Source organism: Alnus glutinosa, chromosome 11 (assembly GCF_958979055.1).
Source record: "Alnus glutinosa chromosome 11, dhAlnGlut1.1, whole genome shotgun sequence".
Classification (NCBI taxonomy): domain Eukaryota; kingdom Viridiplantae; phylum Streptophyta; class Magnoliopsida; order Fagales; family Betulaceae; genus Alnus; species Alnus glutinosa.
Window position 1 is genome coordinate 24,841,897 of NC_084896.1, and position 144,179 is coordinate 24,986,075.

Below are 144,179 nucleotides of genomic sequence, written 5' to 3' on the forward strand. Positions count from 1 at the left end.
TGGATCCGACTCCTCCGACAGAGTTGCCAGCACAGGTTGAACATGATGTTCAAAATGACCAGCAGAGTCCAGTTGATGCTGATGTTCCTTCACAGGATGAGACTTATGATCAGTTGCCAGTACCAGAGATACCACCAGATGTTCCTCTAAGGAGGTCTACCAGAGACAGACATCCTTCCACTCGATATTCTGTAGATGAGTTCGTGTTGCTAACTGACGGGGGAGAGCCCGAGTGTTATGCAGAAGCTATGGAAGATGAACATAAGTCAAAGTGGATTGATGCTATGCAGGATGAGATGCAGTCACTGCATGACAATCACACTTTTGAGTTGGTGAAGTTGCCCAAGGGCAAGAGAGCTTTGACGAACAGGTGGATTTATAGGGTGAAGCAACAAGAACATACTTCACAGCCACGGTACAAAGCTAGACTGGTTGTCAAGGGATTCAGACAGAGAAAAGGTATTGACTTTGATGAGATTTTCTCTCCTGTTGTGAAGATGTCATCCATTCGTGTGGTTCTTGGTTTAGCCGCTAGCCTAGACTTGAAGATTGAGAAGATGGATGTGAAAACTGCCTTCCTTCATGGTGATTTGGAGGAGGAGATATATATGGAACAACCAGAGGGTTTCAAGGTGAAAGGGAAAGAGGACTATGTGTGTCGACTTAAGAAAAGTCTTTATGGTTTGAAGCAGGCACCCAGGCAATGGTATAAGAAGTTTGAGTCTGTTATGGAGGAACAAGGCTATAAGAAGACTACTTCTGACCATTGTGTTTTTGTGCAGAAATTCTCTGATGGTGATTTTATTATTTTATTGCTTTATGTTGATGACATGTTGATTGTTGGCATGAATTCTTCCAGGATTGACAAGTTGAAGAAGCAGTTAAGTCAGTCATTTGAAATGAAGGACTTGGGGCCAGCAAAGCAGATTCTTGGGGTTCGCATTCATAGATGCAGAAAAGATAAGAAGCTGTTTATATCACAGGAGCAATACATTGAGAAAGTGCTTCAGAGGTTCGACATGAACAAGGCTAAAGTGGTTAGCTCTCCTCTTGCTACACACTTTAAATTGAGCACAAAGCAAAGCCCTTCAACAGATGAAGAGAAGGAAGATATGGAAAGAATTCCATATGCCTCAGCAGTGGGAAGTTTGATGTATGCAATGGTTTGTACTAGGCCAGACATAGCCCATGCAGTTGGTGTTGTTAGCCGGTTTCTCTCAAATCCGGGAAGAGAACATTGGAATGCGGTAAAGTGGATTATGAGATATTTGCGTGGCACTTCCAAGTTGAGTCTTAGCTTTGGGAGTGGCAAACCAATATTGGTTGGCTACACAGATTCTGATATGGCTGGAGATGTGGATACCCGTAAGTCTACTTCGGGTTATTTGATCACTTTCTCAGGAGGGGCTGTTTCTTGGCAGTCGAGGTTACAAAAATGTATTGCACTTTCTACAACTGAAGCAGAGTTGATTGCAGCAACGGAAGCTTGTAAAGAGTTGCTTTGGATGAAAAAGTTTTTGCAGGAGCTTGGTTTCAAGCAACAACAATATGTGTTGTTTTGTGATAACCAAAGTACTATTCACCTTGCTAAGAATTCTTCATTCCATTCAAGATCGAAGCACATCGATGTGAGGTACCATTGGATAAGAGATACTCTTAATGACAAGTTGTTAACACTTGAGAAAATTCACACCGATGACAATGGCTCCGATATGTTAACGAAGGCTTTAGCAAGGGAGAAGCTTGAGACTTGTCGCTCGATCGCCGGGATGGCGGAGCCCCCCACCTAGTCGGGAGGGGGAGATTTGTTGGGTGGTCCCTCCTAAGTGGGGGGGACCAACCCATGTCTTCTTTCTTTATTAAAGCAAGTCACGCGTGAGTGACTTGCGGAAAAGAAGGAAGAAAAGAGAAAAAGAAAAAGAAGAAGAAATCAGCTGGCTTTACAGCTGTGCAAAAGGAGAAAAAGAAATCAGAGAGTTTTGGACAGCAGTGTGCGTCGTCCAGAGTCGAGAGAGAGAGAGGAGAAAATCAGAAAAAAAAGAAGAGGAGAAGAGAGGCTGCTGTCTTTTCTGGAACCTCCGTCCAGACTTCATCAAGTGCTCCGATCAACGAGCATTTGTGGTCCGATTGAGCTGAAATTTTGTGTGGATGTTCATGACACGTGGATCTTCGTTGTGAACGGTGGAGATCGGATTCTGAGCATCCGGTGGACGTTTTTCAGCCCGTGAACAGTAGCCTTCCTCTTTGGTGAGATTTTTCCTTTTTCTCTTGTAGAAGTTGATTTGAGCCAAGAAATTGTATTTCTTGAAGATAGTTGCTGATTGTATATGCCTCTAGTTGAGATTAGAGAAGACTCATGTATTCCCGTAATTGTTGATAGTGGAATTGTTTGAGTGACCCAGTGGTTTTTCCTTCTCACACTGAGAAGGTTTTCCACTTAAAATCGTGTGTCTTGTGCTTGTGGTGTTTGGATATATATTCTGCATATATATATTGCTCTATTTGGTAGTTTCCTTGTAGATTCACACAAAGAGGGAGTTTGGGCATTGTTGTTACTCCCATCATTTAGGATCATGCAATACGTGTGGTTTTTGGCTGGGAAGGAATATCTGTAAATTTCCTAGGCTTAAACAATTACCAAGGCAAGCAATTTTGAGATGGGGGCTGCTCCGTTTGGTGCACAAATTTAGTTTTCATTTTACTCTCCTTCTTATCAAAAGCTTAGAATTAAATTTAGATCGAAAAAACTAGAAGATTTTTTCTTTTTCTTTTTTTCCAGCACCTAAGCAAAATTGCAGATTCCGAATGTTACTTTCCTTGTTAGGAAATAAATCATATTTTCTAGAACTAATGAGAAGCGAAAAATAAGAAAAAAGCAAAAAATAAAAAAGAAGCAACTACAAATGCAGATCGAGATTTACGTGATTCACCACTAAGGACTTTGTTTACCGAGTTCTTTGGACTGAAATCCTGGTAAGCCTACCCGTGAAATCTATTCTACATTCCAATGTGTTTGTAAATCATGGAAATCCTTCGTCTCTACTCCTACAATATTTATTTCCATGCACACCCAACACAGTGAGAGCACCGGCAACTACGCTCACGTATTTCGTTGGGTTAGATTTGAAGACAGAGTGACGCCATTCCAATACCTCCAAATCGATGGTTCATTCAATGAGTTTCAAGAACTTGAATATCCATGCAGAATGAGGGGTAGAGATCGTGGATTCATCAGTGATTGATTGAAAGGGATTAATACTTTTTACGACTGTCATTAAAGATGGGCTGGATGACAATCTTTTCGAGCTCCTAACTCTATGGAACCCTGCAATTAGAATGTCTACGACCCTTTCTCGACCTCGCATTGTTGTACTGCTCAGAAAATACTGTGCTTACGGGTTCTAAAAATAGTCCAAAAATAATCTAAATGTATCTCTTTTCATTGAAAACTTTATATAAATCTAAAAAACAGCAAAAAGTACTCTTCTATTAGCACACAAATCCATCCCTACAATGGATTGCTTTATTTGAGATTCCAATATAATGTTGAGTGCAAAAGCATTTTTCAATTGAGCTGCTCTTCCCATCTGGACGGAGCAAGGAGTTTCATATTCTCATTCAAAAATGAAGATTTGAATCCTTGGCCTCTTCTAACCAAAATGATGAGCACAATCCAAAGTTTGCCTAATCCGGCCAAAGTATGGAGAAATAGGAATGTACAAGACCGATCAGTTTTTTTTTTTTTTTAGAAACTTCAAAAAACCCTTGAAAACTTGTACTCGACTTGAAATTAACGTCATAAAGTTTAAAAACTCTCAATTTCAAACACTAATCTTTGAATTTGTTGCAATATTCCCCTTTGTTAGGATTTGGCGTTAAATCATATGGCCAAAGGGATAAAATGACCTTTATGCCCAAATTTCTAATTTATCATTAATTTCAAATTAAAAATTAAATATATATTTTTTTAAAAAATAAAAAATAAAAATGAGAGGTCACACCGTGACTGACCCATGGTTGGGTCAGCTTGTGACCCTGCGCGAGTCATTCTATGACCAAATGCAGGTCACGGGTGACCCCGTTGTGGGTCTGGGAGCCCCACAGGTTATTTTTTATTTTTATTAAATGGAAAAATGGTGACGGTATTTTGTCATTTGCAAGGGTGCCGTTAGAATTTAACGAAAAATTCTAATGGATGATGGACATTGCAACAAATTCAAAGATTGATGGGTGAAATTGTGAGTTTTTGAACTTTGAGGGGATAGTTTCAAATCGAGTAGAATTTCAGGAAGGTTTTGTGAATTTGTTTACTTTTTTTTTTTCCTCCTTGTCAACTCCTTCAGTACAATTTTTTTTTCTTATTAGTGTCGACCTTGAGTGGACACTAAAAGTACAAAAGTCGACGCTAATAGGTTGCCCCAAAAACCCCGACGCTAATGATCATCGGCTGATGATATATTTGGTTGACCCTAAAAATTGTAGCACATATATCATAAATCGACGCTTATAGGTATATCTTTAGCGTCGACACCTATGTCAACACTAATAGTCTACCATGAACGTCGACTCTTGTGGACGTTGATACCCTAAAAATATTAAAAAAAAAAAAAATTTCTTTAGTAAGCTATTAGTGACGACCCAATCGACGCTAATACTATATATATATATATAGGCCATTAGTTGACACTAAGACCCTAAAAATTAAAAAATTAAAAAATAAAAATTAAAAATTAAAAAACAAATAAAAAATAATAGGCCATTAGCGTTGCTGACTAGATGATTCACATGTTTAATCAATACTGACCAGATACACTGGATGTCCTTCCTCTCGATCTCCTCTTGGGAAGGCTTCTCAATGAGAGTAAGTAAAACTAGAATTTAGATCCTCTCCATTTCATTTGAAATGGAGAGTATCCATTTAATTATAAGTTAAGGGTATAGTTGTCTTTTCACATTTTATGAAAATGTGAAAAGACAACTACGCTCTTAATTTCGTACTAAATGGAGAGAATCCTCTGCATTTCGAATGGAGAGGATCCTGTTTCGTAAAACTACACATGAGGATGATAAAAGAGATCTTCATGAAAAGCAATATTCTAAATTTGCAATAATATTCATTAGGTACCATATCCCAAGATCCTTCATAAAGCCATAAAAAAATCTCATTTTTGTATTGGAGGAGGAGAAAGGGAACCCCAATGAAATGGAAATCCTTCTTGTCAGTAGACACACCATCTGTAGCTTCATAACAAAGTATCATCCACCCCATGTGAGATCATGGCAAAGGAAGGACAGCAAAATCAGACCTGTGTTTGATGCTGTGAAGCCAGCAGCTCATTAGACCTGTGCAGATCATGGTGATGATCAATAGATGGAAAATAAGATAGAGCTGTAGTGGAATTGGAGAGGAGGAATGATTGGCGAGGAGGACGTTCGTTGCTCACCTCGACTACGTACATCATGCCACCGAAGGCCCAAGCGATACCCAGAAGCCCCACTCCGTCGCAGGCTCCGGTGCCCTTCTTGTGCCTAATGACAGTGGCGACAGAGAAGACGAGGGTGGCGATGAGGGATCTGTAGAAGGGGATGGACTTGGCTGACACATGGTGGAATGGTTGTCTGGGTGTTAGTTAAGGGGCAATTTTGGAACGATTTTTGCTTAAAAGGTCACGTGAAGTTGTGAACGCACGTGACCGCTTTTCTGTCCACAGAGACGAACTAAGTGGACGAATGGTATGTATTGCCACATGTTGGCAAGTTTTGGAGGTCATCTACCAAATTTTGTAGATTGGACGCCGAATCGCTATGAGGTGGATACTTCAAAGGGTAAAAGGTAATTTTTCAAAAAAAAAAAAAAAAAAAAAAATTCTTACTAAGACATTTCATCAAACATATATAAGGGGTTTTCTCGAGAAAATTTGACAAATTCATCCAATTTTTTGTACCTGTCCATGCTCTAAGAACACAATAGAGCAACTATTTCACATGGGCATTACACAAAAAAAAAAAATTATGGACCTTTTTCCACACAGAGCCGCACATCCAAAGAAACCCGCAACTAAAATTTTCACAACTTTTGCAAAATAAGTCTCATACGTTGCTTGACAGAATAGGGGAATCAAAGAATAAAAATAGGGGAATCAAAAATGGGAGAGAGGAGAAAAAGTTACCTGCAAAATGTGAAATTTATAACAAAACACAAGCAGCTAGTACAAACACTCTAGTAAAAACTGAAACAAACATCCACCCAAAACAGGAGAAAAAACTGTTAAGAGTAAGTGGTGTACCTGCCTATGAAGATCACGCCTCACTTAGGGTCGTTTTGGGTTTGCGATTTCAAAAAGTGTGATTTAAAATAACGATTTGAAAATGTGCAATTTGAAAAAAAAAATGATTTTTAAAAACGTAGTTAAGCATTTGGCAAAATCGCAGTTTAGCTTTTAAAATCGCAAATTAACTTTTAAAATTCTGCATTTTCAAAAATACATACTCTCTTACCTGCGATTTGAAAAACCAGATTTTTTGTGTTTTCAAATCGCAATTTTTAAAAATACAGTTTCCAAACAATTTATGTTCAGCAATTTAATTTAAAATCACACTTATTATTTACAAAATTGCAATTGTCGACTCATCCTTAGTTGTTCCAGCCATCTTATCTCCTCATAGCTAGGCGTGATAAGTTAGAAGACTTCAAGCTCATAGAAGACTCAAGCTCTTAGAAGACTGAAGCCAACTTAATTCTATTTGGAATTCAAATGTGTAGATAGATAGATTGGTTTGTATAAATTTGTAATGTCTAACTCTTATCTACTAGTAACAGCAGAGCATCTATTTCTCATCTGCTCGTAACAGCATGCAGATTATAACTTGTAGTTCTATATATATACAACTTAATACAATGAATCAGTATTAAGTTTTAAGGTTTTTCTTTTTTCTTCCTCCTGAGTTAGATCTTTCGTCTTCAATCTCTAAGCCGCGAAGAGGAGAAATTCACAGAGATGTCAAACCGGCTTCCACGCGATCTTTGGACTGAAATCCTGGTAAGCCTACCCGTGAAATCTCTTTTACGATTCCAATGTGTTTGTAAATCATGGAAATCCTTGATCAGTAGTCCCAGATTTATTTCCATGCACACCCAACACAGTGAGAGCACCGGCAATTACGCTCACATACTACGTTGGATTAGACTTAAAGACACAGTGACTCCATACCAATACCTCCACATCGATGGTTCATTCAATGAATTTCAAGAAATTGAATATCCATGCCAAATGAGGGGTAGAAATCATGGAGACGTCCTTGATTGCAAGGGATTAATACTTTTAACAACTTTCATCGAAGATGGGCTGGATGACAATCGTTTCGAGCTCCTAACTCTATGGAACCCTGCAATTAGAATGTCTATGACTCTTCCTCGATCTCGCATTGATGTACCGGAGGGCAAACACTGTGTTCACGGGTTCGGCTTTGATCATACAAGTAATGATTACAAGGTGCTGAGAATGGTCAATGATTATAAGACCTTGTCTCCACTTCAGGCGGAACTTTATAGACTCCGCACAGGCACTTGGGAGACTTTTACGGGTGCTGACGATGACTATGCTATACATACAAATCCGCAGGCTTTCGTGAATGGGGCGAGTCACTGGGTTGCATGTCATATGGCATCCGGCTCTCGTCAACTAGCGGTTGTGTTGTTTGATATGCGTGATGAGCAACTTCGAGTGATGAAGCTTCCGGATAATATTAGTATAAGCTGTGGTAGGGCTCTTCTTAGTGTTTCTGGTGGATTGCTTTCTTTCATGGAGTATAACGACGAACGACAAGATGTTAATTTGAACTGCAGCATTTGGTTGATGAAAGAATATGGCGTGGCAGAGTCGTGGACTAAACAGTTTACAATTGATTTAAAGGCCGGTTGGCGCTTTGGGGAGATATTCTGTTTTACGAACAACGAAAAGATTTTGGCTTGGAATCGGAAAAATGAAAAAGAGTCGGTCTTATATGATCCCAAGACACATAGATTCATTACTATAGGAGACCTAGGAATTAAAGCCAAGGATTATCTTCTTAGCAAGAACACTTTGGTCGGAAGTCTTGTTTTACTCGATAAAATAAGTTTTACGCAAACGTGCCAGACTTGTTTAAGGAAAGGCCAGTGGTGCGACTCAAAGAAAGGAAACAAAAGAAGATGAAGACTTGCACGCGCGAGAGAAGGCTAGCTAATTAAGCAAAGCACAAGTGAATAGCTAAGGCCTAAGAAGAAAAGGTTAGAAACATGATACCTCTTATTTTTAACTTTATGAAATTATTTTTACCAAATCTGAAGCAATAACTTATCATTGTCTTGTTGCTTATTGGTTTTTTGAAGTTCATATCAATTGTTAACTTTAATATGCAATTTTTGTAATAAACCCTTTATATTAGACTATACAGTACGTGTGGCCAGCCACTAACTTATATATATATACATATAATTTTGAGAAACTTCACTTACAACATCTGATATTTCGTTGCTTTTGCAATCATATCCTTTAACGAGTTACCATATTTTGCAATGTCAACCTTCCCGGGCCGATTTCAGCTTTAAATCCTAGCAGAGCAAATGAAATCCCCAACATACCCTCAATTTTTTTTTAAAAAAATCAATGCATTTTTTGTAATTTTATAAACATCTTAGGGGTTTTATGGGGATTTCATACATCAATAGTTGGATTTAAGGCTGAATTTGGACGGGAGCGTTGACATTAATTGCAAACTTCTGAAAGATGATAATTAACCTTAAATTGACACCTTTTAAAGTTTAAGAGTATAATTACAAAAGTGACAAAGGATTAGATGTAGTAAGTAAAGTTTTCCTAATAATTTTAATTTATACCCATTTGTGTATGCCAACTATATTTAACAATACAATTCCTTGAGCGGTGAATAAATGGTAATTAACAATAACCTCTTCAAATTTCATGTTGGCTATCTTTTCAGGCTTTTCACTAGCAAGGGTGATCGACTACAATTAATAGATAAGAAAGGGAGATGAACAGATGGAAGAGACAAACAATTAATATGTGTTTGCTTTTTACTGCTTTAATTTACTTGATTACATTCTTTACTTTGATAAGCTAATTATATTGAAGTATTTGCTTATTTTATGAAAGACACATTTATCGTGTTAAACATTTTTATTATTTATTCCTTCATTTATGTATTAGAAATTTATTTCATTAAACTTTTTTTTTTTTTCCAAATATAAAATATTGCAATACATTACAATGGGATGATTATGAGTTCTTTCACTTCTTTGTAGAAGAAGAGGAAGGGCGTTTGGCTAGAGGTGACTTTTTTCTCTTATTTTGGCTTAAGAAAATTGGTTGATGGTATTCGCGTGTTTGGGTTTTTTATTGTAAGAATAAGCTATCTTACTTTCGGTTTCAGAATAATATAATTTCAATTTAGTATCAGGTTAATTAGGGATTGGTATAATCCAGCTTTCTAGTTAGGGGTGGGCACGGACCGGGATGGACAATTAAGGCATTCTTCAAACATGCTGAATATACATCATACTGAAAGAATGAAATATTATGATAAAAATAGAAATACACAGAAAAAAAAAAAATCTTTACAAATTCGTCCAATTTCTCCATGCCCACATTAAGACCATGAATTTCTTGTATATATCAAAATAAATGTAGAAAAAATTGAACCTAAAAAAACTAGAGGAAAGATTAATTGAACCTAATGAACTAGAAATTTACATGGAAACCGTTAGACAATTACTTCAAGAAAGAATACACAAAAATCCGAATTTCTGACTTGTGCTAGAAAAACAAGCGGATCCATCCTGAACCCCAATTGGAATTGCGCCATGGAAAATAACAAGACGTCCAATGCGGCAAGAGCCCAGGGCGTCAACGACCCATGGCCATTTAGGTTGGGCATTACGTGTTGGGTTCAGGTCATTTCGTTTGACCCACCAATCCGATTAGGCCAACTCAAATTTGACACGAATATTAATCAGATTGAAACCCGTAACTCGAACACGACACGATTAAATAAATGGGTCATGTTAACTTGACATGACTCGACTTGTCTTGACATTTTTTTAAAGATTTTTTCCAAAGCAAAATTGTGTTTACTTTTATGTTTTTTTTTTTTTTTTTAAATATTTATTTATTTATTATTATTATTTTTTATATATTTCAATGTAAGCCTACCCGTGAAATCTCTTTTATGATTCCAATATCTTTGTAAATCATGGAAATCCTTTATCTCTACTCCTACTTTTATTTCCATGCACACCCAACACAGGGAGAGCACCGACAATTACGCTCACATATTACATTGAAATATATATATATATATATATATATATAAAAACGGACACCCGGGAGAATGATTTGTTTGAGTGTTGAATCAGAATATTATTCGATTTTATTGTACGAATTACGAGATTTGACTTTGTTAAATAAAATTTGAAAATTTTTGAAATTTTTTAAAAAAGTTGAATAAAATATAATTTATTTTTGCAAAAATTTAAATATTATTCAAAACAAATACACCAAATTATATCTATCATCAATGTCTTTTGGACACTAATACCCTACAAATATTGAAAATAATTTTTTTTAATAGGCTATTAGCTTTGACCACCTTGATTCTCTAAAAAAAAAAAAAAAAATTAATAGACCAATAGCGTGACTTGGTCGACACTAATACCCTAAAAATTAAAAAATTAAATTAATTTTTTTTTTTAATAAGCCATTAGCATCGCTGGCCAAAGTATTTGCATGTTTAATCAATACCTCTCTTCTCTTAGGAAGGCTTCTCGATCAATCAGAGAAAGTAAAACTACACATAAGGATGATGAAAGAGATCTTCAAGGAAAGCAATATTCTAAATTTGCAATAATATTCATTAGGTACCATATCCCAAGATCCTTCATAAAGCCATCAGAAAATCTCATTGTTGTATTGGAGGAGGAGAAAGGGAACCCCAATGAAATGGACATCCTTCTTGTCAGTAGAGACACCATCTGTAGCTTCATAACAGAGTATCATCCACCCCATGTGAGATCGTGGCAAAGGAAGGACAGCAAAATCAGACCTGTACGTGTTGGATGTTGTGAAGCCAGCAGCTCATCAGACCTGTGCAGATCATGGGGATGATCAGGAGCCGGAAAATAAGAGCTGTAGTGGAATTGGAGAGGAGGAATGGTTAGCGAGGAGGACGTTCGTTGCTCACCTCGACTACATCATGCCACCGAACGCCCAAGCGATACCCAGAAGCCCCACGCCGTCGCAGGCTCCGGTGGCCTTCTTGTGCCCAATGACAGTGGCGACAGTGAAGAGGCCAGGTGGCGATGAGGGATCTGTAGAAGGGGATGGACTTGGCTGACACGTGGTGGAAGGGTTTTGTCTGGCTGTTAGTTAAGGGGCAATTTTGGAACGATCTTGACATAAAAGGTCACGTGAAGTTGTGAACGCATGTGATCGCTTTTCCGTCCAAAGAGACGGACTAAGTGGACAAATGGTATGTATTAATTTGTCATGTTGGCAAGTTTGGAAGGTCATCTACCACATTTTGTAGGTTGGATGCCAAATCGCCAAAGGTTGGATATTTCAAGGGGTAAAAGGTAATTTTAAAAAAAAAAACCCCAATGTTAAAAAAAAAAAAAAAAAAAAAAAAAAAAATCTTACTAAGACATTTCATCAATCATATGATAGACAACTTTTTCTATGGGGTTTTCTCAAGAAAAGTTGACAAATTAATCCAATTTTTCGTACCTATCCATGCTCTAAGAACACAATAGAGCAACTTTTTCATATGGGCATTACACAAATAAAAAATAAAATAAAATAAAATTATGGACCTTTTTCCACACATAGCCGCACATCCAAAGAAACCCACAACTAAAAATTTCACAACTTTTGCAAAATAAGTCTCATACATTGCTTGACAGAATAGGGGAATCAAAGAACAAAAATAGGGGAATCAAAAAATGGGAGAGAAGAGAAAAGGTTAGCAGCAAAATGTGAAATTTATAACCAAACACAAGCAGCTAGTACAAACACTCTAGTAAAAACTGAAACAAACACCCACCCAAAACCGGAGAAAAAACTGTTAAGAGTAACTGACCTAGCTGCCTATGAAGATCATGTCTCACTCAGGGTCTTTTTGAGTTTGTGATTTCAAAAAGTGTGATTTAAAATAACGATTTTAAAATGTACAATTTGAAAAAAGTGATTTTTAAAAACATAGTTAAGTGTTTGGCAAAACCGCAGTTTAACTTTTTAAATCGCAAATTAGCCATTAAAATTCTACGTTTTAAAAAAAATACATACCCTCTTATATGAGATTTGAAAAAACAGATTTTCTGTGTTTTCAAATCTCAATTTTTAAAAATGCAGTTCCCAAACGATTTATGTTTTGCGATTTCGTTTAAAATCACACTTATTATCTACAAAATTACAATTGTAAACTCATCCTTATTTGTTCCAACCAACTTATCTCCTCATAGCTAGGCGTGATAAGTTAGAAGACTTCAAGCTCATAGAAGACTCAAGCTCTTAGAAGGGTACTGAAGCCAACTTAATTCTCTTTGGAATTCAAATGTGTAGATAGATAGATTGGTTTGTATAAATTTGTTACGTCTAACTCTTATCTGCTTGTAACAGTAGAACATCTATTTCTCATCTGCTCGTAACAGCATGCAGATTATAACTTGTAGTTCTATATATATACAACTTAATACAATGAATCAGTATTCAAGCCAATTATTCTTTTCAGTTTTTCATGGTATCAGAGTGGGTCTCTTGTAATTATGAGCCTTTACTTCCCGTATGTTGAATATGGTTTAGTAAAATGTCTCATTTTGACAAGATTAACTTGACCTGAAGACTTTATAGGCCATGAACTTATCAAACTTTCCGGATTAAGATTAACTCTAAATGTGCGATGAATGCAATGAGAAGCAATGAATTAAGAAAAATTGAGATATGTTGAAGTGGCAAAATCTTAATTAACCTCTTAATAAAAAATTAATGGTCGAAATTTGAAGCAAATCCAAGTAATTAAGGACACGAACCTGCATGCGGCGTGAATTCGTTTTTCGTCTCGCTTCTATCACACACGTGGTCCCACCCCCTCTTTACTTTTCCCATTAGGTTTGGGCTTTTGGTTTTAACCGACTTAAAAGCTTCTATATATAAACCAAATAAAGAAAACCAGAATCTGGGTTTTTCTTTGGGTTTTGGTTTGGGTTTGCCGCACAAATTGCCTTAGGGTTTTAAGGTTTTTCTTTCTTCTTCCTCCTGAGTTTGATCTTTCGTCTTCGATCTCTAAGCCGCGAAGAGGAGAATTTAACAGAGATGTCAAACCGGCTTCCACGCGATCGTTGGACTGAAATCCTGGTAAGCCTACCCGTGAAATCTCTTTTACGATTCCAATGCGTTTGTAAATCATGGAAATCCTTGATCAGTAGTCCCAGATTTATTTCCATGCACACCCAACACAGTGAGAGCACCGGCAATTACACTCACATATTACATTGTAGTAGAGACTACGAGACGCCATACAAATTACTCCATATCGATGGTTCATTCAACGAGTTTCAACAACTTGGATATCCATGCCAATTTAGAGGTAGATATTATGAAGTCCTCGATTGCAAGGGATTAATACTTTTTACGACTGACAACGAGTCCCATATTCTATGGAACCCTGTAATTAGAATTTCTTTGACTATTCCTCGACCTCGCATTGCTGCAGCGGAGAACAAATACTGTGTTCACGGGTTCGGCTTTGATCATACAAGTAATGATTACAAGGTGCTGAGAATGGTCCAAGATATTTACAGCTTGTTTCCAGTACTTCAGGTGGAAATTTATAGACTCCACACAGGTGCTTGGGAGACTTTTACGGGTGCTGACGATTTTCTGTATCGTATAGTTCCAAATACGCAGGCTTTCGTGAATGGGGCAAGTCATTGGCTTGGATATCTTAAAAGAGAGCATATGTTATCCGACGCCTCTCCTAAACGAGTTGTTGTGTTGTTTGATATGTGTGATGAGCAATTCCGAGTGATGGAGCTTCCGGATAATATTAGTTTAGGCTGGGTTAAGGCTCTTCTTGGTGTTTCTGGTGGATTGCTTTCTTTAATGGAGTATAACGACGGACGACAAGATGTTAATATGAGCTGCAGCATTTGGTTGATGAAAGAATATGGCGTGGCAGAGTCGTGGACTAAACAGTTTACAATTGATTTAAAGGGTTGGCGCTTTGGGGAGATATTCTGTTTTAGGAACAGCGAAAAGATTTTGGCTTGGAATCGGAAAAATGGAAGAGAGTCGGTCTTATATGATCCCAAGACACATAGATTCATTAATATAGGAGACCTAGGAATTAAAGCCAAGGATTATCTTCTTAGCAAGAATACTTTCGTCGAAAGTCTTGTTTTACTCGATAAAGTAAATTCTACGCAGACGTGCCAGATTTGTTTATGGAAAGGCAAGTGGTGCGACTCAAAGAAAAGAAGATGAAGACATGCACGCGCGAGAGAAGGCTAGCTAAGCAAAGCACAAGTGAATAGCTAAGGCCTAAGAAGAAAAGATTAGAAACATGATATCTCTTGTTTTTAACTTTATGAAATTATTTTTACCAAATCTGAAGCAATAACTTATCAATGTCTTGTTGCTTATTGGTTTTTTGAAGTTCATATAATTGTCCCATTGCTTGAGCACGAGTCTTCATATCAACTGTTAACTTTAATATGCAATTTTTGTAATAAACCCTTTATATTAGACTATACAGTGTGGCCAGCCAGTAACTTATATACAAATAATTTTGAGAAATTAAACTTCAATCTGATATTTCGTTACTTTTGCAATCATATCCTTTACCGAGTTACCATCTTTTGCAATGTCAACCTTTCCGGCCGATTTCAGTTTTAAATCCTAACAGAGCAAATGAAATCCCCAACATACCCTCTTTTCTTTTTTTTTAAAAAAAGCACATTGTGTTAAGTTTTTTTTTTTTTTTTTTTTTAATTATTAAATCAATGCATTTTTTGTAATTTTATAAACATCTTAGGGGTATTATGGGGATTTCATACATCAATAGTTGGATTTAAGGCTGAATTTGGACGGGAGCGCTGACATTAATTGCAAACTTCTGAAAGATGATAATTAACCTTAAATTGACACCTTTTAAAGTTTAAGCTAGAATATAATTACAAAAGTGACGAAGGATTAGATGTAGTAAGTAAAGTTTTCCTAATATTTTAATTTATACCCATTTGTGTTTGCCAACTATATATATTTAACAATGCAATTCCTTGAGTGGTGAATAAATGGTAACAATAAACTCTTCAAATTTCATGTTGGCTATCTTTTCAGGCTTTTCACTAGCAAGGGTGATCGACTACAATTAATAGATAAGAAAGGGAGATGAACAGATGGAAGAGACAAACAATTAATATGTGTTTGCTTTTTACTGCTTTAATTTACTTGATTACATTCTTTACTTTGATAAGCTAATATTGAAGTATTTGCTTATTTTATGAAAGACGCATTTATCGTGTTAAACATTTTTTTTAATATTTATTCCTTCATTTATGTATTAGAAATTTATTTCATTAAACTTTTTTTTTTTTTTTTCAAATATAAAATGCAATACATCACAATGGGACGATTTTGAGTTCTTTCACTTCTTTGTAGAAGAAGAGGAAGGGCGTTTGGCTAGAGGTGACTTTCTTCTCTTATTCTGACTTAAGAAAGTTGGCTGTTTGACTACGCATGTTTGGGTTTTTTATTGTGAGAATAGGTTACCCTACTTTCGGTTTCAGAATAGCATAATTTCAATTTAGTATCGGATTAAGGTTTGGTATAATCCACCTTTCTAGTTAGGAGTGGGCACAGGTTGGGGTGGGCAATTAAGGCATTCTTCAAACATGCTGAATATACATCATACTGAAAGAATGAAATATTATGATAAAAATAAATTCGTCCACTTTCTCCATGCCCACATTAAGACTATGAATTTCTTGTATATATCAAAATAAATGTAGAAAAAATTGAACCTAAAAAACCTAGAGGAAAAGTTAATTGAACCTAATGGACTAGAAATTTACATGGAAACCGTTACAAAATTCCTTCAAGACAGAATACACAAAAATCCGAATTTCTAACTTGTGCTAGAAAAACAAGCGGATCTTGAATACCAATTGGAATTGCGCCATGGAAAATAACAAGACGTCCAACGCGGCAAGAGCCTAGGGCGTCAACGACCCCTGGCCATTTAGGGTGGGTAATTCGGGTTGGAGTGTTGGGCTTGGGTCATTCTGTTTGACCCGCCAACCCAATTAGGCCAACTCAAACTGACACGATTATTAATCTGGTTGAAACCCGTAACTTGAATACGACACGATTAAATAAGCGAGTCATGTTAACCTGACTTGACATTTTTTAAAAGATTTTTCCATAGCAGAATTGTGTTTACTTTTATTTATTTATATTTAATTTTTAATAAGTAAACGGGTTGAACCCGTCTACCCGCAAGTTGGCGGGTCAACTTGAGGGTTGACACGTCAACCTGTTTATAATCGTGTCAGTAAACGGGTCAACCCGCCAACTCGTTTAGCCTAAACCCTAACCCTGTAATATCGTATAGTGTTGGGTTCGCAGGTCCAACACAAATTGCCTACCCTGATTGCCATTCTTGAAAGAGGAGCGCTCACTGCTTGAAATGCTTGAAACAAGATTTGAGACTTCATTTTGGAGATTTCGGCCGATGATATATAGTTTGGGTATTAAGTGGGCGAGCGGCACAAGGACACTGACGAGGTAGAGGAAGTTTAGGAATTTTTTAGGTCATAGTATTTGACGTGCGGGGCGGGACTGGTATTTAAGATTTTAAAAATGTTATCCCAGTGACCCACCCCGTCATGTATAGATAATCTGGTTTTGTATTTGAATTTATAATTTTAAACCTAAAATTTGGCTTTCACGAGGCAAGGCGAGACCGCGGGGACGGACTAGTCTGTAGCCCGAAATTATTGCAATCTTAGATTAATTAGGATCAATACGTACGTGTAGTTTTTGGGTGGGAGAGTAATGATCATTCTTGCACAACTCTTGCATAATTTTTGCACAACTCTAACAATTTTTTTTTTTTTTTTTTATGATCAACTATTAGATTTGTTTTCCTACATGTGGGCCCTAAATATTCAATGGTTGATCTTAAAAAAAAGTTGTTAAAATTATATAAAAATTGTGTAAGAGTTGTGCAAGAAATATTACTCTAAAATTAAATCTAAACCCGTTGAAAAAAAATCAAGTTGCAATCTCCATGATATCTATTATAGCATAAAACGACACATTTTGTGTCATTAAAAATGACAAGAAAGAGTATCTAGTTACTGAGGTTTTTGAGGTTCCAGATTAATCCCTTAATTGTTAATATGATTTTGACATGATCAATCCAATTCATTGGGGGCCTTATTGCGTACTAACTTCATTTGTTAAGGTTTCAAATTCAATGGGGCCTCTTTGAATTAATTGTGATTTCTGTTTTATTTGAATACAATAATCTTGATGAAGAGGGGGAAAAAAAAACATAAAATAAAAATAAATCTACGTAAATTTAGAGTCTTATCAAATTAACGAAGATGATAAAAGAAACCAGTATCTCACTAGCCTTAATTGGTAGCGTCTCACAATCAAGAAAGAAGAGAGGAATCACACCTTAGAGGAGCAAACATAATTTTCATAACTTCATAAATTTGCCTATTATAACTTTCTCGGGCCTTAGAAAAATTAATAAAATGAAATGAAGTGAACCCAGAAAGCCAATTCTCACCAAATCCATCAATCCAAGAACCGATAGTTACCATGTCAAGTGTAATTAATTACCATCAACAAGCATTTAATTCTTGGACCTCTTTTTTAAGCAATTTCCTAAACATTAGAGCTTCCAGACTCTGAGAACTCGTGGTCTATCGTGCTTTGATGATGGGTCTTCCATGGCCGATCGAATTTTCGAGAGACAGAGAGATCGAAGGTGTGGGTGTCCGGTTTTTCTAGAGAGTTTTACCCGGAAATGAGTTCAACCACCAGTCGTTCTTTGTGTATTAATGTAGCAATCATGAATTAGAACACGTACTAACGACAACTTCGATCCCTTATTTAAAGCTTTATATAAAAGTTCATAAATTATACCACTGGTTTGAACAAAAAGGGTAAAATTATTTAAAGCTTTATAAATTATTTAAAGCTTTGTGTCCTCCCAAATATCATATGGGTTTTAAAATTATTATTATAACAAAAAGGGTTAAATATATATTTGCCCCATATGCTATACGAACTTTATTTTTTGCCCCCTTAGTTTTATTTTGTACCAAAATTGGTACATGTGGTATGGGAAAAGACAGAAATGGTACCTTCGTCTAATTTTCCGTTCAAAACTAATAACGTCCAACCACGCCATCCTACAGGTGTCGGCGTACATGCGCGACACCTATCCCCGTGACACACCTCAGCGCTGACGTGGCTACCATTTTTTTTTAATTATTTTAATGATTTCTTATATATAATAATAATAAAATTAAATTAAAAAAAAAAAAATCTGGGGTGGCTGCTACCCCCATTTTGGCGAAGGGGGTGGCTCAAGGTACCATTTCTGATACTTATTCAAACTACAAGGGGCACATCAAGAAATTTATAAAACCATATGGGTATATATGAGAAAAAAAAAATTTGTGTTTAAGTAAGAAACATTTAGTTATTTTTTGGGTTATATCAATTGGTCACACATATAATTTTGTGTTTCCAATTGTTACACATGACTGATTGTTACAAATGACTAAATGTTTGTTACTTGAGGGTGGCTGAGGCCAAAATGGGGGTGGCAGCCACCCCAGATTTTTTTTTTTTTTTTTTAATATTAATATTAATATTATATATATAAGAAATCATTAAAATAATAATAAAAACAAATGGTAGCCACATCAGCGCTGAGGTGTGCCACAGGGACAGGTGTCGCGCATGTACGCCAACACCTGTAGGATGACGTGGTTGGACGTTAGTTTTGAACGGAAAATTAGACGGAGTTACCATTTCCGTCTTTTTCCCTACCACAGGTATCAATTTTGATACAAAACAAAACTGAGGGGCTAAAAAATAAAGTTCGCAAACCCGACACGAACACGACACGGGAAAATAGGGTTTGAGTTTAGTGTAATCGGGTTCGGGTCATAATCGGGTCAACCCGATTATGACCCGATTGGGTCGACCCGCCAGACACGATTAGACACGATTTTTTTTTTTTTTTTTTTTAATAAAAAAAAAAAAGAAAGAAAAGAGGAAGAAAGACCGAAGTCGAGTGACTCGAGTAGAGTTAGTAGAACAATGAAGATTGAAGAATCTAGAAACAGAGAATTGGAGAAAGTTGAGAAACTGAGAAAGTAAGAAACGAATCGGAAGTTTGGAAACCTAGCCCGCTACTCGGCGTAGCCGCACCGGCCTGCACGGCGCACGCACTCCACAGTCGGAACCCTAGCCCGCTAGTCGGCGTAGCCGCACCACCCGCACAGCGCACGCCCGTCGTCCGCGCTCCGCAGTTGGAACCCTAGCCCGCTACAGCCTGCACGGCGCACGCCAGTCACCCGCGCTCTGCAGTCGGAACCCTAGGCCCCTAGCCCGCTAGTCGGCATAGCCGCACCGGCCCGCACGGCGCACGTCCGTCGACCGCAGTCCGCACGGCCGCACTTCTCGAGTTCTCACTTCTCATCTTCTCTTGAATCTCTTCCAGATTTTCAATTTTTCACTTCAGTGTTTCAATTTCACCATTTGGTAGTTCGGTCCTGTGCCGATTTAGGTGAATTTTCCATTAGATTTGTTAATGTTTGTATTGATTTTGTTGTTTTGATAAACATTGGGTTCTCAATTCTCTACTTCTTTGATCATTGATCAATCAAGGATTCAGAATCTCAGATTTCAGGGGTTGAAACAAACGTGTTACCCGGGTCGTGTTCGGGTAACACGGCTGGCAGGCGAGTCGGGTTTGGGTTCAGAAGTTCAACCCGATTATTAATCGGGTCGGGTTCGTGTCAGACCCGATTGTGTAATCGGGTCAGTCGGGTCGACACGAACCCGACCCGCCGACCCGAATTGCCAACCCTATTTAACCCAAACAAAAACCTAGCCCCCGCCCCTCTCAAAACGTCTCTTCTCTCTCCCGGTATCTTTCTCTTCCCTCCTCTCCTCTCTCCTTTTCTTTATGTTTTTTCTTGTTTTCTTTGCTTTGGTTTACCTCCTATCCCTTATAGGGAATTTTGTTCCCCTGGGCTAGATCCGGTGGTGGTTGATGTTATTCTAGTCCTTCTAGAACTATGGAGGTTGTTTTTTCTTTTAGTTTTTCGTTGTTTTTTTTTTTTTTTTTTGTTGGTTTTCCTGATAGAAGGCTACATGGGACGTCTATGTTGGGGAGCGGCTTTTCTAGTGTGTCTCCGGCGAGTTTTTCTAGCTGTGCTTTTTTGATGTCTTCTTTGGAGCCAGATCTATGTTTTTCGGCTAGGTCCTTCATGACACGCACCTCTTTATGGTGGAGATCGGTGACGGCTTTTTCCCGATGCATGATTCGTTTGGTTTCTGTTTAGGTTTTTATTTATTTTTCTGTTCACAGTCTGCCTTTGTAATGCTCAATTGTTACTGGACTATTTGTTGACATAGTAGTTAGATTAGCCCTCTTTTTATTTGTTTAGATTGTGCTTAAATGTAAATAGTGATTCAAATGTTGTTCATGTAATATTTGTGTGTTGTTTAGATAGCTGTTTTATGTCAGATTTTTTTGGCTTAAGGTGTAGAGGGTCTTGTACCTCTATTGTCTGTAATTCCCTTCGGGCGTTTATTCAGTAAATATTGTAACTCATTTTATTTGTTAAAAAAAAAAAATTACTATTAAATCAAAATTTAATAATGATCATCTCAAATTCAATAATAATTTTAAGTACCACGTAATAATAAAAATTAAAAAACTCATTAAAAAGTCTACAGAACTGAACTATCGAAATCTTAACCATTATTTCTAAAATAAATATGTGCGATGGATGCAATAAGAAGCGATTAATGAATTAAGAAAAATTGAGATATATATGTTGAAGTGGCAAAATCTTAACCTCTTAATTTAAAATTAATTTGATACAAAATGAAGTAATTACGACACAAACCTGCAGCGTGAATAATTCGTTTTAGTTTTCCCGTTAGGTTATGGTGTTTTGGTTTTATATAAAAAGAAAATAAAGAAAACTTCCAGGGTTTTGCTTTGGGTTTGGTTTTTGCCGCAAAAATTGCCTTTTGGGTTTTTCTTTCTCTCATCTTCTCCAAGCCGCGCAGAGGAGATCGAAATTCACAGAGATCGATCATGTCAAACCGGCTTCCACGCGATCTTTGGACTGAAATCCTGGTAAGCCTTCCTGTGAAATCTCTTTTACGATTCCGATGTGTTTGTAAATCATGGAAATCCTTGATCTCTACTCCTACGTTTATTTCCATGCACACCCAACATGGTGAAAGCACCGGCAATTACACCCACCTTTTACATTGTGATCGAAGATATGAAGACAGATGGTCGCAATACCAATTACTCCATATCGATGCTTCATTTAGTGAGTTTCAAGAACTTGCATATCCACCCCAAATTAGAGACAGAGATTATCAAGTCCTTGATTGCAAGGGATTAATACTTTTTACGACTAGTAATAGTTTGGAGTCCCTAATTCTTTGGAACCCTGCAACTAGAATGTCTATGTTGACTCTCCCTCAAGCTTGCATTTATGTACCCATCCACCGCAGCAAATATTTTGTTTACGGGTTCGGTTTTGACCATACAAGTAATGATTACAAGGTTCTGAGAATGGTGTTTGGTACATACATATTTCCACGAGCCCAACTTTATAAACTCCGCACACGCGCTTGGGAGACTTTTAGGATTGCCGACGATTTTCAGTATTCTATAGTTGAGGGTAATTCACAGGCTCTAGTGAATGGGGCAAGCCACTGGATTGGATATCATTCCAGTTTTATCAAGCCCGAATATTCTGATGAATTGGTGGTTGTGTTGTTTGATATGTGTGATGAGAAACTCCGAGTGATGAAGCTTCCGTATAGTGTAACTAGCTATAGTATGGACACCGATAATAGTCGCCTTGGGATTTCTAGTGGATTGCTTTGTTTAATGGAGCACAACCCACGTAGAAATGATTATTGGAACTGGAACGTTTGGTTGATGAAGGAATATGGCATAGTAGAGTCTTGGAGTAAACAATTTACTATTGGTGCAAATGGTTATGGCTTGTTCAGTTTTAGGAACAACGAAAAGATTTTAGTGCAAAAGCCAGAAAAATTTGTCTTATATGATCTCAAGACCCATAGATTCATTAGTCTGGGAGGAATTAAAGCCAAGGGATTTGTTTTTGCCACGAATACTTTCGTTGAAAGTCTTGTTTTATTCAATGGACCGGAAGAACACGCCAGAATTGTTTAAGGAAGAAAAGCAAGACATGCACCAAAGAAGGCTAAGCAAAGCACAATAGATGTAATAGCTAGGAAGAAAAGGTCTCTTTTTTATCACTTTATGAAATTCTTTTTAATTACCAATTATGAAGCAATAACTTATCATTGTCTTGTTGCTTATTGGTTATTTCAATTTTTAATGAGTTTTTTTTTTAAAATTTTTAGTATGACATATGACCACGTGTCAATTTCTTATTGAGTTGATGAAGACTTTATATTTAATTTTATTGAAGAATTTTGGATGAAAGTAGTATTTTCGTTTTTAGCCGTAAGCGAGAAACTATATAGATACGAATTGAAACCGGGGTATCATAAAAAATAAAAAAAAAACTTTAAAAAAAAAAAAAAAAAGTCAACCGCCTTTCTTTTATTCTAGATTAATGTACAAACCGTCAGTTATAAGCTCACCCGAGTTTGAACTTATGTTTGTCTATAAAGCACATAGCTTTGAGCTTTCCAAATTATACATAAAACAAACAAAGCTTTCGTAAATTTGCAGAAAGTGAATTTTATTTAGTTAGCAGAGTAACACGGAGAGAAATTTCCTACAAATCAGTTTGTAAGAAATTTTTTACAACCTACATATAAAAATGATATATGTCTTTTTAACATGTGAGAAGCCCATGTCTTTTTAAAAATACTATTAAAAAAAATATGTGCTTCTCACATGCTAAAATGATGTATGTCACTTTTATTACTTTAGCAATCATATCCGTTAACGGGTTACCATATTTTGCAATGTCAACGCTTCTGATTGATTTCAACTTTAAATCTTAACAGAGTAAGTGAAATTTCCAACATACCTCTAATTTATTTTTATTTTTTTTTTTAAAAAAAATAGCACACTGGGTAACAGGTGACCCATTGTGGGATTTTTTTTTTTTTTTTATTATTATTATTATTTTTTTTTAAAAAAAAAGCAATGTATTTTTGTAATTTTATAAACATCTTAGGGGTATTATGGGGATTTCATACATCAATCGTTAGAGTTAAGGCTAAATTTGGACGGGAGCGTTGACATTGTAAACTTCTAAAATATGGTAATTAACCTTAAATTGACACGTTTTAAAGTTTAAGGGTATAATTGCAAAAGTAATGAAAGATTAGATGCAGTAAGTAAAGTTTTCCTAATAATTTTAATGGGAATAACTTCAATTTGGTTGTGACAGAAACTAGGCTTTGTTTGCCTACCAATGAGAAGTTGACACGTAAGGCTGGAGCAAGAAAATCAAATACAAGCAAAACACCCGATTTGTTTTGCTTTCTTTGCAGTGAAATGAAGAGATTGAGGAGAGATATGAGCGTCTTCACGCTGAAAACCTAGCCCTGACCACCGATCCCCGACCCCGACCCAGACAACCAAACTGGCGTAGCCCATGGAAGCCACGCCACCACGTGGCCGACCAGAGTTTGACCCTGACCACATCGCCGTTCACCATCTCCGGTTAAACCAGAATGCCGAAAAGCACCAAATCACCGGATCAGATGTGATCACTGACCAGATCTGATCACCGAAAACAACCAAAGGGGCGAGAGGGGAGAACGACCGGCAAAAGGGAGAGTTCCCGAGAGGGACGAAGCTAAGGTCGAATCTCTGTCGATGGTGTCGGGAGGTCGCAAGGAAGAGGATCTAGAGGCTTGCCGATGGTCGCCGAGACTCTGTCCCCGGATCTCTGTGGCTGGAGGACCGACCGTCCGGCGACGGGGAAGAGGCAGTTGGCTGATGGCTGACGGGTTGGGTTGAGGAGCTTCAGTTTTTTTTTTTTTTTTTTTTTCATATTTTTCTTCAATCCAGGCGGACGTGCGGTGATTTGGGGTGGATTAGGGGCGGACCGGTTGACGGGCAAATGCCGGACGGCGAACGGGCATATGTGATTTGAGCAGTGGGGTTTTTTTTTGGAACGTGTGGTAGGGGTGTTCAAACGGAGCGGTTATAACTGCTTTAAAACCGCCAACCGCCTAGGCGGAGGCGATTAGTGGTTATAGGGTTTGAGAAAAGCGGTTAATAACTGCTAACCGCTAACCGCTTATATATATATATATATATATTAAAAATTAAAAAACCTGAGAGGGGAGAGGGGCGTCGTTTTGGGCATTACTGAATGCTCAAAACAACGTCGTTTTGACAATATATAAATCTATATTTTTGGTTTAGGGTTTTTTAGAATCACTTTCTTCATTTCCTCTTCTCACCTCACCTTGTGCCGCTCGCCCAGTCTCTCGTGAGTCTCGTCTCCCCTCCAGCCTCCACTCTCCAACGCCGTTCAGACCTCTCCGCTCATCTCGTCTCTACCACCACTGCTACACTGTAAGGTTCTCCAGTATTTCTCAGTTTCTCTCGCTTTTTTCTCTGCTTTTTTAGGGTAGGGTGTGTATTACTACTGTGTGTGATTTTTCTTGATCTAGGGATGTTCTCTCGACTTTTTTAGGGGGTGTTACTGTGTACGATTTTGTTGTGTGCGATTTTTGTTTGTTTTAGGGTTTCATTTTAGGGTTTTGGTTTTTCATTTTGGGTTGATTTTATTGTTTGTGTGTGGCTACTGGTAATCTGGTATATACTATACAATGTTCTGATTGTTCTCTATTTACCGGATGTTAGAAGATATTATTTCTTCATTTTAGGGTTTCTATTTTTCATTTTGGGTTGTTTATTGTTTAGGTCAGAATCATTTTCTGTTGGGTTGTGTTATTGTATTGTGAAATGTGAATGATTAGAGATTTGGGTTGTTATTTAGGTCCCTTTTTTTTTTTTTTTTTTTTTTTTTTTTTTTTTTTTTTTTTTTTTCTATTGGGTTGTGTTAAATTTGTTCTGGGTTGTGTATAATAGATAGAGGACACTCATACTCTCATAGTGGTACAATTGATACTAGTGCGACTCCTACCGGTAGCGCTGCCGATGATTCGATGAACGCGCATATGTTTTGGATTTGAATTTGTATTTGGATTTTGATTTTGATTTTTGATTTTTTATTTTATAGATGATTTCGATTTGTTACTAATTAGAAACTTTTGGATTTGATCTTAAAATCTGCACTAAAACAGTCCAAAAAGTGGCCAAAACCGGACAAAATTGACCCAAAACAAGCTCAAAACTTATCTTCAAAAGCGGTTATATAACCGGCGATTATATAAATAACCGCCTCCGCCTAGGCGGTTAGCGGAGGCGGTTGGTAAAATACAATAACCGCCTAGGCAGTTAGCGGTTGTAGCCAATAACCGCCGGTTATAACCGCTTGAACACCCTATTGTGGGGTACTTCAGAAGAGAGTTGTGAGAGAGATTGGCTACTTCACCAAAATTTTAATTTTTTGCTTTTAGCAATGTGTCAAGTAATTATTGGTGGACATAAATCTACTGTTTTCTACCATTACCGTATAGAAGAGGCTCTCAATTTTAATTTATACCCATTTGTGTTTAACAACTATATTTAACAATGCAATTCCTTGAGTGGTAAATAAATTGTAACAATATATAACCCCTTCAAATTTCATTTTGGCTATCTTTTCATGCTTTTCACTAGCAAGGGTGGTCGACAATTAACAATTAACAAATAAGAAGGGAGATGAACAGATGGAAGAGCAAGACCAACACCATGCGTTTGCTTTTCACTGCTTTAATTTACTTGAAACCTTCTTTACTTTGAGAAGATAATATTCAAGTGTTTGCTTATTTTAGATGCATTTATCGTGTTAAAGATTTTTAATATTTATTCATTCATTCATATATTAGAAATTTATTTCATTAAACTTTATTTTTTTTTTAAAATATAAAATACAATACATCACAATGTGTTGTTTAAAACCAATTTCTTTTAATAATTCAAAAAATAAATAAATGCACCAAAACTAAATACTTTTACAAAACAAACAAATCATGAAACAACATAAAGAAGCAAAAATAAAAATTGGTAAAGATGAGTTTCTTCTAACATTTTTTATACCCTTTCTCATTTGTGCTTACATTAACAAAACAAACAAATAAGATCGAGGTCCATTTTATAGTTGAAATCCCACATTTGGGTATCCATAAAACAAACAAAATAAAAGGAAAGATTTATTAGATTTTTCACTTTCCCACGCAAATACACAGAACAACATATTATATACTTCTTTTTCTTTTTTTTCTTTTTTTTTTTTTCTTTTTTTTTTTAATTTTTTTAATTTTTTTTTTTAATTTTTCTGTTTTAACCTTATCTATCTAAATTCTTAGATCAATATACATCACATTTTCAAAATCTTCACCCTTCGTACTGCTATTTTCTTTGAGAGTAATGCTATATGTTTATCTCTAGCTTATCTCACTTTTATACTATTGACTTTTATATTACTAAGCTGATGTGGCAATACTTATCGGCTGTTCAATCGGCCTTTATTAAAAAAATGAAGAAAATTCAAGATGTGCCGAGATATATGTGTGGAATGAAAGATGAGTTTTAAAGATTACTTTTTGTTTTGTCCTAAGGTAATAACTTTCTTTTGGTACATTAATTTACTCTTTTCCTCTTTTTATTTTATTTTTATAAATTTTGTTGGTTTCAATAATTCAAATATTGGGTTAATTAAACTTAATTACTCAATGAACTCCTTTTTCTCAACATTATCAAACAACTTCACAACATGCTTTCTAGGTTCGAATGAGTTTGTGATTTCAAAATGCAATTTTTTAAAACATAGTTAAACGTTTAGTAAAATCGATGTTTGACTTTTAAACTTGCAGATTTACTTTTAAAATAATATGTTTTTTAAAAATATCAATTTGCCTGCAATTTGAAAATGTAAAAAACAAAATTATATTTTTAAATCGCAATTTTTAAAAATCGTACTCCCAACCGAATGCACTCTTAGTCAACTAGTGGCCAAATGAAGTATTAATGGCGAAGTCACTGCAAATACTTCTGCTTCATTCTTAAAGAGAAGTTTCACTGATTTTGGAGGACAACAAAAGTTTCAATTTTTGTGTGAATCTAAGAGTCCTATAAGCAGCAACTACGTGGTTTTAATCTTATCCTTTCCCCTATCATCCTCAGTTTTAGTCTTATCCTCTCTATGCTTTCCCACATAACTAATTAGGTTTCAACGTATTTTTTTTTTAACGAGAAAATCTGTTTCTTATTAACTGATAATATAAAATGATCCCCTATAAGAAAATCTAGAGACACAAACGTTCCTAACAATAAAATCTGCAATACAGTTCAGAAGTTCCTCTAACCAAACATCTGAGAAATTTTGCTCCACTGCCAATCTAGCCAAAGTCATTCAAATAACGCAGAAAATGCAATTTATGAATCTTGGAAACTAGTATTAATTTTATAAAAAAAAATGCAGAAAATGCAATTTACTTTTCCGATTGGTGTTTTGCTTTTATAAAAAAAAAAAAAAAAAAAATCCTGGTGAGATTTCTCATGGACCTCACTTTTGAACCATATATCTTTAGCCCAAACCCCAAACCACCGATCCACACTTCAGCCCACTGGAACTAGGGATGGTGTTATCTGTTAGCCGTCTCTAATAAGAGTTGGTTTTCTTCGAGAGGGCTGCTTGCATCGATCTTCTCCAAGCCGCCAGCCAAGTTGAGCAAAAAGGAAGAATTCACAGAGACGTCAATCCGGCTTCCACACGATCTTCAGATTGAAATCCTGGTAAGACTTCCCGCCGTGAAATCGCTTTTACGTTTTCAATGTGTTTGTAAATCATGGAAATCCTTGATCTCTAGTCCTGCATTTATTTCCATGCACACCCAACATGGTGAGAGCGCCAACAATTACACCCACCTTTTACATTGTCGAGGAGATGAAGGCAGATGGTCGCAATTCGAATTACTCCATACCAATGCTTCATTTAGTGAGTTTCAAGAAGTTGCATATCCACGCCAAATGAGACGCGCCAGAGATTATGAAGTCCTTGATTGCAAGGGATTAATACTTTTTACGACTAGACTTTCAATTTATGCAGTGGAGCATGCTTATTTGGAGCCCCAACTAATTCTTTGGAACCCTGCAATTAGAATGTCTATGACTCTCCCTCAAGCTTGCATTGTGGCACCCAACCGCAGCAAATACTTTGTTTACGGGTTCGGTTTTGACCATACAAGTAATGATTACAAGGTGCTAAGAATGGTGTTTGGTTCATACATACGGTTGCCACCTCCAGCCCAACTTTATAGAATCCGCACAGGCGCTTGGGAGACTTTTAGGATTGCTGACGATTTTCAGTATGATATAGCTGATAGTGATGGTGATCCACAAGCTTTAGTGCATGGGGCAAGCCACTGGATTGGATATCGTTCAAGTTTTAAGGGGTCCGAATATCCTGATGAATTGGGCATGGTGATTGTGTTGTTTGATATGTGTGACGAGGAACTCCGAGTAATGAAGCTTCCGCATAGATTATCTAGTACGAACGCGGAAATTGTTCGTATTGGGATTTCCGGTGGATTGCTTTGTTTAATGGAGCACAAGCCACGCAAAAATGCTTATTGGAACTGGAACATTTGGTTGATGAAGGAATATGGCATAGTAGAGTCTTGGACTAAACAATTTGCTATTGATGTAAATGGTTCTGACTTGTTCAGTTTTATGAACAATGAAAAGATTTTAGTGGAAAAGCGAGAAAAGCTGGTCTTATATGATCTCAAAACCCGTAGATTCAATAATTTGGGAGGAGTTAAAGATAAGTTGGGAAGAATTAAAGCTCAGGGACCTCTTTTTGCCGTGAATACTTTCGTTGAAAGTCTTGTTTTATTCAATGTGCCAGACTTGTTTAAGGAAGAAAATCAAGACATGCACGAGAGAAGGCTTATGTAATTCTTTTTGATTACCAAATATGAAGCAATAACTTATCATTGTCGTGTTGCTTATTGATTATTTAAGTTCAGATAATTGTCACATTGCTTGAGCATGAGTTTAATTGCGTTTCTTTTCACTGCATTAATTTACTTGATTACCTTCTTTACTTTGATAAGATAAATATTGAAGTGTTTCATTATTTTATGAAAGACGGATTTATAGTGTTAAACATTTTCAATATTTACTCATTCATTCATGTATTAGAAATTTATTTCATTAAACCCTTTTTTTTTTCTAAATATTAAATGCAATACATCACAAAGGGATGATTGTGAGTTCTTCACTTCTTTGTAAACAAAGAGGAAGGGCGTTTGGCTATAGGTGACTTTCTTATCTTATTTTGGTTTAAGAAAGTTGATTGTTTGACTGCTAATGTTTGGATTTTTTTATTGTGAGAATAAACTATCCTAATTTCGATTTTAGAATAGCATAATTTCAATTTAGTATCTGGTTAGGGTTTGGTATAATTCACCTTTGTTACGCTTCGTTTTTCATGCCGGCATCAATTTCTTATAAATTGGATCGAACGAAATAAAGAGAATCACACGTATGTGCTAATTAAAAAATTATGTACTTTCAAATGTTAATGAACCTATAACAGTTTTATAAACGAAATCTCGAACCAGTTTTATAAATTGGATCAAGCTCCTACGTACGTACCTCTATGGAACCCTGCAATTAGAATGTCTATGATTCTTCCCCGACCTCGCATTGTTGTACCGCTCAGAAAATACAGTGCTTACGAGTTCTAAAAATAATCCAAAAATAATCTAAATGTATGAACTCCTTTCATTGAAAACTATATATAAAAGTCCATAAATCTAAAAAACAGCAAAAACTGTTCTATTAGCACACAAAGCTAGCCATCCCTACAATGGATTGCTTTATTTGAGATTCCAATATAATGTTGAGTGCAAAAGCATTTTTCAATTGTGGTCTGTTCTTCCCATATGGACGGAGCAAGGAATTTCATTTTCTCGATTTGAATCCTTGGCCTCTTCTAACCAAAATGATGAGCACAATCCAAAGTATGCCTAAGCCAAAGAACGGAGAAATAGGAATGTACAAGACCGATCAGTCTTTTTTTTTTTTTTTTTAACTTCACAAAACCCTCAAAAACTTCCACTCAACTTGAAGCTAACCTCATACAATTTAAAAACTCTTAATTTCATCTCCCAATATTTGAATTTGTTGCAATATCCCCTTCTATTAAGGTTTGGCGTTAAATCTTATGGCAAAATGGATAAAATGACATTTATTTCCAAATTTCTAATTTATCATATATTTCAAATTAAAAATTAAATAAACCTTTTTTAAAAAATAAAAAATAAAAATGAGATCCACGTTGACCCACGTTGGGTCACCTTGTGACCCTGCGCAAGTCATTCTGTGACCAAATGGAGGACACGGGCGACCCAGTTGTGAGTCTGGGAGACCGACAGGTTATTATTATTTTATTTTATTTTTAATTAAATGGGAAAAAAGGGTTATGATATTTTGTAATTTTCAAGAGTGCTGTTAGGATTTAACACAAAATTCTAACGGATGAGGGACATTGCAATAAATTCAAAGATTGAGGGGTGAAATTGTGAGTTTTTGAACTTTGAGGGAGTAGTTTCAAATTGAATAGAATTTTAGGAAGGTTTTGTTAATTTTTTTTTTTCTTTTTCCTTATTTTTCCTCCTTGTCAACTCCCTTAGTACAAAAAATTTTCTTATTAGCGTCAACCTTGAGTGGATGCTAAAAGTACAAAAGTCAACTCTAATAGGTCGCCCCAAAAACCCCAATGATAATGATCATCAGCGTCAACATATAATGATATATTGGTTGATCCTAAAAATTGTAGTACATATATCATAAATCGACACCGATAGGTATACTATATATATATAGGCCATGAGCGTCGCAGACCAGAGGATTCGCATGTTTAATCAATATTGACTAGATACACCAGATGTCCTTCCTCTCTCCTCTTGGGAAGGCTACTCAATCAAAGTAAGTAAAACTACACAAAGGATGATGAAAGAGATCTTCATGAAAAGCAATATTCTAAATTTGCAATAATATTCATTAGGTACCATATCCCAAGATCCTTCATAAAGCCATCAAAAAATCTCATTTTTGTATTGGAGGAGGAGAAAGGGAACCCCAATGAAATGGATATCTTTTTTGTCAGTAGAGACACCATCTGTAGCTTCATAACAGAGTATCATCCATCCCATGTGAGATCATGGCGAAGGAAGGACAGCAAAATCAAACCTGTGTTGGATGTTGTGAAGCCAGCAGCTCATCAGACCTGTGCAGATCATGGTGATGATCAGGAGCTGGAAAATAAGAGCTGTAGCGAATCGAATTGGAGAGGAGGAATGCTTGGCGAGGAGGACGTTCATTGCTCACCTCGACTACATCATGCCACCGAAGGCCCAAGCGATACCCAAAAGCCCCACGCCGTTGCAGGCTCTGGTGGCCTTCTTGTGCCCAATGACAGTGGCGACAGTGACGTAGAGGAAGAGGAGGGTGGCGATGAACTCGGCGAGGGATCTGTAGAAGGGGATGGACTTGACAAATTATATGATAGGCAAATTATTAATTACTAAGACATTTCATCAAATATATGATAGACAAATTTTCTTATGGGGTTTTCTCAAGAAAATTTGACAAATTATTCCAATTTTTTTTACCTATCCATGCTCTAAGAACACAATAGAGCAACTTTTTCACATGAGCATTACACAAAGTAAAAAAAAAAAAAAAATTATGGACCTTTTTCCACACAGCCGCACATTCAAAGAAACCCGCAACTAAAAATTTCACAACTTTTGCAAAATAAGTACGTCTCATACGTTGCTCGACATAATAGGGGAATCAAAGAACCAAAATAGGAGAATCAAAAAATGGGAGAGTCTGAGAAGGTTACCTGCAAAATGTGAAATTTATAACCAAACACAAGCAGCTCGCACAAACACTATAGTAAAAACTGAAACAAACACCCATCTCAAAACAGGAGAAAAAATTGTTAAGAGTAAGTGACCCAGTTGCCTATGAAGGTCACGTTTCACTCGGTGTCTGTTTGGGTTTGCGATTTTAAAAAGTGTAATTTAAAATAATAATTTTAAAATGTGCGATTTGAAAAAAAAAATGATTTTTAAAAACGTAGTTAAGCGTATGACAAAATTGCAGTTTAGCTTCTAAAATCGCAAATTAGCCTTTAAAATTCTGCGTTTAAAAAAAAACACCATCTTATCTGCGATTTGAAAAAACATAAAATTCGCTTTTTCAAATCGTAAATTTTAAAAATGCAGTTCTCAAACGATTTATATTTTACAATTTAGTTTTAAAAAAATCACACTTATTGTTTACGAAATCGTAATTGTGACTCATCCTTATCTGATCCGGCCAACTTATATATCTCCTCATAGGCGTGATAAGTTAGAAGACTTCAAGCTCTTAGAAGACTCAAGTTCTCAGAAGACTGAAGCCAACTTAATTCTGTTTGGAATTCAAATGTGAAGATAGATAGATGGGTTTTGGTTTTCCGCACAAATTGCCTTTGGGTTTTTCTAGCTTTCTTCTTGCTCCTGGGTTCGATTGTCTTCTCCAAGCCGCGAAGAGGAGAAATTCACAGAGATCATGTCAAACCGGCTTCCACGCGATCTTTGGACTGAAATCCTGGTAAGCCTACCCGTGAAATCTCTTTTACGATTCCAATGTGTTTGTAAATCATGGAAATCCTTGATCTATACTTCTACATTTATTTCCATGCACACCCAACATAGTGAGAGCGCCGACAATTACACCCACCTTTTACATTGTAGTAGTTACAGCAAGAAGCCATACCAATTACTCCAAACCGATGGTTCATTCAATGAGTTTCAAGAACTTGAATATCCATGCCAAATGAGGGGTGGAGATCATCGATTCGTCCATGATTGCAAGGGATTAATACTTTTTACGACTGTCATCCAAGATGGGCTGGATGGCAATCGTTTCGAGCGACTAACTCTGTGGAACCCTGCAATTAGAATGTCTATGACTCTTCCTCGACCTCGCATTGATGTACCGGTGCCCAAATACTGTATTCATGGGTTCGGCTTTGATCAAACAAGTAATGATTACAAGGTGTTGAGAATGGTCTGTGATATGTACACCTCGTTTCCACCTCAGGTGGAACTTTATAGACTCCGCACAGGCGCTTGGGAGACAATTACAGGTGTTGACGATTGTTTTCAGTATTATTTATCAGCAAAAACGCAGGCTTTCGTGAATGGGGCAAGTCACTGGGTTAACGTTGTATGGCCTATGGCATCCTGCTCTCCTAAACGAGCGGTTTTGTTGTTTGATATGTGTGATGAGAAACTCCGAGTGATGAAGCTTCCGGATCATCTTAGTTTAGGCTTGGGTAAGACTCTTGATCTTGGTGTATCTGGTGGACTGCTTTCTTTAATGGAGAATACCAAGCCACATGATGTTTATTTGAGCTGCAACATTTGGTTGATGAAAGAATATGGCGTGGTAGAGTCGTGGACTAAACAATTTACAATTGATTTAGAGGGTTGGAGCTGTGGGTGGATCTTCAGTTTTAGGAACAACGAAAAGATTTTAGCTTGGAATCGGAAAAATGAAAAAGAGTCGGTCTTATATGATCCCAAGACACATAGATTGATTAAAGTAGGAGGAATTAAAGGCAAGGGTTATCTTTTTGGCAAAAATACTTTCGTTGAAAGTCTTGTTTTACTCGATAAAGAACATACCAGGTGCGACTCAAAAAAAGGAAAGAAAAGAAGAGAAAGACATGCATGCGCTTGAAGAGAAGGCTAAGCAAAGCACAAGATGTTAATTTGAGCTGCATCAATATTTGGTTGAAGACATGCACAAGAGAAGGCTACGAAGAAAATCTGAAGAAACAACGTTTGGAGGCATAGTACTCTTTTTAGGATGGTTTGGGATTTATGTTAGAGGAAAAATGTTTTGTTTGTATTTTTTTTTTTTAGTAAGAACTTCAAAAAATTATCCAAAAATAATCTAAAGGTATATATCTCTTTTCATTGAAAACTTTCTATAAATCTAAAAACCAGCAAAAACTATTCTATTGCGCCATGATAACTTCCTAGCACACAAATCCATCCCTACAATGGATTGCTTTATTTGAGATTCCCATATAATGTTGGGTGCAAAAGCATTTTTCAATTGTGCTCTGTTCTTCCCATCTGGACGGAGCAAGGAATTTCATATTCTCATTCAAAAATGAAGATTTGAATCCTTGCCTCTTCTAACCAAAGTGATGGGCACCATCCAAAGTGTGCCTTCCTTTTGAATTGAAACGCTGGTGGGTATACCATTTAAGAAGTATAAGTGAGGTTCAGTAAGGACCCCTACCAGTCCATAAAGTAAATTTACACCATTCCACTACGAATGATTGTTCAATGCATCATATATTTCAATTTTTTTATCACCACCAAATAGTCAAGTCTAAATAAAACTGTTTAAGCAAAATCTCAACAAGAACATGTATTTAATTTGACATCCAAAGAGATTCAAGTTTCAAACAGTTAAATGCAAAATTCAAGAGGTCGGGGAAGAAAAATTAAGAAAGAAGTCTCTCCAGGATGATCTCCTTGAAAGATCTAACCTAGCAATCAAATTATTTGGTTACATATCAGTTGAAACGACGAAATTCATATTCATCTTATTTGGTTACATATAATTTAAGAAGCAATCAAAGTTTTTGTTTTGTCCATATCGATTCATCTTCATCACCCGCCAGTAGACATAACTCTTCCTTCACTATTAATTGGTACTACACAGTAGACCCTACCAAAATATATTTCTTCTGCAAAACCAGTTAATATAAAAGTCAATTAGGTGCTAAATAATTATGACAAACAAAACAAGCAACTTGTGTAACAAACAAGTCTAAAGATTTTTTCTTTTGGAACACATTCATGCAGTATCTGCAGTACCACAGGGAACACTTGGAAGAGGAAAACACTAATCTTATACCAAACAACCCCACCTTGATTCTTATGACACTCTATAATATTTCCTCTGTTACTAATAGCTGCAACAGCGTGACCATGGAGCTCACTCATTCTAGCTGCCACCTGTCAACAAAAGTCAAAGTACATTCATTCCTTACACAAGGAATATTATATATAAAGAGGCACGTACAGAAAGACCATAAATTGACTTGAGGTTGATGTATTTCATTGATTCAGAGGTCTCCTATATATATGGCTAATACAAAGAAAGGCAAAGAGTTTTACATTGAATAGTTTTACTGCATATTGCTAGACAAAATAAGGCAATACACCCAGACACTAACCCAAGTCCAAAACCCAATTCCATTGGCTAATTGAACACCATCACAGCAATGTCATAGCCACCCAAAAAATTATAAACCCCTCAAACTCCTCTAAACAAGATCAACTCAACGCACGGTTCATAAACACGAGGATCAAACCAAAAAGGAAAAAAAATAACACCCTGTTGGACTCTTAATTAACTATTGTCTTTGTTGAACCATGACAAACAAACATTCACCACCTCCAAAGGTTTAAAGAGTATCAGCACAACCCATGGAACCCATGTACAGTTTTCAATATACGTACAAATATACAAACGGATAACGGATTGAAATTTTTACCCGGCCAACAGGAATGAAATTGTATTCAGAATACCCAGCTGAAAAATCAAATCTTTACCCAGAAAAATCAAATCTGCTAATGGATCGGACCATTTAAATCACATTTAAACAACCCCAAATTTTGGCCATATGATAATTGGTTTGTCCTATTTGTAAAGTGTAGTCAACCATGTAGAAGCATTATATACTACAAAAAAATCAGGATCTTTGGACGGTTTGAAACCGTGCAGAATTTGGAAAAAACCAGCTGGAAAACAGTTCACACGGTTTTTTTTGAACGGTTTCAAACCGTCTAGGACAATGGGTCGCTAATTTGGTTACTGACGGTTTGGAAACCGTCCAGAACTAGTTCTAAATGGTTTTACCCAAACCGTCTAGAATTTTTTTTTATAATTATAATTATAATTATTTTTTTAATAATAGTAATGTCTCTTGGTTCGAATATCAATCCCACATCAATTTTTTCTCCTTTTCCTCACACTCGTGAACCTCTTTTGCATCAAATTTTCTCTCCTTTTCCATCAAATTTCTATCATTTTCGAGTCTTGCACTCCTTTTCTCATTGATACTCAGCGAGAATGAGAGTACTCCTAAAGAAATCGAAAAAAAAAAAAAATTCGGATGTTTTCAATGGTTTCACCTAAAATGATGCAACACAACCTAGGTTGATCATGCAAATGTATTTTCTCAGCAACCAAACAAAGTAGAGAAAATATGAGAAGCTAGACATCAAATAATCAAAATAAAAAATCAATCTTTGCAGTAAATAAACCAAAAGCACCGAAGCTCATTCTCTAAGTTGAAAATGCAAGAAAAACTTCCAAAACTTCACAAACTTCGCCAAATTTCTCAATTTTTACAAATCAGATTAACACACAAAATCTCAAACCCACATACAAATAAACAAGACCCAAATCTGGCTGGCTTTGCCCTAGATCTTGGCCAAAGGGTACCGTTCTTGGCCGGCTTTGTCCTAGATCTGTGCCTTGACGCTCTTGTGCTGGAAACGACGCCAAATATCGGTGGTGGGCTGACCGAGGGGTAGTACGCTGCTGAGAGGAAAAGAGAGAGTGTGAGAGAGAGACTCGAGAGAGACGTGAGAGAGAGAGTGCAACCTTACCTGCAGTTACCTCGTGGTGGTCCATCTGGGTTGCTGGGTCTCTGAATCGTCGGGAGAGAGAGAGAGAGAGAGAGGCGTTGGCAGGAGGGGGCCGAGTGTGTGGGGAGGGTCGGAGGGACATTAGGGATATGATTTAGCAGGGAAAGTAAAGGAAGGGCAGGAGATTAGAACATGGAAAGAAAAATTCGCAAAATTCATAAAAATAAATCCAGACGGTTTGAATCAAACTGTCTGGAAAAAATTGAAAACAGGGTAATTAAGTGCACCCTGTGCAAGTAAAAGGTTGAATCTCCAACTTTGTATGATGACAGATCACTTATAACTACTTTTGTTCGGACAATCCGGCATTGAAAAAATGGGATAAAAAGATCATGTGTTACAAGAACATAATCAACAATCCATGCAATAAATCTATACATAGTTATAGGAGCGTGTTGTTGAAAGCATAAGCATAATTATTATGCTAAATTCGTAGCGGAAAAATAAAGCCACTTTGGAATTACCTCCAACTGAATCTTTAAAAATGCAACAACAACTCTACATGAAGAGCCGTAATTAAAATAGAAAAATAAACTAAAATTATTGAGACGTTATTAATCCTGGAGATTTTGTACGTATTTTAAATATTATCTTCCTTTTTGTATAATTCAAATAAATAAAAAAAAAATCCTGGTGAGATTTCTGACGGCCCTCCCTTTTGAACTATCTTTAGCCCAAACCCCAAACCACCGATCCAGGCTTACTCGGCCCACTGGAACTATAGGGCTGATGTTTTCTGTCAGCCGTTTCTAATAAGAGTTGGTTTTCTTCTTTGAGAGCGCCACTTGCATCTTCTCCAATCCGCCACCCAAGTTGAGCAAAAAGGAAGAATTCACAGAGATGTCAATCCGGCTTCCACACGATCTTCAGATTGAAATCCTGGTAAGACTTCCAGCCGTGAAATCGCTTTTACGTTTTCAATGTGTTTGTAAATCATGGAAATCCTTGATCTCTAGTCCTGCATTTATTTCCATGCACACCTAACATGGTGAGAGCGCCAACAATTACACCCACCTTTTACATTGTCGAGGATATGGACGCAGATGGTGGCAATTCGAATTACTCCATACCAATGCTTCATTTAGTGAGTTTCAAGAAGTTGCATATCCACGCCAAATGAGAGGTGCCAGAGATTTTGAAGTCCTTGATTGCAAGGGATTAATACTTTTTACGACTAGACTTTTAACTTCTGGAGTGGAGCATGATTATTTGGAGTCCCAACTGATTCTTTGGAACCCTGCAATTAGAATGTCTATGACTCTCCCTCAAGCTTGCATTGTGGCACCCAACCGCAGCAAATATTTTGTTCACGGCTTCGGTTTTGACCATACAAGTAATGATTACAAGGTGCTAAGAATGGTGTTTGGTTCAGACATACGGTTGCCACCTCCAGCCCAACTTTATAAACTCCGCACAGGCGCTTGGGAGACTTTTAGTATTGCTGACGATTTTCAGTATGATATAGTTGATAGTGATCCACAAGCTTTTGTGAATGGGGCATGCCACTGGGTTGGATATTCAAGTTTTATGGAGTCCGAATATCCTGAAGTGGTGGTTGTGTTGTTTGATATGTGTGATGAGGAACTCCGAGTGATGAAGCTTCCGGATAGATTAACTTGTATGGATACCGATTATATTGTACATGTTCGTTTGGGGAATTCTGGTGGATTGCTTTGTTTAATGGAGCACAACCCACGCAAAAATGTTTATTGGAACTGGAACATTTGGTTGATGAAGGAATATGGCATAGTAGAGTCTTGGACTAAACAATTTGCTGTTGATGTAAATGGTTCTGACTTGTTCAGTTTTATGAACAATGAAAAGATTTTAGGGGAAAAGCGAGAAAAGCTGGTCTTATATGATCTCAAAACCCGTAGATTCAATAATTTGGGAGGAATTAAAGCTAAGGGAACTCCTTTTGCCATGAATACTTTCGTTGAAAGTCTTGTTTTATTCAATGTGCCAGACTTGTTTAAGGAAGAAAATCAAGACATGCACGAGAGAAGGCCAAGCAAAGCACAATAGATAGAATAGCTAGGAAGAAAAGGTTAGAAATATGAAATCGATCTCTCTTTCTTTCTTTTCTTTTTTTTTTTTTTTTTTTTTTTTTTTTTTTTTTTTTTTTTTCTTTTTTATCACTTTATGTAATTCTTTTTAATTACCAAATATGAAGAAATAACTTATCATTGTCGTGATGCATATGGATTATTTAAGTTCAGATAACTGTCACATTGCTTGAGCATGAGTTCAACTGCCGCTACAAAAAAAATCGTTGTTTTGAGCCGCTTTTTTAGAGCCCTTTTAAGCCCTAAAAAACAACTCTAACCAATTTGAGACCTTTTTTTTTCAGCCGTTTTACAAACGGGTCCACACCTCAAGTATTAAAAATTAAAATTGATCCATTTCTCTATAAAACGGTTCAAACTTGAGCCGCTTTTGTAAAAGCGGTTCGAACAAGTTAGAGACGTTTTAAAAAGCGACTCAAAACAGTTAGAGTCGCTTTAATCAAAAGCGGCTCTAAATTTTTTGAGCCGCTTTTATAAAGCGGCTCAAAACGGTTTGAGCCGGTTCAAAAAAAGCTCTCCAACCGCCTCAAAATTAAAAACGTTTGTTTTTTAAAAACGGCTCAAAATGCCTGTTTTTTTTTTTTTTTTTTTTGGTAGTGAAGGGACTTTTTTTTATCTTATTCTGGTTTAAGAAAGTTGATTGTTTGACTGCGCATGTTTGGGTTTTTTATTGTGAGAATAGGCTATCCTAATTTCGACTTCAGAATAGCATAATTTCAATTTAGTATCTTATTAGGGTTTGGTATAATCTACCTTTGTTACGCTTCGTTTTTCATGCCGACATCAATTTCTTATAAATTGGATCGGAAGAAATAAAGAGAATCACACGTGCTAATTAAAAAATTACGTACTTTCAAATGTTAATGAACCTATGACAGTTTTATAAACGAAATCTTGAACCAATTTCAACAAAATTGTTGTCCTGGAAATAAATTAACCTGCTATAACTTCCTCGGTCATTAGGAAAAAAAAAATGAATGAAGAGAGAACCCAAATGGTCAATTCCATCAATCCAAGTACTGAGCATGATATCACCATGTCAAGTGTAATTAACATCAACAAGTATTTAAAATATATATATATATCCATGCAAATTTACCCCATATCGATGGTTCATTCTATGAGTATCAAGAACTTGAATATCCATGCCAATTTAGAAATTATGGAATCGTCCATCAGTCCATGAGTGCAAGGGATTATTACTTGTAAACACTGACATCGAGCTCCTACCCTTATGGCCGGAACCAGCAAAAACTTTTCTATCAGCACACAAAGCTAGCCATCCCTACAATGGATTGCTTTATTTGAGATTCCAATATAATGTTGAGTGCAAAAGCACTTTTCTATTATGGTCTGTTCTTCCCATCTGGACGGAGCAAGGAATTTCATATTCTCATTCAAAAATGAAGATTTGAATCCTTGGCCTCTTCTAACCAAAATTGTGAGCACAATCCAAAGTGAGGAGAAATAAGAATGTAGAAGACCGATCAGTTTTTCTTTTTAGAAACCTTACAAAACCTTTGACAACTTCCACTCGACTTGAAACTAACCTTATAAAGTTTAAAAACTCTCAATTTCATCCTCAAATCTTTGAATTTGTTGCAATATCCCCATCTGTTAGGGTTTGGCACTAAATCGTATGGCAAAAAGGATAAAATAACCTTTATTTCCAAATTTATAATTTATCATTAATTTCAAATTAAAAATTAAATAATTTTTTTTTTTAAAAAAAAAAAAAAATGAGACCCTACGTGAGTCATTCTAGACCAAACACAGGTCATGGGTGACCCCGTTGTAGGTCTAGAGACCCACACGTTATTTTTAATTTTTATTAAATGGGAAAAAAAAGGTGAGGGCATTTTGTCATTTTCAAGGGTGCCGTTAGAACTAAACAAAAAAAATTAACAGATGAGGGACATTGCAACAAATTCAAATATTGATGGGGGAAATTGTGAGTTTTTTAACTTTGAGGAGGTAGTTTCAAATCGAGGAGAATTTTAGGAAGGTTTTGTGAATTTGTTATTTTTTTTTTTTCTTCCTTGTCAACTCCCTCAGTAAATTTTTTTTTCTTATTAGCGTTGCCCTTGAGTGGACACTAAAAGTACAAAAGTCGACGCTAATAGGTCGTCCCAAAAACCGCGACGTTAATGATCATCAACTGATCATCAGTGTCGACATAATGATATATTTGGTTGACCCTAAAAATTGTAGCACATATATCATAAATTGACACCGATAGGTATGTATTGCCACATGTTGGCAAGTTTGAGAGGTCATTTACCAAATTTTGTACATTGGTCGCCAAATCGCCAAGGAGTGGATGCTTCAAGGGGTAAAAGGTAATTTCCAAAAAAAAAAAATAACCCAATGAAAAAAAAAATTTTTAAAAAAAAATCTTACTAAGACATTTCATCGAACATATGATAGACAAATTTTTCTATGGGGTTTTTTCAAGAAAATTTGAAAAATTAAGCCAATTTTTTGTACCTATCCATGCTCTAAAAACACAATAAAGCAAGTAAAACAATGAAATTTATGGAACCTTTTCCACACAGCTTCACATTAATATTCAAAGAAACCCGCAACCGAAAATTTCACAACTTTTGCAAAATAAGTCTCATACGTTGCTTGACAGAATAGGGGAATCAAAGAACAAAAATAGGGGAATCAAAAAATGGGAGAGAAGATAGAAGGTTACATGCAAAATGTGAAATTTATAACCAAACACAAGCAGCTAGCTCAAACACTCTAGTAAAAAATGAAACAAACACCCACCCAAAATAGGAGAAAAAATTGTTAAAGTGACCCAATTGCCTATGAAGATCATGTCACATTCAGGTCTATTTGGGTTTGCAATTTCAAAAAGTATGATTTAAAATAACGATTTTAAAATGTGCGATTTGAAAAAAGTGATTTTTAAAAACGTAGTTAAATGTTTGGCAAAATTGCAGTTTAGTATTTAAAATCACAAATTTGCCTTTAAAATTCTGCGTTTTTTAAAAATTACCCTCTTATCTGCTATTTGAAAAAACAAATTTTCGGTATTTTCAAATCGCAATTTTTAAAAATACAGTTCTCAAATGATTTATATTCTGCGATTTGATTTAAAATCACACTTATTGTCTACGAAATCGTAATTATAGACTCATCCTTATCTTATCCAGCCAATTTATCTCCTCATTGGCGTGATAAGTTAGAAGGCTTCAAGCTTTTAGAAGACTGAAGCCAACTTAAGTCTGTTTGGAATTCAAATGTTAGATACATAGATTGGTTTGTATAAATTTGTTACGTCTATTTCTCATCTGCTCGTAACAGCAGATTACTTGTAGTTCTATATATATATATATATATATATATAGCTTAATACAATGAATCAGTATTCAAGCTAAATATTCTTTTCATTTTTTCATGGTACGGTATCAGAGTGGGTCTCTTGCGATTGTAGGCCTTTTTCACCCATACGTAGAACATGTGTTTGACCAAAAGTTGCCATACATGAGAAAGCGTGTTAAAGTGTTTCCCGTCGACAATATTAATTTGACCTGAATACTTTATAAGTCATAAACTTATCAGAATTTTTGGATTAAGATCGACTCTACATGTGCAATGGATGCAATAAGAAGCAAAAAATTAAGAAAAATTGAGATATATATGTTGAAGTGGCAAAATCTTAACCTCTTATGCTCCGTTTATTTCGACGTAAAATGATTTCTGGAAAATGATTTCGGCATTTTCGGGTGTTTGGTTGGGGCGAAAATAATGGTCAACGAAAATCATTTTCGGTTTGACCGTAAAAGCTTCTTTAATTTTCGAAAAACGATTTACAATTTTTAAAACCGTAAATCGTTTTCTAAAATTAAGCTCTTCTTCCTTACACGCTAGTTTGATATCCGATCGTTAGAATTTAACAATTGTCGGTCGTCGGGATCTAGTCGGCGCCGGAGTCCGACAACATCCGGTCGCCGGGAACCTGCCGGCGCCAAAATCATGCAGGCCACCGAAATTATGCCGGTGCGGGAACCCGGCGGCCGGAATTATGCAGGCGCCGGAATCCGGCACCGGCAGACCAAATTCCGGTCGGAATATTGCCGGATTCCGGCTAAAACGGCCGGGATCCGACAATTGATCCCGTCGAAATCATTTTTTATTAATTACTTGATTTTTTCTGAAAATGATTTCATCTAAATCATTTTACGACGGAAATCATTTTACGTCGAAACAAACGGAGCATTAATAAAAAAAAAAAATAATAATGGTTGAAATTTAAAGCAAAATCAAGTAATTAATTAAGGACACGAACCTGCATGCGGCGTGAATTCGTTTTCCGTCCCACCCCCTCTTTACTTTTCCCATTAGGTTTGGGCTTTCGGTTTTAACCGACAACCGACTTAAAAGCTTCTATATATATATATATATATATATATATATATATATATATATATATATAAACAAAATAAAGAAAACCTGAACCTGGGTTTTTCTTTGGGTTTTGGTTTTCCGCACAAATTGCCTTTGGGTTTTTCTAGCTTTCTTCTTGCTCCTGAGTTCGATCGTCTTCTCCAAGCCGCGAAGAGGAGAAATTCACAGAGATCATGTCAAACCCGCTTCCACGCGATCTTTGGACTGAAATCCTGGTAAGCCTACCCGTGAAATCTCTTTTACGATTCCAATGTGTTTGTAAATCATGGAAATCCTTGATCTCTACTCCTACATTTATTTCCATGCACACCCAACACAGTGAGAGCGTCCACAATTACACCCACCTTTTACATTATAATAGTTACAGAAACAGCAAGACGCCATACCAATTACTCCATACCGATGGTTCATTCAATGAGTCTCAAGAACTTGAATATCCATGCCAAATGAGGTGTGGAGATCATCAATTCGTCCATGATTGCAAGGGATTAATACTCTTTACGACTGTCAACGAAGTTGGGCCGGATGACAATCGTTTCGAGCCCCTAACTCTATGGAACCCTGCAATTAGAATGTCTATGACTCTTCCTCGACCTCGCATTAATGATGTTCCGGAACCCAAATACTGTATTCACGGGTTCGGCTTTGATCAAACAAGTAATGATTACAAGGTGCTGAGAATGTTTTATCATAATTACGCCTCGTCTCGACCAACTCAGGCGGAACTTTATAGACTTCGCACAGGCGCTTGGGAGACTTTGATGGTTGCTGAGGATTCTTTTCAGTATTATTTTTCTACAAAAATGCAAGCTTTCGTGAATGGGGCAAGTCATTGGGTCGTATGGCCTATGGCACCCGGCTCTCGAAAACGAGCGGTTTTGTTGTTTGATATGTTTGATGAGGAATTCCGAGTGATGAAGCTTCCGGATCATCTTAGCTTAGGCTGGGGTAGGTCTATTGGTCTTGGTGTTTCTGGTGGATTACTTTCTTTAATGGAGAATAACAACCCATACGGTAGTGTTAATTTGAGCTACAGCATTTGGTTGATGAAGGAATATGGCGTGGTAGAGTCGTGGACTAAACAATTTACAATTGATTTAGAGGGTTGGAGCTATGGGCGCATCTTCCTTTTTAGGAACAATGAAAAGGTTTTAGCTTGGAATCGAAAAAATGAAAGAGAGTCGGAAGAGTCGGTCTTATATGATCCCAAGACACATAGATTCATTAAAGTAGGAGGAATTAAAGGCAAGGGTTATCTTCTTGGCAAAAATACTTTCGTTGAAAGTCTTGTTTTACTTGATAAATTAAATCATATACAAACGTAAGGGAAAGCCAGTGGTGCGACTCAAAAAAAAGAAAAGAAAAGAAGAGAAAGACATGCATGCATGCGCTTGGAGAGAAGGCTAAGCAAAGCACAAGATGTTAATTTGAGCTGCATCAATATTTGGTTGATCGAAGACATACACAAGAGAAGGCTACGAAGAAAATCTGAAGAAATAACGTTTGCAGGTATAGTGCTCTTTTTAGGATGGTTTGGGATTTATGTCGAGGAAAAATGTTTTGTTTGTATTATTTTTAGTTAGAGCTTCCAAAAATTATCCAAAAATAATCTAAATGTATCTCTTTTCATTGAAAACTTTCTATAAATCTAAAAAGCAGCAGAAACTATTCAATTAGCTCCATGATCACTTCCTAGCACACAAATCCATCCCTACAAACAATGGATTGCTTTATTTGAGATTCCGATATAATGTTGGGTGCAAAAGCATTTTTCAATTGTGTTCTGTTCTTCCCATTTGGACGGAACAAGGAATTTCATATTCTCATTCAAAAATGAAGATTTGAATCCTTGGCCTCTTCTAAGCAAAGTGATGGGCACAATCCAAAGTATGCCTTCCTTTTGAATTGAAACACTGGTGGGTATAACATTTAAAAAGTATAAGTGAGGTTCAGTAAATTTACACCATTCCAAGACTAATGATTGTTCAATGCACCATATATTTCAATTTTTTTTGTCACCACCAAAGAGTCAAGTCTAAATAAAACTGTTCAAGCAAAATCTCAACCAGAACATATATTTAATATGACATCCAAAAAGATTCAAGTTCCAAACAGTAAAATGCAGAATTCAAGAGGGGAAGAAAAAGAAAGAAGACTCTCCAGGATCTCCTTGAAAGATCTAACCTAGCAATCAAATTATTTGGTTACATATAAGTTGAAACGACGAAATTCAGACCATCAAAACTTAGATTTAATAAATATCAGGAGTCCCTCGTTGTAAAAGCTTAATCCAGTCCTAATTCCAGAAACACAATAAAAGTTATATTGAAGAGCTATGAAATTAGCAAAAATGTAGACAAATTAAAATCTCAAATAGCTCAAGGAGAAAATTTCAGTCATATAGACAGATATAGTACCAAACAACCCCACCTTGATTGTTATGACACTCTATAATATTTCCTCTGTTACTAATAGCTGCAACAGCATGACCATGGAGCTCACTAGCTCATTCTAGCTGCCACCTGTCAACAAAAGTCAATGTACTTTCATTCCTTACACAAGGAATATTATATATAAAGAGGCACAGAAAGACCATAAATTATCTTTTAATCGACCAAACTACCTCTGGAAACGAAGACAACTTCCTGGGACAGAATACTTTGCCATTATACAGCAATGGCCAAAACCCAACTTTGAATATTGCAGCATATCTTTTCCAATAATAACATTATATAAGCATTATAAAAGAAGTGAATTATAATGCAACTCACATGACAAAATCCAACTATTTATAATTAATTTGAAGACATCTAAAGGGGGACAGCATGTGAGGCAAAAAGAAAACCAAGCAAGCATTGAATACAGGCACCTCTAATTTTGTCTACTATATAAAATATTAATCTAAAAAAGCAATACCATCAGATCAATAACAAGAATTCTCACTAACATAAAGCAATAAGTTCTGGAGAAATTAACATAAAGAAAGAGTTTTGACCTTCATATTGTTTTCCAAAACTGTGAACTGCTGCCAAAGATCAAGCTTATCTTTGTATAGGTGATTTAAGATAATTAGGAAAATCCTAGATGGTTGCAGAATCTATTGAATTTCTTGAGATCAGTATATGTAAATTTTTTACTGAGTGGTGATAAGATGAATCAACCTTGGGAACTTGAGGTTGATGTATTTCATTGATTCAGAGGTCTTCTATATGGCTAATACATGTTACTGAGCCTAATCCTACTTGTTTTCTGCTGAAGCGAAGATATCTCAAGCTCACATCCAAAGAGAGACAAAGTGAAGTAGGAATATCAGAGGTAAAACTATTCAATTTAAATAAAAAAATTAAATCTATGTCGCAATTAAAACACATGGAAAGATGTTAGTCGATCAAAACGCATGATCAAACAAGAAATGCTACATCTGTCTTCATAACTAATCCAACTCGTAAGGCTGAATTTCCGTAGTTTTAATTCGTATCTCTTAATTGCTTATAGCTAAAAACGAAAAATGTTACTTTTGTCCAAAATCTTTTTATAAAATTGACGAAATCACATCAACCTAATAAGAAGTTGAAACGTGGTCATATGTCTTACAAAAAATTAAAAAACTCATTAAAATTTGAAAAAACCATAAATATATATGTGCTATCGATCGATCGATGCAATAAGAAGCAATGAATATATTAAGAAAACTTGAGATATGTTGAAGTGCCACACTCTTAACCCCTTAATTTAAAAAAGTGACAGGAACAACCTGCGGCCGGCGTGAATTCGTTTTCCTTCTCGCTTCTATCACATACGTGGTCGCGGTCCCACCCCCTCTTTACTTTTCCCATTAGGTTTGGGGTTTTGCTTTTAACCGACTTAATTAAAAGCTTCTATATATCTAAAAAGAAAATAAATAAAGTAAAGAAAACCTGGGTTTTTCTTGGGGTTTGGGTTTGCCGCACAAATTGCGTTTGGGTTTTAAGGTTTTTCTTTCTTCTTCCTCCGGAGCTCGATCTTTCGTCTTCTCCAAGCCGCGAAGAGGAGAAATTCATAGAGATCATGTCTAACCGGCTTCCACGTGATCTTTGGACTGAAATCCTGGTAAGCCTACCCGTGAAATCTATTTTACGATTCCAATGTGTTTGTAAATCATGGAAATCCTTGATCTCTACTCCTACGTTAATTTATTTCCGTGCACACCCAACGTACACAGTGAGAGCACCGGCAATTACGCTCACATATTACGTTGGCATAGATATAAAGACATACCGACGCCATACCGATTACTCCATATCGATCGTTCATTCAATGAGTCTCAAGAACTTGAATATCCATGCCAAATGAGACGTCCTGGCGGAGTCGTCCATGATTGCAAGGGCTGGATGACAATCGTTTCGATCTTCTAACTCTATGGAACCCTGCAATTAGAATGTCTATGACTCTTCCTCAACCTCGCATTGATGTACCGGGGAACAAATACTGTATTTACGGGTTCGGCTTTGATCATACAAGTAATGATTACAAGGTGCTGAGGATGGTCCATGTTTATTATGCCGTGTCTCCACCTCAGGCGGAACTTTATAAACTTCGCACAGGCACTTGGGAGACTCTTACGGGTGCTGACAATTTTGGTAAGTATTCTGTACCTGCAAATATGCAGGCTTTCTTGAATGGGGCGAGTCACTGGCTTGTACTTCATATATTGGCATCCGGCTCCCGTAAACGAGGGATTGTGTTGTTTGATATGTGTGATGAGCAACTCCGAGTGATGAAGCTTCCGGATAATATTCGTTTAAGCTGCAGGGTTAAGGCTCGTCTTGGTGTTTCTGGTGGATTGCTTTCTTTCATGGAGTATAACTACGAACGACAAGATGTTAATTTGAGCTGCAGCATTTGGTTGATGAAAGAATATGGCGTGGCAGAGTCGTGGACTAAACAGTTTACAATTGATTTAAAGGCCGGTTGGCGCTTTGGGGAGATCTTCTGTTTCAGGAACAACGAAAAGATTTTGGCTTGGAATCGGAAAAATGGAAAAGAGTCGGTCTTATTCTTATATGATCCCAAGACTCATAGATTCATTAATATAGAAGGCCCAGGAATTAATGCTAAGGATTATCTTCGCAGCAATAGTACTTTGGTCGAAAGTCTTGTTTTACTCGATAAAGAAAATTCTATGCAGATGTGCCAGACTTGTTTAAGGAAGTGCCAGTTGTGCGACTCAAAGAAAGGAAAGAAAAGAAGACGAAGACATGCACGCGCGAGAGAAGGCTAACCAAAGCACAAGAGAATAACTAAGAAGAAAAGGTTAGAAACATGATATCTCTTATTTATCACTTTATGAAATTATTTTTTTGAAAAAACTTTACTTATAATCTCTTATCTTTCATCACTTTTGAAAAAATGTATTCAAACTTTAAGAAGTGTCAATTTAGAGCATACATCTTTCAATTCTTTTCAATTTCAATCTTCCGTTTGAATTTTTTGTTAAATCTTATCAAAATTTTCAAAATACCGAAGTATTTATTTTTTTTTTCAAAAAAAATTATAAAATTTTTCAAATATTCGTGCATTGGTATTTATGCAAATTTTGTTAAATTCCTAATCAACATGCTAAATCTTAGCAATTTTTTTCTTTTTTTTTTTTTCCAAAAAAAATAAATGGTATTTTAAAATTTTTGATAGGACTTAACGGAAAATTCTATCGGATAATTGAAATTAAATAAAAAAAAAAATGAAAGATGAATACTCTATATTGACACTTTTTAAAGTTTGAATTCATTTTTAAAAAAAAAAAAATGATGAAAAATTAAGATTTGTAAGTGAAATTCTCTTCTTCTTTTTTTTTTTTTTTAATCAAATCTAAAGCAATAACTTATCATTGTCTTGTTGCTTATTGGTTTTTTGAAGTTCATATAATTTTCCTATTGCTTGAGCACGAGTTTTCATATCAATTGTTAACATTAATATGCAATTTTTGTACGTAATAAACTCTTTCTAGCTATTTGACTATTCTGTGTGGCCAGCTAGATAAAGTATATATATAAATAATTTTGAGAAAACTTAACTTACCAAATCTGATTTTTTATTACTTTAGCAATCATATACTTTAACGGGTTACTACTTTTTGCAATGTCAACTCTCCGGTTGATTTCAGCTTTAAATCATAACAGAGCAAGTGAAATCTCCGGCATACCCCCTTTTTTTTAATCAAAAAAAATAGCTCAGTGGGTCACTAGTGACCCGTTGTGGGTCTGCTTATTTTTGTGAGGTTAAGAGGTTTTTTTAAAAAAAATAATAAAAATAAAAAAATTGTTAAATCGATGTATTTTGGTAATTTTATAAACATCGATCATAGTGGTATTATGGGGATTTCATACATCAATTGTTAGATTTAAGGCTGAATTTGGACAGGAGCGTTGACATTGCAAACTTTTGAAAGATGGTGACTAACGTTTTAAAGTTTAAGGATATGATTGCATAAATTATAAAGGATTAGATGTAGTAAGTAAACTTTGCCTAATAATTTTAATTTATACCCATTTGTGTATAACAACTATAATTAACAAATTCAATTCCTTGAGTGGTGAATAAATTGTAACAATAACCTCTTCAAATTTCATGTTGGCTACATTTTCAGGCTTTCCACTACAAAGGGTGACTGACAATTAACAAATATGAAAGGAAGATGAACAGATGGAAGAGCAAGAACAACAATATGTATTTACTTTTCATTGCTTTAGTTTACTTGATTACCTTCTTTATTTTGATAAGATAATATTGAAGTGTTCGCTTATTTTATGAAAGATGCATTTACTGTGTCAAACATTTTTAATATTTATTCCTTCATTCATGTATTAGAAATTTATTTCATTAAACCTTTTTTTTCCAAATATAAGATGCAATACATCACAATGGGATGATTGTGAGTTCTTCACTTCTTTGGAGAAGAAGAGGAAGGGCATTTAGCTACAAGTGACTTTTTCTCTTATTCTGGTTTAAGAAAGTTGATTGTTTGGCTGCACATGTTGGGGTATTTTATTGTGAGAATAGGCTATCTTAATTTCAGATTCAGAATAGTATAATTTTAATTTAGTATTTGGTTAAGGTTTGGTGCGTATAATCCACCTTTGTTACTCTTTGTTTTTATGCAAACATCAATTTCTTATAAATCTGATCGGACCAAATAAAGATCAAGATCACACGTGTTAATTAAAAAATTATGTACTTTCAAATGTTAATTAATGAATGCAAAACAGTTGTATAAACGAAATCTCAAACCAATTTCAAGAAAATTGTTGTCCCTTAATGCTCCATGATAAGGCACTGATATAAATTAACATGTCATAATTTTGGGAATCTTTTTAGAGCAGTTCCTTCGATATTAGAGCTTCTATGACTCTCAGAACTCGTAGCCTATCGTCCAGGCCGATAGAATTTTCGATCGAGAGAGACAATATTAGACAGAGATTGAGAGAAGGACCTATTCATTAAAAATAAATAAAATGCAATTGGAAATCACATATGCAATTGAATACAAAACCATAAAAACAACTACTTAATTTCTTTTTGAAGAGAAGTCCGTGGCGGACAAGTAACAAAAACATAAAAGTATAGTAAAAAAATTGAAGGATACAATTTGAAAGAGAAGTTAATTACTTTTTCAGTTTTGGCTTTTCTATTTGCTAGTTCAATTTTGCGCCGCTCTTTTTATTTAGAAAATTCACTTTAAAAATAAATAAATAAAAATTAATGCCAAGGAAGCAAGCAGGCCTTATGTTCCTCTATCAATGAAAAAATAAAAAATAAAAAATTACACACGATTATAAGGGAAATATATATTAAAAGCAAAAAGAAACTTCAACAATATATACCTCATTAGAATCAAAGATAAGTCCATTCATCAAAAGGCAGCAGTACTGCACCTAGCTTAGCAACACCAAGCTTAAAAACAAACATGCATGGAGGTCTCTTGTGACTCTTAATTAAAGGTTTGCTCCCTCTCCAGCTTTAGTAATTTATCTTGAGGTGGAGATTTTACCTTTGGTCTGCAGAATCAGAATGACCCATATGTAGGAATGCTTAAGGATAGCAGTAGAAAATGAAAAGAAATCATTAATTACACATTGGCCTACACATGGCATACAAGTTGTGGCATACACATTGGCATACAAGTTATGGCAATCAACTACCAAACAGATTGGACACCAGAAAAAATGTCTAGAAAGCATAGATCACAGTAAAAAAATTACCTAAATTTACTGTATAGTATCTGTTTTATGTGGCTAGTGTACTCAAATTTACTGCACCGGATCAAGATGGAACTTAAAAGTAAATAAAGAAATAAAGAAAATTAATGGATGTATTCCATTCTCTGAGTTAGAATGTTACCAGATATTAATAGTAACAATAATAGAGATAACATCACAAAAAGATATCGAATTATACAACGTTTTGAGATAATGGTATTAAACTACCAAACGTTTTAAACAGAGGTATCTATGTTTCCAAACGTCTCACTTAAGGGTACTCTGTTAGGATTTGCTCTTAAATTCTACCAAAATTTCTAAAATACCCCTTTTTAAAATATATATATATATATATATATATATATATATATATATATATATATATATATAATTTTTCAAAGATTCAAGCATTGGTATTTTTGCAAATTCCGTTAAATTCTGACCAAACCTAAATCCTAGCATTTTTTTTCCTAAAAAAGAGATGGGTGTTTTGGGTATTCCATTAAGATTATGATTTAATAGCAAATCTTAACAGAAAACTCATAAGTGAGACGTTTGGAAATATGAATACCCCAGTTTGAGACGTTTGCTAGTTTAATATTCTTATCTCAAAACAACGTATAATTTGATTTTTTTTTTTTTTTTATGAAGATATCCCAACAACAATACCTTCAACAATAGCTCTAAAAGACTACGTACACAAATGACAAAACAACAAAGACAAAGCCCAAAAAAAAAAAAACGATTTCAAACTTTTAATCCACAAATCAAAGATCCAGATCTAAGACCATCTGATTGTGTCCTGTCAACAATTATGAAGTTGCTAAACATGTGGTAGGAAGCACATATAATAACATGAAAAAAAATATACAATTAAGTCTCCTAAACTATTAAATTTTCTCTGGATAGCCCTTTAAACTATTAAGACTTGCACTCTGACCTCCCAAAGTACCAAAACTTTTGAAAAATGCCTCTTTTGGTGAAATATTATAATACCTCTGCCATGTGTCATTTTTTAATTAAAAAATTATATAAATTTTTTTTACAAAAATTCAAAAAAAATTACAAAAAAAAAAATTTGAAAAAAATTGAAACTAAAACTATTATTTTTATTTAAATGAAATATTGCAATTGACCGGATGATGTATTGCTTCTTTCTAACATCGTCATTGGGCACGATGCACGCCTACAACTCGGCGAACTCGTCCCCGCCTCTCCGAATGCAAACATGGCTAATTTTCTATCATTTGATATCTATGATATTGATCGATCTTTCGAAGGTTATGAATAATTCCAATTTTAATTTTGTTTTGTTACAAACAACGAGCAAGTTTATCATCGTTGTGGAAAACCTCGAGCAGTTTCTGACGGAGAAATCAACGGCCGTGAGATTGTTCGTTTATGTTCATATCCATTTTCCTCTCTGTGATTTTTTGGAATTCAAAACGTTGGCCAATAGTTACCTGGAGGTCAAGGATCACAAGATTTTCACTCAGGTAGAGGATATTTTACAGAGCGGGGCGAGCTTGAGCTCGGTCGAGATCAGCAAGCTAATGATTGCGAATCGAAACTCACCAAGTTGGGCTATAAAATCGGTCATCACGGCGTTGCAAACAGACAATGACTGGAGGGGTGTCGGAAAAAATCGGGTTGCAGTTGAAAAATAACGCCACCCCATACACATATTTTTTTAAAACAATAAAAATAAGAAATAAAATTTTAGTTTATTTATTTTTAAAAAAAAATTAATTTTTGGATTTTTTTGGATTTTTTTGAATTTTTTTGAATTTTTTTAATTGATGATTCCAATTTAGAAATTATGGAATCGTCCATCAGTCCATGAGTGCAAGGGATTATTACTTGTAAAAACTGACATCGAGCTCCTACCTTTATGGAACCAGAAAAAACTCTTCTATTAGCACACAAAGCTAGCCATCTCTACAATGGATTGCTTTATTTGAGATTCCAATATAATGTTGAGTGCAAAAGTATTTTTCTATTATGGTCTGTTCTTCCCATCTGGACGGAGCAAGGAATTTCATATTCTCATTCAAAAATGAAGATTTGAATCCTTGGCCTCTTCTAACCAAAATTGTGAGCACAATCCAAAGTGAGGAGAAATAAGAATGTAGAAGACCGATCAGTTTTTCTTTTTAGAAACTTTACAAAACCTTTGACAACTTCCACTCGACTTGAAACTAACCTCATAAAGTTTAAATACTCTCAATTTCATCTTTCAATCTTTGAATTTGTTGCAATATCCTCATTGGTTAGGCTAGGGTTTGGCATTAAATCATATGGCAAAAATGAAAAAATGACCTTTATTCCCAAATTAATAATTTATCATTAATTTCAAATTAAAAATTAAATAAAACTTTTTTTAAGAAAAAAATGAGACCCACACTGACCCAACGTGGGTCACGCCATGACTGACCCATGATTGGGTCACCTTTTGACCCTACTCGAGTCATTCTAGACCAAACGCAGGTCATGGGTGACCCCGTTGTGGGTTTGGAGACCCACAGGTTATTTTTAGTTTTTATTTATTTTTATTAAATGGAAAAAAAAAATGTGAGGGTATTTTGTCATTTTCAAGGGTGCCTTTAGAATTAAACAAAAAATTCTAACGGATGAGGGATATTGCTACAAATTTAAAGATTGGGGGATGAAATTGTAAATTTTTGAATTTTGAGGGGATAGTTTCAATTCAAGTAGAATTTCAGGAAGGTTTTGTGAATTTGTAAATTTTTTTTTTCCTCCGTGTCAACTCCCTCAGTACAAAAAATTTTCTTATTAGCATCGACCTTGAGTGGACGCTAAAAGTACAAAAGCCAACGCTAATAGGTCGCCCCAAAAACCCCAACGCTAATGATCAAGTAATTAACCTCTTAATCAAAAAATAATGGTTGAAATTTGAAGCAAAATCAAGTAATTAAGGACACGAACCTTCATGCATGCGGCGTGAATTCGTTTTCCCTCTTTACTTTTTCCATTAGGTTTGGGCTTTTGGTTTTAACCGACTTAAAAGCATCTATATATAAACCAAATAAAGAAAACCAGAACCTGGTTTTTTCTTTGGGTTTTGGTTTTCCGCACAAATTGCCTTTGGGTTTTTCTAGCTTTCTTCTTGCTCCTGGGTTCGTCTTCTCCAAGCCGCAAAGGGGAGAAATTCACAGAGATCATGTCAAACCCGCTTCCACGCGATCTTTGGACTGAAATCCTGGTAAGCCTACCTGTGAAATCTCTTTTACGATTCCAATATGTTTGTAAATCATGGAAATCCTTGATCTCTACTCCTACATTTATTTCCATGCACACCCAACACAGTGAGAGCACCGGCAATTACACTCACATATTACGTTGGCTTAAATATAAAGACATAGCGACGCCATACCGATTACTCCATATCGATCGTTCACTCAATGAGTTTCAAGAACTTGAATATCCTTTTAATTATTCATGTCATGGAGTCGTCCATGATTGCAAGGGATTAGTACTTTTTATGACTGTCATCAAAGATGGGCTGGATGACAATCGTTTCGATCTCCTAACTCTATGGAACCCTGCAATTAGAATGTCTATGACTCTTCCTCGACCTCGCATTGATGTACCGGTGGGCAAATACTGTATTTACGGGTTCGGCTTTGATCATACAAGTAATGATTACAAGGTGCTGAGAATGGTCCATGATATTCATGCCCTGTTTTCACCTCAGGCGGAACTTTATAAACTTCGCACAGGCACTTGGGAGACTTTTACGGGTGCTGACGATTTTGGTAAGTATTATATATATCAGAAAAATTACCAAAATACTTACCAAAATGCTTTCTTGAATGGGGCGAGTCACTGGCTTGTAGTTCATATGACACCCGTCTCTCGTAAACGAATGGTTGTGTTGTTTGATATGTGTGATGAGCAACTCCGAGTGATGAAGCTTCCGGATCATCTTAGTATAGGCCGGTTTAAGGCTCTTCTTGGTGTTTCTGGTGGATTGCTTTCTTTAATGGAGTATAATGGGCGACAAGATGTTAATTTGAGCTGCAGCATTTGGTTGATGAAGGAACATGGCGTGGCAGAGTCGTGGACTAAACAGTTTACAATTGATTTAAAGGGTTGGTGCTTTGGGGAGATCTTCTGTTTTAGGAACGACGAAAAGATTTTGGCTTGGAATCGGAAAAATGCAAGAGAGTCGGTCTTATATGATCCCAAGACACATGGATTCATTAATATAGGAGGAATATTTAAAGCCAAGGATTATCTTCTTAGCAAGAATACTTTCGTCGAAAGTCTTGTTTTACTCGATAAAGTAAATTCTACGCCGATGTACCAGACTTGTTTAAGGAAAGGCCAGTGGTGCAGTGCGATTCAAAGAAAGGAAACAAAAGAAGATGAAGACATGCACGCGCGAGAGATCGAAGGCTAAGCAAAGCACAAGAGAATAGCTAAGAAGAAAAGGTTAGAAACATGATATATCTTATTTATCACTTTATGAAATTATTTTTGGAAAAACTTTACTGATAATTTCTGATTTTTCATTACTTTTGAAAAAATATATCCAAACTTTAAAAAGTATCAATTTAAGGTAAACATTTTTTAATTTTTTTTTTTAATTTCTACTTTCTGCTTGAATTTTTCGTTAAATTCTATCAAAATTTTCAAAATACTCCTGCATTTATTTTTTTAAAAAAAATAATAAAATTTTTCAAAGATTCATGCATTGGTATTTTTACAAATTCTGTTAAATTTCTTAACAACACGCTAAATCTTAGCAATTTTTTTCTCTTTTTTTTTTTTTCTAGAAAAATGAATGGTATTTTAGGAATTTGGACAGGACTAAACGGAAAATTTTATCGGATAGTTGAAATTAAAAAAATTGAAAGATGGATACTCTAAATTGACACTTTTTATAGTTTGGATTCATTTTTTCAAAAATGATGAAAAATCAGGAGTTATAAGTGAAGTTTTTTTTTTAACCAAATCTAAAGCAATAACTTATCATTGTCTTGTTGCTTATTGGTTTTTTGAAGTTCAAATAATTTTCCCATTGCTTGTCCCCAAGGGATAGTTCAATCGACGGGGGACCACGCCTCATGAAGCGGAGATCACTAGTTCGATTTTTCCTTCCCCTCTTGTGTGGACATGTTAGAAAAAAAAAAAAAAAAAAAAAAAAAAAAAAAAAAAAAAAAAATTCCCATTGCTTGAGCACGAGTTTTCATATCAACTGTTAACTTTAATATGCAATTTTTGTAATAAACTCTTTCTATTTGACTATTCTGTGTGGCCAGCCAGATAAGAACATATATAGATACTTTAGCAATCGGGTTACCATCTTTTACAATGTCAATCGTCCCAGCTGATTTCAGTTTTAAATCCTAATAGAGCAAGGGAAATTTCCAACATACCCTCATTTTTTTTCTAAAAAAAAAATAGCCCAGTGGGTCACAGGTGACCTGTTGTGGGTCTGCTTATTTTGTGAGGTTAAGGGGTTTTTTTTTCGATCTTAAAAAAAAAATATATATATATATATATATATATATATATATATATATATATATATATTAAATCAAAGTATTTTTGTAATTTTATAAACATAATAGGGATATTATGAGGATTTCATACATTAATCGTTAGATTTAAGGCTGAATTTGGATAAGAGCGTTGGCATTGCAAACTTTTGAAAGATGGTAATTAATCCCAAATTGACACATTTTAAAGTTTAAGGGTATAATTGCAAAAATGATGAAGAATTAAATGTAGTAAGTAAAGTTTTCCTAATAATTTTAATTTATACCCATTTGTGTATAACAACTATATTTAACAAATGCAATTCCTTAAGTAGTGAATAAATTGTAACAATAACCTCTTCAAATTTCATGTTGGCTATATTTTCAGGCTTTCCACTACCAAGGGTGACTGACAATTAACAATTAACAAATATGAAAGGAAAATGAACAAATGGAAGAGCAAGACCAACAATATGTATTTACTTTTCGCTACTTTAGTTTACTTGATTACCTTCTTTATTTTGATAAGGAAATATTGAAGTGTTCGCTTATTTTATGAAAGACGCATTTATCGTGTTAAACATTTTTAATATTTATTCCTTCATTCAAGTATTAGAAATTTATTTCATTAAACTTTTTTTTTTCCAAATATAAAATGCAAAACATCACAATGGGACGATTGTGAGTTCTTCACTTCTTTGAAGAAGAAGAGGAAGGGCATTTGGCTACATGTGACTTTTTCTCTTATTCTGGTTTAAGAAAGTTGGTTGTGTTGGCTGTGCATGTTTGGGTTTTTTATTGCGAGAATAGACTATCCTAATTTTCGATTTCATAATAGTATAATTTCAATTCAGTATCTAGTTAAGGTTTGGTATATATAATCCACCTTTATTACTCTTTGTTTTTCATGCCGACATCAATTTCTTATAAATTTGATTGGACGGAATAAAGAGAATCACACGTACTAATTAAAAAATTATGTACTTTTAAATGTTAATGAATGCATAACAGTTGTCCCTTGATGCTCCATGATAAGGCACTGATATAAATTAACATGTTATAACTTCCTCGGGCCCTAGAATAAAAATTTAATGGAAAGAGAACCCATGGCCAAATCCATCAATCCAACTACCGAGCATCGCCATGTCAAGCATAATTAACATCAACAAATATTTAACTTTTGGGCATCTTTTTAGAGCAATTCCTTCGATATTAGAACTTCTAGGACTCTGAGATCTCGTGGCCTATCGTCCAGGCCGATAGAATATAATTTTCGATCGAGAGAGACAATAGACAGAGATTGAGAGAAGGACCTACTCAAAAAAAAAAAAAAAAAAAAAAAAAAAAAAAAAAAAAAAAAATGCAATTGGAAATTAAATCACATATGCAATTGAATACAAAAACAAATATGAAGCTGCTAAACGTGTGGTAGCTAGGAAGCCCATATAATAACATTCATAGCCAACCAAAATAAGCAAAGCTAACCTATCTGCTACCTGCAGTCTAGCTACCACTTCAAAGCAAAATTTATCAAACTAATCCAACTACCAAGTCCTGCGGAACTTATTGAATATCAAAATCACCCTTTAATTAAGGATACTTCAGGTTATTGTTTTCAAATTCTAATGGAAGATAATGAGTTCCTCAATGTTCATATATAATTAATGGTGATATCAGATATAAAAGTAATTAATGTAATATGGGACAGCGAAAGAAAGTGACACCCATGCACTTTTAGGACCCTGTACGTTATAAGATGTAACTTGTAATAATTCCTCTCACATCAACCAACCATTTTCCTAAATTCTGTTTTTCAGGATCCCTTCTATACTAAACCATGATTGTTGATCGAACCCATATATGAACTATTCCACTGTTATTCTTCACTTTATAAATGTCTCATGATAAATCTTCTTCACCGGTCAGTAAAAATCATACTAAAGAAATTAAAAGGTTAAACACTCGTTATGACTTTATTTTTACCACACTTCGGTTTCAATTCCTATCTATAGTTTTGGTAGTTTGGGAGGCCATCCATCCGGAAAAAAAGTAGTAGTTTAGGAGGTTAGATTGTACTTTTCCCAAAAAAATTGACACGTAGTCATATGGCATATTAAAAACAAAAAAACTCATTAAAAATTGAAAAAATCATAAATTTATCAGAATTTTCGGATTAAGAATAATTCTACACTAATGAACTATCAAAATCCTAACAATTATTTCTGAAATAAATATGCGCGATCGATCAATGCAATAAGAAGCAATGATCGAATTAAGAAAAATTGAGATATATATATGTTGAAGTGGCAAAATCTTAACCTCTTAAATTAAAAATAATGGTTGAAATTTGATGCAAAATTTACTAAATTAAATCATGTATTGAACTTGTAATAGGACATGCAAATTGAAACTTGCATGTGGAATTGACTGTGAAAGGTAACACAAATTCAATGACAAGGTAATGATCAAATGTGATCAAATTAAGTACGTACAAGTATCCAAACGATCTAATGAGTGAACAAAGAAAGATAAACATCATAAAAAACAAAGACCACGAGAAATCAAATGCGTGTTGCAGAGAGAGATAATGGGGGGAGGATCGGAAGCTAGCGAATTTGTTTGTTGGAAATATTAGCCTACTCCTGGATGCTATCAAATTAAGAAGTAACACCAAAAGTTCTGATTTTCTGTAGAGACGAAAAAATGAGAATGCAGTGACCCGTTATATATATATATATGAAGAACTCTTAATTAACTGCTTCAGAGATTTCATGAAATAATCAAAACCCCTTAACTTGACAAACCCCATCCTTTGACCATGGAGCTCACTCATTCTAGCTGCCACCTGTCAACAGAAGTCAAAGTACATTCATTCCTTACACAAGGAATATTATATATAAAGAGGCACAGAAAGACCATAAATTAACTTGAGGTTGATGTATTTCATTGATTCAGAGGTCTCCTATATATATGGCTAATAAATACTGTTCCGGTTACGGAGCCTAATCCTACTTGTTTTCTGCTGAAGTGAAGATATCCCAATTAAGCTCACATCCAAAGAGGGACAAAGTGAAGTAGGAATATCAGAGGTCAAACTATTCAATGTAAATAAAAGATCTCTGTCGCAATTAAAACACATGGAAAGATGCCAGTCAAAGCGTTTGATCAAACAAGAAATATTATTGCTGCTTCTGTCTTCATAACTAATCCAACATAAGGCTGAATTTTCGTAATTTCAATTCGTATCTCTCAATTCGTATCTCTTGCTTACGGCTAAAAACGAAAATAGTATTTTCGTCCAAAACCTTTCTATAAAATTAACGAAAGTCCACGTCAATCCAATAAAAAATTAACATGTGGTCATATGCCATACTAAAAATTAAACATGCATATATACTCATTAAAATTTGAAAAAACCATAAATATATATGTTCGATAGATGCAATCAAAAGCAATGAATTAAGAAAAATTGAGATATATATGGTAACCCCAAGGGGTTGGCTTGGTGGTCAAATGCTCAAGGCTTCTAGCTAGGGTCTGATACCCGTGATGTTGCAAGTTCGAGACCCACAAGGAGCAAACTGCCTCTTAGGGCTAGCTACCTTAGGTAAAAAGCCTGTGACTCAACACCCCGTACTTTGAGTGGCCAGGGTACTGTACTGGAGATTAGTCTAGGTTCTTTATGGACCTCTACACACGGACAGTCTACTACTGTGTGTGGAACAACTCGACCAGTGGTATCGTCGACAAATGAGCCATCTAGGATACCCTAATAAAAATAAAAAATAAAAAAAAATTGAGAAATGTTAAAGTACCAAAATCTTAACCTCTTAATTTAAAAAATTGACACGAACAACCTGCGGCGTGAATCAGTTTTATTTCTCACTTCCATAACATACGTGGTCGTGGTCCCACCCCTTCTTTACTTTTCTCATTAGGTTTGGGGTTTTGCTTTTAACCGACTTAAAAGCTTCTATATATATAAAAAGAAAATAAATAAAGTAAAGAAAACCTGGGTTTTTCTTGGGGTTTGGGTTTGCCGCACAAATTGCCTTTGGGTTTTTCTTTCTTCTTCCTCCTGATCGAGTTCGATCTTTCGTCTTCTCTAAGCCGCGAAGAGGAGAAATTCATGTACAACGATGTCAAACCGGCTTCCACGCGATCTTTGGACTGAAATCCTGGTAAGCCTACCCGTGAAATCTCTTTTACGATTCCAATGTGTTTGTAAATCATGGAAATCCTTGATCTCTACTCCTACGTTTATTTCCATGCACACCCAACACAGTGAGAGCACCGGCAATTACGCTCACATATTATGTTGGCAGCTTAGATTCAAAGACAGAGCGACGCCATACCGATTACTCCATATCGATCGTTCATTCAATGAGTTTCAAGAACTTGAATATCCATGCCAAATGAGACGTCATGGAGTCATCCATGATTGCAAGGGATTAATACTTTTTACGACTGTCATCAGAGATGGGCAGGATGACAATCGTTTCGATCTCCTAACTCTATGGAACCCTGCAATTAGAATGTCTATGACTCTTCCTCGACCTCGCATTGATGTGCCGAAGGGCAAACACTGTATTCACGGGTTCGGCTTTGATCATACAAGTAATGATTACAAGGTGCTGAGAATGGTCCAAGATAGTTACAGGTTGTTTCCAGTACTTCAGGTGGAAATTTATAGACTCCACACAGGTGCTTGGGAGACTTTTCCGGGTGCTGACGATTTTCTGTATCGTATAGCTCCAACTTGGCAGGCTTTCGTGAATGGGGCAAGTCATTGGTTTGGATATCTTAAAAGAAAGCATATGTTATCCGACGTCTCTTCTAAACCAGTTGTTGTGTTGTTTGATATGTGTGATGAGCAACTTCGAGTGATGAAGCTTCCAGATAATTTTAAAGGCTGGGTTAAGAATCTTCTTGGTGTTTCTGGTGGATTGCTTTCTTTAATGGAGTATAACGACAGACGACAAGATGTTAATTTGAGCTGCAGCATTTGGTTGATGAAAGAATATGGCGTGGCAGAGTCGTGGACTAAACAGTTTACAATTGATTTAAAGGGATGGCGCTTTGGGGAGATCTTCTGTTTTAGGAACAACGAAAAGATTTTGGCTTGGAATCGAGAAAATGGAAGAGAGTCGGTCTTATATGATCCCAAGACACATAGATTCATTAATATAGGAGGAGGCCTAGGAATTAAAGCCAAGGATTATCTTCTTAGCAAGAGTACTTTGGTCGAAAGTCTTGTTTTACTCGATAAAGAAAATTCTAAGCAGATGTGCCAGACTTGTTTAAGAAAGTGCCAGTTGTGCGACTCAAATAAAGAAAAGAAGATGAAGATATGCACGCGCGAGAGAAGGCTAAGCAAAGCACAAGAGAATAGCTAAGAAGAAAAGGTTAGAAACAGATATCTCTTATTTATCACTTTATGAAAAAAAAAATTTGGGAAAAACTTCACTTATTATCTCTTATTTATCATCGCTTTAAAAAAAATGTATCCAAACTTTTAAAGTGTCAATTTAGGATATACATCTTTCAATTTTTTTCAATTTCAACATTCCGTTTGAATTTTTCGTTAAATTCTATTAAAATTTCCAAAATATCCATGTATTTTTTTTTTAAAAAAAAAAAATTATAAAAATTTTCAAAGATTCATGCACTGGTATTTTTGCAAATTCTGTTAAACTCCTTATCAACACGCTAAATCTTAGCAATTTTTTTCTCTTTTTTTTTTTTTTCCTAAAAAAATGAATGGTATTTTGAAAATTTTGACAAGACTTAACGAAAAATTCTATAGAATGGTTGAAATAAATAAAAAAAAAAAAAATTAAAAGATGGATACTCTAAATTGACACTTTTTAAAGTTTGAATTCATTTTTTTAAAAATGATGAAAAATTAGGAATTATAAGTGAAATTTTCTATTTTTTTTTTTTTTAAAAAAAAAAAAAAAAAAAAAAACCAAATCTAAAGCAATAACTTATCATTGTCTTGTTGCTTATTGGTTTTTTGAAGTTCATATAATTTTCCCATTGCCTGAGCGTTTTCATATCAATCGTTAATATTAATATGCAATTTTTGTAATAAACTCTTTCTATTTGACTATTCTGTGTGGCCAGCCAGATAAAGTGTGTGTATATATATAATTTTGAGAAAACTTAACTTATCAAATCTGATCTTTTATTACTTTAGCAATTATATCTTTTAACGGGTTACTATCTTTTGCAATGTCAACTCTCCCGACTGATTTCAGCTTTAAATCATAATAGAGCAAGTGAAATTTCTGACATACCCCCATTTTTTTTATATATATATAAAAAAAAAAATAAAAAATAAAAAAATAAAAAAAAAGCCCAATGGGTCATAGGTGATCCACCCGTTGTGGGTCTGCTTATTTTGTGAGGTTAAGGGGTTTTTGAAAAAAAAAAATATTAAATCATTGTATTTTTGTAATTTTATAAACATCTTAGGGGCATTATGGGGATTTCATACATCAATCGTTAGATTTAATGTTGAATTTGGATGGGAGCGTTGACATTTCAAACTTTTGAAAGATGGTAATTAACCCTAAATTGACACGTTTTAAAGTTTAAGAGTATAATTGTAAAAATGATGAAAGATTAGGTGTAGTAAGTAAAGTTTTCCTAATAATTTTAATTTATACCCATTTGTGTATAACAACTATATTTAACAAATTCAATTCCTTGAGTGGTGAATAAATTGTAACAATAACCTCTTCAAATTTCATGTTGGCTACATTTTCAGGCTTTCCACTGCCAAGGGTGACTGACAATATTTAACAATTAACAAATATGAAAGGAAGATGAACAGATGGAAGAGCAAGACCAACAATATGAATTTACTTTTCACTGCTTTAGTTTACTTGATTACCTTCTTTATTTTGATAAGATAATATTGAAGTGTTTGCTTATTTTATGAAAGACGCATTTACTGTGTTAAACATTTTTAATATTTATTCCTTCATTCATGTATTAGAAATTAATTTCATTAAACTTTTTTTTTTCCAAATATAAAATGCAATACATCACAATGGGACGATTGTGAGTTCTTCACTTCTTTGAAGAAGAATAGGAAGGGCATTTGGCTACATGTAACTTTTAATTTTCTCTTATTCTGGTTTAAGAAAGTTGGTTGTTTGGCTGTGTATGTTTGGAAATTTTTAATGCGAGAATAGGCTATCATAATTTCGGTTTCAGAATAGTATAATTTCAATTTAGTATATAGTTAGGGTTTGGTATAATTTACCTTTGTTACTCTTTATTTTTCATGCATACATCAATTTTTTATATATTTGATCGGACGAAATAATTAAAGAGAATCACACGTGTTAATTAAAAAATTATGTACTTTCAAATGTTAATGAATGCATAACAGTTTTATAAACGAAATCTCGAACCAATTTCAAGAAAATTGTTGTCCCTTGATGCTCCATATATGATAAGGCACTGATATAAATTAACATGTTATAACTTCCTCGGGCCTTAGAAAAAAAATTAATGAAGAGAGAATCCATATATATGGCCAAATCCATCAATCCAAGTACCGAGCATCACCATATATGTCAAGTATAATTAACATCAACAAGTATTTAACTTTTGGGCATCTTTTTAGAGCAATTCCTTCGATATTAGAGCTTCTAGGACTCTGAGAACTCATGGCCTATCGGAATTAAGATCCCCTCAAATTCTTTGTCCGAATTTGATAGAATTCGAGCAGGTAGTTGTGAGTGAGCATTTATGAGACCCACCTGACCAAATAAAAGTTGGGCTGCCCAACTGCTTATCCGGTCAGGTGAATCTCATAAATGCTTACTCACAACTTGCCCGAATTGTATCAAATTCGGGCAAAGAATTTGAGGGGATCCTGATCCGGCCTATCGTCCAGGCCGATAGAATTTTCGATCGAGAGAGACAATAGACAGAGATTGAGAGAGAAAAAATAATATGCAATTGGAAATCACATATGCAATTGAATACAAAACCATAAAAACAACTACTTAATTTCTTTTTGAAGAGAAGTCTGTGGCGGACAAGTAAGCTTAACAAAAACATAAAAGTATAATAAAAAATTAAAATTTAAGGATACAATTTGAAAGAGAAGTTAATTGTTCAGTTTTGGCTTTTCTATTTGCTAGTTCAATTTTGCGCCGCTCTTTTCATTTAGAAAACTCACTTTAAAAAAAAAAATACAAAAAAATTAATGCCAAGGAAGCAAGCATGCCTTATGTTCCTCTATCAAACAACAATTAATAGCTCTAAAAGACTACACAAAACAACAAAGACAAAGCCAACTGTAACTTTCAATCCACAAATAGAAGATCCAGATCTAGGACTATTTGATTGTGTCGGGCCTGTCAACAAATATGAAGCTGCTAACACTACAAAAAACTCTACAATTTGACGCGTGTCTACAATATCGGTTATTGTAGACACCCGTCCAACTAGCCACATGTCTTTCTAACAACGTGGCTAGTGGTATAAACCCCTTAATTGGTCGCGTGTATAAAATACATGTGTCCATCTAGACACATATATTATTACACGTGTTCAGATAGACGCGTGTAATAATACACGTGTCCGATTGGACGCGTGTAAAAACATGTGGTAGGAAGCACATATAATAACATTCATATGCTCATAGCCAACCAAAATAAGCAAAGCTAACCTATCGAGTAATGCTACACGTCATACTCATGTCCTTTTTGTGTCCCTCTAAAAATGAGGTGGCTTTTAAAATCACCATTGAGCTTGTGATTGATCAAAATTGAATTTTGATCACATGGTGATTTTAAAAGCCACCTCATTTTTAGAGGGACACAAGATAGACATGGGTATGACGTTTAGAATTACTCATCTCTACCAGTCTAGATAGCTACCACTTCAAAGCAAAATTTATCAAACTAATCCAACTACCGGCCAAATCCTGCGGAACTCATTGAATATTAAAATCACCCCTATAATTAAGGATACTTCAGGTTAATTATTGTTTTCAAATTCTAATGGAAGATAATGAGTTCCTCAATGTTCATATATAATTAATGGCGATATCAGATATAAAAGTAATTAATGTAATATGGGATAATTCCTCTCACATCAACCAACCATTTTCCTAAATTCTATTTTTCAGGATCGCTTCTATGCTAAACCAAACAGGCCCATATAGCTAGATAAATGTCTTTACTTGTAATAATTCCTCTCACATCAACCAACCATTTTCCTAAATTCTTCACTTTATAAATGTCTCATGATAAATCTTCTTTCCCGGTCAGTAAAAATCATACAAAAGAAATTAAAAGGTTAAACACTCATTATATATATATGACTTTATTTTTCCTACACTTCGGTTTCAGTTCCTATCTATATAGCATCTCGCTTATGGCTAAAAACGAAAAATGTTATTTTCGTCCAAAATTCTTTTATAAAATTGGCAAAAGTTCACGTTAACTCAATAAAAAATTGACACGTAGTCATATGTCATATTAAAAATTAAAAAACTTATTAAAAGTTGAAAAATCCATAAATTTATCAGAATTTTCGGATTAAGAATAATTCTACACTCGTGAACTATATCGAAATCCTATATGGCTAAATTTCATTGATTCAGAGGTCTCTTATATGGCTAATACATATTGTTCCGTTCACTGAGCCTAATCCTGGCCTACTTGTTTTCTGCTGAAGCGAAGATATCCCAAGCTCACATCCAAAGAGGGACAAAGTGAAGTAGGAATATCAGAAGTAAAACTATTCAATGTAAATAATAAAAAAATAATAATAATAATTAGATCTCTGTAGCAATTAAAACGCACGGAAAGATGTTAGTCAAAGCGCATGATCAAACATGAAATGCTGCTTCTGTCTTCATAACTAATCCAACTCGTAAGGCTGAATTTCCGTAGTTTCAATTTGCATCTCTCGCTTACGGCTAAAAACGAAAATGTTATCTTTTTGTCTAAAATCTTTTTATAAAATTAACGAAAATCTACGTCAACCCAATAAAAAATTGACACGTACTCATATATCATACTAAAAATTAAAAAATTCATTAAAATTTGAAAAAAAAACATAAATATGTGCGATCCATCGATGCAATTAATAAGAAGCAACAACGAATATATTAAGAAAAATTGAGATATGTTGAAGTGCCAAAATCTTAACCTCTTAATTTAAAAAATTGACAGGGGAACAACCTGCGGCCGGCGTGAATTCGTTTTCCTTCTCACTTCTATCACATACGTGGTCGTGGTCCCACCCCCTCTTTACTTTTCCCATTAGGTTTGGTGTTTTGCTTTTAACCGACTTAAAAGCTTCTATGTATAAATAAAGTAAAGAAAACCTGGGTTTTTCTTCGGGATTGGGTTTGCCGCACAAATTGCCTTTGGGTTTTTCTAGCTTTCTTCTTCCTCTTGAGTTCAATCTTTCGTCTTCGATCTCTAAGCCGCGAAGAGGAGAAATACACAGAGATGTCAAACCGGCTTCCACGCGATCTTTGGACTGAAATCCTGGTAAGCGTACCCGTGAAATCTCTTTTACGATTTCAATGTGTTTGTAAATCATGGAAATCCTTGATCAGTAGTCCCAGATTTATTTCCATGCACACCCAACACAGTGAGAGCACCGGCAATTACGCTCACATATTACGTTGGATTAGACATAAAGACATAGCGACGCCATACCGATCGCGATTACTCCGTATCGATCGTTCACTCAATGAGTTTCAAGAACTTGAATATCCCTTTAATTATTCATGTTATGGAGTCGTCCATGATTGCAAGGGATTAATACTTTTTACGAGTACTGACAAAGATGGGGTGGATGACAATCATTTCGATGTCCTAACTCTATGGAACCCTGCAATTAAAATGTCTATGACTCTTCCTCAACCTCGCATTGATGTACCGGTGGACAAATACTGTATTTACGGGTTCGGCTTTGATCATACAAGTAATGATTACAAGGTGCTGAGAATGGTCCAAGATAATTATGCCTCGTCTCCACCTCAGGCGGAACTTTATAAACTTCGCACAGGCACTTGGGAGACTTTTACGGGTGCTGACAATTTTGGTAAGTATTCTATACCTGCAAATATGCAGGCTTTCTTGAATGGGGCGAGTCACTGGCTTATATTTCATATATTGGCATCCGGCTCTCGTAAACGAGGGATTGTGTTGTTTGATATGTGTGATGAGCAACTCCGAGTGATGAAGCTTCCGGATAATATTAGTTTAGGCTGCCGGGTTAAGGCTCGTCTTGGTGTTTCTGGTGGATTACTTTCTTTCATGGAGTATAACGACGAACGACAAGATGTTAATTTGAGCTGCAGCATTTGGTTGATGAAAGAATATGGCGTGGCAGAGTCGTGGACTAAACAGTTTACAATTGATTTAAAGGCCGGTTGGCGCTTTGGGGAGATCTTCTGTTTTAGGAACAACGAAAAGATTTTGGTTTGGAATCGGAAACATGGAAGAGAGTCGGTCGTATATGATCCCAAGACACATAGATTCATTAATATAGGAGGAATATTTAAAGCCAAGGATTATCTTCTTGGCAAGAATACTTTCGTCGAAAGTCTTGTTTTACTCGATAGAGTAAATTCTACGCAGACGTACCAGAATTGTTTAAGGAAAGGCCAGTGGTGCGACTCAAAAGAAAGGAAACAAAAGAAGATGAAGACATGCACGCGCGAGAGAAGGCTAAGCAAAGCACAAGAGCATAGCTAAGAAGAAAAGGCTAGAAACACGATATCTCTTATTTATCGTTTTATGAAATTATTTTTTTGAGAAAACTTTACTAATTATTCCTGATCTTTCATTACTTTTAAAAAAATGTATCCAAACTTTAAAAAGTGATATACATCTTTCAATTTTTTTTAATTTCATCCTCCCTTTGAATTTTTCGTTAAATCCTATCAAAATTTTCAAAATACCCCTGTATTTATTTATTTTTTAAAAAAATTATAAAAATTTTCAAAGATTCATGCATGGATATTTTTGTAAATTCTGTTAAATTCATGATCAACACGTTAAATCTTAGCAATTTTTTTCTTTTTTTTTCCCTAGAAAAATGAATGGTGTTTTGGAAATTTTGACAGGACTTAACGAAAAATTCTATTGGATAGTTGAAATTAAAAAAAAAAATTGAAAGATGGATACTCTAAATGGACACTTTTTAAAGTTTGTGAAGTTCATATAATTTTCCCATTGCTTGAGCACGAGTTTTCATATCAATCGTTAACATTAATATGTAATTTTTGTAATAAACTCTTTCTATTTGACTATTCATATAATTTTTGTAATAAATTATATATATATATAATTTTGAGAAAATTTAACTTACCAAATCTTATCGATATTTTATTACTTTAGCAATCATATCCTTTAACGGGTTATTATCTTTTGCAATGTCAACCCTCCCGGTTGATTTCAGCTTTAAATCATAACAGAGCAAGTGAAATCTCCAACATACCTTCATTTTTTTTTTATATAAAAAAAAAAAATAGCCCAATGGGTCACAGGTGATCGACCCGTTGTGGGTCTGCTTATTTTGTGAGGTTAAGGGGTTTTTTGAAAAATAAAAAATAAAAAAATAAATATTAAATCGATGTATTTTTATAATTTTATAAACATCCTAGGGGTATTATGGAAATTTCATACATCAATCGTTAGATTTAAGGCTGAATTTGGACGGGAGCGATGGCATTGCAAACTTTTGAAAAATGGTAATTAACCCTAAATTGACACGTTTTAAAGTTGAAGGGTATGATTGCAAAAATGATAAAAAATTAGATGTAGTAAGTAAAGTTTTCCTAATAATTTTAATTTATACCCATTCGTGTATAACAACTATATTTAACAAATGCAATTCCTTGAGTGGTGAATAAATTGTAACAATAAGCTCTTCAAATTTCATGTTGGCTATATTTTCAGGCTTTTCACTAGCAAGGGTGACTGACAATTAACAATTAACAAATATGAAAGGAAGATGAACAGATGGAAGAGCAAGACCGACAATATGTATTTACTTTTCACTGCTTTAGTTTACTTGATTACCTTATTTACTTTGATAAGATAATATTGAAGTGTTCGCTTATGTTATGAAAGATGCATTTACTGTGTTAAACATTTTTAATATTTATTCCTTCATTCATGTATTAGAAATTTATTTCATTCAACTTTTTTTTTTTCCAAATATAAAATGCAATACATCACAATGGGATCGGACGATTGTGAGTTCTTCACTTCTTTGGAGAAGAAGAGGAAGGGCATTTGGCTACATGCAAGTGACTTTTTCTCTTATTTTGGTTTAAGAAATTAAAGTTGGTTGTTTGGCTGCGCATGTTTGGATTTTTTTATTGTGAGAATAGGCTATCTTAGTTTCAGTTTCAGAATAATATAATTTCAATTTAGTATCTGGTTAGGGTTTGATATAATCCACCTTTGTTACTCTTTTTTTTTCATGTAGACTTCAATTTCTTATAAATTCGATCGGATGAAATAAAGAGAATCACACGTGCTAATTAAAAAATTATGTACTTTCAAATGTTAATAAATGCATAACAGTTTTATAAACTAAATCTCAAACCAATTTCAAGAAAATTGTTGTCCCTTGATGCTCCATGATAAGGCACTTATATAAATTAACAAGTTATAATTTTGAGCAATTCCTTCGATATTAGAGCTTCGAGGACTCTTGAGAACTCGTGGCCTATTGTCCGTCCAGGCCGATAGAATTTTCGATCGAGAGAGACAATAGACAGAGATTGAGAGAAGGACCTATTCATTAAAAATAAATAAAATGCAAATGGAAATCACATATATATATATATATATTGGGATTAAAAATAATTCTACACTAGCTAGTGAACTATTGAAATCCTAACCATTATTAATTAATTTCTAAAATAAATATGTGCGATCGATCGATGCAATAAGAAGCAATGAATTAAGAAAAATTGAGATATGTTGGAGTACTGCCAAAATCTTAACCTCTTAATTTAAAAATAACGGTTAATTGATATTTGAAGCAAAATCAAGTAATTAATTAAGGACACGAACCTGCGGCGTGAATTCGTTTTCCTTCTCACGTCTATCACCCCCTCTTTCCTTTTCCCATTAGCTTTGGTGTTTTGCTTTTAACCGACCTAAAAAAGCTTCTATATCTATATAAAAAGAAAATAAAGAAAATCTGGGTTTTTCTTTGGGTTTGGGTTTACCGCACTGTTACGAGATTCTCTCTCTATTTTTGGAATAAATCAATGTTACGATATGGATGAGTCCTAATTAAGTCCATCACTTTGCACTAGATTAGTTTGAGTTCTTATTATCACTTTAGTTTGAGTCTTCTATGTTAACTTGTTAGTTGAGTCCTTGTTAAGTTGTTATTGTTAGTTTGGTTGAGTAGGAGTCTATCACTTTGAGTCTATCACTATGATTTATGTTATCGTGTTAATTGATAGCCAATTGGTAGGAGTTATTTGATAATTAGTTTGAGTGGATGCTTATCCCCACTTAGTTGAGTCCCAATAGGAATTGTACCGGGCTGTGATTCAATCCTACAATGCTATGTTCTCTATTTAAAGAAAAGAAGTCATAAATAAAAGGCATAAAAAAAAAATTAATCCAAACCTTGTGTTTGATAAGGTTTAGGTTCCCTCAAAATCTAATCTAAAAGGTCTAGGTTCCTTCAGAATCTAAGGTCTAAGTTCTCTCAGAACCTAACAATCTATCAAAATAATCTAGATTCAGCTTCTTTTCTTGTTGAAAGGCGCGTTACAAGATCCGTTACGCAATCACGTAACACGCACAAATTGCCTTTGGCTTTTTCTTTCTTCTTGCTCCTGAGTTCGTCTTCTCCAAGCCGCGCAGAGGAGATCGAAATTCACAGAGATCATGTCAAACTGGCTTCCACGCGATCTTTGGACTGAAATTCTGGTAAGCCTACCCGTGAAATCTCTTTTACGATTCCAATGTGTTTGTAAATCATGGAAATCCTTGATCAGTAGTCCCAAATTTATTTCCATGCACGCCCAACACAGTGAGAGGACCGGCAATTACGCTCAGATATTACACTGTAGGAGATATAGAAACAGCGAGACGCCATACCAATTACTCAATATCGATGGTTCATTCAGCGAGTTTCAAGAACTTGGATATCCATGCCAAAATAGAGGTAGATACTATAAAGTCCTTGATTGCAAGGGATTAATACTTTTTACGACTGACAACGAGTCCCATATTCTATGGAACCCTGCAATTAGAATGTCTATGACTCTTCCTCGACCTCGCGTTGATGTACCGAAGGGCAAACACTGTGTTCACGGGTTCGGCTTTGATCATAGAAGTAATGATTACAAGGTGCTGAGACTGGTCCAAGATATTTACGACTTGTTTCCAGTACTTCAGGTGGAACTTTATAGACTCCGCACAGGCGCTTGGGAGACTTTTACGGGTGCTGACGATTTTCTGTATCATATAGCTCCAAATACGCAGGCTTTCGTGAATGGGGTGAGTCATTGGTTTGGATATCTTAAAAGAGAGCATATGTTATACGACGTCTATCCTAAACGAGTTGTTGTGCTGTTTGATATGTGTGATGAGCAACTCCGAGTGATGAAGCTTCCGAATCATCTTGGTTTAGACTGGGATAAGACTCTTGATCTTGGTGTTTCTGGCGGATTGCTTTCTTTAATGGAGTATAATGGGCGACAAGATGTTAATTTGAGCTGCAGCATTTGGTTGATGAAGGAATATGGCGTGGCAGAGTCGTGGACAAAACAATTTACAATTGCTTTAGAGGGTTGGAGCTTTGGGCGGATCTTCTGTTTTAGGAACAACGAAAATATTTTGGCTTGGAACCGGGAAAATGAAAAAGAGTCGGTCTTATATATTAAATCCGAGGGTTCTCTTCTTGGCGAGAATACTTTGATTGAAAGTCTTGTTTTACTAGATAAAGTAAATCCTATGCAGACACGCCAGACTTGTTTAAGGAAATGCCAGTGGGCCGACTCAAAGAAAGGAAAGGAAACAAAAGAAAAGAAGAGGAAGACATGCACGCCCGAGAGAAGCCTAAGCGAAGAACAAGAGAATATTGCTAAGAAGATAAGGTTAGAAACATGATATCTATTATTTATGATCACTTTATGAAATTATTTATAGGAAAAACTTCGCTTTTAATTTTTTATCTTTCTTTATTTTTGAAAAAAAATGTATTTAAACTTTAAAAAACCCTAGTTTAGGGTGCCATACATCTTTGATTATTATTTTATTTTTATTTTTTTAATTTCAACCCTCCAATAGAATTTTCATTTAAACCTTATCAAAATTAATTTTCAAAATATTCTTATGTTTATTTTTTTTTTAAATGAAAATTATAAAAAATTTCAAAGATTCAGACATAGGTATTTTTGTAAATTCTCTAAATTCTGACCAACATATAAATCTTAGCAATTTTTTTTTTCATTTTTTCCTAAAAAAGAAAAAAGAAAAAAAAGAGGGATATTTTGAAAATTTTGATAGGATTTAACAAAAAAATTATATCGGGGGGTTGAAATTAAAAAAATTGAAAGATGAATACCCTAAATTTACACTTTTTAAAGTTTTGATACATTTTTTCAAAAGTGATAAAAGATCAAGAGTTATAAGTGAAGTTTTTTTTTTTTTTTTTTAACCAAATCTGAAGCAATAACTTAATTATCACTGTCTTGTTGCTTATTGGTTTTTTAAGTTCATTTAAGTGTCCCTTTACTTGAGCACGAGTCTTCATATCAATTGTTAACTTTAATATGCAATTTTTGTAATAAACTCTTTCAATTTGACTATACAGTGTGGCCAGCCAGGTAAAGTATATATAAAGACAAAACTTCACTTATTACATGTGATTTTTTATTACTCTAGCAATCATTTCCTTTAACGGGTTATCATCTTTTGCAATGTCAACCCTTTCGGCCGATTTCAACTTTAAATACTAGCAGAGCAAATGAAATCCCCAACATTTTTCTTTTTTAGAAAAAACAAAAAATAGCACAGTGTGTCACATGTTACCTGTTGTGGGTTTGGTTTTTTTGTTAGGTTAAGGTTTTTTTAAAAAAATAAAAAATTAAATCAATATATTTTTGTAATTTTATAAATGTCTTAGGGGTATTATTGGGATTTTATACATCAATCGTTAGATTTAAGGCTAGATTTAGACGGGAGCGTTGACATTGCAAACTTCTGAAAGATGGTAACCCCAAGTTGATATGTTTTAAAGTTTAAAGTATAATTGCAAAAGTAATGAATGATTAAATGTAATAAGTTAAGTTTTTCCTAATACTTTTAATTTATACCTATTTGTTTATAACAGTTATATTTAACAATGCAATTCCTTGAGGTGGTGAATAAATTGTAACAATAACCTGATCTTCATATTTCATGTTGGCTATCTTTTCAGGCTTTTCACTATCAAGGATGATTGACAATTAACAAATATGAAAGGGAGATGAACTGATGGAAGAGCAAGACCAACAATATATGTTTGCTTTTCACTTCTTTAATTTACTTTATTACCTTCTTTACTTTGATAAGATAATATTGAAGTGTTTGCTTATTTTATGAAAGACGTATTTATCGTGTTAAACATTTTTAATATTTAATCCTTCATTCATGTATTAGAAGTTTATTTTGTTAATTTTTTTTTTTCCAAATATAAAATGCAATACATCACAATGGAATGATTGTGAGTTCTGCACTTCTTTGTAGAAGAAGAGGAGGGGCGTTTGGCTACAAGTGACTTTATTCTCTTATTCTAGTTTAAGAAACTTTGTTGTTTGGTTGCACATGTTTGGGTTTATTTTTTGTGAGAATAAATTATCTTAATTTCGGTTTTAGAATAACATGATTTCAATTTAGTATCTGGTTAGAGTTTGGTATAATCCACCTTTGTTACGCTTTGCTTTCTATGCAAACATCAATTTATTATAAATTGGATCGAACGAAATAAACACGTGGCCTGTTGTGCTTTGATGCTGGGTCTTCCATGGCCGATCAAACTTTTGTGAGAGAGAGAGAGAGAGAGAGAGAGAGAGAGAGACTAGTAGACAGAGACATAGAGAAGGTATGGATGTTTGGTTTTCTTATAGAGTTTTACTCATAAATGAGTTCAACCACCGGCCAGTCATTATTTGTATATTAATATACCAACCACAAGATAAAACACTAGTAGCAGCTTTCTTTAAACTTTTTTTAAATATAAGGAACTAAACTACTTTTGATTTTTTATTTATGAACTGTACAATAGCTTCTCTTATCATTTTCTCTATACCATTTAAATATTTTTTAAATTAAATGTTAGGAGAAAGAGGAGAGAAAAAAGAAATTATTTAAATATTGTTTCAAATTAAAAAATGCTAAAGGAATAAGAGAGGAAATAAATTTTTGGGTCTTTCTGTGCTGACATGACACCCTCTTTTTAATAAAAGAAATTTTTAATAAATAAAAATAAAAAAAAAAACTAGAGCTTTATTTCTCTCATGTTTTTATTAAAACAAATATGACGTTATATCAGCACAGAAAGACCCAAAAAGAACCATAGTAAATGCCCTAGCATTTCTCTATATATCAAATCCTAAGAGCCAAATTTGCAAACCTATAAAAACATGGGCAATCACGAGCATATATGTATAGAGGCAAACTTAGAAAGAAAATCAATATATTATTTCGGTCAATAGAAAAACAGAAACAATATTCACTACAACACATGTATTATCACTAAAAGAAAAATTAGTCTTTAGTCATTGCTAAAGGCTTTAATGTCCTATTCCACTGTTATTCTTCACTTTATAGATGGCACATAAAAAAGAGAAATGATTCCTACACTTATTTCTTACAACAACCCCACAACAAGCTGACGTGGCTGGTAGGATTTTATTATTTTTTTTACAAAAAAAAAAAAAAAAAAACAAAACAAAAAAAGTAATAAAATATTACCAGCCACATCAGCTTGTTGTGGGACTGTTGTGAAAAATGAGTGTAGGGATCATTTCTCCATAAAAAATCTTTGAGTTCGAAAAAGCCATCACATGAAGAAATCAATGGAAACTTCTTCACTAGCCAGTAAAAATCATACAACAAAATTTAAACATAAAACCTTATGTATAAAACATCTACTTTACAGTGTCACACATTAAAACGGAGCATAACATGGTTCTAAATTTGATGGTTCTAAATTTGATGTTAACTCCATTCGATCACTAACTAAAATAATACCAGTTCCAATCTTACATCCTACCCAACCAGGTATGCTAAACCCTCTCACCCAGTAGTGGGGTCAGATAATTTTTAATATTTTTATATTAAAAATATAAATAAATAAAACAAAAATATTTTTTAAAAGGAAAAAGAAAAAAGAAAAAAGAAAAGAAATGGTTGGGCATGCAGCCACCCCTAAATGCCTTCGGTCACCCTCGGCTACGGGCATCCACCCCTTTAGTATTTTTTTTTTTTTTAAAAACAAATATTTTTGTTTTATTTATTTATATTTTTATTAGATTTTATATATTTTTTATTGTAATGAACATGTGTCGACTTTCTATTGGTCGTGACGTGGTTGATTAACAGAATCTATTTAACTTGGTGGATGAAAAATGTGCTCAGAGATTGATTTGTAATTATAGTTTACTACAAAGACTCTCCATAAACTTTTTAAACCACAGTGAATGATTTGTAATTTAGGCTAATTTTAAGGACCAATAATAAAATTATTCTTAAAAGGGAACATAAAGAAAACCTAAGAGAGAGAGTGTTGGTTTTGCCACACAAATTGTTTTCGGGTTTTTCTTTTTTCTTTCTTCAAGCCGCCATGCAAATTGAGCAAAAAGGAGTAATTCACAGAGATTAGAACGTCTACGACTCTTCCATCATTTCGAGCTACTAACTCTATGGAACCCTGAAATTAGAATGTCTATGACTCTTCCTCGACCTCGCAATGATGTACCGGAGGGCAAACTCTGTATTCACGTGTTAGGCTCTGATCATACAAGTAATGATTGATTACAAGGTGCTGAGAATGTTCCATGATATTTTCGCCTTGTTTCCACCTCAGACAGAACTTTATAAACTCCGCACAGGTACTTGAGAGACTTGTACGGGTGCTTACGATTTTGATAAGTATTCATTCTATAATTACAAATACGCAAAGCTTTCGTGAATGGGGTGAGCCATTGGGTTGTATTTCATATGGCATCCGGCTCTCATAAACGACGAGCGGTTATGCTGATTGATATGTGTGATGAGCAACTCCAAGTGATGAAGCTTCTGGATCATCTTAGTTTAGGCTTGGGTGCTTATTCTGTTCTTGGTGTTTCTCGTGGATTGCTTTCTTTAATGGAGTATAATGGGCGACAAGATGTTAATTTGAGCTGCAGCATTTGGTTGATGAAGGAATATGGCGTGGCAGAGTCGTGGACTAGACAGTTTACAATTGATTTATAGGGTTGTTGCTTTGGGGAGATCTTCTGTTTTAAGAACAACGAAAAGATTTTGGCTTGGCCGGCCTTGGAAAAAGGGAAAAGAGACGGTCTTATATGAATCCAAGACACAAAGATTGATTAATCTTGAAGGAATTAAAGTCAAGGGTTTTTTTCTTGGCAAGAATACTTTCGTTGAAGTAAATCCTATGCAGTGGTGCGACTCAAATTAAGAAAGAAAATGAAAGAAAAGAAGAGGAAGACATGCACGCGCGAGAGAAGGCTAAGCAAAGCACAGCTGCACAAGAGAATAGGTAAGAAGAAAAGGTTAGAAACATGATATCTCTTATTTATCACTTTATGATATTATTTTCAGGGAAAATTTCATTTATAAGTTTTTATCTTTCATTAGTTTTAAAAAAAAAAATATTCAAATTTAAAAAAAGTGTCAATTTAGAGCATACATCTTTCAATTTTAACATTCCGTTAGAATTTTCCGTTAAATTTTATAAAAATTCCAAAAATACAATATGTTTATTTATTTAAAAAAAAAAAAATCAAAGACTCATACATAAATATTTTTGTAAATTCCGTTAAATTCTGACTAACACCTAAATCTTAGTAATTTTTTTTTTCTTAAAAAATATATAAGATATTTTAAAAATTTTAACAAAATTTAACGAAAAATTCTAATGGAGGTCAATGATGAACACATAATAAGTCTAACTAAGCAGGATACGATGATAGGATCATTTTCTCATATTATAGATTCAATGGTAAATTTGTACATCTCGTATACGGAGATGAATAAGAAATATAAAAGAAAATAAAAGCAAACATTTTTCTATTTAAAAGACCTGCTTATTCTTGTACCCAAACAGCGATCAAAATGGCGAATTTTACCAAAACTGAACATGATGCTAAGTTGTTGAAATTATGCTATTCTGAAACCAAAAGTTGGATAGCCTATTCTCACAATAAGACAGCCCAACTCGTGCAGCCAAACAACCAACTTTCTTAAACCAGAAAAACAGAAGAAAGTCACCTGCAGCCAAACGCCCTTCTACTTCTACGAAGAACTCACAAATTCACAATCGTTCCACCACCACGCGCGCAAATCTCCGCAAACAGCCACCTCCTCGCACGGCGTTACTCACGTCCAGACCGCCCACCTTCGAGCCTCCGCGAGAAACCCAACACTTCGTACCGCTACCACCACTCGGTGCCGCGAACAGCTCCACGGTACGCACACAACTAGAGACTCAATCCACACTACACCACTTTGACGCTCGGTACAGGTCTCCCCTTACTTCCAACACACGAATCACACCGCACCCATAGCACCGCTATACACGTTTCATACTGGGTTTAGTTCTGAAAAAAATATCAGTGAGAGGGATATCCTAATTCCGAGTAAAGAACCCTTAATTGAAAAAATGGAATTTAGAATCTTGTCTTTCATTGGTGAAATGTAAGAGGAAATGGCACATTGAATGAAGAACTTGATTGGGTGATTTTGTATGAGATCAGAACAGATAAAAACCCTTTACTCTATATAATTTAAAAGATGTTGAATTTCTAATTACTTCTACATTCTTAGTGTTTCTCCAATTGTGAAGTCCTGGAGTTAATGTGCTTAATAATTGGCAGATGGGGGAGCTTGCAGCTGAGAAACATGTTCAATACATTTTATCAGTAGAAAAGGTTTGCTTCATATATATACTTTCTTTTTTTTTAGTTATTCATGTACATCTCGAATTGCTTACATGACTCTGTTATTATCATTTATACCTAAAATTTTGTTTTTTGTTTTTTGTACTCAGAGAAAGGATGATTTAGTATCTGTTGTGATGGAACATCTGAGAATGAATGGGGCATACTGGGGTTTGACAACTCTGGATCTTCTAGGAAAGCTTGACACCGTTGATGTTGACAAGGTTGTTTCATGGGTCATGGAATGCCAGCACGAGTCAGGTTTTGTACTGCTTGTTTTTTTTATTTTTGGATGAATGAATTTCTATTAACAACAATACAAAGTATACAGCACACTCCAGCAGAAAAGCTGCTAGAACTCTAGATGCAAACAAGGCACCTTACAAACCAACGCCAAAATTCCAATACAGACACCAAATGAACCATTCAGCTGACACTCAGCCTACAAAAAACAATCACCAGCAGCTATACAACTCTTCAACTACTGACCAATTACAATTACAAAACATACAAATCATTAACAAGTCGACATATCAACAGAGAGCAAAACCAACTCAAAAAACTCTTTACAATTTTCAACAAAACAAAAAACTGCAACTAATCTTCACATCAGCTGAAAGGCTAAACTGCACAGTAGCACATTCTGCCAAGCAACAACTCTGCACATCAACAGTCTTCTCCCTCTACAGTTTATGCAGCCACTTGAATCTTCATCAGCAACTAGACAGTGACCATCAAACAATCCTCTAACAATCAAGTCAGGCAGGATAGCTTAATAAAATAAATCAGAAACGTGCAACAGCTACAAAAGACTAGCTATTACACAGGTCCCAGAAGCCAGCTCCAGCAGAGGCCGTTCCTGCCTCAAATTCCAGAAATCAGCTACAATAGAAACCAACAGCAAATCAAAAACCTCCTGTTAACTCAGAATAGTTGATGGAATACTCCAACTACTACAAATGGCCACATTCTCCTCATTCATCTTGAATTTACCCTTCCCCATAATTCTGGCTCTAACCTCCCAACAAATTTTCTTCCGAGTTCAAATGATTTCCAAATTCACATCATTTCGATGTCTCCATATGTTGTACACAGCCGAGCCCCATGCCAATTTACACACCACAGCCTTCAACTTTTTATCCTGCCATTCTCCAATGTCTTTCCTTAAAATATCCTCCGAATCCATAGGAATGTTAACCTGGAGTCATCTTTGCATTACTGCCCTCTATATCCTCCTACTAAAACAACAACAACAAAAAATGAATGATCATGTTATTCAATAACACTCCTACAAATCAAACAACTGACATCTCCTTTTGCACCCCATTTTAGCAATCTATCCCCAGTTGTAAGTCGATCTCTTATTGCCACTCACAGAATGAATACATGCTTAGGTACTGCCATTGAGAACCATACCAGTTTACACCAGTTTACCCTAGGCTGCTTCACCCCCAACTTCCCACGTCCCCCTGCTAGTGTATTTAGTTGATTTTGAAGCTAACCGTATAGGGATATCATTATTTCCCCTCTTTATCATGGTTAACTTGCTTTGAATGTTAACCAAATTTTCAGATCTAGCCGGCAACCAATCCCATTCTTCCCCTTTAATAACACTTGACAATTTGTCAAGTTGTGTTCCGTTGCACGTTTCATGAGTTAGAATTCATTGTCCGATGTTTTCCCCTTAAGATTGCTCTTCTTCCAATATTTGAATTTTCATATTGCTATAACCATTCAATAAATGCAACTAATTAATGATTAAACTACAAGCTTTCTAAAGGCTGTAAAAAAATGAAATATGTATATGATTATATTAATGAAGCAGATGATGACACTTAGCTTTGCAGGTGGGTTTGGTGGTAACATTGGACATGACCCTCACATACTGTATACTCTGAGCGCGGTACAGATTTTGGCCCTTTTTGACAAGCTAAATGTTCTTGACGTTGATAAGGTTACTAATTGTATCCTTTGGCATACTGATTGGTGGACTTTAAAATTGTTCAAACTTGACGAGAGATCTTCTATATAATATCATATTAAATAGTGCTTTGTTTTTGTTTTTTTAAAAGTTTGTAGTAGCTGCAGTTTTTATAACTGTTGCAACTCTTTCTACATCCAGATATCCATGCTAGTTACCTGATAGTTTCAACTTGTGTATCTTGTTGATATTTAATGTTGGCTGGAATTTCCGCTTTTACTGCTCAGGTAGGTAACAGAGACATAGATAGGCTCTGTATAAGAGATTTTAAGCATCGACAAAACTTAATATTTAAACCAACAATATAAAGCAGTGTATATCTACTGTTTCTTGTGGTTCTTAATATTTAAGTCAGATATTGCTGGGCTGCAAAATGAAGATGGATCTTTTTCAGGGGACATGTGGGGTGAAGTTGATACACGGTATTCATTGTTGTTTGGCAGATATTCCCTTTTGCTTTGTTAGTTGGCATGTCATTGTTTTGGAGGTTAGCATCTTTGCAATTATATTTTACCAAACCAATTCTTTTTCCTACAGGTTCTCTTATATTTCTCTTTGTTGTCTCTCAATATTACGTCGTTTGAATAAAATCAATGTTGAGAAGGCTGTGAGCTACATCGTAAGCTGCAAAAATTTGGATGGTGGATTTGGAAGCACACCTGGTGGGGAGTCCCATGCAGGGCAAAGTATGTTAGATATTTAACGCATAATCTTTGTGTGAAGTTTAACTTTCTGACTAGTACTTGATAAACCAAGTGTATGTTTTACTCCCATCTCGGGCTTTATTTCTTTGTTGGTCGTATTAGGGTGGAACAATTGTTCAGATTTTGCATCTATTAGAAAAAGTGTGTTTAGCTTTTGCTCAGAAGATTCTTACTCGTTTCTCGGATTCAATCACTGACAATCAATTTTAAATTTTGCATCTTGTTAGTGCAGACCGCCATGCTTGATGGAAGCCATTTCCTTCTCTTTTTTCTTTTTTTTTTTGGTCCATCAGTAATCTACAACAACTCATGCTTTTGTCTGAATAAATTTTAACTGGAGCTTGCTTAGGCTCACATTCTGCTCATAGATTACAAGTATTGCAGAAAGGTCTGTGAAGTGGAGGTCGCTGTAAAACAGTTTCTTATTGTCAAGAGCTGTAAATGAGCTGTCTGTTCAAGTCACTTTTTTATCTCACAAGCAATGTTGAGTTAGCTGCTTCTTGAGCTGGTTATGCTAGAGCTGACTACCTTATCTTTTTAAGATTTAAAATTAAGTTCAGTTCTTTAGGTCAGAGGTCAATATGTAAGTTATTTGAGTGCTCCATACCAAACTGAGATTGTGTGAAGCTTGAGTAGCTTGGTTTGTTTTATAATCGTCCTGCACACATCACATAGATTAATAGTTGGTGCTGTAATCAAAAGAAAAGTATAAGTGATGAAATAGAAGAAACACTAGAAAATATGTGATTTCTATCTGCGTGACACCATTTACAGGCAAATCTCAACTGAGCTTCCACTATAACTTTAAGATGCAACTTAAAAATAATGGACTTTTTTTTCCCCTTTTCCTTCACCAAGTGCCTCACTTTTCATTAGAGTTGGATATTTGAGAGTCACTCAAAATGCTTGAAACACTTCATGTCATTTCGGCCTGTCACTTTTCATTAGACTTAAAATTGTTGAACATCAGTCAATTCAAGCTGAATCTGATACATAGGTGGTAGATATTAGTGTTCTCTTGCATCTAAGCTATGTAAATGTAAAAATTGAACAGTTATGTCTTTGAGTTTTCTGCATGTCAAATTTAGACTTGAAATTATGCCATATATTGTCTGTGCATATAAAATCTAAGACGTAATTTGCCATATCTATAGTGTTAGGTTCTTAATATCCTGTGTACAATTATGCTTTTTATTTATCTGGATGTCAAATCTAGTACTTGGACTCTAATGAAATTCTTCTCTGTCCACTGTGATTGCAGTTTTCTGTTGTGTGGGTGCACTTGCATTAACGGGATCATTGCATCATATTGACAAGGACCTTCTTGGGTGGTGGTTATGCGAGCGACAAGTTAAATCCGGAGGTCTTAATGGCCGTCCTGAGAAACTTCCGGATGTGGGTGTATATTATATTTATTTATTATTTATAATAATTATTCTTTTGATTGAGACTTAGTTTTCCAAACATGGGACATTTTAGTAGTCTTCCTCCCTGATTCTGTTGTATCAATTCAGGTCTGCTACTCGTGGTGGGTTCTTTCTAGCTTGATCATGATAGACAGGGTTCATTGGATCAATAAGGAAAAGCTTATTCAGTTCATCTTAGACTGCCAGGTCTGAATGGGCTACTCTGTAGATTCAGATTATACCTGTTGGGAATTCTGGGCTGTTAGTCCTGTATTTTATTTCTGCATGTTTGTTTGAATGCTTTTAAGTTTCTCTGAGATATTGTACTTTGTCGAAAATCTCAGGATACGGAAAATGGGGGTATATCTGATAGACCGGATGATGCTGTAGATGTCTACCATACGTACTTTGGGGTGGCTGGTAACTAAATGCTGCCTTACTGCCCATATTGAACTTTGAGTTGAATCGCCATTTCATGTTCCCGCTCATTCATTCATTAAGGACTAATAGAACCTGCTTAAAAATGGGTGATCTTTACGGCTGGAAACTGATACAGCATATGATTTTAATAATAAATCTTTTATTTTCTTACTATTTAATCTATAGGGAGGCTTGGGTAAGAGTGTGGTAAAGAAACGTCAGTGTTTCCAAATCCAGCATAGATTCATTATGTGCAACTGTTCTGCATCCATTTTCCTTTCACGTGATGTCCATTTATCAAATCTAAAGTCATTCATCTTTGTTGTTGCAGGACTTTCACTTCTTGAATATCCAGGATTGAAAGCCACAGATCCAGCTTATGCATTGCCTGTTGATGTTGTTAACAGAATTTTCTTTGGCAAATAACTCTCTTAGTCATCCTCTCCACGTCACTTGAAGCAATTTGGGACCTTTTTTTGTTTCTCTGATAACATAAAGAACATTAAGATTGTATTGCTACATATATAAAGCTTCTCCAGTGCTGTGTTCAGTATTTTCACTTGTAGATGGGCCTGAAACTATCTTTTCTCTGCTTCTTTCTAGCGCATGTCTCTTGAAAGAGAACTGGTTCATATCTGTTACATTGGTGCTTTTCAAAACAATGTAGCAATTCTCACTTTTATTTTATATCACATCAAAACACATTTTCAAATCAAAACCAAAAAGTACTTTTCAAAAAAACTATTATCAAACATACCCTTGTATTGCAAGACAAGAAAATTTTAGGGTAAAGTCCAGTAGTCTACATATCCCACTCAAATTACCATTTAATTGACAATTTTTTCCCCCTAAACTTTCAATTTAGATAATATCCCTCCCAAACTATAAAAAATTGTCAATTTCTCCAATAATGAGAATACCCTTAATAAAACATTTAAAACCATGGGTGGACAAATTTAAAAATTAAAAATTAAAAAGTTTTTGTTTTTTTTCTAAGTTAACTTTTTTTTTTCTTTTTGTCAAAGAAATTAAAAATTTTCATTTTAAAAAAAATTAAAATTTTCGTTTTTTTCTTTTTTGAATTTATAGGGGTATTTTTGTCTTATTTAAAAAATTGTAAGGTCATTTTTGTTTTTTTGCTAGCCTTAGGGGGAACATTGACAACTTTTTAGTAGTATGTAAGACATTGTCAATTAGATGGTAGTTTGAAGGGTACGTGAACTTTTCTCAAAAAATTTTACTCTATTGCTACAAAGCCTCCTAAGCAGTTGTATTTGTTCTTTTTCAATAAACTGTTAGCATGTCCAAATATAGTAATACTAAAAGGACCCAATCGTGACGTGGCTCTTAAGATTATTATTAGATGTGTAATATATTACTATTAAATTTTCATTTAATAATGATTTTAATAGCTATAACAATTTTGGGAGGACTCAAGGAGGACATGAGTCTTCCTTATAGTATTACTTTGTCCAAATATACCAAAAGTTTAAGTAATAACTTAATTATCATCGTGTTATTGCTTATTTTTGTTCATTTAATTGTTACGTTGTTTGGAGGAAAACAATGTAACACTACTCTAATATCGACACACGCATTTTCTCTTTATGGGAGATTTTTCTACACTTTCTTTATTCAAGCTCAAAAATACTAACTTGAATGTCGGAGTACCTTTCAGTCTAAAAGCCAAGGCCTTGTTTGGCAAAGGCATGCCATGGACAGAGTGGTGCTTAAGTACTATTCATGTACTTTTTCTCACTTTTTCAATAATAATAAACATCAAAACATTCTTATTTTTTTCACTTTTTATATCACATCAATAATTTTTTATTACTATTTAAATAAAAAAATTCATTACAATACAAAATTTTTTTCACTTTTCTATACAAATTATTTTTACTTTATATCACTTCATCACTTTAATTTTGTAAAAAATTAAATATATCAACAAAAACAAAAAAAAATCCAAAAGTAATTGAAGTAAAAAAGGATGAGCAAAACAAAAAGATTGCATCAAAGAAAAAGAGTCTACAAAAATAAAAGATTATTTTTTAAAGTTCCTTTAATTTTTTTTTTTAAAAAAAATATTGTCGAATTTAATAATTGTAAGAATGGTGGCAACCGTTTTACATCAAGGACTTAAAACCTTCATTTGTAAGAGCATTAATATGATATATAAATAATGTAATGTTACTCTTTACTTATTACACTCATGATATATCGGATGATATATATTTTAAATGATTTATCATATTTAGATATTTAAAAGAAAAACAAAAATAAAAATCACTATATGATGCATTTTGGATGAAAAGGACTTAATTAGAACGGCGCCGTACGATATTCTATCCTTCGCCGTTTTCACTTATAAAATAGCACAGTAGCTCACAGCTGATTTTGTACGGCGAAAATCCACCAGAAACCCGACCCAATCTCAAACCCATTTTCTTCCCGTCGGGTCGGTGCTCCATCACATAAATATATATAAACAGAAGCTTGATTTTGCCGCTCATTTGAACGAGACTGTTTGTATAAACCTTCCTCGACACACTTTCTCTAAGAAAATGAGTTCGGATTTATCTCGCTCTGCGAACTCGTCCGGCGGCCAAAGATCCAAGCGAAGCTTCAATAATAACAACAATTCGACCTCTTCAAACCGTTCCAATAACAGTAATGATAGCAATAAGAAGAAGAAGATTAGCCAGAAAACCCTAGGCGTCGCCTGGGGCGCCAATTCGCTCTCTTCCTCTCGCTCCTCCTCCTTCCGCAAATCACCGTTCTCCGATTTCGGCAGGTGTTCTATTTTTCTTTCTCATTTCTTCTTCTTCTTCTTAAAAAAATTAAAAAGAAAAAAAATCGTATGTTGTAGATTTTCTGATGTAGTTATTTTAGATTCAATGATCGAGTATAATTGGAAAATTCTTACGCTAAACATCGGTTTATTTGTTATCCCTACGTTTTTTTAAGCTAATTTTCGATAGACAAACCGTACAACTTTTTCAGCACAAGGTACATGTAGTTACCGCACAGCGTACAAGTACAACATGGCTGGCATTTTCCTTTCTGTTTAGTATTTATTTTTTGAAAGAAATCTTGGAGATTTTCATTAATAGGAAGAAATATCTTGCTTATCAAGTATAATATCACAAATAAAAGCAGGGAAATCCTCCATTCAAACTTGTTCTACAGACTGAGATATAGCCGCCTTTGCTAGTCTATTTGCTACTTCATTTGTAGTCATTTTGATGTGTCCCACAAACTATGATCGAAAACTATTCAGAAGAATTTTGGCATCATTCATCAAGTGCCCACGAACCCTCCACAAAAAATTCCCAATTCTTGGTACCAATCCACACCATTTGGTCTTGTTGCCTGCTAGGACAGATAGCCATACCACAAATATTTGCCGCCTCGTCAAAATTTTCTTCCATCAAAGAAACTTTCCACCAGTTTTCATTTCATCAATGAGCTCTTTTACTTTAGTGTCTCTATCAAGGATCCTTACTGGAGAGGACTGCATATGATATAGGAGACTGTATCCATCTATCTCCCCAGATTTTAACTGAGTTCCCGTTTCCCACTCTCCACAATAATCCATCTTTTAACAGAGTTTTTGCATCTAAACACTCCTCCATGCATAAGACGGTTTCCACCCCAGATTAGATTCCAGAAATGTGCTGTCCGGGTAGTATTTCTCCTTAATTATTTTTGCCACCTGTGTATCGGGGTTGTGAAGCAATCTCCACCCTTGCTTAACCCAGCCCGCCCTTAGATTTTTCCATCCCCATTCTCTCCCAGCTCATCCAAGCAATTCTTGATTCATTGTCTTTATGTCACCACCAAAATTTCACCATCATTGAATTAGCATAAGGATTTGAGTAATTAGAATACACTCATAGTATAAGAGCATTCCTAGCAGCTTCCCTTCCCTTCCCTTCCCCTTCATTTTTCCTAAATGTAGGGAATAAAACTACTTTTTGCTTCCCTATCAAAAAACACCCCACAGCAGCTTCCCTTCATTTTTTCCTATATCATTAAAATATTATTTTGTTACTTTTACTTTAATTAAAAGTAACAAAAGAAAGAGATAAAGTAAGAGAGAGATTATATTTTTACAATAAACAATTGAATGGGATGTGAACAGTGCTTCCCAATGCATTGGGAAGCACTGTTCACTTCCTAGGGAACAGATAATTGTAGGGAAGCTGCTGTGGGATGGTTTTTTTGACTTTCTTAAAATTTTCTCTAAAATTTAGGGAACAGATCCATTATAGGGAAGCTGCTAGTAATGCTCTAAGTAGGAATAGCCTCGATAACCGCCTTCAGAAAAATTTCCTTTCTCGCCTGTGACATTTTTTTCTTTCCACCCGTTTATTCTATTCCATATCTTACCCTTTATGCCTGTGAAGGTTCTTATTTTTGACCTGCCTACAAGTGCTGGCAAGCCCAAATAATTCTCATATCTCTGTGTAGAATTTACTTCCGCTAAAGAAAGAATGTGTTCTCTTACTTCTTTCTTAGTATTCTTGCTGAAAAAGATGAATGTCTTGTCTCTATTTAGCTTCTGTCCCGATGCCTTTTCATACAACTCCAAGAGTTCCTGTATTCTGCCCCATTAAAAGATATTTGCCTTACAAAACAGCAGACTATCTTCCGTAAATAATTTTGTTTAGTATTTAAATAAAATAGATGTAGCTTTGAGATTCATATATATATATACACACACACACACACTTTAATCATTTATTTGCATTCTTATTGTTTTAAGTTTACTTTTTCTTTTATTTTTTCCTTTTTGATTTCTTTTCCTTTTCAGTTACTAAACTCAACTAAGCCTTAATTGAAGTCAGCTACAAGGAATCTTTTATGCTAATCCGCTCTATCTTGGGCAATGTCCTTAGTTATCTCTTTAACAATCAAGTCCTGTTTTCGTTTTCGATTATGTGCATTAGTGTGTGTGTGTGTGTGTTGTAGATTGCAATTTTTAACAGTTCTATTGACAATTGCAATGTAGTTATATGGTGGAGAAGAATCGCAAACTTCAGAACCAGTTTGATGTGGAAGCTTCGACTTCTTCTCATTGTGGTTTGGGTTCCGGGAAGCCTATATTTCATGGAGTTTCCATCTTTGTTGATGGTTTCACGGTTCCTTCCAACCAGGTTCAATTGATTTCCAGCAATTATTTTTTGAGCTCTGCCTGGTAGCTGAGAAATAACAAGAATAATGAAAATATAAAGAGATATAAAAGTTAGCTACTTCAGAGTTTATATTGAAATTCTTCTGGCCATGATCTGAATGAATGGATTATATAAATTTTCATGAAAGAAAAATGATTATATAATTCTTACACAGTAAAGTTAAATCGGTTAAGATTTCCTTTTTTCATTGGTGGGATGGGGTGGGATTTGGAAACTAAACAGTGGAAGTTGCTAAATTTTAAATTTATTATTTCATGTTATCATCAATGTTATAAATTAGAAAGCAAGGGTTAGTGTTAGCCTGGCATTTGTCATATTTATTTATAGTGAGTTATTTCAGGAACTGCGAGGCTACATGTTGAAGCATGGTGGAAGATTAGAGAATTACTTTTCAAGACGTCGTGTAACCCATATTATCTGCAGTAATCTTCCCGATTGTAAAATTAAGAACTTGAGGTTTATCTTAGTTTTCTTTTTCAAACTCATTACATTGGATTTTTTTTGTTTTTTTTGGAGAAATTCATTTTAATTGTTATTGTTTGTAATTTCAATTCAGATCCTTTAGTGGAGGGCTCCCGGTGGTGAAACCCACGTGGATTTTGGATTCTGTTGCTGCAAACAAACTGTTGAGTTGTAAGTTTATGCATTTTGTTGGTTTAGACTTCTATTGATACATAACATAGTTAGACACTTGAACAATATAGTTCAGTCCCTCAATATGGTTAATATTCGAAATTTCAATGCATCATTCCTCATTATCAGTTTCCATGGTCTGTAGATTTTCTTCTTCTTCTCTTCTTCTTATTTGATCTCATTTTGCCTTCTCCAGGGGTTCCTTACCAACTTGACCAGCTTGCTAATAACCAACCAAAGCTGTCAGACTTCTTTGCGCTGAAAAGCAGCCCACAGTCCCAGGATGCTTCGCCTTGTGCACCTGTTTGTCAAAGAAATCCTGAAGCCGAAGAATCACCTTTTAAATGTGGCACATCAATTGATGCATATTTATCTGACGTGGGTGAATCCGTTGAGCACAGTGGGCTAATTAGTGGAGAATCTGATAATCTTATAAATAAGAACTCAAATGCATCATTAGTTGAGGAGCCAGCTAGCAGTTGTGGCAAACCTTCCGAAGTGACTATGGCAACACCAAGTAATTTTGATGTAGAAGACGAGAGCAGTGTAAGAAATGAACTGCAGTCAAGTCATTACCAACCCTCTGCATTGGTTAGCAGCAATTTCATGTACAATCATAATATGAAAGGTTCGCCAAGTTCAACAGTTGGTGGGCCTTCTAATCAGCGTCATTCAACTCTTGAGGATCCCAATTTTGTGGAAAATTATTTCAAGGTACCAAAATAGAAACAAAATTACCTGTCAGAGATATGGCTGTTTATTAAATAAATGTGTTTTGATAAGTCTGTTAGCTTGGTGTGTTCAAATGAATATCAAACATAACATTTTGTTGCGTGGAGTTCTTTGTGGATTTTGTATGTATCTCCCTAGGGCATTTTCTGGTTATACTTTTACCAAGTTTTGCTATATGCAGAACTCAAGGCTACACTTCATAGGAACCTGGAGAAATCGATACCGTAAGCGTTTTCCCAGCTTTTCTAATGGGTTTAAGTGCACAAGTTCCAGTATTAAAGCCTCTGCTCCGAAGACTGCCGTTATACATGTTGACATGGTAAACTCTATGCCCTTGGCTGTTGTAACTGTGGCTTTTTTATATTTATCATTTTCCTTTTATGATGGATGTATTGGGGTTGTCAACTATACTGATTTTGGGGTAACGTGATTTTTGATCCTGTAAGAAGGGATGTACTTTTTTGTTCCATTCTGTATTTATAGTTGTTCCATGACGCTAATGTGCTTCTCCAGGACTGCTTCTTTGTCTCAGTGGTCATCAGGAACCATCCTGAATTGCAGGATAAACCTGTAGCTGTATGCCATTCAGACAACCCTAAAGGGACTGCTGAAATTTCATCTGCAAATTACCCTGCTCGAGATTATGGTTAGTTTGTGCTAAGTTCTCTCTTTCTCAATTAGTCTTACCATTCGTCTTGGAGGGTTTTTATTCTGTATTTAAGTCATATTCTTATTATTATAGGAGTTAGAGCTGGAATGTTTGTTAGAGATGCCAAGGCTCTTTGTTCCCACTTGGTCATTTTTCCATACAACTTTGAAGCTTATGAGGAGGTAAGGAATAAACTATACCTTTGAGCATCTATTTTATCTTTAATCTCTCTCTCTCTCTCCCTCTCTCTCCCTCTCTCTCTCCGGCCCCCCCCTCTTATTTTATTTATTTATTTTAAATAGCTGTTGAGTGGGTTTATTAGAAGTGTATTATCTGTTGGATAACTTGCAGGTAGCTGATCAGTTTTACAACATATTGCATAAGCATTGCAACAAAGTGCAGGTTTGCTTAAAAAACGCATTCATTCAGTGTACATCAGTTTTCACTTGCCACCTTGTAAGTATTTTTACTGCTGTTGAATGTAGGCTGTAAGCTGCGATGAAGCATTTTTAGATGTTACAGACACAGAGGGGGATCCCCAGCTTCTAGCTTCAACAATAAGAAAAGAGATTCTTGAGAGTACTGGATGCACTGCAAGTGCTGGGATTGCTGAGAATATGCTTATGGCTCGTCTTGCCACAAGAACTGCAAAACCAGATGGTCAATTTTGCATTCCTCCTGAAGGGGTATGTTTTTGTTTTTGTTTTGTTTCTTTTGGAAAATTTTCATGTTTATAATATTTTTTTTGAACTGTCAGGCGTTCAAAGCTTGAAATTTTATGCCCTCATTATTTTGTTGGGATTCAGTGTCTTTTTCCATTTCCTTTTTATCCCGCATATGTTGTAGGTTATCTTATATTTGGCAGCCATTTAACTTTAATTAAAAACTTCTGCTCGTCTGTTCAGGAACTACTTCAAACGTAATTTTGTTTTTAAATTATGGGAAATGGTTGTTTATTTATTCTTTTGTTTTTTTTTAAAAGTCCCATAGCTCATAAATATGTAGAAGTTTTAAGCCGGGTATTGAGGTAAAGTTCTCGATATTTGAGATTTCTCCCTCTTTTTTGCTCTCTTTACAAAATAATTATCAAAAAAGAAAAAAGAAAAAAGAAAAAAAGAAAAAGAAAAGAACAATCTCAATGAAGTTTGTGGCCCAAGGATGCCCTTCTTCATAAACTTCACCTCATCTTATTTGTATATCTTCGATATGCTTGTTTGCATATCTTCAACTCAACTCATTGTCTATTCTCTTAATAGTTGTGTAGACTATCAAGGATCTGTAGTTGGAATTTGGACGAGTTGACTATAATTGTTGCATCACATGTCCCCAAAATTGATGAAATTGACCTTCCATGAGTCACTATTTTGCTCGATCAGTCGAACTAGGTCATCCTTTCTAGTGCACTGTTCTTTTTCTTTTTATCCCCTTTTTTTGTTTTTTAATTGAAGTCTCTCTCCGATTATCTATCCGCACTGCAAATGGTCATTTGAGGGTTGCCATTCTTTTGAACTATTGAGGAACCTTAATCTTGCATTGGTTGCACGTTTTACTTTTGTCCTTAACAACCCCACGGGAGCTTATTGTTGATACAATATTATGAAATTTGAGAACATGGCTGAAAACTTGGTTTACCCTTTTTTGTTTCATGAGTTGAATTTCTCTGGTGTGATATATGTTGCTGCTATGTGATAGACAATGGGGCATGTTGCATTCCGAGCTCTGTTCTTTTCTGGTTTCCCCCTAAGAACTTTTTATTTCTTTACCCCTAATACTTCCATTTCAATCATGCTTGTTGATGTTTGCTTTTGTTTTTAACTTCACCTCTAATAGCTGTAAGACTGACTTTCAAAATTTGATTTGTAATGCGTATTTTGTTACTCAATACTTCATAACTTGTTCTAGCACTCCTATGATGTGCTTCTTTTGGTCTTCCTGGTAAAATATTTTTTTTCCACATGTTTGAATGATGATTTAGAAACAAATTATTTTATGGAACTAATGTCTTTAGTCCTTTTATCATACCATGTTCTCGTTACATAAATATTAGTAAATAAATCTTTTTTTTTTTAAAAAAAAAATCTTTTCTGTTGCAACTTTCCAGTTAGTGCCCGTAGTTGCTCATGGTGACTTTTTGTTGGTTAATATTGTATCTATCTGCACATATTTTTTCAAGCTATATATAGGACTAGGAGTCCAGGAATGTTGTGGATACCTCCATATTGCCTAATGTTGTTTGAAAATGTCAGGTGGATGATTATTTAAGTCAACTTCCAATCAAGGCACTTCCAGGAATTGGGCATGTTTTGGAGGAGAAGTTGAAGAAGCAAAATGTTTGGACTTGTGGACAGCTGCGTATGATTTACAAGGTCTTTTATATATGAGGCATATTTTCGTTGTTTCATTTGCAAAATTCTATCTATGAAGTTTGATTAGCAAGATACATTATTTGTTTGCATTCCTCGATTTGCAAGATGGAGCATCTCTTTTACTGTTCTAGCTTCAATTCTAGACGTACATAATTATACGATAGTCTTGACCAGGTCATGATCTGACAAGTCCAATTTGCTCAACATCGATATTACAATATGTATGAACAACCTCACAAACATCCAGAGCCACCCTTTGCAAATCAATATATATATATTTGTGTGTGTTAATTTTTTAATAAATGAGAACAGCATTTTGACTAATCTAAAATTTTCAAATAATTTTGGTAATAGGTAAGAGATGCAAAGTGAATTAGTACTTAAGACCTTAGATAACTTGATAGAAACATATATCTTAAAATCCGTACTGGAGATTGCTACAAAAGCTAGTACGGATTTCTGAGTCGATGTGCCTTTCACATGTCAGAAGGACACATGGCAGTTTATTAGAGTGGGTTGGAGGAATTTCCTCCAACCCAATTTGGAGGAAATTTCTGTCCTTCAATATTGCCTTAGAAACTTGAGACTAAAAGGAAAAATTCCTCCAACCTTGTTTGGCAGAAATTTCTGTCCTTCAATATATGCCTTAGAAACTTGAGACTAAAAGGAAATAAGTAAGGGAAACGTAGAAAGGAGTTATCACAAGTACAATAATCAAATTTGGCTAATTGTTATTTATTTGAAGTAAACATCTGTTGTGTATCAGGTATAATTCTTAGACTTTCTTTTCAATTAAGGAAGGGATTTAAAAAGCTTAAACTTCAGTTTGGCATTGAATTCTTAAGGTTTCTAATAATCCTGGGAAGAGGGGAACCTCTGGCTAGCGCAAATGCAAGTCCTTAGAGGTTGGAGCAAATTAAGAAAATTTTAGATTTTATCTAGCATGTCAAAACTGAAATCTAGATTTGTTTCCTGAGTTTAATGTAAAAAATGCTCATTTGCTTGAGTTTGGCCTGTAGAGATGTTGCCTTACTTCCTACTCCACACCATAAGAAAAACGCTGCCTTATACTTCTTCGTTGGGTTTTATGTGGTGCTTTAAATATTTCATGTCAGCACTGATGCGAACCTGAAGCTGATAATGTCCTGATAATTTTCACAGTACACACAAACATTTCATGAATTAGTTATCTTCCTAGAAGTCTGTAGGTCATGGCTAAATCATTTTCTCCCCCTTGGCTATCTTTGGAAGGAATAATCCTCGGAATTGTCTCGGTAAGCTATCTGTTAGGGATTGTATCCTAATCAACAGTCTTTCTTGCAATACCCTGTCAGACATTAAACCTCAGAGGTTGATTCATATGATTTAAAGTTTTTATTTTCCTATTACTGTGGATGAATTATTTCAAACTTATATTATTTAAATATGGTGATGTTCAAGTATATTACTATTCACACCTTTTTGGCATCTCCAGGACTCTCTTCAAAAGGACTTTGGAACGAAAACTGGAGAGATGCTGTGGAATTATAGCAGAGGAGTAGATAGTCGGTTGGTTGGGATGATTCAGGTTTTAGCTACGAACATTATTATGATTAACTACATAGTTTTGAGTTCAAATAATTTCTTTCTTTCTAGTTTATGCTTGAGATAGGCAAAAACTTTTCAAACGTATGTATTGGTTGTCATGTAAGTTCTTTGGATTTTGTCAAATGAATGTTATCTACCTTTTTTTTTTTCCCAAAATTTTTCCATTAATTAGGTGTTGTGCTTGGCTGTAAAATTCAATTAGTTAAGTACATAATTATTAGTTTTTTTCTTGTTCTTCTAGTCGTATATGAACATTTTTATTATGGCTTATAAGATTGTGTATCACCTATCTTCATCTAATGCTTCAGCAAAGAATTTCATGAACCACTGTATAGTTTAAACACGTCCTTGCAGCAATGGAATTTTATCATGCTAAATTTCATTCTGCTATTGGATGAAAAGAGGTGCCACAGCCATATGAGCTAATCGATTTGACTTCAGCTTTCTTGTTCAGATCAATCTTCTTTCTTCTGTGTTGCTTCATTTACCATCGTTTCAGCCTTGCTTATCAGATAATGTGATCTGCAGGAAACCAAGTCTATCGGTGCTGAAGTGAATTGGGGTGTGAGGTTTAAGGATGTGAAAGATGTTGGTATTCTGATGCACTGTCAAGCTAATTTTTATATATACATATTTTTATTTATAATAGGTTTGAATGGATAGAATGACATAGTAGTTATTTCAGTGTCAAAACTTCCTCTCAAACCTCTGCAAGGAGGTTTCGTTGCGCTTGCAAGGTTGTGGAGTGAAAGGACGCACTTTTACCCTTAAGGTATTGTCTTTCTGTTAAATATACCAGTTGCATATATTTATGATTAATTGCTTTGAGTGGTTCATGAGTGGGTTCAAATTGACCGGGTTTCTTTTGTTATGTCTTCCTTTGAATTCCTTAATAGATTATAATGCTTTAGATATTTTGGGATGCTGCTGCCTCAGCTTGTAGTATTTCGAACTTTCATACTTTCTTAGATCTCTTCTCCGCTACAAAGTAGGCTTCTTTCTTGTATAGTTCGTGTACTTGAGTTGTGCCTTTGCGTTTTTTAATGAATTTGCGATTAATTACAAAAAAAAAAAAAAATTAGGAGCTTCTTTTACTTGATGGTATTGAATAACTTGAAACTTCTTCTACTTGATCTAGATAAAAAAGAGAAGAAAAGATGCTGTGGAGCCTGTGAAGTATATGGGCTTTGGAGACTGTGAAAACCTGAGCCACTCCACAACGGTAGGAATATACTTAACATATTTTTCTTCACACATCTATGTGTGTAATCATAGCTATGCTTGCATCAATACATGGTTGTGGCTTTGGGGATTTGGATTTAAAGGTCAATGATGTTATAATAGGTTCCAGTTGCTACTGATGATGTGGAAGTACTTCAAAGGATAACAAAGCAGCTTTTTGGGTCCTTTCATTTAGGTAAGCCGGCTTTCCCATATCTAAAATATTTCTTGTTTTCTTTAGTATATGGCAAACTTATGGTGCAATTCTTTCCCTTACGTAGAACTTAAATTTTCACTTCTCTCTCTCTCTTCCCCCCCTAGTGTTCGTCTTTTTTCTTTCCATTTTTTCTTCTGCCTCTGGCAATATAACTGTAATCTATTCCAAATATAGGAAGAGTGAGGGTAGCATTTGTTTTTTGTCGATAGAAGTATACAAAAGCATTCCTATCTGACAGTTGTGACTGGCCTTGGCCCGTCACTGTGTTTGTCACGAATAGGCTTGTACGGGTTGGGTTTTGGAACCAGATATTGACCATTATGGATTAACTACTAGGTGGGCATAAGAGTCCACATCTCTCAATCCTGAGGACACTTTCCTCTTTGCTGCACTTTCCTTGATAATAGTAACATGTGTTCTCAGGTTAGTTTTGCCGTAGGAGATGATTTTCCATGTACAAGGTTCTTGCTGAACGTAATTTTACTAAGTTTTATTGTAGATGGTTCTCCATTTAAATGTAGTTTTTTTTTGTGAACATCTTCATTTTTTTCTGCTCATTGATTTTACATAGATGTCAAGGAGATTCGGGGTGTTGGTTTGCAAGTTTCCAGGCTTGAAAGTGCAGATAATTGTAAGCAAGGTATGTGTTGTATTTTTTTATTTTTATTTTTAATCTGGCCCCTATATTCTTATCACATAGCCATTTATGTTGCATGTTGTGCCTGTTTTAAGAGTAAATTAAACACTCCCACCCCTTGGCAGAAGCCACGCTGCTTGGTACCTGTATTACTTTATTGTCTGATGGTGAACCTTGTTACTTCATTCTTTGAAGGGCTTGAAAGAAATTCTTTGAAATCATGGCTCATCTCTGCCTCAGCAAGTACAGAAGAAGCATGCAGTAAATATTGGACAGCCAAAGAGAGGTTTAATATAGGTAATTGGAAGTTATTATTCTAAACCTGATATACTTGAAAATTTATTATGGTATGGCTAGTAATGTTATTAACATTTAAACCGCAGTTCCCATTGTCTTCTATGTTTCTCTTGCTAAGCATTATATTTCCAAAGATCTGGCACACAGTAAATGAGTTGCATGATTGTGTTTTTCATTGTTCGCTGGGATCTTAGAAACAATTATCCCCCTCTCAACCAAAGGGCCCTTGACTTATGTGTCCAACGCACCTCTTCAAGAAGGAGAATCCTCTCCAATTCCCTAGAAATATCTTCCTTCCTCGACTTTTCATTCTCACTTAATGGTCTCCCCCTCTACAATTATATCCAGCTCACAGATACCATCCAAAAAATCCTTCTTTCTCTTGCCTACATTAACAAAAACCTCCTCATTTCATTTCTTCAAATCCGATTTCAAAGCTTTCAGCTTGCGCGCCAACACATAACTACGAGATCCCTGAAAACTACTGGACATCCACCATGTTTTCACCTACTTCACAAAGCCCTCCGACTTCAGCCACATATATTCAAATTTAAAATACCTACTACCCCTACCCGACACACCACAATCCAACGACAAAGGGAAATGATTCGAGAACAAAGGAAAATGATTCGAGAGGATTATAGAGTCTCCTCTGAGAGACATCAGGAAATTGTTCTTCCCAATTCAAAGATAGTAGAAACCTAGTAATTCTAGACCATGACTGGGAATCACGATTATTAGACCATATGTAAAATTCCCACCTACAAGCAGGATGTCCATGAGACCCTACGGAAAAGTCCATCATAGTTGGTGACTACATGGAATCGCCAGATCTTTCACTCATATACCAAACTGCGTAAAACCACCCCCAATAAACCACGACACCTCCCAATACTGTACTTATTTTTATTTAATTTTTCTTTTTTATTGATGAGTAGTTAAATACTGTTCTTATCATTATTTAACAAGTTTGTTATACGGTATTATGGTCATTGAGGATTCAAAAACGGAGATCTTGCATGGTAATATGCCTATCTAGGCGCGTGGTAAAAAGTCCGTATAAATTCTTTTAACAAGTTTGTTATATGGTATTATGGTCATTGAGGATTCAAAAATGGAGATCTTGCATTGTTATATGCCTATCTAGTAGACCTGAAAAACAGAATGACCTCTCTCAATACAGTTTGAAAATTGTGCACTTTACTTTGATCTGGCGCATTTTGCTTGCGCTTTGCGTCTAGGCACCATGAGGCCTTTTCGCCTATGTGCACATGGCTCTTTTAACGATACTAATGTCTCTAATACTAATCTAGTTGTGGAACATTTTTAATATCTGTTATTGGTTCTAAAGTATCAGCCTTATGTTATTGATCATTGTTAAGGTCCAATTGGATGAAATATTATCATTACAATTTTACTTTTTTTTAAAAAAAAAATAAAAAAATAAAAAAATTAAAATATAAGTTATGACAAGAGGTGAAACAAGTTAGAACATAATGTGCTGACATACTTGACTAGAGAATTGATGCCAATGTTGCATCACGAGCGGCTAATACATAAGATGCCTTGTCCTCTCCAAACTAAGCTCGTAGCCATTCATCAAAGGCTGCATGTTGGGATTATACTTGAGCAGTGGTGAACAAGACATTATATAATCAAGTCACTGCTGGAACATATTGACTGCAGAACGTATAAAACGAGGCACTTTGAAATTATTTACAGTTTCAGGCAAAAAAGGCCATACTTACTGATAAGACAGCTGCAGTTGTTTTCCTATTCTTACATATTTTTATGTATCTGTCATTTCTCTCTCTCTCTCTCTCTCTCTCTCTCTCTCTCTCTGGTATGTTTGATTGATGGAAGATGAATAAAATTGTATCACTCTTGTGAATGGTGCCCTTTTACTGATTGTGAAGGACAAGGTGATGGAGTTTCGGGTCAGCTATGTGCTAATTCAGTTAGCCTTTCTATCGAAATGGACAATAATATGTCCGATAGTGAAGCTTGTGTGAACCAGGTGTCGGAGCTGCCACCTCTATGTCATCTTGATATGGGAGTTTTAGAGAGCCTTCCTCCTGAACTCTTTTCAGAATTGAATGAAATATATGGCGGAAAGTTGGTTGATTTAATTGCTAAAAATAAAGGCAAAAGTGAAAGCGTTAGAAGTTCTTTGAGCACACATTCACATCCGCAAGTTGAAGGTGAGTTTCTTTTTCTTTCCCGATGCATGGATATCAAATAGCTGGTGCTCTGCTAATTCTGAGTTCCTAAAAACACATGTTGGATTTGTTTGCTTAGGTGCAATGAATGAGGGACAGGCAGTTTTCCAATCTGACCCGGTTCTCCATAATGAAATACCAGTTCAAAACAAGGTAACATTTTTTGTTGTTGTTGAATTTATGTATGAATATTTGCTTTTGTTTCTAATGGCTACTTTCTCCAACAATTTTCTCTTTATAATGCTTTGCAGTAACAGGCTATTATCAACTTTATATGAAAGAATTGTCAGTTATTGCATACACTTCTTTGAGCCTTCTATTAATTTCATGTCAATTTTTAATTTTACTTTCTTTAATTGTTAATCCATCTTTTATAAGATCATATGTTTGGCAGCTTTCTAGTTTAAAATGCCACAAAAAAGTTTTCACTGATTTTTTTAATCTTTTGGATTCTTTCATGTCCTTTCTGGCATCAATTTCTTCTTCAAAGTTTTTGTCGATATCAGGACAGGAATTTTTTTTTTATAAGAGGGCCAAATTTCACCTTGTCTATTGGAAGAAACTCCGAGGGAACTTTCTTACTTGATTCTTATCTTATAAAGTTGCAACATTATTTCATTATGTCCATCCATTCTAGTTAGAAGCTGAAAGATAGGATACAAGGGCATGCTGTTAAGATTATCTTGTGTCCAATAATAGGACATGATTTTCTTTTGGTCAATGCTGCAAGGCACTGGGTTGTGAGATTTTAAATATGGTGTTAATTAAAGCTCACAAGGAATCTCAATAAATTTAAATACCATGCTATAAAGGCCAAAGATGTTGCTTGAGTTGAATCATTGGGTTGAATTTGATCATTGCCTTACTAAATATCAGGCAACTCTTCTTACTCTTCCTGTTTTCATTTTTTTTTTTCAATCTTTTGTGAGTGAAAGAAAAACGACGCTTCAGTTCCTTGTTCCATACATAAGACTAAGAGGGTTATTGCTACTAAGTATTACTGTTGCAGTTGTTTAAATGAAACTTAGATTCAGGTTTGCTTTATTTACAAGCATTCTACATTATTATTTTTAGCGCATATAGTGATTCTCTATTGTTACTTTTTGCTCGGCAAAGCAGCATATATATGAGGAAGTTCAGGCAGTCTGTGTTTCTGGGGAAGAATCCTACAGTGTCGTTATTCCTGCTTCAGGTCTTGTAAAAACTGATTTGATGCCCTCGTCTCTAAGTCAAGTAGATGGGGCAGTGTTACAACAGTTGCCTGAAGAATTGAAAGCTGATATACTTGAGCTTCTTCCTGCACACAGGAGGCAAGATGTTTCTTCAAATGTTCTCTCAGAAGTCCCTCTGGAATCATTAGGTATCAAGACAACTGAGAACCACTCTGGATCAAAGGATTCTATATCGGATAATGATCTTTGGGCTGGAACTCCTCCACAGTGGGTTGATAAGTTCAAAGTCAGCAATTTCTTGATATTAAACATTCTTGCAGAGATGTATTATGAATCAGGCTCAACAGGAAATTTATCTCCAATTCTGCAACGTGCTATTTCTGTTCCTAAACATCAACTAGATGCAAGTCGGGAAGGTTGGGATGAAGCTACTCACATTTTGCGCGAGCTTCTGAAGCAGTATATTAAACTAAAGATAGAATTTGATATTGAAGAGATCTATGTTTGTTTTTGTCTTCTTAAAAGGTTTTTACTTGGCTTTGCTAAATCTCTTTCTCTTAGATATATTCCTTTAACCATGTCATTGCCACTATAGCTGATGCTGGTCTTGTTATCTTTTAATTTGGTTTGTATAACCTCTTTGGGGGAGCGTTGGGATGGTTTGGGTCCTTGTCGCATGGGAATTCTTATGTCCTTGGGTGACAAATGTTGAATGACCTGAAGTCAGGCTGGTTTATAGTTGAGGCTTCTGTTACATGGTATCCTGTGTATTCAGAGCTTTTGATGAAACACAGATTTGAGCTTCATAATGCATTATAGCCCTTCTATCTTAATGGGTTGAAAGTGCAATAATGTGAATGAAATTATTGTGAATAAGACTAAGATTTTACCACCTGGAGCAGTAGTAGCTAATCATTGTCAAACTGATTTAACTCATTTGTTGTATTAGTGACACTTAGCATCAGCGATATTAGGCCACTACTGCTCCTGCAGGGTTCAAAGTATATCAAATTGATGAAAGTATTCCAGATGGCCTAGAACTCTATCTTCCCTATTCTTGTAGACCTAGTTAATAGGCTTAAAAAACTCCAGAGGGATTTTTATGGGGTGGAATTGATGATGAATTTAAGTTGCATTTAGTGAATTGGTCAAGAATTTGTACTCCAATAAAATCAGGTGGTTTGGGGGTAAAAACATGATTCAGTTTAAGTGAGATCTTTTGGGAAAATGATTATGGCGTTATGCTATAGAGAGGGAGACTTTGTGGAGATTGATGGTGGAAACCAAGTATAATAGTTTAAGGGGAGGTTGGTGTTCTAAGAAGGTAACGAGTCCCTTTGGAGTGAGAGCTTGGAAATATATAAGGAGGGGTGAGAAGTTTTCTCTAGATTTGTTAGATATGAGGTGGGAGATAGGTCCAATGTCAGGTTTTGACATGATTTGTGGTGTGGAGAATAGCCCCTAAGGATTTCTTATCTGGACTCATTTAGTATTGCACATTGTAAGGATGCGTGGGTGGCGGATCATATACAATTCCGAAATGGAAATATTTAATGGAATATATTTTTTAACGGACTAGTGCATGATTGGGAGGTGGATTTGGTCTCTTCATTCTTTGGTTGTTGTATTCTCTCAGAGGAAGGCAAGGAGGAGAGGATAGAATTTTGTTGGATCCCTTCCAAAAGGAGAAAGTTTGAAGTGAAGTCCTATTATCATGTCTTATCCAATTATGCTAGTTTCCTTTTCCTTGAAAGAGTATTTGGAGAGTTAAGGCTCCTTCGAGAGTGGCGTTCTTTGCGTGGATGGCGGCATTAGGAAAGATCTTGAATTTGGATAATCTAAGGAAGAAGAACGTCATAGTGGTGAATTAATGTTGTTATGCAAGAAGAGGGTAGTCGATTGATCACCTTCTTCTTCATTGTGAAGTGGCAAGAGAATTATGGTATTCGCTTTTCCTTTCATGTTGATTGGGTTATGCCTAGAAGGGTGAGAGAGTTATAGGTGAGTTGGAGTGAGCAGGTGGGAAGCTATAACATTTTGGAAGTTTGGAGGTTGGCTCCTTTGTGTTTAATGTGGTGTATTTGGAGAGAGCTAAATGCAAGGAACTTTGAAGATTGAGAGACTTTTGTGGTAGTGCTGAAAAATATTATGTTCAAATCCTTTTACACATGGATAGCTTTGTATAATAGTGTGTGCCTTTTTCTAGTTTTCCTGAGTTTTGGTTTTTCGTTCTTTTTCTCCCTAATAAGGGGTTTCTCGTGTATACTTCTTGTGTACTAGAGTTGTGTTCCTCTACGCTTTTCTAAGGAGATTGATTTGCTTATAATTGTTTTTTTTTTTTTTTTTTAAAAAAAAAAAAATTACTGGAAAGTCGCACCTGTAATTTGTATGATTGCGTTGATTTTTATATATAGATATATAATTTGAAGTATGTAGCTGTAGTAAAAAATAATTCTAGTTATGGGTCTTGGATTTTATATCATTTAATATTTCTTGAAAATAATGAATATATGGTCATCTTGTACATGACAATATCATGTGGGCAGTAACTTGTCAAAAGATAATATGGGTAGTAAATTTTTTTTATTTTGTACCATATGCAGTTTGTATTCTGTTTGTTCTTTTGGAATCTGCTTAATTGCTTGATGATCAAATAAAACTTCAATAGATTGTGATTGGTTTCCTCAAGGGAGGATAAGATGCTTTGCGTCCTCATATCTATAAATCTATGATTGGATTATGGATTTTTTCAAATTTGAGTGGCCTTCTAAATCTTAGGATCTTATTTATAATATCTCTGTTGTGCACGTCTTTGGCTTGGGCAATGATATTTCCTGCTTTTTATACATTTGTTGTTATTTATGAATAAAGAAAACAATTGTATCATTTTATATTTCGGTTCTTATTTCTGTACCATCTATGTGGTAACAGTGTACTTCACGATGCCAATTTTGTGTTCTTTGCTGCATTTTATATTCCTGATTAGTTGTATCTGAACTTTTTGTCAAGCATCTTAGCCTGCTTTTCTAAAAATATTTTGATTGAAACTCAAATATTGCATCAGGTTTGCAATGAAATCAGAACTTTTTCTGCACGTGTACACTGATGTCTTTCCTTACCTTCAGGTTAGTTCATTGACCTTCCTGTTTATTGCTCTGGCTTTATCTAGAATGTCCTACATATAAATTACATCTACTTCCTTTGAGTTGGAGACATGCGCCCAAGATGGAAAACAAGGATTTTGTGTGATGTTTCCTTTTCAGAATTTTGTTCATATTTTTTCCATGCCTCCATGGCTGTCCCTGTTTATACAAATAATGTAAAGGCAGCTAATTAGAGTAATTTATAAATTATTTCAACTGTTTTAATAAAAAGAGAATAAGAAGTTGTCTATGTTGCTGGTTCTTAGCGGTTAGGCTTTTATTGTTCTATGGTGGAAAAAAATTAGACTTGAAATTAGTAGTCTAGGGACTTCATTGAATCTTACCATAAACTATAGGGTAGTAAAAAATCCTTAAGCCCTTAGATTTTTTTTCACGAAGTGCAGATAAGATGACCTGATATTCTATATTCTAGTTGGGCCTTTTTTTACCTAATAGCTTGAGCTTTCGGTTTGGAGAGAACCAACTAGTATTTAACACATATCGAGGTCCTTCATTACTTAATCAATCTGGAACTCTCTAAAATGGTGTTGTTGTAGCTTGTAGATTTTAGAAAAATGTTGTCTGGCATATCATTGTATTATTTCATCATAAGGGATTATAATGGAATTGCAGTACACCGCATACTCCAAAATGTGGTGTGATTGGTGTAGGTTTACATAGTTGAAGACTAACGAATTAATCCTAAATGCAAGATGATTTTATTTTTAAGCCATAGACGATAAATGAAACAAGCATAGATATAACTTGCATGTTTGTCTTTCTACCTTAGGATGCGTTTGGAATTGCAATTTTGTAAACAAAAAGTGTGATTTTAAACCAAATCGCAGAAAATGAATCGTTTGAGAAATGTGTTTTTAAAAAATTGCGATTGAAAAACGCATAAAATTGCTTTTACAAATCGCAGATAATGTGATGCTTTTTTGAAAGCGCAGAATTTTAAAGGCTAAACTGCGATTTTGCCACGCTTAACTGCGTTTTTAAAAACCACTTTTCCAAATCGCACATTTAAAAGTCACTATTTTAAAATCGCACTTTTGAAATCGCAAACCCAAACGAACCCTTAGTTGGGGAAAAAAGTGATATGTAAAGGCACATAATTATGTACGTATAACATGCATTTGTGTCTTTAGCGGCTAGGATCATTTCCTTTTACGCGCTTCCAAATAGCGTTTCCTATGCTATTAACATTTCTGTTTGCTAATCTGTGGCTTTTGCCTTATATTTATAAGCAAGAAATAAGAAAAATGTTTTTTTTTTTAACAAATTTCCAGAAGACTAAGAGCTGTACTTTCTGTCGAATGTGTGTTCCAAAATGTAGATCACTTGGGCATTGGTATTTTGTGGTTATCACAGGTTCAATAGTTTTTATATTGACCTTACATTTTCTGTTTTTGGTCTCTTGAGGCACCTCAAAGGTACTACCGACATTTGGATTTACTGCATGCCTCAAAGAACTATCTTTTCTGACAGGATCTATTGAATTTTTCTAAAATTCAAACAATTTGTTTGCTGCAATCTACATTCTGGTAGGAATAGACACCTTTTAACTATTTTTTAGCAGCTTCCTTGCTATCAAGTGAAGATTGAACTGCTTTTCAGATATGGACAATCCATCTCCCAAGGAGTCCATATTGTCAATTTGTCTGATTTGTATCATTACCTGGTGGTGAGGGTTATACCAATACATTAAGTCCTGCTCTAGATTCTTGGGAACATATGTTAATGCATATTCTCCTATCTATTGCTAAAACATCATCATTAACTCTTGTAAAGTAGGCTAGCTGCTTTTAGTCTTAATTTTGGCTTCTGTGTGCTGTTGTCTCCTCTGAATTTCTGTTTTAGGAAGTTTAACCACATTTTAATGTTGAATTGAAGCATAACCGCTGAAGTTTAACCACATTTTGATGTTGAATTTGAAGCATAATTTCTCCATATTAAGTAAAATCTCTCTCTCACAGATACACACATTTTTAATCATTCATGTGCCTAACCTTTATTTTCTCATTGTATTTTGAGATGATATTTCAAGGTTCTGATTTTTTCCCCTTCTGGAACTCAACCTTCTAGGCATCGTTTGGAGAAAACTATGGAGGAAACTTGCATATATCACTGAAGGATTAGTGCTGCTTATTGTGTAACATTTTTTCTTATTAACCTTCTTCCACTGTCCAAGGGGTGGGCTGTGCGACATGAGCGATAAATACCTTTAAACCACCATGCAAATCGTGGGAAATGGTAAGATTTTCTGGTTATAGTTTAGAGACTGGGAAATATATTTGCTAATTTGGAATTTTATGTTGCAACCATTAGAAATTGTGCTTTTGGAGTCAAAATGCACCCCAAGATTGATCCTTTATGTCCATCCGAACTACTTGGGATTGGCTACTTGAATCTAATGAATCTTTCTTGGTACTCCATTTGATTTGTGACTTACATTTTATTACATCAAAATCTTCATATCTTACCCCCCATAATCTTTAATCATGTACTTTTGTCTTTCTTACTCGAATTGTATGTTTAGCTTGAAATCTTTTGCACTTTTTTTTGCATATTTTGGATTTGCTTAAATTCCCTTTATTGCATAGAATTTATTACTTGTTAGAAAGAAACTTTTTAATAGTCAAGTTATAAGTTTTGTCTCCCATTTCAAGCTGTCTCAATTTATTTCTTTCTATCTTGTCTTTGATTGGGATTATTACAAACTTCTCATACAAAGCATTCTTTGTGGTCCCTTTTCATGTTTTAGCAGTACATTGAATATTGTACGTCATAAAGCCTGGTTGACTTTGTAGTCAATTTGCATATATTTTTCTTGTGATTACAGTTATGGGCCTATATTCAACACTTAGAATGTTCTCTTCATTTTCTTAAATAATTGATAAGTTACAGTCTACAGAGAATGGTCACTCTTGTGTATAAGTTTAAATCGTTGATATTCATTCTTGTACTTTTTAAAAATTTAATATTTTTAATTCTGTCATTTCTAGAATTGTGACTTTTTCTTTTCCTTTTTTGATCGAAACTGTTAGTTCCTTTTTTTTTCCTATTAGGAAAATCACTAGACTCATCTGTGGAATAATGTGATCTTGACCATCAGTATTTTCACTTTAAGGTTTGGGGGTGCAAAGTGGATTTTAATAGTACTGTATGACCAGTCAAAATCAGAGACCTCGAGCTAAGCTCCAGCCCAAAATCCATGTTCGAGTTCTGCTCGTCAAAGTTTGATAAGCTTGCCAGATTGGATCGGTTGTTAAAATTAATCAATCATTGCTCATGACAAGTTTTTAGTGGCATGTATTTAAAATTCAAAAGACCCAATAGTTGATTGTACTCGACCTTTGATGACATGATCAATCAAATTGATACAAATTTATGATCTTTAGGTTCTTTCTTCAAATGCATTGAGATTTACTTCTACCCTGTGTAGGATTGCTTTTTGTTTCTATTGGTTTATGGGAAAAGAATAATCCAAGAGTAATGATTATTGATTCTGGATGACAGGAAGCCACACATAGGAGGTCCATATTTAATAGTTATGCTTGCGAACCTATGAGCTGGACCAGCAAGAGTTGAAGCACAAGTTCATTTACAAAACAAGCCATATTAGGCTTGACTTTCAGCTTGATAACTACACAACCAAGGCAAACCAAATCATGACAGGTTCACAATCTAACTCATAAATACATTGACTTGTTAAATTAGCTGATAAATACAAAATGGAGGCCTGACTGAATTAGAGATGGGCACCTGCGCTGAAACTATCCTGGGAAGGGACTCTGATAAGATTCTAATACCGAGATCTTAAAATTAGTTACAAGTTTGTCATTGCTCTTCTACGTGACTATTTTGGTAAAGACATGTTCTGAATCACCAGAAATTCTGGATCGTCTCCTTCATAAATTGCATTAATTGAGAAACATCTTGGTTTGCCGGAGGTGCTTATTTTTTTCTGGTTTTTTAGGCTTGCAGTTCTATTGGTGTTGAAATGCATGGCAGTGGAAGTCTTTGAAACTCAATTCCAGTAGCCACCGCCTCTCCCGCTCCAAGTCTACGACCTGTATTGAAGTTTGAATATTCATGTGTTTGATATATGATTGTCATGGCTGAAAATTCAAGCTTGTTTGTAGAGTGGGGTGCAGGTACTAAATGAATTTCAAAATTAGAGGTGGAATTGGGTACTCAATAGTTTCCTCGACTCCATTTTTTCTCATTAACTGGGGGATTGCTTTGGTTAGGGTTCTCGCTGCTTGTTCTGGATGCGATCACTTGAAATATAAGTCGGTTTGGGTTTAGGGTATCATTTGCATTTAGTTCAGCTGGGCCTGGGGCAATGTCTTCTCTCATAAAGCTCATTTTAAAGGCAGCTTTTTTCATTCCTGATGTGAAGCATCCAAGACGTCAAGTTATCAACTAAACAAATGGACTTTCAATTGCTTGCTCTCAGAGATTCGTTTGATTGATGTAAAATTGGTTTTTACAATACTTGTGATGGATGTTAGTGGCCTGAATTGGTACTTCTGCGGTTGAAAGATTGCTTTGCCATTACTTCATGATGGGATAACTTATGCTGCATTACCTTTCTAGGCGTTTTCCACGTCCACTCACTGAGCATGACAATCAGAGGCAACAACTCTGTACATTCTGTAGTTTTGTACGCGGTCACAGGTATGAGTTGATGCACAAATGTAAGGGAATTCTCCTGTCTGTTGATTGATATCGAGGCCATTCTGGAATACTCAAACAAAAACCCGATTGCGTGTGTTAATTTATTCTAAATATATTCTGCATATATATATTATTGATTTATATTCCCTAGTCTAGATTGATTTGTGTTTCATTGTTTAAGTCGATTTAGGTTTACTTGTATAGGTCGACTTATTCAACTATAAATAGGGACCTATGTATTGTAAAAAATCAAGTTATTGAACGCAATGTAGTTTTTTGAGCTTTACCTTGTAGACGTGAGTCATAGACCTAACCACGTAAATTCTCTCTCTTTTGTCTCTCTTACTTCCATTATTATTCCACTTTTATTCTATTTTAGATTTATACACAAATCTCAACAGTGTGGAACATTACTCTAGTTTTTGCGTATTCTTTCTGGTTAGTTTCTTTGGATTCATTTGCTTTATCAGTATTCAGCACTTCATCTCGTTTAATATAGTATAGCATTGCTAGTTTTTAGCATATTGCATACGTTGTGTATAACTAGGTTGAGATTGTCATCCTTGATTGTCTTAAAAAGGAATTGGGAAAGCAGAGACTACCTACCATTATAGAAAACTAGTTTTCGTATGATTAAATTATGTAAAACAAAATATATTATTTTTGCAGTCAACCGTGACTTTTATTCCCCTTCCCCCCCAAAAAAAAGTATGGAAAAGAAAAGAGAAAATGAAGAAGAGGAGTGCATGCATAGCAGGCAATGTGAAAAACTAAGGAATGCACTTGTTGGCTCTAAAAGTTTTTTTTTTTTTTTTGAATATGAATAGGGCATCTCTTGATTTTAAAGTCGGTATTCCCTTTGTTCGATTGCTTGTCTTATGAAACCTGTGTGCCCTTCATGTATTTGACTTGTATATAATATTGTTACTGTTGTAAAAATTTGAAAGTCTCATTGTATAAATTAATTCCTAGTGTATTCATTCATTTGACTTATGAGTGTTATGATGCATGCAAAAAATAAATGTCCTAGCATCATTTGGACAAAGCAAGTCGATTTGTCTCCAGTTTTAAAATAATCAATTGTTTCAATATCGGGTTGAAGCCGCAGGTGTTGAAGTGTGGGAATGTAGACACCCTTTTTTTTTTCTTTTATTATTCAAGATAGGGAAGGGGAAAGGGGGAGATAAATGTGGACTTTTTGATGCAGGACCAGAACGGAAAAGAAAGAGGGCTCGTTTTTTTCTTATACAGAGAAGGAAGATTGATTTGTGAATTTCTTCAAAAATTCCTTGTTAAAACGTGGATGGCTGGGAGTCTGAAACCTTAGCTGAAATAGACCGCCGAATTTGGCCCAATCCCAATCCCAATCCCAATCCCAATCCCAACGACTTCAAAAATTAGGCACAAGACAAGAGTCCCATTGGACCAACTCAACACGGTTCCTCTATTCATCCTTTGCCAGCTGGGCCACGTGTTAGGGATTCGTGTGCTATCCCTCTCACGTGACTTGACCCTAACACTGAATGCCTTCTCCTTTTTTCTGGCTTAAAGATTGTGACATCTTTAAATGCAACCAACATTATATAAAAACACTCTCTAGTTGAGTCTTCAGTTTTTTCTGACCTAATCTTTTAGTTTTTCTGACCTTTTTTTCTTTTTCTTTTTCTTTTTTTTTTTCTTTCGAAAGAGAGTGCAGTTGTATGTTCAGAATTATTATCTTTTACCAAAGATAGATATTAAGATGATGTAAAGCTTGTTCATTGAAGATGAACAAAGCAATTAATAAAAAGAAATGCTACAGTTTCCAATGAATAAGCTCTAGATCATTTTGATACCTATTTCTTGGTAAAAGATTTGATACTTCTAGTATTTATCTCTTTAATATGATATGATATTATCTTATGAATTCTATTGATATTATTAATTGCTAAAGATTCAGCTAAATAGCAAATAGTTTGACGGTAATGGATTTAGTGAGTAGCAGCGTTGGTCAATTTTATAGCTAGAGACGATCCACCGGACCACCAAGAATATGTTACTTTTTTTTTTTTTTTCTTTTTTTTTTCTTTTTACCAAGAATATGTTACTTGTTATTAATCATATAAGTAGGAACCGACCAAACTTTTCCGTGGTAAATTAATTTCATTTGCTCCTTACACATGAGCTGGAGGACGGAGATTACAAGATTGGAGGACAATTTCATTCATTTATTTATTTTTTGCTGGAGACAATTTCTACCGTTTATTTTTACTTAACGAGGATCTCCGCCCATTTTTTTCACTAGAGTCGGCAAGGCAAACTCGTTTGAACAAGCTAGCTATAGACTCGTCACTCTCAATGGGAAAAGGAGAGAAACTCCATTGTATTTGGCCATAAAAAGCAGGCAGTCGGAGAAAAGGGCAACTAATTAACTATTTGTTAATTGACACACACCAACACAGTGAGAGAGAGAGAGAGATATCAAAGATTATACACATCAAAAACCGAGATTTCTCTAGTCTTTTTTTAAAAAAAAAAAAGAAAAAAGAAAAAAGCCACCAACTCACCTTTTTATGATCAATTGACTTACTATTCCTATATTTTATGAAATACATGACTACCCAAGCATTTCAACGGTCAGACACTTGTGCTTTACGTTTTCAAACTCCAAACTAAACACCGTAGCTCCACCGCCAACTACCCCCACGATAGCCAAAGTCAAAGAACAAAACATACGTACCTTTCTTGAGCCCTCACCCTCTCCGGCCACCACCTTATATATATATATATATATATATATATATATATATATATATTAGACTCGCCTTTCACTACCTCCCCACCATTATTCCTAAACCTTCAAAGAGTCCGAGATTATATATACACCAAAAAGATCGATAATCATATATATCAAGGCAATGAAGGGACAATATTCTCTTACATTAGCTTTCAATGTCATTTTCTTCATCATCTTCGTCCTCTTGCTCTCTAATTCCATGCATGTTGAGGGCTTGAGACTTCTCAAAGATCACTCTTCTTCTTCAACGATGGAAGCTGCAGGTTTATTCATAAGCCAAGATTATTCTGGACCCAGCCGTCGTGGAAGCGGCCACTGATGAGAACCATCATATCGTCAGTTTTTCACTTGGTCCAAGGAACTAAGCAAAGTTTAATTTCATCAGTTTTCAAGGAAAAGGCTTCATGATCAATGTAACAATTTAGCCTTTTCTTTTGCTTAATTTTGGGGTTTGCCCATATTTTTCTTAATTTGTTAGGATGCTGATAAATGCATGCATATATGCATGTCAACCAAGAACAAAAAGCGATTGCATGCACCCTCAACATTGTAAGGATTTGTACTGCTTTCGTAAATGTTAAATGCAAATGGGCTAGTCTCCTTTCTGAAATACGATACGATCTCTATATTACATGATTTATATTTTGTTTTGTTGTATTTAACAGTAGCTTTCGGAAAGTTCGAAGCATAGTCCTAACTAATAACAGTAGGCATGGATGCGGCGTAACAAAGAGACAATGGAGATCAAAAATTATTACACTTAACAATTATTTATCTATATATGCTACTTCCTCGAGGGCCAATAAGAAAAGAATTCATTCAGTTTATGCAAAACTAAAATCATTTCAAAAAAATCCTCTTTTGAACAAGATAAACATAATATTAACTAATAAGATTAAAAAATAAATAAAAAATTGAGAGAAGACTTGTGTCTCTATATTCTAGAACACAGAGATCTTATGTGGTTTGATCTAGTTAGGGAGAATACTTTTGCTATAGATCCCGTGTTGGTGCCTCCCGCCGTTGGCTTCGTTCTGACTTCCGTCGGTGCCGTCCTTGTTGTTGTAGAAGTTCGGGAAGGGTTGATGAACTTTTCGAGATTCGTATCACTTCTCGTACTTCTTGGTCATGTTGTCTCTAGTACGCCAGCTAAACTGACAGTCACTTATTTGGCACATTTCCTTTTTAATTTCTGTTTTTTCGCACTGATCTAATTGTATTAAGGCTTCTTTGTATTGCCCAGGCTTTTTCTATGTTTTGTGTTGATGTAATCATCCCCTTCCATTGTTGCTAAGAAAGAAAAAAGAAATAAAGAAAAAAAAATAAAGAAGAGATAATTGTCTTATGAGTATCAATTAACTTAGCTAATATTTATGAGAGAGAGAGAGAGAGAGAGAGAGAGAGAGAGAGAGAGATGTTCGAACAAGGTTTAATGGAGAATTAAGCTCCTATATAGTATACGTATGCTTGCATTAGGATCAGGCAAAGGTCAACTTAATTAGTACATTAAGCCCTGCGCGTAGAGGGATATTAATTAAAGAGAGACTAATTAATTAATTAGCGTCAAGCAAGAAACTTGTGCATGCGTAAAGAATCCCAACTAGTTTGACAAATTAATTGACTTGGCTCCCAACAATATTTCAACTGTCCAAATTAAAGGTGGACATTTACGTTTCCTTAATATTCCAATTAAGTTCGAATTCAAACCTATGGAGAAACAACCCTAACTACCCAACAACAATTAGTAACACCCAATTAATTAAGTCAACCGAAAATTAAGGCATTTCTTATGCTCTTATCTCGTCACCACATTATTGTTCATTGGATTCTCTCAAAGCATCAAGTATATATCATTCAATATATATATATATATTCTCTTATATTTGCCTTTAATTAATTAATTGCCATTTCCACCAATTCTTCTTTTTCTTTCTCTCCTACTTCATGCATGTCGAGGGGCCCAGGGAGACGCTAGCTCCCCCTTCTGATTTTGAATATGCATGTTGTTAGGGAATATTCGTCCCCTATCAATGTGGGGCCAGATTTGCCTTTATAATGGAATCCCGGATTTCGGACTTCGGTTTGGTCTTTAGATCTTGAGCCTCGATCATGAGCAGCCTTTAGTATTTATTAGGCCAGTCAAATCAAGTCAGCGAAGATATAAAACGTCTACATGGAGCCCTGCGCTTGACAGGGGTAAAAAAGACATATAGCACATAGGGGTATAAAAAGGGAGTATAAAAATTATTAAAGGGCAATTGATTATTCTCAGAGATCTCTCTCTCTCTCTCTCCTCTTCTTACAAACACTGGACTGACTTGATCGTCGGAGGAGGCTCCGCCGGCACCCCCGGGGGGTCTTTGTTGTTTTGCAGGTCAGGGCGCGGATGAAGGGACATCTCTGATGATGACACGTCACCAGCCCAAAAACATCATCAACACATGTGCACATATATATATATATATATATATATATAGTTTAAGCTAGATGGAATTGGGGAGGGCTTTGCCGCCATTGCTCTCCAAGGCCCCTCCTGATTCCGTCTCTAGCTAGGGCCAAGCCTAGGGCAAACGCTGGGGCTAGACGGTCATGACTTCCTACCTTTTTGAATCATTTAATTAGTATTCTAATCTTTGATATAATAATAGTTATTCACAATTTGAAGATGACTTTTCTCCTTATTATAATTCTATATTTTGAATTTAATATATATATATATTCCTCAACAATCTACGTACATTATACGCTAATATGTTTATCAATTCATAAACTTGAAACTATAATACTAATTCCAAAAACGAGTGATAGTTTATTGTTACTCATATTTATATGAATAGCTCACAATATGTAACATTAATTAATTGTCTAATTATCGATCAGCTTGTTTTGGAAATTAAAGAGAAGATGAAATTGTTGAAAGATGAGAAAAGTATGGATTTAGTGAGGATGGGTTTCTTTTCTTAAGTCAAGCTTTTTGTTTAATTTTGAGTCATTAGATTAATTATAAACGACGTGTAACATTTTAAACTCAATTAAAAGTGGGCCGTTTATCTCATCAACATATATCATCGTCATCCTCTTTAGAAAGAGATAAAAGGATCATAAGTTCTTTGGGTTTGACATAACCTATGTATTTTCTGGACTCAAACAAGGCCAGAGGCCTATAACTACTCCTCTCCCATTTTTCTTTTTCAATTTAAAAGCCATATCTACCGCACCTTTCTCCCCTCTATTGCTTCCATGGCAGGATAGAAATTTCTTACAAATCGGTTTATAGGAAATTTTTTATAACCCACATATAAAAATAACTTGTGTCATTTAAGCATGTGAGAAGCACATGTTTTTTTTATTAATGTTATTAAAAAAATATGCGAGAAGTACATGCTATTAAAATAATATATGATTCTCACATGCCAAGAGACACATGTCAATCTTATATGTGGACCGTAGAAAATTTTTGTTCTGCATGGCACACCTTCAATGTTACGAACTTCATCTGCATTTGGCTACCACCCTTCCTCCCGCTCGTGCTCACCACATACCGCCCTGATGGCTATGTGACGCACATGATGCAGCGGCCGCCACCACTAATACATTCATCGTAGAAATTTAGTTTAGAAAAATTGTTAGATTGTATTGAGATTTTTTTTTTTGGGATCGCTATCAATAAATGATCATAACCCTGCCTTAGCTTCGTCTCTAATTGTAGTAAAACTAGGAATAAATTGTGGTATTTATTTATTTTATGTGGATTAATATAGTCAATTTTTTTTTTTTTTTTTTTTTTGTAGGCCTATAATGAATTGATTTAATTTTTGGTTTCGTGAGGAAATTAATTCCTACTCTCACACTTCATATATAAATAAAATATTAAAATTAGCTAATTAAACTCTATTACTATTATGCGTTCGGTAAGGACAGAGAGTAATAGATTGCTCCACACACAAAACACAATGTCTTTTCAGTAACGATATAGAGATGCATCAAGCAACAAATATTTTAATATTTCACTCTACAACAGTAAATTTATGCTTTTTCAATATTAACGATTTACTGTGAATTGAAAACTGCATAAATTCTATATTAAACTCATCTACAGGACAAATCAAATCTGCAAAATGCCTAGAGTCACCAATTCTAATATGTAGTTGAGATGTTCGGGCATGATTGGGTAACCCATTTTTTCTTAATTATATTTTATTATTTTCGAAATACATGCACGTTTGGGTTGTTTAATTAAATTTGAATTCTACTTAAGTTTTATTCAACTTTTTTCGATTTTGTCTCAAGTTTTCTAAACCATCAAAATATAATTTCAAAAAATAAATTTTCTCAATAGTTGCAATTTTAAATATAATAAAAAAAATTGCATACTCAAACGCGCCCGAAAAAATTTGCAAATATTTGTAATGACAATACAGAGTGGAAACATCAACCCAATATCCAATACCATGTCTAAACAGGATATTTCAATTATTGTTATATTCGGAAAGCATCATCGGTTGAACAAGGTTGCTTTGATAAGGTGTAATGACACATGTCACCTCATATTCTTTTTGTATTCTTTTAAAAATGACATGACTTTTAAAAATCACCATTAAATTTATGATATATTACTCAAATTAATTTTAAGGGAACACGAAGAGGGCATAGAGAGGTGACATTTAGAATTACTTACATATCAAGGTACCGGCACGCAATCTCTGTGCGTCAAAGTTTTTCATTAATTCGTTTAGGGTTTTTTTTTTTTCTTTAACTCAATAATAATCACATGTTCTGCTATTCTTATTAAAAAAATTTATATATGAGAATCATATTTTAAGAATAGATATCAATTTAATAAATTATATTAAAAACAAAATAAAATAATTCACGGGGCCACAGCCGGCCTATAATTAAATAATTAATGCCTAAACAAATCAAGACATTTTGGAAATTTCCAATTAGCTACGCGGCTCCTAGTGAAGGGCAAAGAGCACCTTGGTCCTTGCTAGAGTAGTATAAAAATTGGAGCAAGAACACACCTAGTGCAAATTAGCCTCTCGATCGTAGGCCTGAAAAGCAAAGTTAAAGAAACCGGCCATGGCAAACCTCTGTTTCTTCCTCTCCTCCCTTCTAGTCCTAGCAGCCCTGGACAGTACCCACGCAGTGAGGTACATTATCGTGAACCGGGCCGAAACAACTCCAGGCGGTATCCGGTTCGATAATGAGCTGGGCGTCGACTACACTCGAAATACAATGATGTCTGCCACCAACTTCATCTGGAAAATCTTTCAACAAAGCAACGAGACAGATAGAATGAGAGTCCAGCGTGTGTGCCTCTTCGTCGATGATATGGACGGGATCGCGTACGCTATCAACGACGAAATTCACGTCGGTGCCAACTATATTGGAAACATAACGATGGATATCGAGTGGGATTTCAGTGGAGTGCTCTACCATGAATCGACACACATATGGCAGTGGAATGGTAACAATCAGGCTCCAGGAGGATTGATCGAAGGAATTGCTGATTTTGTGAGGTTGAAGGCTGATTATGCGCCTCCTCACTGGGTGCAGCCAGGAGGTGGAGATCGGTGGGACGAGGGCTACTCGGTGACGGCGCGGTTTTTAGACTATTGTAATGATCTTATGGATGGGTTTGTAGCAAAACTCAACAAAAAGATGAGAGATGGCTATAGTGACAACTACTTTGTGGAGCTGACAGGAAAGACAGTTGATCAGCTTTGGAGTGACTACAAGGCCTACTATGGAGATTAGTCTATAAATGTGACTAAGATGATTGAGATGCAGTGTACGTTAATTTGTTATCATCGCAAAATAAATATACTTTTGATCTGTGATATATATCTTTTTCCCAAAAAATTGAAGGTCCAGATTTTCAGAGATCAATCGACTGCTCTCTATATTTTCACCACACAATATTGCGAAGGTAGGATATTTTAAAATAGAGCAGGGAAATTTGATAAGATAATTTTTAGAAAGAGAGAGGGAGAATGGAATCATTTTACGTGAAATGGAGAGGCAGCCATATATACCGTCTAAATTTTGTTTATTACATTTAACGATGTATATAATGTCACGTCATTTAAAACATAACACTACATTTACCATGCACTACAAAAAATTAAGGTATTTATGTCCTTTTAAAAAGGTCTCCAATAAAAGAAAAAGGACATTAAAGCATTGTATGACCTTTTAAACACGGCACTTGTGAAGTGTAGTAAGCTTGTAGTCTAGGATAAAATTACACGACTTTTTACCCCAAAACGTGAGAAACTGACGGCCTAAAAATGTGAACGTCTTCCTTTGCCTTCAAGTCGTTTGAGAAACGTCTTACATAATTCAGTGACCTTTTTTCAGGATATATAACTTAATCTTTCTTAAGTTGATTTGCTTCTAATTTGGTGTTTGTGCTTATATAATCATCAGAAACGTATACATAATGGTTCAAATTTCTATTGTCTATTAAAAGAAAATACTGATTTTGTAATAAATTTGTAATGACAACTCTCATTATTTGATTAATACATTATTTTCAGAATTTCATTAATGTCAGCCTCTTTTATCTTTCTTTGCAGAATTGGATTAAGATTCTCTAGAATTTTTTTTTTATTTTTTATTTTTTTTTTGTAGTAAGTAATTCACTAGCATTTTTAGGTTATTCTACTAAGGATTCGTTTAGATTTATGGTTTCAAAATATGGATTTTAAAAAATAACAATTTCAAAACGTGCGATTTGAAAATGCGAGTTTTAAAAACATAGGTAACCATTTAATAAAATCATAATTTGACCTTTAAAATTACAACAACGTAAATTTTTCTACATTTTCAAACCACAATTTTTTAAAAATAAACTACCAAACGATACATTTTCCTCCATTTTGTTCAATATCACAGTTTTGACCAAAGAGATCACAAGACCAATTAAACAAAATTTGATTAAATTTATCTTAGAGAATATATTCTCCTTATAATTGTGATTGGATATGATCGATAGGAAAATATATGAGATTGTAGGATTTGATTGTAATTTAATTACAATCAGAATTGAGTAAATTTTATTCTAATTTGATTTGATCTTCTTCAATGCATTTTTGTATTCTCCCTATGTCCCTATAAATAGAAATCATTTGTATTGTAAATTCATCAAAAGACATATGAGTATAATATAGCCATTTGAACTTTATCCTATGGACTTAGGTCATAGACCAAACCACGTAAAATATCTCGTTTCTATTTTATTATTCCGCACTTGTTCTTTAATTTCTTTTAAGTTTATGTTTTCTTTCAATTTCTTCAAATCTCGATCATTATTTTCAAATTAAATAGTTAAAATTTTGGCACATCACCAATTATCACTTTTAACAACTCAATAATTATGATCGCCTCAACTGTTATCATATTTTTCCCATATTTTGAAAGATAGATTACCTTAAAAAATTAGAAAATGTTAAATTTACAACACCAACATAATAAGAGCACAAAACCTCCTCACATGAGGGTGGGGTCCACCCTGATGTGATGGGGTATTATGCTCTTGTTGTGATGATGTAGTGCATGAATCAAATCCCTAAAAAATTTAGAGGATGTTTATCCATTATTCGAATTATTAGGCTTGATTTTGGATTTAGGGTTTCGTTGTGAAGTTGAAGCTAGATCTCTACTGCCTACAATCTCACAGAGACTAAGCCCATGAAGCTTTGTAGTGCCCATGGGCATGCTACAACACTTACTAATGCAGCCCATGGCATGTCATGACACGAAGGACTCGAAAGGCCGGCCATAGCATGTCAATGACACCCACAAAAGCAGCCCATGCCATGTCACCAAGCCCACCAAGGCCGGCCATGACACGTCACTAATTAACCTCGATTTGTAGTGCCAATGAGCATGCCACGGCACTCACCTTTATTGCAACTTTGACTTTTTCAACTTTCTTATTAAAATAGAAAAATGTTAAAGCTCCTTCTATTTTCATTCTGTGGTCATTTTATGCTGACATGGCACATTGTTTTTAATAAAAAAAAATTACTGCTTGATTTATCTCTCCTAAATTTATTAAAACTTGAGTAATGCTACATATCACCCTCTTGTCCTCCTTTTGTCCTCCTAAAATTGATGTGGCTTTTAAAATCACCATTGGATCAAAATTCAATAGTGATCTATCATAAATTCAATGGTGATTTTAAGAGTCATATCAATTTTGAGAGGATAAAAGGAGGACAAAAGGGTGATATGTAGCATTACAATGTATCGTGTTAACATAGAAGGACACCAAGAAATCACTATAATGGACTTTAGCATTCCTCGTCAAAATATATGCAATTTTTTTATACTTTTTTTTTTTTTTTTTTTTTTTCTTTTCGCTGGTAAGAGAGTTTCAGCGTTGACTTGTCGAAATGTAACGTCGGTCAAAAGACCTAGTATAGTATAGGCTCTATATTTTATCATTTCCGCCGTTAATCTGGACCGGACCGTTAATTCAAGAATTCGTTACTTTGAATTTAATAGTGGGGAGAGCTGGCGGCCGGTTTCTTAGACTATTAATTTCTGCGAGTCTTCCACTCAGCTAGATCTAATTAATTTGGATGGGGGGATTTTCAAAAGGTGAAATAAAAAAGAACGGTGGGATTATTTTGGAGTTTTAATTTCTTAAAGAAAATGAAATAATGGAATAGAATCTCTTCATTAATTTTTTTTTTTTTGTATGCAATATTTCGTGCAAATTAGATGGAATTAAGTATTCCTTTCATTGAATAAGTCAAATATCTTTTTAGTCTCAGATTAATTTAAGATAAATAATTTTTTTAAAAAAAATAGAGGAAAGAATAATCAAATCATGTGGTTTTTTCTATTATTTTCTAGTGAAAATTTAATTAAATCCAGTAAATCACACATTGTAGAGAAGTTTAAAGATGCATAGCTAATCAAAATTTATTTTATCTAGTTCACCTAATGAGTTTTAAAATGCATCATACATCCGATTATATATTCTTAACTCTATATTATTTTATTTATTATTTTTCATTAATTTTTTTAATTATAGTACTTTTTTTTTTTCAAATGGGTCCCGCTTGATAACTCCACTATTTCACACACTTTCCCTTAGATCTCCACTAAAAAAAAAAAAAAACCAGAAAATGTGAAGATAAAGAATAATAATAAAAAAAAATAGATAAGTGAATAGTATAACTCTATTTGTAAAGTTGCACAATTTATGGAATTAAGAAAAATCTATTCTAGAGTTAGAATACATAAGCCGATAGAGTCTCTTTTTAGAACTTTTGTTATCTATTCTAACTTAAAGTTGCAAATAGATAATCCATTGGGAGTGGTCATACAATATATATGGATTATAATCCTATATTAAAAAAATAAATAAATAAAAATAAAGAAGAAGAAGAAGAGAGTGATGAAGTACTGTAATTCAAACCATTTATCTAGATTTTAGTGCTAATGGTTTAGTAGTTTCAGGGTGTGTTTAGGATTGCGATTTCATAGATAATAAATGAGATTTTAAACTAAATCCCAGAAAATGAACTATTTGAGAATTACGTTTTTAAAAAATTACGATTTGAGAACGCAGAATTTTAAAGGCTAACTTGCAATTTTGCCAAACACTTAACCATTTTTTTAAAAATTACTTTTTCAAATCGTACATTTTAAAATCACTATTTTTAAATAGCACTTTTTAAAATCGCAAACTCAAACACTCTCGATCTAAATAAGAGATTTGGGTTCAATTAGGAAAATTAAATATCCAAAGAAAAGAAAAGAAAATAAGTACCCTATTTATCCATCCTTATATACCGTTCATTTTTAATTAATCATTTTCTTTTTATTATCTTCCTCCAGATTAAATAAATGAAATAGGCTGAAAATTAACAAAATAAGTTAGTCATGTGACCAGAACTCAAATCCTTAAATTGTTGAAATTAAATAAACTTCTATCCTTATCCATCACATGCAAGGCCAAAACTTTGGGGTGTATGAGACAATTTCCTTTAGATTATGATGTTTCACTGATCATGTGAGTTTTTCTTATGTTTTTATGGTTGTAGGAAAGTTAAAGCTAGACCTACCAAAGACAACAACTCAGTTTTCTTGATAATTAAAAATAAAAAGAAAATTAATTTTTTTTAAAAAAAAAAAGAAAAGAAAAAAAAGAAAGATATTTCTTGTATCCCCACTTTTCCCAGATAAAATGACCATCGATCAATTAATAATGGGCCATAGAAAGAACTTCACACAAATGAGCCATCAATTCAAAACTGAAATTGTACATGGAAAGAAAAAACTATTGAAGTACTTTTCATACATTATAGACTAGTCTACGTATATAGTTGGGATAACTTGGGTATATTGTACTAAAGTATCGGCCGGCGGTTTTGATTAATATTTAGGGGTATTAAACTCTCAAATGATTTAAAATAGGAGTAATGCTACACATCATCCCCTTGTCCTCTTTTTGTCCTCCTAAAATTGATGTGGCTCTTAAAATCACCATTGCATCAAAATCTAAGAGTGATATATCAAAAATTCAATGGTAATTTTAAGAGCCACATCAATTTTGGGGGGACAAAAGGAGGACAAGGGGATGATGTGTAGCATTACTCTTAAAATAGGGTATCCAAGTTTTCAAACGTCTCAATAAAGGATAATCCGTTAGGATTTATAGTTAAATCCTGTCAAAATTTTCAAAATACCCCTATGTTTATTTTTTTTAAAAAAAAAAAAATTATAATTTATTTTCAAAGATTTAAACATAGGTATTTTTGTAAATTTCGTAAAATTCCGACCACACCTAAATCTTAGTAATTTTTTTTTTCTAAAAAAAAAAAAAAATATATATATTTTAAAAATTTTGACAGGATTTAACAATAAATCTTAATGGAATACATATAATTAAGACGTTTAAAAAATTAAATACCGTTTAAAAATTTAATACCCCTCAATTAAAACGGCCATACTTAAATGCCCAAATGTAAAGTTATCTCTATATTAGACTATATAGTCTATATAAAATTTCCGACAAATATAGATGGGGAAACGCGGAAACGCGGAAACAGCATTAAATATATCATCATTTGTAGGTCCTTATCCCGATCATAGTCAATGTTTTATTGGATAAATTGGTCAAAGTCAATTTCGTGCAGAAAACCAAATTATAAAAGAAGAAGAAGTCTCTCCTCCATCATGTCTAAATTCCCGTATTAATAATTTAATAGGTTGCAACTTGCAAGTTACTGAAAGCTCTTGCTCCCTATATAAATCATAGAGCACCACTGCATTTCTTGTGCAAAACCAACCAAAAGAAACAGAAGCAAAGCACAAACACAACAGCCATGGCTCACCACTTGTACTTTTTCCTCTCTTTCCTAGTAACCCTAGCGGCCATTGAAGGCATTCATGCAGTTGACTACGTAGTCACCAACACCGCCGGGAACACTCCTGGTGGGGTTCGCTTTAACAATGTTATTGGATCTAAATACAGCAGGCAAACCTTGGTTTCTGCCACGAATTACATACGGAGGCTCCTCCAGCAAAACGACGCTGCCGATAGAAAGAACGTGCTGAAAGTGAGTTTGTTCATTGACGACATGGATGGAGTTGCATATGCCAGCAACAACGAGATCCATGTTAGTGCGAGATACATCAACGGCTATTCCGGTGACGTGAAAAGGGAAATCACTGGAGTGCTTTACCATGAAATGACACATATATGGCAGTGGAATGGTAACGGGTTGACTCCTGGAGGATTGATCGAAGGAATTGCTGATTTTGTGAGGTTGAAGGCAGGGTACGCGCCAAGCCACTGGGTGCAGCCTGGACAAGGTGATCGATGGGACCAGGGATACGATGTTACAGCTCGGTTTCTAGACTATTGCAATAGTCTTAGAAATGGGTTCGTGGCTGAGTTGAACAAGAAAATGAGGAGTTCATATAATTCTACTTATTTTGTTGAACTGCTCGGGAAGTCGGTTGATCAGCTCTGGAAAGACTATAAGGCCAAGTACGGAAATTAAAAGGGCTTGTACTAATTAATAGTGTATTAATAGAATAAATATTGTATCCTGCATCATTATATTTGATGAAATAAATAAATAAATTCTATCCGAATAAATGTTTTTAGATGATTTATCGTTCCTTTCCTTTCCATATATTGGGAAAGTTATCTGTTTTTGGATGAATCGGAAAGTTATCTGTTTTTCCATAAAATAGGATTGTGGAAACCATGAAGCATCGTCCAACAGTACTGCTCTTCCCTTCCAATCGATCAGTTTGCTTTCCTTCTCTCTCTGCACTATTCTCTGCAAATCCTTGCGTTTAATCAGCTAAAGGGACTTATATATCTTCAACCATGAAGTGTGACTTACAGCCAGAGATCCATCCACTGGTCAAATGGTTAAAGATTACAACTATGTATATGTGTGTATGTTTTTTTCTTTTTTGCATATTTAGCCAAAAATAAACCAAAATATCAAATAAAATTTAAAAAAAAAAATTGCTTGGATGATGAAAAATAATCGTGGGAGACAAAAAAATAAAATAAAATAAAATAAAAAAATGGGAGAGATGTTAGGTCAACAATAAGCTCTGTTGTTTACGAACAGATAGACTAAAACAAATAGAAATGATTAAAAACAAAAAGAGAAGAAGAATAGGTGTTAAATTAAACCAGAGGAAATAGATGAGACCAATTACATTTTTTTTTTTTTTTTAATCAGAGTTTCCCAGTTTCAGCTATATAGTCAAGTAGCACATTCAGCTATCTCACTTGAAGTAGCTAGTAATCATTCTACGTACCAAACTAAAGCCCAACCTAATACCTCAAGTACGCTACTAGAGATATTAGCCTAGAGACACGGATTTCGCCCAAGTGACTAGTCCCAAAAAGATGGTACGTAACACCTAAAAAATTTCAAAAGTCTTCATCTCATCGATCTTTAAAAGTCGCAAGCCTTGACCATTATGCCAACCCTTGGGTTAAGATCAATTACATTCCTTCAAAGAATAGTGATGGGAACCCCTAACCGTTCCCTCCTCATTTTCAATAAACAAATCAATTTTATTAAAAAAAATAAAACAATAAAAAAAATCACTTTTTTGATTAAAATTGATTTATTTATTGAAAATGGGATCTAACCTTTCAACTTTAAACTAGGTTCCTTCATTTCTCTCTCTCTCTCTCTCTCTCTCTCCGTGTTCATGTTGATGTATTAATTTCTTTTGTTTTGGGTTCAAGTTATGATCTTTTTGGACATTCAATTAGCTGTCAGATCATATTGGTGTCCGGACGAATTCGTGTGGCTCTGATTGTTTTGATAGACAATATTTTTTCAGTGAATCAATGCCAAGTTTCATCTTATAGTATCGGTGGACGAAATCAGGGTTTAAAATTCTTTCCTTAGAGGAAATTAATCTTTTTAGATGAATGATGTGGAAAACTTTTAGCCATTAGATACAATTTGTTTACCTGTCCCCAGATAGGTACATGCCCCTCAAAGTTAATGGGGCTGTCAGCTTTGCAAGCCTATTCTTTGCAAGCCGATTCGATCTGACTCAATTTTATCATATTTAATCTATCTTAATCAATTACTTCTGCATGAAATTTTTTTTTGGAATTTTTTTTTTTGTATTTTTTTATGCTTAGTGCGATAAAAAAATAATAATTGAATTAAAATTATTTTCGATTTAACTAAAAAAATTTCTTAAGTTTCGAGAAATGATTTTCATATATTTTTAAATTTTGTAAATAATTTTTCGAGTATGAATTTCTTATTCTCAAACCATTGGACCCCCATTAGATCAACACCAAGTTATCACCGTCGGACCACCACTGAACTATCACCGACCCACTGTTATACCCCTTATTAGGTCTCTCTCTTGATGGTGCACCTATGGTAGCATTAATTTTTTGGTGGCCTCTTTCGATAGGCCTTGTAATTTCCTTTTGCTGTTTGTATTGTTATCTAATCTTTTTTAAAAAGATTAATTAATTTAATTAATTAATTAAATAAAATAAAATAAAATAATAAAAAAGAAGAAGAAGAAGATAGAAGTCAAGCTAGTGTAGTTTGTATATCTATAGCCTGGGGGAAGAAAATTTCTTGCATGAGATTTCTTACAAAAAAGCTTTTAAAAGTGGTATATATCCCTTAACATGCATACGAGGAATGCATATTTTTTTAATAGCATTAATAAAATAAAAAAAATATGTATTTCTTACGTACTTAAAATACGCATGTTATTTTTACAACTTAATTTGTAGCATACCCTTACGCTTAGTTTGTGAAAAAATTCTATCAATAGCTGAATTAATAATGGGTCGTAGACATAAATGAAAAGAAATTTTATTGTTAGGTGGGGTGATAGACTCCGAGGGATTTTTTATATATTTATTATAAAAAATTTAGCAATTCAAACAATAAAATTGTTGTAATCTCTATCGAGTCCATACAAGGTAGAGGAATTTCCACATTTGCATGAAGCATCATTTTGGTGAACTGGCTCATCTTCACCACTCAAAATCGTATTCTATTATTAGTATATTACTAAACTCTAGAAGATAAAGAGTGAAAAGTCATAGTGAGTAGCAGCCAGGCGGCTAGCCATGGCGTAAACTTTCATTTATTCGGATAGTTTATTTATTTCATCAAATATGATGATGCAGGATACACTATTTATCATGTAAAATACACTTTATTTTAAGTCCCAGCCCTTTTAATTTCCATACTTGGCCTTGTACTCGCTCCAGAGCTGATCAACTGACTTTCCAAGCAATTCAACAAAAAAGTTAGCATTATAACCACTCCTCATTTTCTTGTTCAACTCAGCCACGAACCCATTTTTAAGACTATTGCAATAGTCCAGAAACCGAGCTGTAACATCGTACCCCTGGTCCCATCGATCACCTTGTCCAGGCTGCACCCAGTGGCTTGGCGCGTACCCTGCCTTCAACCTCAAAAAATCAGCAATTCCTTCAATCAGTCCTCCGGGGACCTGCTGTCCGTTACCATTCCACTGCCAAACATGTGTCATTTCATGGTAAAGCACCCCGGTGAACTCCCTTTTCACATCACCTGAATAGCCGTTGATGTATCTCGCACTAACATGGATCTCGTTATTGCTAGTATATGCAACTCCATCCATGTCGTCGATAAACAAGCTCACTTTCAGCACGTTCTTTCTATCGGCGGCGTCATTTTGCTGGAAGAGCCTCCATATGAAGTCCGTGGCAGAAACCAAGGTTTGCCTGCTGTACTCAGATCCAATATCGTTGTTAAAGCGAACCCCACCAGGAGTGTTCCCGGCGGTGTTGGTGACTACGTAGTCAACTGCATGCATGCCTTCAATGGCTGCTAGGGTTACTAGGAAAGAGAGGAAAAAGTACATGTGGTGAGATCGAGCCATGGTTGTTGTTTGTGTTAGTGCTTTGCTTTTGGTTGGTTTTGCACAAGAAATGCAGTGGTGCTCTATGGTTTATATAGGGAGTAAGAGCTTTCAGTAACTTTGCAAGGTGGTCCTCGCACTACTTACATATTAATACATTATTACGTACGGGCGTTAGCCATGGAAGAGACACGCACCTCATTCTTCCTCTTTTTTGGTTTTGCCATTTGTGCCCGACATTGACTTTGACCAAGACTTGGATCAGTACAATGACTTTTGCAAAGTTGCCAACCAAATAGCACCGGCCTATTAATGCCGTGTCCGCGTTTCCGGGTTTGAAAATTACTCGCCCCTCCCCTCTTCCTACAAATTTTTTTAATGATTAAAAAATAAGATTGATGCGATCGATATGAAATTGAAATAATTTATATGAAAAAAGTGATCAAAAATTTGTATTGTAATGAGTTTTTACTTAAAAAGTATTAAAAATGTGTTCATGTAATATAAAAAGTGAAAAAAATTAAGAATATTTTAAAGTTTATATTTTTTGGGAGAAATAAAAATAAGGGAAAGGAATGAGAAAATGAAGAAATAACAGGTTTCAAATATTAAAGTGAATTGAATGAGAAAAATGTAGCTTTAATATCATGAAACAAAAGATAGAATAAAGGAAATTAAAAGAGAATAAAGAGAGAGACACGTAGTATCATAGCTACAATATTTTCCTTTATCTTTGTTTGTATTTTTCTTGTTTTTTTTTTTTTTTCAAGTTTCTTTTTGACAGACACGTTTATGGTCCGTGTTGGCCGGATTTTTTGAACCACTCTTTCACTTAGGTTTAAAGTCAGATTTATCTAGCTTAGGGTACTGGGGTCTTGTACCTCTTGTTTTTTGTCCTTGTCCTGAAACTTTATTTATTAATATATGATGGCATATGCTATTTTGTAATAATAAAAAAAAACAAATAAAAAAAAAACAAAGTGATTGTTCAGCAGACATCATCCTTGACTGGAGTAATTATAAATGAACTTATAATTGGGATAGTTTCTTTCATGGATTGTAATCTTCTAAGTAGAATTTTCAACGGATCGTAAGGGAGTAGATTTTTCAAGATCTTATCTCACCTCTGATATATATAACAAGATGAGTTTGAAATTTTTTTAACAAAATTGGGTGTAGGTTCAAGTTTAATTAAATAATATATTAAGAAAAATGCTAGGTTGTACATCCATTTTCTCCCCATGTACTCCTACGATGACGTGGATGCATTTTTTTTTTTTGTTTAATGAAATGCTAGCCTCTAAACACATGTTTTGGAAGTTAACGATTTTGTCTTAGTAATGGACAAACATGCATGGTTTAGAAAATTAATTTTCTTGAATTTTCTAACCTTGAGAGAGAGAGAGAGATTTTAGGGATTTCAAATTTTGGGAGAATATTTCGAGGTTTTAGTAAATTTTGGGAGATTTTAGTAAATTTTGAAATTTGTAAATGTCTCTTCCAAAAAAAAAAAAAAAAAAGTGAGTTTAGAAGTTAGCATTTCATTAAATAAAAAAAAAAATTAAAAAAAATCCAATTCATCACAGGAGTATATGAGTTTAACCATGGACTACATTTTTTCTATCTTGAATAATATAAAATTGTACTACATAACTCTTTATTTATAGAGATAATACGTAGTGAACAAAAAATAACAAACTAAATAACGTAGAGAATGAACCAAAGACAATAAATCCTAAAAAAATAATATCAAATACTCTTAACAAATATTATCCATGATAGGTTGATATCATATAGATAAAAGTTTGTGTTAATACTTAGCCCCTCAAGTGTCATAAACTCATAATTTATCATTTCAAACTGCAATTTATTATTTAACCCAATTTTTGGATATGTTTGGCAAGTAAGGGTGAGTTGAATCTTTTTGAGGTAGTAGTAAGAGGATCGGGATCCCCTACAATTTCAAAGAGATCTTAAATTTCTCTAAAATTGTAAAGGATCCTAATTCTAATCCGTAGTGGATCAGATTTACAATTAAAGTAAAGGATCATCCTTGATTGTTCAGCCAACATCATCCGTAGTAAGAAGTGATAGATGTGATATAAAGTAAAAAAAATTTGTATGGAAAAGTAAAAAAAAATTGTATTGTAGTAAATTTTTTTATTTAAATAATAATAAAAAATTATTGATATAATATAAAATTAGAATATTTTAAAGTTAGTTGTTTTTTAAAAAAGTAAAAATAAAATGAAAAAATTTTCCTTACTTGCCAAACAAGATTAGTTTAAAAAGTTAAATCATAATACTTTTCAACTCCTTGTAGTACTTCATCCCTAAAAGTTTTAAGGTAGTTTCACACCACCTTCATTCAAGAAAACCTGAAGGCTGCAGATGCAGATCTACTGATCTAGAGGGCAGAACAGTCAGATTGTTGTACCTCTAGAAGCAGCGAGCGGTGGTTGGTTCGAACCGATAAGTTTGGGTCAGCTAAAAAAGCCGAGCCAGTCAACGATATCGACTTGACGAAAAACTTGCTTTTATTTTGAACCTCTATATGAATTCCGCATAAAACTTATGCTCCGTTTGTTTCGGCGTAAAATGATTTTTGGAAAATAATTTCGATATTTTCCGGTGTTTGGTAGGGGCGAAAATAATAGTCAACCGGAAAATGATTTCTGTTTGACCAAAAATGCTTAGTAAATTTTGGAAAATGATTCATTTTCCGAAGACGTCTGACGCGGTCGATTTATTTTAAACAACGCAATCGATCTTCACGTTTAAGCAGCCGACCACCATCGAAATCTTGCCCATATCGAATTCCGACAACATCCAGATAATGTCGTCGGAATCTATCGACGGAATCCGGCCACCTTCGCCGGAATCCGGTCAGCCCAGATTCCGGCAACCAATCTGGCCGGATTCCGGAGATCTGGCCGGATCTGGCCAGATGGCCAGAATTTGGTCGGTCTGGCCAGATCCGGCCAGATCGCCGGGATCCGGCCGGCCTCTCTGGCCAGAGCCGGCCGGGAACTGGCCAAGGCCGCCCTGGATTCGGCCAGAGCCGGCCGGATCTGGCCGGGATCCGGCCGGTCTGGCCAGAGAGCCGGCCTGCTCTGGCCGGATCCCAGCCGGCTCTGGCCAGTTCCCGGCCGGCTCTGACCAGAGAGGCCGGATCTGGCCAGATCCGGCCTCTCTGGCAGGAATCCGGCGGGATGGCCGGAATCCGGCCATCCCAGATTCCGACAAAACTGTCCGGATTCCGGCCATTATCTTGAATTCTGATTGTATTAACCGAAATCAAGTAAAAATGGTCAGTTTCTTGTCGGTCAGTGACGGAATCTCGTTATCGATGATTTTTATATTATTTTATATTAATATTTATATGTTTTGAATAAAAATTAATTTTTATAGGTTAATATGTTTGAATGAAAATATAAAAAATATTTGTAATTTTCTGTACGCGCCAAACACCGAAAAATGCTTTCGGCAAAAAATATTTTCCAGAAAAATGACTTTCCTGAAACCATTTTACGACGGAAACCATTTTACGTCGAAACAAACGGAACATTATATTAATTATACAGGAACAATATTCAAATCTATAAAATGCCTACAATCACCAATTGTAATCTATAAAAACTTATATTAAACAAGAGATTTTAACTTTTGTTAGATTCCAGGAAGCATCGTTTGTTGAATGGGGTTGCCCTTATCTAGTGCATATACAAGTACTTGCATGCAATTTCCACGTACAGGGCCACAAAGATCAACCAATAACTAAGAGCAATTGTAGTGAACTCCTCAAAATTTCAGCAGATTTTGACGAAAAATATCACTTTTGTTATTTTAGTTACCTACTTTTCAAAAGTCACTACAAAAAAATTCACAATCTGCCGCGTGTCTACAGTACCGATTACTATAGACACACGGGCAACTAGCCACGTGTCTTGATTACAACGTGGCTAGTTGTATAAGCCGAACAAGTGGCCGCATGTATTTTTTACACGCGGCTAATTGTACACGTGTATAAAATACACATGTTTGACTAGACGCGTCTATAAAATACACGTGTCTGACTAGACGCATGCATTAATACACGTGTCTAATGAGACACGTGTATTAATACACGTGTCCAAATAGACACGAGTATTAGTACACGTGTCTAATTGTACACGTGTATTTTATACACGTGGCCACATATGGCTGCGTGTAATTACTACACGCGGTTATATGTGGCCGCGTGAATTTTATACACGTGGTCAAATGTTATTTTTTTTCAAATATATATTAAAAATATTTTTTCAGGGAATCAATGCCAAGTTTCATCTTATAGTATCGGTGAACGAAATCAGGGTTTAAAATTCTTTCCTTTTGATCTTTTTAGATGAATGATGTGGAAAACTTTTAGCCATTAGATACAATTTGTTTACCTGTCCCCAGATAGGTATATGCCCCTCAAAGTTAATGGGGCTGTCAGCTTTGCAAGCCTATTCTTTGCCAGCCGATTCGATCTGACTCAATTTTATCATATTTAATCTATCTTAATCAATTAATTCTGCATGAAATATTTTTTTGGAATTTTTTTGTATTTTTTATGCTTAGTGCTATAAAAAAATAATAATCGAATTAAAATTATTTTTGATTTAACTAAAAAAATTTCTTTAGTTTCAAGAAATGATTTTCATATATTTTTAAATTTTGTAAATAATTTTTCAAGTATGAATTTCTTATTCTCAAACCATTGGACCCCCATTAGATCAGCACCAAGTTATCACCGCTGGACCACCACTGAACTACCGACCCACTGTTATACCCCTTATTAGGTCTCTCTCTTGATGGTGGAAGAGATCCCCTATGTAGCATTAATTTTTTGGTGGCCTCTTTCGATAGGCCTTGTAATTTCCTTTTGCTGTTTGTATTGTTATCTAATTTCTTTAAAAAAATAAATAAATAAATAAATTAATTAAAAAATAAAAAAATAAAATAAAATAAAATAAAAAAAAGAAGAAGAAGAAGATAGAAGTCTAGCTAGTGTAGTTTATATATCAATAGCCTGGGGACAGAAAATTTCTTGCATGAGATTTCTTACAAAAAAGCTTCTAAAAGTGGTATATATCCCTTAACATATGAGGAATACATATTTTATTAATGCTATAAAAAATATGTATTTCTTACGTACTTAAAAGACGCATGTTACTCTTACAACTTGATTTGTAGCATACCCTTACACTTAGTTTGTGAAAAAATTCTGTCAATAGCCGAATTAATAATGGGTCGTAGACATAAATGAAAAGAAATTTTATTGTTAGGTGGCACTACAAAAAAATCACCATTTATGGACGGTTTTAAACCGTCCATAAATGGTAAAAAAACCGTCTGGATGGACGGTTTAAAACCGTCCATGATTTTTCGTCCAGAATTCAAATTCTAGACGGTTTTTTCCAAACCGTCTAAAATTCTGGGCGGTTTTGCCAAACCGTCTATAATTAATTCTAGACGGTTTGGAAAAAACCATCTAGAATTCTGGATGGTTTTGCCCAAACCGTCTAGAATCTGTTATTTTTTTAATATATATATATATATATATATATATATATATATATATATATATATATATATATATATATATATATATATTAATTATTATTATTATTATTATTATTTTGTCCACCAAAAAGCAGCTCCGGTCACCACCGAAAAGCAGCTCCGGTCACCATCGAAAATTAGATTCGTTACCATCGAAAATCAGATCCGTTACCATCATCCACAATCCAGCCGCACCATACCCCCCACCGAAACCCAGAAACACGAAGCATGCCTTCTTCATGCTTCTGGCCAAGCCACACCAAAATCGCCTAGCCATCCTTCTTCATACATTAAGAGAAATGCTAGGCTGGACATCCTTTTTCTCCCCATGTACTCCTGCGATGACGTGGATGCATTTTTTTTTTTTTTGTTTAATGAAATGCTAGCCTCTAAACACATGTTTTGGAAGTTAACTATTTTATCTTAGTAATGGACAAACATGCATGGTTTAGAAAATTAATTTTCTTGAATTATCTAACCTTGAGAGAGAGAGAGAGAGAGAGAGAGAGAGAGAGATTTTAGGGATTTCAAATTTTGGGAGAATATTTGGAGGGGAACTGAGTGAAATTTGTAAATGTCTCTTCCAAAAAAAAAAAAAAAAGAGTTTAGAGGTTAGCATTTCATTAAATTAAAAAAAAAAACATGCATCCACGTCATCACAGGAGTACATGAGTTTAACCATGGACTACATTTTTTCTATCTTGAATAATATAAAATTGTACTACATAACTCTTTATTTATAGAGATAATACATAGTGAACAAAAAATAACAAACTAAATAAAGAAGAGAATGAACCAAAGACAATAAATCCTAAAAAAATAATATCAAATACTCTTAACAAATATTATCGTTTGCATATGCCAGCAACAACGAGATCCACGTTAGTGCGAGATACATCAACGGCTATTCCGGTGACGTGAAAAGGGAAATCACTGGAGTGCTTTACCATGAAATGACACATATATGGCAGTGGAACGGTAACGGGTTGACTCCTGGAGGATTGATCGAAGGAATTGCTGATTTTGTGAGGTTGAAGGCAGGGTACGCGCCAAGCCACTGGGTGCAGCCTGGACAAGGTGATCGATGGGACCAGGGATACGATGTTACAGCTCGGTTTCTAGACTATTGCAATAGTCTTAGAAATGGGTTCGTGGCTGAGTTGAACAAGAAAATGAGGGGTGGATATAATGTAAACTTTTTTGTTGAACTGCTTGGGAAGTCGGTTGATCAGCTCTAGAAAGACTATAAGGCCAAGTACGGAAATTAAAAGGGCTTGTACTAATTAAGAGTGTATTAATATAATAAATATTGTATCCTGCATCATTATATTTGATGAAATAAATAAATAAATTCTATCCGAATAAATGTTTTTAGATGATTTATCGTTCCTTTCCTTTCCATATATTGGGAAAGTTATCTGTTTTTGGATGAATGGGAAAGTTATCTGTTTTTCCATAAAATAGGATTGTGGAAACCATGAAGCATCGTCCAACGGTACTGCTCTTCCCTTCCAATCAGTTTGCTTTCCTTCTCTCTCTGCACTATTCTCTACAAATCCTTTCGTTTAATCAGCTAAAGGGACTTGTCTTCAACCATGCATGAAGTGTGACTTACAGCCAGAGATCCATCCACTGGTCAAATGGTTAAAGATTACAACTATGTATAAGTGTGTATTTTTTGTCTTTTTTTCTTTTTCGCATATTTAGCCAAAAATAAACCAAAATATAAAATAAAATAAAATAAAATAAATTGCTTGGATGATGAAAAATAATCGTGGGAAAAAAAAAATTAAGGTAAAAGAAAATGGGAGAGATGTTAGTCAACGATAAGCTCTGATGTTTACTAACAGATAGACTAAAACAAATAGAAATGAATAAAAACAAAAAGAGAAGATGAAGAATAGGTGTTAAATTAAACTAGAGGAAGTAGATGAGACCAATTACAATTTTATTTTTTTTGCAATAAGAGTTTTCCAGTTTCAGCTTTATTATATAGTTAGAGAGTACCTTGAGCTGTCTCACTTAAAGTAGTAGTCACCAAGCACGCGTAAAGGCCCAACCAGGATGTACGTACTAGACTAATCTTCGACCTAATATTCCATGCATGTACGCCAGTAGAGATATTAGCCTAGAAACACAAGTTTCGCCCGAGTGACCAGCCCCAAGAGAATGGTAAGTAACACCAAAAAATTTCAAACTCTTGATCTCATCCCTAAAAGTCGCAGGCCTCAACCACTATACCAACCCTTTTGGGGTTAAGATCAATTACATTTCTCCAAAACCTTTGGACTTTAATCTAGGGAAAAATTTCAATTTACTCCCATGAAGTTGTCACCAATTTGCAATTCTAACACCAATGTTTCAATTTTGTTAATTGCACCCCATTAAGTTTCAAAAAATTTCAATTTAGGAATTCCGTCCAAATCATCCGTCTGAATTAACGAAATTTGTCTCATGTGCAGTTCATGTGCCTATTAGGGATGAAAATGGACCAGAATACCCTCTACAAAATGGCACCGTTTTGTGAAATACCAAAACCAAAATTTCCCTCTACAAAACGGTACCGTTTTTGTACAAAACATCATGGCCCTGTCGGGGAGCAAGTTGTCGGGGAAGACGGCGTCGATCGGTTGGCGGCGAGCGGGTCGTCCTTAATGGAGATGGACCGCGCGACGAATGCCAGAGCAAATAGAAATTTTCTAGGTGGGTCGTGTATCGAAGGAATTCCGTCCAGGTCTGGAAGACGATCGAGGTTGTCTTCCCCGACGAGTTTTAGGGCTCGACACACAAACGGTGCCGTTTTGAAGCTTGGAGAAGACTTACAAAACGGCATCGTTTTGTGAACCTTCTCCAAGCTTCAACGCTCCATGGAGGACTATTTTCAAGTGAGGATTAACGGGTTTTTGTCGGCCTAGGGTTTGCGTCGACCGATTGTTGAAGGAGACAAGGAATGCAAAACGCAGCGTTTTGCTGAGTCTCCTTCTCAGGAAAACGCTGTGTTTTGCTGGAAAAAAAACAAAACAAAAAAAAAACAAAAAACCTGTTGAGTGCAAAACACCGCGTTTTGATGAGAAGAAGAAGGAAGAAAAAAAAAAAAAAAAAAAAAAAAACCCTCACAAAATGCTGTGTTTTGATGACGGTATTTAGTCTTTTTGTTTGATTTTGTTAAGTCAAACGATTGATTTAGACGGAAGGGGGTGGATTGAAAATTTTTAAAATTTAATGGGGTGTAATTAACAAAATTAAAACATTGGTGTTAGAATTGTAAATTGGTGACAACTTCACGAGGATAAATTGAAGTTTTCCCTTAATCTAGGTTCCTTCATTTCTCTCTCTCTCTCCCTCTCCGTGTTCATGTTGATGTATTAATTTCTTTTGTTTTGGTTTCAAGTTTTGATCTTTTTGGACGTTCAATTAGCTAGCTGTCTGATCATATTGGTGTCCAGACGAATTCGTGTGGCTCTGATTGTTTTGATAGACAATATTTTTTCAGGGAAAACACAAATTATTATTATTATTTTTTTGTTTAATTAATTTTTGTTCCCAAGGAATCAATGCCAAGTTTCATCTTATAGTATCGGTGAACGAAATCGAGGTTTAAAATTCTTTCCTTAATTAAAGGAAATTAATATTTTTAGATGAATGATGTGGAATTTTAGCCATTAGATACAATTTGTTTACAGGTCACTACTAAAAAAATGACATTTATGGACGGTTTTTTTCTAGATGGTTTTAAAAACCGTCTAAAAAATAAAATTTACAGACGGTTTTTTTTAAACCGTCTATAAAAAATTTATTATGGACGGTTTGATTAAACCGTCCATAAAATTCTAGACGGTTTTAATTAAACCGTCTGGAAATTTTGTTTTCTAGACGGTTTCGAAAAAAAACCGTCTATAAATTTATAGACGGTTTTTTTGAAACCGTCTATAAAAATTTATTATTGACGGTTTCATTAAACCATCTAGAAAATTCCAGACGGTTTTGTTAAAACCGTCTGAAAATTTTTCATTTCTAGACGGTTATTATAAAACCGTCTAGAAATTTATGGACGGTTTTTTACAAAACCGTCCGTATCTTTTCAATACCCCTATATCCTTGATTCCAAGATGCCGCACCAGTCTCTACTCGTCCCTGCAGGCCAGTTCCCAGTCACTTAACAACAAATAAAAATGCCTCTTTTATATTCCAGATTTCAAATCTCCCAACCAAACCGGTGCTTCCTCGTCATCTTACGTTGAGAATTACAGCGTTTCAAATCTCCGGGCAATATTCCAGATTTCACCCAATTTTTATGCTCTCCGAGGTCTACAGCCTACAGCTTGAGCGAGAGATCTGGTTTGCATAGATTCATAAAGTTCTTATTTTTTGGGTTCTGGTTTTTCTACAGATCTGGTTTTTACAGATCTGCTCTCTTTTTTTTCTTTTTCTTTTTTTTTTTTTTGTTTTCAGATCTGTAGGTTTTTTAGATCTGGTTTTTACAGATCTGAAAAACCACCTGCTTGGCCAGGCGATTTTGGTGTGGTTTTCAAAGGATGCGATGGGTTTCGAACATGCTGGAGGTGGCGGCGTGGTCCAGGGTGGGCGGTGCCGTGGTGGGTGGTGTCGCGGTGGGCAAAATCTAGCAGAAGATTTTGCTATGTTCTTCGTTTCTTTTCTTTTTACTTGTTAATTTGGTTGCTGAGTGAAAATGCAGGGAAAGATGAAGAAGGCATACAATTTTTTTTGGAAGAAAATCGTGGCAAACAAGAAGCATGAAGAAGGCATGCTTCATGTTTTTGGGTTTCGGTGGGGGGGGTATGGTGCGGCTGGATTGTGGATGGTGGTAACGGATCTGATTTTCGGTGGTAACGAATCTAATTTTCGATGGTGACCGGAGCTGCTTTTCGGTGGTGACCGGAGATGCTTTCTGGTGGACAAAAAAAAATATTAAAAAATAATAATAATAATAAAAATTAATATATATATTAAAAAAATATCATATTCTAGACGGTTTGGGCAAAACCGTCTAGAATTTGAATTCTGGACGGAAAATCATGGACGGTTTTAAACCGTCCACAAAAAACCGTCTGGACTTTATTCCAGACGGTTTTTTACCATTTATGGACGGTTTAAAACCGTCCACAAATTGTGATTTTTTTGTAGTGGGTGGCGTCGAAATGGAAGGCACCCAATTAGAGGAGATCTGTCCCCAGATAGGTACATGCCCCTTAAAGTTAAGAGAAATGATCCATACACTCATTTCTCACAACAGTCTTACAACAAGCTGATGTGGCTGGTAATATTTTATTATTTTTTTACAAAAAGAAAAGAAAAGAAAACAAAAAAATAATAAAATATTACCAGCCACGTCAGCTTGTTGTGGGGCTGTTGTGAGAAATGAGTGTAAGGATCATTTCTCTAAAGTTAATAGGGCTACGTACCAGCTTTGCAAGCCGATTCGATCGGACTCAATTTTATCATATTTAATCTATCTTAATCAATTATTTCTGCATAAAATATTTTTTTGTACAAATATTTTTTTTTTATGCTTAGTGTGATAAAAAATAATAGTCAAAACGAAAATATTTTTGATTTGACCAAAAAAACCTTCTTTAGTTTCAAAAAATAATTTTCATATATTTTTAAATTTTGTAAATAATTTTTTGAGCTAGTATGAATTTCTTCTTCTTAAATTGATAGACCATCGTTTGATCAGCACAAAATTACCTTCAAACCACCACTGAATTACCACCGGTCCACTGTTGTGATTCTTATTAGACCTCTTTCTTGACGGCGGAAGAGATCTCGTTTGAAGAAGAAGAAGATAGAAGTCTAGTACTGTAGTTTATAGATCCATAAATTTGGTTGTACAAGATTTCTTATAAATTAGTTTCTAAAAATGACATATGTTTCTTAACATGTAAGAAATACATATTTTTTTAATAGTATTAATAAGATAAAAAAGCAAGTGCTTCTCACATATATACTTAAAAGACGCAATCACTTTTAAAAATTGGTTTGTAAGAAACTTTTACACTCAGTTTATAAGAAATTTCTGTCATTGATCGAATAATGGGTCGTAGACATAAATGAATAAAACTCACATGTAGCATGGTAAAATGGAGCCAAAAAACAACATATATGAGTGGCTTGTTCCCACTCAAGTGCAGTAGGGCAATGCTTATAGTTTGAATCAATCATCTCTAAATAACTAAAAGCACTCCGATAATGAATAGCAGTCTCAAGCATAAGATATGTTGAATTCCATCTGGTTGTCACATCTTGTTTTAGCCCCTTTCTACTATCCAATGACATTTTATTCACAGCCAAAAAGAAATTTTGTTTTCTCATTTGTGATCCTCTAACATACTTCACACTGTCATGGATCTTTTGGAGGGCACTATCAATCTCTTTCAAACCATCTTGAACTATCAAATTGGAATGTGTGCACAACAACGAATATGAAAAAACTCGCCTTCACAAACAAGAGCTTTCTTTATCTTCAATTGATTTCTTAATAAACCAACACAAACATCATTAGAAGAAGCATTATCCAATGTTATACTGAAAGCCTTGGTTTCAATCCCCCACTCTCCTAGCAAATTATACGTCTTTTCACACAAAGAAATACCATTATGTGGTGGGGGCATGAACGAAAAGTTTAACACCCTTTTAGTTAAGACTCAATTCTTGTCAATAAAACGTGCTGTGAGACACATATATCCATCAGTAGTCAAAGAAGTCCACAAATCAAATGTTAAACAAATCCTACCAGGACAATCATTCAACATAAATTTAACCTTTTGCTTCTCCCTCATATGCAAATTTTTCAAATCAGCCTTAAGGGTATTCCTAGAGATGAGAGGTGCATCAGGATACAAATATTTTATCATCTCTCTCAAGCCCTCATATTCAACAAATCGAAAGGGCAAATCATGCTTAATGACCAAAGCAACCAATATTCTCTAAATTTTTTGGGACAAAATTTAGAGTTACTTACAGACAGAGATCCCTGACTTCTAGATAAAAGCATCTGCCCAACATCACGAGTGTCTCTCCTCGGACAATTGTCTATGTGGCGCTTCAAATTTCCAGTTCCATAAGTACTTGGAGCCAAGTACACAGTACCACACAATTTGCATTTAGCCTTTAACTTCTCACCCTCCTTACCACAAATGGCATCAAAATGTTCCCAAACGGTTGAAGTCCTCCTACGCTTGTGGCCTTTTCCGCCTTTTCCGCCTTCTCCCTCTTTCTCCACACAAATAGAGTCATCTTCTTCTTCTATTGTAGTCAATTCAACCACATCATCCTCAAAATCTCTAACAATATCATCACCAAGTACTTCATTACTCATCTGCACATATCATTATTAGTAAATTAGTTATTCAATCCAAATTAGATAATACATAAAATTTAGCTCACAAAGACAACTTGCAACTTAAAAGGCTAATAATCTTACATGCTCAGGCTGCTCTTGATCTTGATTCATGATTGGACACAAGTAACCCAATAGATGAGTTGTGTAGGCTACTTCGTTTGTCTATAAAAGCTACACAGATTATAAAAGAGTATTAGCATTTTGAATATATATATATATATATAGACTAGATTAAAAGAAATTCATCTAATATAGTTTGAATAAAACTTTATTAAAAAAAAATGAATTGCTTGCTAATTGCTATATATATATATATATATATTTGAGATATGAAAAATTTAACTCGACAATTCAACATTATTGATGGGGCAGATATGGACTATAGTCTATATGGTACAAATTGGCTCCAGGTACTCAAGTTGGAAAAGCATGTGGTCATAAGTTCATAACATAACTTTCCCCCAAGCTTTTCTGTTTCTAGTTAAAATTATATTTGTAAAAGTAACCTCATAGGCTCGTTACTCATATATAGGGCCGAGAATTATGACTATCAATGATGAAGACTGGAAAGTGAGGGAGCTTGCCGACCAATATTTACACATAATATTCTCGATCACCGAATAGAAATCAAAAAGTCCTGTCGTCATTAATATTGCAAACTCACTAACTCAGGATAGCATTAAGCACATCTATAGTTGTCCTGCACTGGCTTTTGTCCAGGTGCAATGCTGAGGAACCAATCAATGGGTTTGAACTTTGAAGTTTGAAGTTTGAAGTTTGAACCCATATTGTCTCATCAGATTGCATCCATAATTAATTTAACAGGTATGAGCTTTATACACACAAGAATCAGACAAGATGCAAGCTCAGCTAGATCGTGGAAAAAGAAATAAATCTAATGCTCTTAATTTAATGGCACTTATGGCAGCATCATAAATTCATAATAATATAATAATTAAAAGCCATTAAACTCATCAATTCAATAAAATAGCAACCTCATCTGAGTTAAAAATCAAAAGGAAAAACCGAAAAATCCCTTAGAAAATTTACCCGAAAATTTACCCCCTAGAATTTGGAATCTGGATGGTGGGTCGTGGGTGCCGGGTGGTGGCGTTCGGAGTTTTCGGACCGTTCAGTACAATGGTGCTGGGCTGTTGGTGGTGTTGTCACAGACTCACACTCACACGGCGTTCCGAGAAGGGGGAGAGAAGGGTAAAGCCGTATCTGCCGGTGGTGTTGGACCGTTGGTGGTGCGGTCAGTAGATGGCGGGTGTCGCTCTTATCTGCTGATGGTGGTGTTGCCGGGCGGGCGGGCTACTGGGCAGTGGGCTAGGGTTCGGCGGTTCGCACAGTCGCACTCGGAGTCTCGGGCCTTCAGTTTGGGTTGACACTTGACAGAATCAATCACGGATTCACGGTGTCTTCGACTCTTCTTTACTTCTTTTCTCTTTTTCTTTTCTTTTTTTTTTTTTAAAAAAAAGAGGGTTAGAATCGTGTCAGAATCGGGTTGACCCGATTTCGACCCGAACCCGATTATCAAAACCCAAACCCTACTAAACCCTATTTTCTCGTGTCGGATTCGCGGGTTGTGTCAAAAATTGCCAACCCTAGTGATAGACTCCGAAGGACTTTTTTATATTTATTATAAAATTTCTAACAATTTAGACAACATAATTGTTGTAATCTCTGTCCGGTCCATCCAAGGCAGAGGAATTTCTACATCTCAATCATGAAGCATTATTTTGGTGAACTGACTCATCTTCACCACTCAAAATCGTATTCTATTATTACTAAACTCTTGAAGATAAAGAGTGAAAAGTCAGAGTGAGTAGCAGCCAGCCAGCTAGCCATGGCATAAACTTTTGTAAAATCTAAATTCTACAATATATTTACCAATACCTGACAATACGGATCATTAAATTTGTAAAATGTAATTTAAACAATAAAATAACCCGCAATCATCTAAAAACATTTATTCGGATAGTTTATCTATTTCATCAAATATGATGATGCAGGATACATTATTTATCGTATAAAATACACTTTATTTTAAGTCCCAGCTAGCCCTTTTAATTTCCATACTTGGCCTTGTAGTCGCTCCAGAGCTGATCAACTGACTTTCCAAGCAATTCAACAAAAAAGTTAGCATTATAACCACTCCTCATTTTCTTGTTCAACTCAGCCACGAACCCATTTTTAAGACTATTGCAATAGTCCAAAAACCGAGCTGTAACATCATAGCCTTGGTCCCATTTATCACCTTTCCCAGGCTGCACCCAGTGGCTGGGCACGTACCCTGACTTCAACCTCACAAAATCAGCAATTCCTTCAATCAGTCCTCCGGGGACCTGCTGCCCGTTACCATTCCACTGCCAAATATGTGTCATTTCATGGTAAAGAACCCCGGCGAATTCCCTTTTCAAATCACCCGAATAGCCGTTGATGTATCTCGCACTAACATGGATCTCGTTGTTGCTGTTGGCATATGCAACTCCATCCATGTCGTCGATAAACAAGCTCACTTTCAGCACGTTCTTTCTATCGGCAGCGTCGTTTTGCTGGAAGAGCCTCCATATGAAGTCCGTGGCAGAACTCAAGGTTTGCCTGCTGTACTCAGATCCAATTTCGTTGTTAAAGCGAACCCCACCAGGAGTGTTCCCGGCGGTGTTGGTGACTACGTAGTCAACTGCATGAATGCCTTCAAGGGCTGCTAGGGTTACTAGGAAGGAGAGGAAAAAGTACATGTGGTGAGATCGAGCCATGGTTGTTGTATGTGTTAGTGCTTTTCTTTTGGTTGGTTTTGCACAAGAAATGCAGTGGTGCTCTTATGATTTATATAGGGAGTAAGAGCTTTCAGTAACTTTGCAAGGTGGTCCTCGCACTACTTACATATTAATATATCATTACGTACGGCCGGCGTTAGCCATGGAAGAGACATGCACCTCATTCTTCCTCTTTTTCGGTTTTGTCTTTTGTGCCGGACATTGACTTTGACAAAGACTTTTTTTTTTTTTTTGAAACCGACTTTGACCAAGACTTGGATCGGGACAATGACTTTTGCCAAGTTGCTAACCAAATAAGACCTATTGATGCCGTGTCCGCGTTTTCCATCTATTTCCAGGGTAATTTAAATGAATTTTTGCTCTATGGAGTTATTCCAAAGAGTAGTGATTCACTACCACCTAAATATACAACTTTTCACCACCTTGTCTATGTGGCAAGATGGTCCCCCAGCCCACTTTAATTTATTTTTAAAAAATAAAAAAAACTCAAAAAGTAGTAGGGGACCACCTTGCCACATAGGCAAGGTGGTGAAAAATTGTATATTTAGGTGGCATTGAATCATTATTCTATTCCGAATGTAGGAAACCTTCAACAGTATTTCTTTTTCTGTACTTATTTTGACTAACAGATCCTTTGGTCAATTTTCGGCCTATTTCATTTGTTTAATATGGAGGGAGATAATAACAAAAAGAAAATGATTAATTAAGAGGACCGATAGCTTAATTAAAGGCCCGCTATTACTAACACTACAAAAAAAATCGAAAATCGCCACATGCAGTTCGCCGCGTGTACAGTAACTGTACACGTGGCAAACAGTTCGCCGCGTGTAATTAGCCGCGTAGATACACGCGGTGGACCTGGGCAATGCTAATTTCACATTTGGCAGCGTGTATTTTAATACACGCGGCCAATTTGCCACGTGTACATTAATACGCGCTGCCAAATGGCAGCGTGTATATATCTACACGCGGCCAACATCTGGCCGCGTGTACATTAATACACGCGGCCAGATGTTGGCCGCAGTATATTTTATATATATAAATATATATATATAAATTCTATTTTGTAATTTCTTTTTATTTAAAATATATTTATATATTTTATATAAATATTATTTTATATATATATATATATATATATATATATATATATATATATATATATATATATATATATATATATATATTTTAATTCTGTTTTTTAATTTCTTTTTATTTAATATATATATATATATATTTATTTTTTACTAAAATTCTCCAAATTTATTTTATCCAAAAATATCACAAAATCAAATTGCACAAATTAATCAAAACAACGTTTTTTAAAAATTCGAATACCATGTACTAATAAATATATTCATTACTATATATAACTACTTTCACAACAATATCAACAAAT

At 34.9% G+C, this 144,179-nt stretch overlaps 18 protein-coding genes and 1 pseudogene across 21 annotated transcripts in view; 16 read left to right on the forward strand and 3 right to left on the reverse strand.

Annotated features, from left to right (window-relative positions):
* Positions 1-13,364: 13,364 nt before the first annotated feature.
* LOC133881261 (F-box/kelch-repeat protein At3g23880-like) lies at positions 13,365-14,534 on the forward strand. Its single transcript, XM_062320190.1, has one exon. The coding sequence runs from the start codon at positions 13,365-13,367 to the stop codon at positions 14,532-14,534; it is 1,170 nt and encodes a 389-aa protein (XP_062176174.1).
* Positions 14,535-21,411: 6,877 nt separating this feature from the next.
* LOC133881262 (F-box/kelch-repeat protein At3g06240-like) lies at positions 21,412-22,533 on the forward strand. The gene has a single exon (XM_062320191.1). It carries the CDS (start codon positions 21,412-21,414, stop codon positions 22,531-22,533), a length of 1,122 nt encoding a protein of 373 aa, XP_062176175.1.
* Positions 22,534-28,290: 5,757 nt separating this feature from the next.
* On the forward strand, positions 28,291-29,364 carry LOC133881263 (F-box protein CPR1-like). Its single transcript, XM_062320192.1, has one exon. The coding sequence runs from the start codon at positions 28,291-28,293 to the stop codon at positions 29,362-29,364; it is 1,074 nt and encodes a 357-aa protein (XP_062176176.1).
* A 3,672-nt stretch (positions 29,365-33,036) lies between these two features.
* Positions 33,037-34,212, forward strand: LOC133881265 (F-box/kelch-repeat protein At3g23880-like). The gene has a single exon (XM_062320193.1). The coding sequence runs from the start codon at positions 33,037-33,039 to the stop codon at positions 34,210-34,212; it is 1,176 nt and encodes a 391-aa protein (XP_062176177.1).
* Positions 34,213-38,324: 4,112 nt separating this feature from the next.
* Positions 38,325-39,233, forward strand: LOC133881266 (F-box/kelch-repeat protein At3g06240-like). Its single transcript, XM_062320194.1, has one exon. It carries the CDS (start codon positions 38,325-38,327, stop codon positions 39,231-39,233), a length of 909 nt encoding a protein of 302 aa, XP_062176178.1.
* Positions 39,234-43,866: 4,633 nt separating this feature from the next.
* LOC133881267 (F-box/kelch-repeat protein At3g23880-like) lies at positions 43,867-45,018 on the forward strand. Its single transcript, XM_062320195.1, has one exon. It carries the CDS (start codon positions 43,867-43,869, stop codon positions 45,016-45,018), a length of 1,152 nt encoding a protein of 383 aa, XP_062176179.1.
* Positions 45,019-48,110: 3,092 nt separating this feature from the next.
* Positions 48,111-48,953, forward strand: LOC133881268 (F-box/kelch-repeat protein At3g06240-like). Its single transcript, XM_062320197.1, has one exon. It carries the CDS (start codon positions 48,111-48,113, stop codon positions 48,951-48,953), a length of 843 nt encoding a protein of 280 aa, XP_062176181.1.
* A 6,476-nt stretch (positions 48,954-55,429) lies between these two features.
* LOC133881269 (F-box protein CPR1-like) lies at positions 55,430-56,350 on the forward strand. Its single transcript, XM_062320198.1, has one exon. It carries the CDS (start codon positions 55,430-55,432, stop codon positions 56,348-56,350), a length of 921 nt encoding a protein of 306 aa, XP_062176182.1.
* A 5,220-nt stretch (positions 56,351-61,570) lies between these two features.
* Positions 61,571-62,827, forward strand: LOC133881270 (F-box/kelch-repeat protein At3g23880-like). The gene has a single exon (XM_062320199.1). It carries the CDS (start codon positions 61,571-61,573, stop codon positions 62,825-62,827), a length of 1,257 nt encoding a protein of 418 aa, XP_062176183.1.
* A 5,490-nt stretch (positions 62,828-68,317) lies between these two features.
* LOC133881271 (F-box/kelch-repeat protein At3g06240-like) lies at positions 68,318-69,175 on the forward strand. The gene has a single exon (XM_062320200.1). The coding sequence runs from the start codon at positions 68,318-68,320 to the stop codon at positions 69,173-69,175; it is 858 nt and encodes a 285-aa protein (XP_062176184.1).
* A 3,168-nt stretch (positions 69,176-72,343) lies between these two features.
* On the forward strand, positions 72,344-73,570 carry LOC133881272 (F-box/kelch-repeat protein At3g23880-like). The gene has a single exon (XM_062320201.1). It carries the CDS (start codon positions 72,344-72,346, stop codon positions 73,568-73,570), a length of 1,227 nt encoding a protein of 408 aa, XP_062176185.1.
* A 5,374-nt stretch (positions 73,571-78,944) lies between these two features.
* LOC133880845 (geranylgeranyl transferase type-2 subunit beta 1-like) lies at positions 78,945-84,672 on the forward strand. 3 transcript variants are annotated; one of them, XM_062319808.1, is made up of 10 exons: positions 78,945-79,193; positions 79,546-79,599; positions 79,719-79,869; positions 81,456-81,572; positions 81,945-82,011; positions 82,127-82,275; positions 83,555-83,688; positions 83,808-83,906; positions 84,044-84,119; positions 84,451-84,672. In XM_062319808.1, the coding sequence occupies exons 2-10, from the start codon at positions 79,546-79,548 to the stop codon at positions 84,543-84,545; spliced, it is 942 nt and encodes a 313-aa protein (XP_062175792.1). In that variant the 5' UTR covers positions 78,945-79,193; the 3' UTR covers positions 84,546-84,672. The 3 variants fall into 3 exon arrangements, with proteins under 3 accessions (XP_062175792.1, XP_062175793.1, XP_062175791.1); XM_062319809.1 differs by having other exon boundaries at positions 78,945-79,187; XM_062319807.1 differs by having other exon boundaries at positions 78,946-79,137.
* A 1,887-nt stretch (positions 84,673-86,559) lies between these two features.
* Positions 86,560-109,348, forward strand: LOC133882784 (DNA repair protein REV1). 2 transcript variants are annotated; one of them, XM_062322002.1, is made up of 26 exons: positions 86,560-86,913; positions 89,134-89,278; positions 89,658-89,773; positions 89,874-89,950; positions 90,147-90,664; positions 90,864-91,001; positions 91,196-91,328; positions 91,425-91,513; positions 91,683-91,733; positions 91,817-92,017; positions 93,578-93,697; positions 95,172-95,264; positions 95,813-95,872; positions 95,970-96,056; positions 96,423-96,506; positions 96,629-96,701; positions 97,294-97,362; positions 97,555-97,656; positions 99,573-99,857; positions 99,955-100,028; positions 100,995-101,572; positions 104,112-104,172; positions 106,279-106,446; positions 107,713-107,871; positions 108,173-108,350; positions 108,447-109,348. In XM_062322002.1, exons 1-23 carry the CDS (start codon positions 86,684-86,686, stop codon positions 106,330-106,332), a joined length of 3,438 nt encoding a protein of 1,145 aa, XP_062177986.1. In that variant the 5' UTR covers positions 86,560-86,683; the 3' UTR covers positions 106,333-106,446; positions 107,713-107,871; positions 108,173-108,350; positions 108,447-109,348. The 2 variants fall into 2 exon arrangements, with proteins under 2 accessions (XP_062177986.1, XP_062177985.1); XM_062322001.1 differs by having other exon boundaries at positions 108,173-109,347.
* Positions 109,349-116,673: 7,325 nt separating this feature from the next.
* Positions 116,674-117,497, forward strand: LOC133882234 (uncharacterized). Its single transcript, XM_062321357.1, has one exon. It carries the CDS (start codon positions 116,735-116,737, stop codon positions 117,410-117,412), a length of 678 nt encoding a protein of 225 aa, XP_062177341.1. The 5' UTR covers positions 116,674-116,734; the 3' UTR covers positions 117,413-117,497.
* A 5,442-nt stretch (positions 117,498-122,939) lies between these two features.
* Positions 122,940-123,773, forward strand: LOC133882200 (uncharacterized). Its single transcript, XM_062321314.1, has one exon. It carries the CDS (start codon positions 123,001-123,003, stop codon positions 123,679-123,681), a length of 681 nt encoding a protein of 226 aa, XP_062177298.1. The 5' UTR covers positions 122,940-123,000; the 3' UTR covers positions 123,682-123,773.
* Positions 123,774-126,249: 2,476 nt separating this feature from the next.
* On the reverse strand, positions 126,250-127,128 carry LOC133882871 (uncharacterized). The gene has a single exon (XM_062322100.1). The coding sequence runs from the start codon at positions 127,067-127,069 to the stop codon at positions 126,380-126,382; it is 690 nt and encodes a 229-aa protein (XP_062178084.1). The 5' UTR covers positions 127,070-127,128; the 3' UTR covers positions 126,250-126,379.
* A 6,351-nt stretch (positions 127,129-133,479) lies between these two features.
* LOC133881273 (uncharacterized) lies at positions 133,480-134,029 on the forward strand (annotated as a pseudogene).
* Positions 134,030-141,958: 7,929 nt separating this feature from the next.
* On the reverse strand, positions 141,959-142,821 carry LOC133882910 (uncharacterized). The gene has a single exon (XM_062322152.1). The coding sequence runs from the start codon at positions 142,757-142,759 to the stop codon at positions 142,067-142,069; it is 693 nt and encodes a 230-aa protein (XP_062178136.1). The 5' UTR covers positions 142,760-142,821; the 3' UTR covers positions 141,959-142,066.
* A 526-nt stretch (positions 142,822-143,347) lies between these two features.
* LOC133881274 (uncharacterized) overlaps positions 143,348-144,179 on the reverse strand; it is a 2,196-nt gene continuing 1,364 nt past the window's right edge. The window contains exon 6 of the mRNA XM_062320202.1: positions 143,348-143,430. Coding sequence (XP_062176186.1) covers positions 143,348-143,430 — 83 coding nt within the window. The remainder of the gene's footprint in view (positions 143,431-144,179) is intronic.

Coding starts and splice junctions, on each gene's coding strand:
- LOC133881261 (XM_062320190.1), top strand. CDS start 13,365: ATGTCAAACCGGCTTCCACGCGATCGTTGGACTGAAATCCTGGTAAGC.
- LOC133881262 (XM_062320191.1), top strand. CDS start 21,412: ATGTCAAACCGGCTTCCACGCGATCTTTGGACTGAAATCCTGGTAAGC.
- LOC133881263 (XM_062320192.1), top strand. CDS start 28,291: ATGCACACCCAACATGGTGAGAGCGCCAACAATTACACCCACCTTTTA.
- LOC133881265 (XM_062320193.1), top strand. CDS start 33,037: ATGTCAAACCGGCTTCCACGCGATCTTTGGACTGAAATCCTGGTAAGC.
- LOC133881266 (XM_062320194.1), top strand. CDS start 38,325: ATGAGAGGTGCCAGAGATTTTGAAGTCCTTGATTGCAAGGGATTAATA.
- LOC133881267 (XM_062320195.1), top strand. CDS start 43,867: ATGTCAAACCCGCTTCCACGCGATCTTTGGACTGAAATCCTGGTAAGC.
- LOC133881268 (XM_062320197.1), top strand. CDS start 48,111: ATGTCTATGACTCTTCCTCAACCTCGCATTGATGTACCGGGGAACAAA.
- LOC133881269 (XM_062320198.1), top strand. CDS start 55,430: ATGACTGTCATCAAAGATGGGCTGGATGACAATCGTTTCGATCTCCTA.
- LOC133881270 (XM_062320199.1), top strand. CDS start 61,571: ATGTCAAACCGGCTTCCACGCGATCTTTGGACTGAAATCCTGGTAAGC.
- LOC133881271 (XM_062320200.1), top strand. CDS start 68,318: ATGTCTATGACTCTTCCTCAACCTCGCATTGATGTACCGGTGGACAAA.
- LOC133881272 (XM_062320201.1), top strand. CDS start 72,344: ATGTCAAACTGGCTTCCACGCGATCTTTGGACTGAAATTCTGGTAAGC.
- LOC133880845 (XM_062319808.1), top strand. CDS start 79,546: ATGGGGGAGCTTGCAGCTGAGAAACATGTTCAATACATTTTATCAGTA. Junction 83,689..83,807: donor GTCCTGAGAAACTTCCGGAT/GTGGGTGTATAT, acceptor GTATCAATTCAG/GTCTGCTACTCGTGGTGGGT. Junction 84,120..84,450: donor TACGTACTTTGGGGTGGCTG/GTAACTAAATGC, acceptor TTGTTGTTGCAG/GACTTTCACTTCTTGAATAT.
- LOC133882784 (XM_062322002.1), top strand. CDS start 86,684: ATGAGTTCGGATTTATCTCGCTCTGCGAACTCGTCCGGCGGCCAAAGA. Junction 95,873..95,969: donor GGTTTAAGGATGTGAAAGAT/GTTGGTATTCTG, acceptor TAGTTATTTCAG/TGTCAAAACTTCCTCTCAAA. Junction 97,657..99,572: donor CAAAGAGAGGTTTAATATAG/GTAATTGGAAGT, acceptor CTGATTGTGAAG/GACAAGGTGATGGAGTTTCG.
- LOC133882234 (XM_062321357.1), top strand. CDS start 116,735: ATGGCAAACCTCTGTTTCTTCCTCTCCTCCCTTCTAGTCCTAGCAGCC.
- LOC133882200 (XM_062321314.1), top strand. CDS start 123,001: ATGGCTCACCACTTGTACTTTTTCCTCTCTTTCCTAGTAACCCTAGCG.
- LOC133882871 (XM_062322100.1), bottom strand. CDS start 127,069: ATGGCTCGATCTCACCACATGTACTTTTTCCTCTCTTTCCTAGTAACC.
- LOC133882910 (XM_062322152.1), bottom strand. CDS start 142,759: ATGGCTCGATCTCACCACATGTACTTTTTCCTCTCCTTCCTAGTAACC.